Genomic DNA, 144,179 nt, shown 5'->3' on the forward strand with positions numbered 1-144,179 from the left:
AATTATATAGATGTTTGTATTTATATTTTTAAATACATGTTTTAATGTATAAGTATATGTGTCTATGTATAGGTATATGTATCTAAAACATAATATTGTATATACTATGTATTTACATATATGTATGTGCATGAGAGAGAGAGAGAGAGTGTGTGTGTATGTGTGCATGCACTTGTGTGTGAGAGAGAGAGAGAGAGAGAGTGCTTCTATGTGTGGGAGTGTAAGAAGAGAGAGCATGTGTATGTGTGTGTGAGAGAGAGAGAGAGCGGGTGTGTATATGTGTGCATGTGAGAGAGAGCGAGTTTCAACCTTTCAGAATGTGTACGTGACACAGAGAGGACATGTGTGTGTGAAAGAGAGAGATGGTAGTTCTTTTCTGGAACCTTGGTCGGGCGCAGCAATGCGCAGGTGCAATACTAGTAGGATCAATATATATCTATTATCATCGTGCGAGAGAGGAGGGTCTTTCGCGAATCTTCGATGGAGCTCACGAGAGGAGAGGTGACTCTGTGTCTGCCTGTCGTTCTCTCAAATCTTTACTGGTGTGATGGTGGTTGTGACATTCTTCCTTCTCGGAACAGGTGCTGGAGCGCGTGATACCGTGGGAGACGTACACAGCGACCAAGCTGATCAGCGGGACCGGTCTGCAGCTCTTGCGGCGGTACGACCACAGGCAGCAGGACGCCAAGGCTGCCCTTCTCGACGAGGTGAGAGAGACGACTTCTTGCACCCCTTGCTTCTTGATCGGCCACGCTTCTTAGAGCTTACATTGCGCACGTCCAATTCACTTAGCTATCTGCTCTCATCCAGATCCCAGGAGACTTATGTGTGGCAATCCAACCTAGATCCACTTTTTGCTGAATAGTCTGAATGCTGAAGAACCCATCAGAAGACAACACCATCTCTAATCTAACCTAATACCATTCAGGTATTTAGGTATAGAACAGTCTTGGATAGGGTTTAGATCACTCAAGACAGAGCTATTTCCCGTTGCAAGTGCAACATAAGATCTTAACAAGAACACTACAGACTTGGGGGAGTGCAAATAGACATTGTGGTAACTAGACAGCGAATGGGGGGTGCTCCCAGGTGACAAGCTGGACCTCAAACATAGCAAGAAGAGGAGAAGGTGTAATGCTAATTGTAAACCACAAATACTGTCAATGCTGCTAATTAGTTGAAGTCTAGGTATGCGGAGTCTTGGAAGATAGAGCACGTCACTATAGGTCCCTCTGTTCCTTTCAAGCAAGAAGAAAACAATCTGCTCCATGAACATGCACCCATGCAAGCTTGCATCACTTCCATGCCAAGAAACACATCCAAGTGACCCTAGCCCAAAACGGGCCCCCAAGAGGCTCCATTATTGGGCCTCAAGAGGCTCTATTATTGCGCCTCAAGTGCCCTATGTTTAGGCCCTGCCCCAGGTCGGCCAGCCTGGCCGACTGGGGCTAGGACCATTTATGCAGCCGACTAGTTGATCATTATGGGGGCTGGTTGGGGGGATACATATAGCCACCCCCACGCAGCCTACTTCCCAATCCAGCCAGCGCCCACAGCAGTACAGGTCCAACGTCCTCTGTTCTCTGCCCTTGCAGACCTATTCAGACCTCCACAGCACCTGTACCAACCCGACACCTGTACCTGCTGCAGACCTGTACCTAACATCTGCAAATCTGTACCTACTTTTGCACAGATTTTCGAAGAAAAACAACAAAACCGAGAAAAGAACGAAGTTATTTCACAGTCTGCGGTATAGGCCAGGCCAGAACCTTCTGAACTTGGTCATAGTCAATGCTCAACCCGTCTCTAGTGATCTTGTGTCCCAAGTAAATGATTTCTTTCATAAAAAACTTACATTTACTTAATTTAGCATATAGTTGATTTTGTCTTAAAATAGTTAAGACAATCGTGAGGTGTCTAACGTGATCCTCAAGAGTACGACTATATATTAAAATATCATCCAGGAACACAACCACAAATTTTTCCAAATGTTCACGAAAAAGATCGTTCATCATTTGCTGGAAAGTGGCTGGAGCATTGGTTAACCCAAAAGGTAATACGAGAAACTCGTAATGGCAATACCTAGTCCGAAAAGCGGTTCTTTCGACATGCCTTTCATGAATACGTATCTGGTGATAGCCAGTACGTATATTTATCTTTGTGAAATACTTCGCTCCGGCTAACCGATCAATCAGGTCATCTGATCTAGGGAGAGGATAACGGTTCTTAATTGTCAACTTGTTCAATCTCTTGTAATCTATACACATTCTCCAGGTGTTGTCCTTCTTTCTCCTAAGTAACACAGGTGCACTCCAAGGTGATTTACTTGGACGGATCTGGCCTATCCTCAAATAATCTTCGAGTTGTTTGGCAACTCATCTTCCTCAGCTTGGTTCATCCTGTAAGGTGGAATACTAACAGGTTGAGCACCAGGGACCAGATCAATACGATGATCTACTGCCCTTTCAGGTGGTAAGCCTGATGGCAATTCCTTAGAAAATACATCTTGAAACAAATCAAGTATCTTCTTTAATTTATTGCTTTCAAACACACTTAATTCATTAACATCCATAGTAGGTATGAGAAATGAAGAAAGTGGAATCAAGACACAATGGAAAGCATTATACGAAGACGAATCCATTATATTTCCAAAATAAACTGTATTTACAAGAGGTCCCTGAGAGGGATGTAAACAATTACCTAAGATACAATACTGGGTGTTCCTATGTTCAAAAGAAAAAGTATGACTAGACCACTCTATCTGGACTTGAAGAGTCTTAAACCACTCAATCCCTAATAACAAGTCTACATGCTCTAGATGCATAATATAGCACTCCAGAGTATCTTCGTAGTCCTAAATCCGGATCGGTAGCGTCTCCATCTTTCGATCCCATACTTGCCGACCCGTAGGTAGGCATACCTCATAGATATGATCGCTAGGTGTTGTATCAAGACCCAATTTTTGCATAAGTTTGTAATTAACAAAGTTGTGTGAGCTGCCAGGGTCTAGAAGAATGTGGATTCTATGGCCATTCACTTCTCCATAAACTCGGAGAAGATCATGCAAGCCAAAAAATTTAGAGTTGAATAGACAATCAGAACATGAACTAGGCCGAGAAAGTAGAGTAACTGATGTACCTGTTAAAGTCAACTCGTTAGCTACCTTCAGCTTGGGTCCTTTATTGGTCTTTGCAGCCTTCTGCTTCGGGCACTCGTTATGTATATGTCCTTTTTCTTCGCAGATGAAGCAACGTTCCTCCTTCTTGAGCTTCAAAGCCTTGAGGAGACGTTTTTTCTTTGCTGGGGTCGAAATAGAATTCTTCGAAGGTTGATCCGAAGACTTTCCTTCTGTCGTGCTAGCCATTGGTGCGGAGAACTTTCCCTTTGTGCTTGTTCCCCTGCTCGGTCACGGGCTAGGAATAGACTAATGGACGGACACCCAAGTATGGACGGACGGGCGTCCAAGTGTGGACGCCCGATGATCGGCCAAGAGCCTATAAAAGGGTGGCCAAGGTTAGTCAATATTCTCGCGTGTCTTTGTGAGAGCTTTATGGTCAGGAGCCTCGATCTAGTGCAGACATGCACCTGCTTTATGCAGCAAAGGTCGGCAGCAGTCTCGAGGCCCGCGAGGGTAGCTTCGTGGCGGTATGGGACGTCACGAGGTAGAGATTGGTCGGCACGTCCAACTAGTTAGCTCAGCTCGTGGCTAGCGCGCCAATCAGCCTGCCTAACTCCAAGCTTCCCCAAGCCTCGAAGCTAGTCTTGTGCGTGTAGCACACGGTAGATACACACTGTGTACATGACAATGAACATGGAACTTGGTTATGGAACTTGGACTTGGACTTGGATTTGGACTGACTTGGATCTTGACTTAGACTTAGACTTAGACTTAGACTTGGACTTGGACTTGGACTTCGACTTGGATTTGGATTTGGATTCATTGGATTTAGATTTGGTACTAGCCCGGTGAGAGATACTTGTGGGTCATCCCCGTGGTGTGCTCGACATCAGAGATCTTGTACGTCGACATCGACATCGACTTGGATATCCTACATCGGCATATTTGTTTGTTTTGTATTCATTGATTGTATTGATCATGGCCAGCGTGCCCGTGGATTGTTCTTGAATAAATTCATGAAAGAGGGTGGGGCCTGTTCCCCACTCAATGTGGTGTACTGTGCAAGATCTCCATTCCCTTTTCTCTCTCCTCTCTCTCTCTTTATATTTTTATCTCTTGGTCACTACACGCCCCACTGGGCTTACAGTGGTATCAGAGCAGGATTCTCTTGAAGAAACTTTCTTGGGGTGACAGAGCCATGTCGAGACAGAGCAGAGGGAGACCATGGGCCTCATGAAGGGAACAACCATGAGGTTGTTAGAGAAATTCTTGATGGGAACCGTGGCCAGCATCACAAGAGTACCATGACTTTTAGTAGTTCAGACGACCTCTCAGAGACGAAGAATTTATTTCTTGGAGAACCAAAAGAGAACACGAGCAAAGAAGGGCTCAAATGTTTACAGATTTCATCAAGGATTGAGCCACTGAAGCCAAAGGAGTTGAAGCTTCTAAAGCCTATTTTCGAGTCACCATTGCAGAAGGATCTAGAGCTACCCGCTCTATTTATCATGGAGGAGACAAGGAAGCTACTCCTAGGCCTACTCTTTCAAATGCAGTTTCCTCAGGACAGGTAAGGGAAAGGAAGGCAAAGAAGCGAGAGAGATCGGAAGATCATCAGATTGACATCATGCCAAGAAGTTCGACAAATGGTTTGCAGTGGTGCTTAGCCCATTGTATGTTTCGACAAATAAAGCCATGGGATCTTTGTGATTAATTGCTTTGGGACTCTTATTTATAACGAATTGGCAATGGAACAATACAAGAAAACGCCCATTCGGATGGGTGTTTACCTCGAAGTGTTCCTGGAGAAACAGAATCCTTTTGAAGCATTGAGACTTTATGCTAGCAAAGGACCAGTGTTGGATGTTCTAGACCTTTTTTTGTGGTTGAACATGACGAGATTGCATTGGAGCAGTCTTGAACCCAGCAGGCCATGTTGTGGTCGATGAATGTCAAAGCCAACAAGGAAGCAAATGCATTATCTCGGAGACCCTTGAGCCATGCGGTTTCTATGGGTTACCATATGGATATCACTTTGATGAAGGATCCTTATGCTACCAAAGAGGATTTCAAAGATGTTTTGGAACAGATTGCAGAATAGAAATTTGGTGATTTTTTATGTCATCAAGAAGGGTTTTCTTATGATACAAACCCAGGTCATGTGTAACACAAGGAATTGATGCCAAAGTAATGGAAGAGTGCCATGCTTCTCCATACATGGGACATAGAGACCACCTTGACTACACTTCAAGCTTTGGAGAGCTATTTTTATTGGCCTAGTATGAGAAAGACATTGAGCTTTATGATTCGAGAATGCTTGTTTTGTCAGAAGGTCAAGTTTGATCGACAAACACTAGCAGGATTATTGCACCCATTGAATGATCTATGGGAGAATATTGCTATGGATTTTATCTTTGGATTGCCAAAGTTAGGGAATGATGGTATATGGCCCTTTTCAGGATACCAAGAAGATCAACCATGTATGTCATCAGTTGGACCTTTCACATCATTGGAAGATATATAATGTTTTCCATGAGAGTTTATTGAAACCATGTACAGGTTATCCTAGAGAAACATGTTTTGAAGAATCCACAAGGGGTGGAAGAACCAGAACAAATTGTGTTTCCTTTTGTGAGAAAAGGAGGAAAGACAGTGGTCAGAAAGCTCCTTTTCGAATTCAAGAGTTATTCGCTATTGGACGTGAAATGGATGCCAAAGGAGTACTTCTAGGACTATCCAGAGATACTTCGAGCTTATGAGCATTGAGGAAGTGGTTGGTCGAGATGTATTTGAAGTACAGATATGGACGTCTTGCGATCAAGACAGATTCAAGAGGGAGAGATCGTACCTCTAGCCCTCTTCACTGTATATATATGGTCGAGATGTATTTGAAGTACAGATATGGACGTCTTGCGATCAAGACAGATTCAAGAGGGAGAGATCGTACCTCTAGCCCTCTTCACTGTACAGATATGGACGTCTTGCGATCAAGACAGATTCAAGAGGGAGAGATCGTACCTCTAGCCCTCTTCACTAGAGATCGTACCTCTAGCCCTCTTCACTGATTCAAGAGGGAGAGATCGTACCTCTAGCCCTCTTCACTGTATATATATTGGACTGGAATTGATCCTTATACTGCTTATAATGGTTATTTGGACATGCTCTAGTTTGGGTGGCAACGATGCCAGAAAGCCCAAGGAGCAAGATTTGTATATGGACGGTAATGATGCCAGAACGAGATTTGTATATGGGAGGCAACGATGCCAGATGACCCATTGGACGGCAATGATGCTAGATATATTGGACTTCGCAGTCGGACGGTCATTGTGACCAGATGGCCCAGGTGACTGTATTGGATTTCGCAATCAGGCGGTCATTGCGACCAGATGGCCCAGATGATTGTATTGGATTTCGCAGTCGGGCGGTCATTGCGACCAGATGGCCCAGATGATTGTATTGGATTTCGTAGCCAGGCAATCATTGCAACCAGATGGCCTAGATGACTGTATTGGATTTCATAGTTGGGCGGTCAATGTGACCAGATGCCCTGATGGCTATTGATGAACTCTCGGCGGGCAGTCCGAGTGACCAGATGGCCTTGAGGAAAAGTCTGAGCGGTCCTAGTGACCAGATAGCTCAGCACGGTTTCGATGAAACCAGACAAGACAATCTATGAACAAGAGGATCATTACTTGTGCATTACATACTGATGTATGTTTGAATTTCTTTGATTTTGTGTGCTGTTTTTGATGTGTGGACAATCCTTGGATTTATGGCATGTGATAGTCCATTGGGCTCCAGACTACCTGGCCAGTACCTGGAATACCCAGTAGACGCGAATGATGCATACTTGTTTGTTGACTAGCTTGGGTCTAGTTTTTGAAGGAGGTAAGTATGCATTTATTTTATCTAACACATGTGACAGGGCATGAAGATGTACCATCAAGAACAAGGACATCGGTCAAAGAAAAGGCATTGAGATGTTGCCAGATGAGCAGATGACACCACAGATATGCGAAAAGACAAGATGCACAAGCTCACCAGATGAGGCTAGTATCTTGCAACATATGGATGTACTTGATGGATGTGCATGATGTACTTTCAAACATATGGAAGTACTTCATGTACTTGGAACACACGATATACTTGGAAGATATGGACATGCTTGGAACACGCGGTCCGCAGTTGAGGACAACTGCGATGTAAGAGGGAGGGAATGTAACTATTTGACCCTCCTAGCTCTATTTCACATGATGAAATCCATGCTCGGACACCAGACAGGTGGAAGAAGACATGGGGACAAGGTCCATAAGGATTGATTAAGAAAAAGCACCATTCTTGGTCAAAAAGCAGGGAAAAAGCAAAAAGTCAAACAGGGTTGACTGCGAGCCAAGGGCACCATTGGAAAGGGGAGACTAAGCCGGACCAAAAAGCTGAAAGGCGCTTTCTCAAAAAGTAGCTTTAAGGCCAAAAAGCAACGCCTTAAAGCCAGAAAAGCAAAGCACCAAAAGTTGAGTAATATTTTATCAATAAAAGTAAAAAGAGAAAAGCAAAGCTTAAAAAGGCAAAGCAAAAGCATGAAGGCTTTTGGGCAAAAAGCAGGGTCTCTTACAAGTATAAAAGGATTGGACTTCTCTTGTAGTACCATGAACAAGATCATTGAAGATTGAAGGAGATCGTGGAGTATGTGGGGACATCATTATGATCATGAAGAGCTTCTTCTTCGCCATCAACATCTTCTCCAACATGCTTTTCAGATGTACGGTCAGCCCTAGACTTGTATGGGCATATGCATGGGTAATACAGACATATGTACGGAGCTGTACAGATAGAAATTTCAAAAACCCTAAAACTGCTCCAAAAACCCTAAAAACTGCTTTTTGGATGTTTTTATCGCCCAGAAACCATTAAAACAGGTTTTATATTAGTTTTCTTGCGAGAAAGAGATTTTTCATGGTTTTCTTCATGGACAAGGCTATAAGAGTTGTGGATATTACTCATGGGATGAGCGAGTGTTTCTTGGACTTGGACATATAGCTTGGACATGGAGAACTTGCGTATAGAGCTTGGACATGGAACTTGGACATATAGGTTGGGCATGAAGCTTGGACATGAACATGGAACTTGGTTATGGAACTTGGACTTGGTTGGACTTGGACTTTGACTTGGATTTGGATTTGGATTCATTGGATTTAGATTTGGATATTTGGATTTGGTACTAGCCCGGTGAGAGATACTTGTGGGTCATCCCCGTGGTGTGCTTGACATCAAAGATCTTGTACGTTGACATCAACATCGACTTGGATATCCTACATCGGCATATTTGTTTGTTTTGTATTCATTGATTGTATTGATCCTGGCTAGCGTGCCCATGGATTGTTCCTGAATAAATTCCTGAAAGGGGGCGGGACCTGTTCTCCGCTCAATGTGGTGTACTGTGCAAGATCCCCATTCCCTTTTCTCTCTCCCCTCTCTCTCTTTATATTTTTATCTCTTGGACACGTGGTTGAGTCTGTCACTGCACGCCCCGCTGGGCTTACATTTTCCATCTTGCATACCGTTTGCATAGCATTATGTTTTTTGTGTTTGGGGTGCATGTGTGAATGAAAACACTAAAAATGGACATTCATGCATGTGAAAACCTCTTGCATTGTGGCATTGATCCAGTACCGCCCAAACTCAAAAACCTCTACACAAGTCGATGAGCACATGTTCTACTTCGTTGACAATCCACCTTACCCAAAGCTTTTTCCCCTCATCTTCTCTCCTGGTCCCCTTTTGGCCTGAGAAGGGCTGTGTAAGAATATACCCAAAGTGATATTTTATCCAGCCCAAAAGGGTGTAATTTTTGGCATATTTTTGTCTTGTTCTTCTGGCCGACAGCCATCCCTGGCCGACCAGCGCTCCTTCAACATATATATATTAAAAGCCTCATCATTTAGAATAACATCTGAAGATCATCGCACATGATCAGCTCAGTGCGTCCAACGCTTCAACAGCCAGCGCTCTGCTCTAACCAATATCACATCAATGAATATGTCAACTAACGCAACTAGAAGTCATTGGCTCAAGCATTGCAGCAGCCGCTAATCAATACTGCAGCAATCAGCTGAACCTTCATCACCGCATCGTTGATCATCGTCATCTTGCTGGTGCATGGCTCCACTACCTGGGCATCATATGACAGCAGCTACCTGACTGTATCAACCAACATATTGATCATCGTCTTTACTCTGCTGCTGCTGTTGGTGTCTGCAAACGCAGTACTCTCTACCTACAGCTATCGTCGGCCTTCTCCTCTGGATTTGCAGCACGTGTGCTTCTCATTCTTTGCAGCAGTACCTCACATCTGCAACAGCATACGTCTACAGTACCTCATCGTTTTACATCTCTGATTTGGGACAGCAGCCCTCTTTGCTCATTCGACACCGGATGTGCTTCACCTCTCTCCATCAGAGGGTCTTTGTACTGGATTTAAATTTATTAGTATACATATACTGACTTATCTACTCCATGCTGTATTGATTTGCTTTGATCTCTCATACATTCGGTATTTTCGTCTTTTTTCCCTCACAACTTGTCCTCTCTACCTGACACATAGAGTGGACAACTCACCATCTCTCTTCCCTCTCTCTCTAAAAGTAGGCGCCCTCTTCATGAGGCCTCTTTGGCTGTATTTTCTGCACTTTCTCCTTCCCAACTCCATATCCAAGCTTGATGGTGTGTTTTCCAAGCTTCCAAGAGTGTTTCTGTCATGGCCCTGTGAAAATGGAACAGCACAAGTGTGGGCATGGTGGTTGCTGAGTCAGAATATTGAATGATTCACATGGGGGGTGCCCGGACAGAGTTAAAGATGTGTGGACATCCCTAGGTGTGAAGGGGGGGAACTAGAACATTAGTATTTTAATGTTTTATTAAAGTTGCCCCTAGGCCTTAGTGGCCCCTAGGGACTTTAATAACTTTTAAAGTGGGGGGGCCCTAGGATTATTATGGGGAGGGGGCCACTCCACTTTTGGAGTGTGTGCTTCTCTCTCCTCTCTCTCTCTCTTCTTTTTGGGAAAAAGAATCGTGGAGCATACATGCCCTCGGGGGGAAGCGTGGAAAAAGCAAGAGGAGAAGAGCAAGTCGGCTGCAGGATTGCTGGTTGCTGTGTTCTCTGAGCAAACCAGCCGTACAGCCCTGTACGGACAGGCTGCAGGTTTCTCTCCTGGTACAGGCTGCGCACAAGAGTAGCTGTGAGAGTCTCTGCTGGACAGGCTGCGCACAGGTTCTGGACAGGCTGCTGCAGATTCTGTTGCAGATACGACTGTACGGACAGCTGTACGGGCAGGACAGAAACAGGCGCTGGACAGTACTGCTGCAGGCGGCGCTAGACAGATCTGGCTGCGCAGGTTCAGCGTGGATAGGTGCTGGCTGTAGGCGGCGTATGCAAGGATAGCTTCTGGCACGTATTCCGAGGCGGTACAGACTGGTACAGTGCTGTTTTTCAGATCTGTACAGTCAAGTACAACATAGAGTTGGACGCAAGGAGGAGGGTACAGACAAGTACATACACACGTGTGAAGCAGGGTTGTGGAAACAAGTGCCTGCAAGTAGAGATTGGTACCGTTACTTTCTCCAGTGCAGATACACGGGCTGAATTCGGTAAGCTCCGCATCTGTTCATCTATCTCTCTTTCTACTGCTTTATGTCTGTTTTGCAGATTGGACCAATCATCAACTTTCTGAAGGGGGTGAGCTCGTGGTTGCCTCGAAGAAAGCCATCGCTGAAAAATTCAGCAAACATGTCTGATACAGAGGATGAGTACTTCTATCATGAAGAGGAAGAGCAAGAGACTTCTCTTGAGAGAGATGTATCTGAGGATAATCTTGCAGGAGAACAGGTTGCAGATGTTGAGCCTTATGAGGATGTAACATAGCCAGAGGATGTACATGGTAAAGAGGATGATGATGCTCGGTTCAAAGATTGTTTGGCTGGTGTTATGGATGTATTTATGCAGCTCACACAGAGTGAGAGATTTGCTGAATTTATGAGATCTCGCACAGAGCCCGAGAAAAAGAAGAAGGTTCGTTCTAAGAATCTTCCACAGGGTCATAGTGGTGCCATCCCACAGGATCCATCTTTTGGCCAGTTTCCGAACATGCAGCATGCTTATGGTGCAAACTCTCAGAGTTCCTTCTATGGACAGCCACCTATTCCTCAGCAGAATATGCATCCAGGTTATTTTGGTGGTGGCTCGATGTTCCAATCTATGACTGGGGGTTACCCTCAGGGAGGCATGGGTATGCACGGGCCTTTTGGAGCTAATTTTCAGCCTGGTATGCATGGGAATATGTATGGTGGTATGCAGCCCGGTATGCAAGGAAACATGTTTGGAGGCATGCAACCTGGAATGCAAGGCAATATGTTTGGTGGCATGCAGCCAGGTATGCATAATGGAATGTTTGGAAACATGGCTGGGATGTATGGTATGCCTGGTGTGGGAATGGGAAATGTTGACCCAATGATGGGTATGAATGTTGGGGGCAGCAATCTTGCGAAGCGAAACCACTTCCATATGATAATCTAACGCCTATGGGAAAGACGAAGGATTACAAGGAAGGGGGAGCTGCAGTGAAGTTTGATACATTCAGTGGGGCCAAAGATAAATTGAAAGCACTTACCTTTTTACAGTAGTTTGATGCTGCTTTTTCTGGTGGGAATTACACAGAGTCCTCTAAGGTGAGGAAAGTTGCCACTTTTCTCAAGGGCAATGCTTTGCAGTGGTGGTCTACTCTTCTTTTGCAGGGCATAGCACCCACTACATGGGTCCAATTTAAACAGGTTTTCTCTTCCGTATGGCTCACATCTACATTTGAGGTGGATGTTATGACCGCTTGGCACAAATTGGATGCTTCAAAGTGTGAGAATTTGGAGGATTATAACAAGAAGTTTTGGGAAGCTTTACTCCTAGTGACTTCTTATCGTGCGGTACCATTATCTGAGCAGGTAGAGAAGTATTGTTGTGGGCTGCCCAAAGAGATACGAGATTATTGTATCAAGACAAGAGTAACGAACATGTCACAGATGATTGAAAATGCTATGACAGCTAATGCGTTACTCACTGGTGGATCATCTGGGTTTAAAGGCAGTAAGAACTTGAGCAAGAAAGCTGAAAAATCTGGGCATGCTTCTCGTGATGCTAAAGGGTCTTTAGAGACGAAGAATAAGAAGTTGCCAATGCCCAAGAGGACTTCTGAGGAAAGACAGGCTTTGAGAGATGCTCATAAGTGTTTTTACTGTACTGAAGGGGGGCATATGTCATTCAATTGTCCCAAAAGAAAGTCCCAAAAGGACTCTGACAATAAAGGAGAGCCCAAGTCAAAGAAACCAAAACCTTCTGCAGGCTTAGTTCCTGATCTTGTGGGGGAACAGCCAGGTGGTGAAGCTACAGAGTTGTGCAGAGCATGGAGGCAAAGTGAGAGATCAGAATGCTTTGATCTTCTTTGACACAGGTGCTAGAGCCAACTTCATTTCACCAGATTTGGCTGGCCGATTGGGGATTCGCGTAGAGGAGATGGGGCCGTTACATGAGGCTAATATAGCTTGTCCAGGGTATGCAGAACCCGTTACTCCTATCATTGGGAAGCTTCGGCTTCATTTGCAGGGTTATGTGGACAGCGAAGAGTTCTTCATCATGCCTTTGGATGACTGTGATGTTTTGTTGGGGATGCCATGGTGCCACAGGGTACATGTGGTGGTGGATACTTACAATAGGAAAATCACTCTGACTCATAGAGGGAAAGAACATGTATTGGATGTAAAACTCAAAGGGAAATCTGTTCCTATTGTATCCGCTTCGGCGATTTCATCAGTATTGAAAAAGCATCTTTCCGCGTACTTGATTTATGTAAAGGATGCACAGGATGATGAGTCTAAGTCTAATTTGTCTATGTTAGATAAGGACAGGACTGATTTCTTATGTGGGTTTCAAGACTGTTTTTCCGAGTCATTGCCAGGAGAACTTCCTCCTGAGAGGGCAGAAGATCATGCCATTGATCTAATTCCTGGTAGTACTCCACCGAATAGACCGCCGTACCGTGTTAGTGCAGCCCAACAGGAAGAGATTATGAATCAAGTGCAGGAGCTTTTGAATAAGGGGTTGATACAGCCTAGCTCATCACCCTTTTGCTCACCTGTGCTCTTAGTGCAGAAGAAGGATGGTTCTTGGCGCATGTGTTGATTACAGGGCGCTGAACAAGAACACCATCAAGAATCGATTCCCCATACCGAGGATCGATGACATTTTGGACCGCTTACAGCGCTCCACAGTTTTTAGTCGTATTGACTTGAAAAGCGGGTATCATCAGATACGCATTAGACCCGAGGATGTGTATAAGACAGCATTCCGAACCACGTTTGGATTGTATGAGTTCTTGGTTATGTCCTTTGGTTTAAAAAATGCGCCTGTCTTATTTAACAAAATGATGGACAGGATTTTCAGGCCTCATAGAGAGTTTGTGGGCACATTCTTTGATGATATGATTATGCATTCACGAACTGAGGAAGAGCATAGAAGGCATTTGGCCATTGTCTTTGCAGAACTTAGAAACCATAGGCTGGTTGTTAATGGCAAGAAGCGTGAGTTTTTCTTGCAGGAGATACATTTCTTGGGGCATATTGTGTCTGCGCATGGAGTCCGTATGGATCCAGCAAAGGTGGAAGCAATACTTAATTGGCCAACTTTGAGGACCGTGCATGATGTACGCAGTTTTCTAGGATTGTATTCCTATTACAGGCGGTACATACAACACTTTGCTGAAATTGCTTCGCCTCTTCATGCTTTGACGAAGAAGGCAACTCCATTTAGATGGGCTGATCGGGAAATCATAGCATTCAAAAAGCTCAAAGAAAAGCTTACTTCGGACCCAATATTGGTGTTACCGGACCTCCGAAAGGCTTTTGTTGTCCAGTGTGATGCATGTGGAAGTAGCATTGGTGCAGTTCTCATGCAAGAGGGACATGTGAGAGCCTATGAGAGTAGAGTATTGCAAGATGCTGAGAAGCATTTACAGGTTTATGAGAAAGAGATGTTGGCTGTCATTCACGCTCTTTCTACATGGAAACACTACTTGCTTGGGGCTGATTTTACTGTACAGACAGATCATCAAACCTTGCGTTATTTCCTCACGCAAACTAAGCTTTCAGAGAACCATATGCGTTGGGCAAACTTTTTGTCAATGTTTCACTTCCAGATTGTGCATGTGGAAGGCAAAAAGAATGTAGTGGCAGATGCTTTGTCACGCAAGCCATAGGTCTCTGCAGTTTCACTTGCTTATCATCATGAGCTTGATGAAATGAAAGAGCAGTATGCCCATGATGAGGACTTTGAAAGGTTGTATGATCAGATGTCTGAGGGTCAGCGGCATGAGCACTATACTCTCAGAGATGGGTTCTTATTGATGCATGGCAGACTGTGTGTTACCAGGCCATTGCGACTCAAGGTTATGATTGAAAGTTATGCTCCACCGTATGCAGGTCATAGAGGTATTGACGCAATGGTAAAAGCAGTGGAGACTTTCTTTTATTGGCCAACCTTGAGAAGAGATGTTGATGCCTTTGTGAGGCAATGCATCGTATGTCAGAAGGTAAAGTTTGACCGTCAGAAGACACCAGGGTTATTACAGCCTTTACCTATTCCAGATAGACCTTGGGAGAGCATTGCCATGGATTTTATATTTGATCTTCCACGGACACAAACGGGAAATGATGGCATTTGGACTATCATATGCAGGTTCAGTAAGCAGGCTCATTTCATTCCCGTGCGTAAGACGATCAAAGTGGATCATATGGTGAAGTTGTTCATGGCGAACATCTTCAAGTATCATGGCTTGCCTACGTCTATCATTAGTGACCGTGATCCACGGATGACGAGTTTGTTCTGGAGAGGGTTGTTTGACAACATGGGTACAACTCTCAAGTTTTCATCGTCATTTCATCCACAGACAGATGGTCAGTAAGAAGAGGCTAACTCTACAGTATTGGATCTTCTCAAGTGTTATGTGTCAGAGCACAAGCAACAATGGGAAAAGTATCTTCCTTTGGTGGAGTTTGCATATAACAACACTGTGCATACCTCGATAGGCAAGGCGCCTTTTGAGATTGTGGAAGGAGGGAAGAAGGTACCACCCATTTTGCATACAAAGGATAAGATCTTTGAGGTTGATCAGAATGTGGAGAGTCTGGATGAAGCTTATCGGAGAGTTAAGTTGGCCCTCCAGAAAACTCGGCAGAAGCAAAAGAAAGCCGCAGACCGTCATAGATGTGCTTTAGAGTTTGCATTGGGTGATTGGGTTCTTTTGCGCTTTGAAAAGGCTAGACTCAAGAAGATGAAGGGTAAAGAGCGCTTATTCCCTAAATTGAGCATGCGTTATTATGGGCCTTTTCAGGTTTTGGAAAAGATTGGTGAGGTAACCTATCGTTTGAAGTTACCAGATCACTGGAGGATTCACAATGCTTTTCACGTGAGTCTTCTTAGACCTTTCCGTGGGGATGTGCCTGAGGATGTATCGGATGAGGCTCAGTCGGAAGTTGAGGAACTTGATGAGGTTCTGATTCGAGAGCAGATACTGGCACATAAAGAAAGGAAGGTACGAGGTAAAGTTTCCCGTCGCTATCTTGTGAAGTTCAAGAACTATTCACCGATGGATGCGAAGTGGATGGAGGAAGGTGACTTAACAGATTCACCTCAGGTTTTGCAGCTTTATCTCGATGCCTTTGAGTTAGAGCCGACTCTTATTGTGGCTCATTCAGGTTCAGCAGAGCATGGGTCTGGAGCATTACCTGATGCTCAAGAGGGGGGTAGCACCTCCACTCCCTTGATATAGACAGGCTCAGATGACATCTAGAGGTCGCTTGGTGCAGTTTTTATCTCACCCGAAGGTATTGAGGCTGACAGTACATCTGTTTATGGGACTTCTATGATATATGTGTACTAGTCACATGAGATTTTGTGGATATGTATGGTTCACAGTGGTATACAACTTGGACTATTACTATGCCATTGGTTTGCAGTGAATGTTGATACATGAGCATGGCTTAGAGAGATTGGGACACTGATCTTGCCATATTGTATATTTCACTTTGGATATTTTGCTGTATCACCAGAATGCAATCGAGGACGCTTGCCATTTTTCAAGAGGGGGGTATGTCATGGCCCTGTGAAAATGGAACAGCACAAGTGTGGGCATGGTGGTTGCTGAGTTAGAATATTGAATGATTCACATGGGGGGTGCCTGGATAGAGTTAAAGATGTGTGGACATCCCTAGGTGTGAAGGGGGGGAACTAGAACATTAGTATTTTAATGTTTTATTAAAGTTGCCCCTAGGCCTTAGTGGCCCCTAGGGACTTTAATAACTTTTAAAGTGGGGGGGCCCTAGGATTATTATGGGGAGGGGGCCACTCCACTTTTGGAGTGTGTGCTTCTCTCTCCTCTCTCTCTCTCTTCTTTTTGGGAAAAAGAATCGTGGAGCATACATGCTCTCGTGGGGAAGCGTGGAAAAAGCAAGAGGAGAAGAGCAAGTCGGCTGCAAGATTGCTAGTTGCTGTGTTCTCTGAGCAAACCAGCCGTACAGCCCTGTACGGACAAGCTGCAGGTTTTCTCTCCTGGTACAGGCTGCGCACAAGAGTAGCTGTGAGAGTCTCTGCTGGACAGGCTGCGCACAGGTTCTGGACAGGCTGCTCTGCAGATTCTATTGCAGATACGAATGTACGGACAGCTGTACGAGCAGGACAGAAACAGGTGCTGGACAGTACTGCTGCAGGCGGCGCTGGACAGATCTGGCTGCGCAGGTTCAGGCGTGTATAGGTGCTGGCTGTAGGCGGCGTATGCAAGGATAGCTTCTGGCATGTATTCCGAGGCGGTACAGACTGGTGCAGTGCTGTTTTTCAGATCTGTACAGTCAAGTACAGCATAGAGTTGGACGCAAGGAGGAGGGCACAGACAAGTACATACACACGTGTGAAGCAGGGTTGTGGAAACAAGTGCCTGCAAGTAGAGATTGGTACAGTTACTTTCTCCAGTGCAGATACACGGGCTGAATTTGGTAAGCTCCGCATCTGTTCATCTATCTCTCTTTCTACTGCTTTATGTCTGTTGCAGATTTGAGATATCTGGCCCCTTGTGAGAGGAGGGGTATGGCAGATTGACAAGGGTGGAGACAGAGGTTGAACATTACATGTATGTATGAGCTGAGATGTTGAATCATGTGCTTGAGTTATGCTAGATGTATGCTCATGGCTGTTCTGCTTAGTGGTCTTGGCTGATCAGAGGGAGGCACAGTGTGTTGTTTTGAGACACAGATCTGTGTACGTGGATCCTCTGTGCTAAGAGGTATTGTGGGCCGTCAGATTGGACATACAGGTGTAATCTCTTGGCTGATTTTTGTTGTACTCAGCCTTTCATACTTTTGGAATTGAATAAAGAAATACCGCAAGGGGCGCCAAGCTTTCGGGCCAATAGGTGTCGCTTTGTTTTTAGATTTGGGCACTCTAGCCCCAATCTTTTCTGTTTTCATATCTAGACTACAAGTGGACGGGTGACTGCTAGTCTACCGCACTCTGGTTTCTATCAGAGGCCGGTTTCAGTTTCCAAGTGGTGTACACTCTCCCACACACTCCCAATGACTGAAATTCAACAAAACAGCTCTTATTTTTGCTGTAATTTTTGGTCTTTTGCTGAAAACCCTAATTTCAACCCTCCTTTCTCAAGTTGAACCATAGGGAAGCTTTCCCAGAGTTCCCTTCATCCTCTTGAAGACTTTTGTTGCGAAGGATCGCGACAAATCGAAGATTTCAATACTCCGAACGCTTCCATTGCAAAGACTTACACCGTCATCAACTCTACTTGCAATTGGTAAGCTTTGATGCTTAAATATGGAAGCAAGTAGCAGGAGGGAGGAACCGGACTCCATGATTACATACCCTGTGTAGTGTTCTCTTGTCCTACGTGCTCTCTTGCGGATTGTTGCTACCATGTGTTGGTGAAACAATAGAGAGCAGATGTAAGGGTACATGGACACTTGAGAGGGTAGTATGAGCTTCAAGTCTACACCAACAACACATTGTTTGCAATACTGTATTCATATGCATTGTTATGGAAATCTAATCAGAAATGCTCGTGAAACTATGTACTTAATTCTCCTGTCACCAGTTGGCCGACCATTTGGTCCATCTCCAGTTTTTGCGTCTCGTTCACTTGAGGCCAGGCCGGTGTCTCATGTGAAGAGGCCAGTATTTTGTTGACATGGACGGGAGCCAGACTGGTGCCACCTGTGTGTTAGCAGGATGGTGTTGTATGGACGGGAGCCAGACTGGTGCCACCCGTGTATGACCTGGACTGTGTTTGACCCATGGGATTGTCACGCCATGGAAGAGCTAGTATTCGTGCCGTGTTTTGCCTATGGGACTGTCACTCCATAGGGAGGCTCGTGCCTGGAACTGTGTCTTACCTATGGGACTGTCACTCCATAGGAAGACTAGGTTTTATATTTTACGTCGTGCCATTTTTGTGCCGACAGATATTTTGTACTTGTTCCATGAACGCGAGATATGTCCATGATACTATTTGCACATGCACTCATGTTCTGCATGTTTGAAACTGTTTTCGCATGACTTGTATTTTTGTGTTTTGACGTGTTACTTACTAAGCGGGGACGCCTTCCAGTGAGTCGTGAAGTCTGCTCTGTCTTTTGATAAGTTTTGGTGCATGTGAACAGGTGGTAAGTATATTGCACATGTTAGTTTAATACTTTAATCTCTAACCTTTTGATTTATAAGGTTTTATATTCACACTTAAAAGTGGGCACCCCCTTTGGGCACCCACTTAGGGGCCAAGGTGGGGAGCCCCACTTAAAGTGTGTGTGTGTGGGTGGGTCACCTACCCAACCCACCTTGGAACTGGCCACCCACATGCAAACGTGGGGAGCCAGCCAACACTAAGGTTGAACTCCACTTCAATATTCATAAAAAAAGCGACCATCCTTCGTAGGAAAAAAACCACCGGCGATCGTTTCTTCAAGCGGCGCGTTTTCCTAGCAGGCGAGGTGATCCTCTGCAGGCGGCCAAAACCGGCTGCAACCAGGCGTGCTCCTCTGCAGGCGACTGGCTGCTACTCCTTACAGGCTGCGCATGTTGCCTCTCCCACTGTGCATGCTGCCTCTCCCATACAGACGGCGCATGTTTTACCTCTCTCTCCCAGGCGATTGCTTCTCCACAGGCTGCTCTACCTTCCGTACAGACCTTGCAGCAGGCGGCTGCACCTGTTTCTTTGCAAGCTACGTGAATCCCCTGCAGGCTGCGCATGTTCACTTAGGCGGCTGTACATATACAGGCGGCTGCCCCCACCTGAAGCAGCCAGGCGGTCGCTGCTGTCCATCTCCTGCAGGCGTCACTGTCTTCTCCATCCTCCTACACGGCCTACCAAAGCAGCCGGCTGTGTGCCCAACACCAGCAGGTTGCGTGTACATCACCAACAAATAATGCTTTGCATCCAGATCGTTGTCCACCACCAGCAGGTTGTGCTCCAGCAGGCGGCTATCCACAGTTGCACTTCCTTTCCATAGGCGGCGTCTTCTGTCTTCAAGTGGCTACAACGGGTGTTTTTCTCAAGTAACTGCGTATTGACACCATGATATTGGATTTCCATCTGCCATCCACAAGTAAGTGAATTTTCAGATTTAAATAAAGTACTTTGTGTTAAATCTGATAAGGGATTCATTCCCCACGGTAACACCCGTTCGGTGCCGGGTAGTTCAAGCTCTATTGGAGAACCTCGGTCCAAAGGTGCTGAGATCGGGAGAGCCAGGCGTTAGTACGAGAGCGCCTGTTTGTGCGTGGTCTCGGAACACCAGTGAGGCGCTCTCCGCGGAATCCAGTGAAAGCACAGGACCGTAGAGACTGGACCACGCTAGTGGTCGTTCTGCTTCGAGCATCTACTTCGAACGTCGACTTCGAGCCTATTTGTTTGGTACTGTATTCATATGTACATGGACATCATCTGGTTCTTGGAACCCATGGAGCATTGTATATGTTAAATACTCCCAATAAATATATCATATATTGAGGGGGGGGTCGGCCCGTTCCGGCCCCAGTGCTGGTGTCCATCTTTCCATTTTATTTCATTTCAATTTCAAGTTGTAATTAAGTTGTCCATTTCAAATTGTGGTTTTAAAGTTGTGCTATTACGCGTGTGGGTGTCCAATGGAGTCTTCCCACTTGACGGGATTGGTTTCATCTCCCAAGATCAATATACTTTATTTGAGGGAGGGGCCGGCCATTCCGGCTCACTGTGCGTCTCTTGTCAATTCGGCAATATACTTCTTGTATTGAGCATGTTGTCCACTAAATCTTGGTGTATTTAAGTGTATTGATTAGCATTGTGTTCAACCAAGTCACATTGGTATCAGAGAAATGTGACTTTCTTGAACACAACTAATCAATACACTTACATACACCATGATTTAGTGGACAACATGCTCAATACAAGAAGTATTTTGCTGAATTGACAAGAGACGCACAGTGAGTGGGAACGGCGCCCCTCTCTCAAATAAAGTATATTGATCTTGGGAGAATTAAGTGCATAGTGTCATGGGCATTTCTGACCAAATTTCCATACCAATGTATATGAATACAATATTGCAAACAATGTGTTGTCGGTGTAGACTTGTAGCTCACACTACCCTCTCCAGTGTCCATGTTCCCGACCATATGCTCTCTATTGTTCCACCAACACATGGTAGCAACAAACTCCAAGAGAGCACGTAGGACAAGAGAGCACTACACAGGGTATGTAATCATGGAGTCTGGTTCCTCCCTCCTGCCACTTGCTTCCATATTTTTGCATCCAAGCTGACCAATTGCAAGTAGAGTTGATGACATCGGCGGAAGTCTTCACGATTAAAGCTGACCAATTGCAAGTAGAGCCGATGACAGCGGCAGAAGCGTTCGGAGTATTGAAATCTTTGATTTGACGTGATCCTTCACGACAAAAGTCTTCAAGAGGATGAAGGGAACCTTGGGAAAGCTTCCCCTATGGTTCAACTTGTCAAAGTCACGCAGCAGCAGCACGCACACCACCCTAGGGCACTCAGCAACATCAATAGCTCGGCTCCCATCTCCCAACCGTTGCTCCCCCCAAAAACCCGGCCAGAGGAGATATCTATGACAAGGTGCAACCACACCCTATATATGGCTCTTCGACTTCCCATGCTCTTGCATATGGAATAATCCACCACAACTTCTAGTCATGCGATAACCCGAGAGTAGCTACGAGAATTGCCACCTTGAACTCCGTGGTGGCTTCTTTCAAAGCTAGGAACACTACGAAGATTAGTAAGGCAGTGAGAAGGTAGGTGGGAATAATCCGAAGAGGTCGCGAGACAATCGAGGTCAGTCATCTCAAGCGAGGTTCTCAGCTGTGCCAAACGGGTAGGTAGATGTAGGCACAGCGACACCGATACTCGGACTATCTATGCAGCGGAAGCTGATCAGACATAGTCTCGACAATCATCAAGGGGTCGTGGTGGGTGACCACAGCAGTGCGGTAGTCTCGCAGGGGTAGGTGGAGGGCTGGCCTCACTGAAGTAAACTCCGGGAGACGCAGGAGCCTCGGTAGGTGGGATGGTAGGGGTAGAGACAGAAGCGGGTGTATGCTCCCATCTCGGTCGAGCCCCCAGCCTTTGTACTCGTTATCTCCTTTTATCTCACATTAATGTTAATACTCTTTTGAGTACTTTTCTTCTCGTTCGCTGTCACGGCCTTGTGTTTTTCCTCGACATTATGCAAGTGTGCATGGGAACATGGTGGACAGTGTGAATGGCATCAGTTTGGGGCAATAGCTTCATGGACAGATTGGTACAGTTTTTGGGGTCAAAGGTGACTCTAGGAATTTTTAAGGTTTCTTTTCATTACCCCATGCGGGGGGAGGGAACAAAAGGTTTAAAACCTTTAAAAAGAACCTCTTTTGTGTGTGTGTGTGTGTGTGTGTGGATCGTGGCCCTTTTGGGAGGGCTCACGTTATTTTTGGAGGGGGGCTTCTGTTGGGGTCACGTTATTTTTGGAGGGGGGCTTCTGTTGGGAGAGGTCGGCTGCACGCTGAGGACTCTCTCACGCTTTTGAAAGAGCTAGCGGACTGTTTTGAAGGCGGCACACAGGGGCTGAACAGCAGGAGGGCTCCTTCTCTCTACAGGACTGTGATGGTAGGCCACACATTGGCCAAACTTTATGGGTCGGTCATTGAGCATGAGCTCAGTAAATTGGCAGAGATCTCTGGATTCAAAGCTACTGGGCAGGCTGGTTTCCGCCGAAACCACTCCACTCTTGATCATATCTTCACACTTAGGAGTCTCATAGAGGAGGCGAAGGCACAGAGACGTAGATTATATTGCTGCTTTGTGGATTTCCGCAAGGCATTTGACACTATGCCTCGCGACAGACTTATGCAGAGATTGCAAACACTTGGGGTACCATCAGAGATGATATGGGGGATTATTGCTTTGTATGAGAGAGTTGTGGGTCGTGTGCGATTCCCGGGCAGATTATCAGAGGAGATTGCTAGCACTATTGGTGTTAAGCAAGGATGTCCATTATCTCCCACCCTGTTTGGATTGGCAGATTTTGCGGGCAGAAAGGGGGGGGGGGGAGGGTGGGGGTGGGGTGGGGGGCAGTGGATCATCTTTGGCAGATCTATATGTAGCTTTGATGCTTTACGCAGACGATGTAGTACTTGTCTCGGATACACAGCAAGGGTTGTAGCGGCACATGGATGCCGTGGGAGAGTTTTGTAATCAAAGGGGCCTGACGGTCAATCTTGGTTATGATTTTCAATACCACGAAGCAGGGGCGAGAGACCACCCACATCATATACCAGGACAAACGTGTGGATGTAGTAACTTCATATGTATATTTGGGTGTCACCTTTACTAGCCTAGCGGGGAGGTTCTCCATGAGACCGGCAGTTCAGGACAAGGTAGCCAGAGGGTATGCAGCTTTAGCTTTACTTGAGAGGCAATGTCACCAGGCGCATTTTCAGGAACCCCGTACAAAGGGATGGCTTTTTGATACCATGGTCACACCAGCCTTGATGTATGCATCCCCCATCTAGGCTCCAAGACTATTAGCGAGCGGATGGCGAGGTTTAGAGCGCCCACAGATACTTATGTTCTCACGGATGATTCATAGTAAAACCTTGACGCCACATGAGATAGTTTTGGTAGAGCTTGCGTCTTCGCCCATGCTAGTGGAGGCACTCTTTCAGACAGTGACATTTATTCAGCGGGTTAGGCACATGCCCCCAGATAGATTACCGAGACAGGCCCTAGAGTCATCAGAGCGAGTAGTAGCATCAAGGCGACAGTCATGGTACGCAGAGATTTTACAGTGGTTTTCACTACATGGGATGAGTGTGGAGATAGGCTCCCTTCGTTTCAGTATGATGAGGACCATCCGACCATGAGACTCTCCCGTGTGGAGAGGAACCGATTGATACATCACAGCTACACACACGTCATACATGGATTGATCCTCCACAGCCTCTTCCTGTGAAGAGGCAGCACTACCACGATCATTTCTTATAGCTCACAGAGGATGGGTTTGTGCAGAGACCGGGGTACATGGATGTATATATGTCTCATGCCATGCGCACTACTATTGGGCAGCTTCAGGTATCTTCACTCTCTCTCGAGATAGAGGCAGGGAGAGCTACAAGAGCCCCGAGGGAGACACGTATCTGCAGATTGTGCCACATAGAGGTGGAGACAGAGGAGCATTATGTTTGCCATTGCCCAGTATACTATGAAATTCGGGGGAGATACCACTGTCTCTTCAGGGAGGGATTTGGTCCACTCAGCAGAGTTATGCAGTTTCATGATCAGAGATGCTTGGGGGGATTTATGATGGAGGTACGACGTCATAGAGAGTGGCTATTACGGCAGCTCCCACAGCAGAGAGATACATCTCAAAGATCACTACCTTCTTCCAGCCACTCAGTGGTGGGACATCCTCCACAGCTCCTTCGGTCCAAACCCGGGTCACTCAGAGACGCACTATCTCTACATCTACTAGTAGAGGAGTGACATCAGCCCGAGCGAGAGCTACAATCCAGGAGACACCCTCGTCCACCTGGCCCTCACTCCCTAGGTCTCCACCAGACACAGATTGATGAGATCTTGAGGAGACATAGCAGAGAGGACAGAACCCAGATTGATCTAGCACAGACTGGGAGATATCTTGCCCCTAACCCGATGTATGACATCCTTCACCCAGTCATTGGCACCGGTTGGAGCTAGTTGCTTTATTGGATGTATTTACCCCCCCTCCCTCCCACCCACCCCACAGTAGTTAACGAGAGCCCTGTATGTGATTTACCCCCACATTATAGAGTACTTTATACGTTTTTTTCTTTTGTATCCACCTGATGCCCATTGAGACATAATGATGATGTACACAGGTTTTGTCTTATAGGCCGTTTTTTGCCCTTTAGAAGACGTTAATAAAATCTTTCTTTCTCTCACCTGGAAAAAAGCAGGGCGCAGCATTGGATTGAGCTGCCTTCACTCTCTTTTGCTAAGAGTCAGGCTACAACACCAGCACGTTTCTCTGGCTGGCAAAACAGGTGGGCTGGACAGCGTGGATCTCTTTCTCTCTCTTTGGTGAAAAACAGGCAGGTCTGCAGAGAGGCCTGGTGGGGCAGATGCAGCCAAGAGGATACTTTTTCTCTCCTCTTCTTGCTGGCTCATGGTTGTCTCAGAGGTTCTCCTGTGGCCCTTTGTGAGAGGAAGGGTTTGGCGGCCTGGAGGGCAAGAACAAGGAAAGCTTCAGGTCTGTTTTGGACGAGCTTGTGGGCTGTGCTTACAGCTGTATGCAAGGACACTTGGCTGCGTGTACAGGGACTCAGGGATGTATTTCAAGAAGAGACAGGAAACAAGCTTGTGTGGGTTTGTGAACTTGAGGCTGTTTGGCACTCCTTGTCTTGAGATTCAAGGGACCTGATCAGAACGCTGCGTTCATGTATTTTCAGTTTTTGACAGCCTATGCAATTCAGCGAGGGCTCTTTGAGGCTGTGGAAAAAGCATATAGTTTGCTGTGGAAAACAGCCTTGGTTTTGGCACTGTTTGTAGACGGTGCTGTGTATGTTTGCACATGGGAACAAGACATGGGTTTCATGCTGAGATCAACCAAAGGTTTCATGTGAATCAGGTCCCTGGATGTATGCTGAAACAGGTCTTTGTTTACATGTGGAATCAGGTTGTTGGTTTCTCGTGGGAAACATGTTACATGCAAGCTGTGATGGATGCAGGGAAGGCACGGGCTTGGGTACAGCCCTACTGCTGATGGGACAAGGGTCTAGGGTTCCATAATTGAGATGAAAAGCATCCTTGGAAAGTAGGAAGGTTGTACAGGTGTGTCTTCAGTGTGCTATGTTGTGTTGTAACGAGAGTTTTCCTTTGGAAACAGCTTGGAGTCTTTTGCGTGTGGACAGAAGCACTGATGGCAAGGTGTATTTTGCTCATAGGGTGACAGACTATGAGTAGTGGAAGTCACCCGGATCAATGGAGAAAGCTTCTGTATGCAGGACTCATTGTCTAAGAGTCTTTTGATTTTGTATGGCTGAGCTGTATGGCTAGGGGTGGAGATGAAGGCATTCCTCTCTCTCAGTTCGATTGTGCTCTGAGGCTGTGTTGTACATTTTCAAAGCTCTTATATGAATTAAAGAAATACCGCAAGGGGCGCCACTGCGTTTTGGGGCCAATCGGTGTTCATGTATTGTTTGCAGGAGCACTCTAGCTCCCCCTGTTTGTTTTCCTTTTCTAGGTCGTCAAAGTTGTTGAAGTGTTTTGTGTGCAAGTTTGTTTTGCACCACCCTTTGGTTTTTATCTGAAGACCAAGGCTGGTTTACAATCACCTCCATGTCTCCCTTGTGTCTCTGAGTTAATAGTGGTATTAGAGCACAATTCGGGCCTGTCTCGCTGCCTCCTAAGTCCTCACGGCTGTTGCCTTCTCAACAGCCGTCGAGACGAGTCTCCGTAGCCGTCGCCCACTCCACTGTTGTTGCCCTCGTCAGTAGCCCCTTCCTCAAACAGTCCCGTCTTCATCAATAGCCGTCATCTCGTCAGCAGCCCCATCATCAAAACAGCCCGTGTAAACACCCATCACAGCACCCCGAGTCTTCATTTGTCGTCTCACAGCATAGGAGAATTGGGACAAGTTGGAGAACTTGTTTGGTAACAAGATAAATAACTCTGAGGTATTCATCAAACATAGATTTTTTGGACTTAAAATAAAGGAAGGCACTGATCTCAAAGAACACTTGAGCACTTTATCTTCCATGATATCTTAAGTGGAGAATTTGTTTCTCTCTCTTTGTGAAAATGATAAAAAGGCAGTACTTCTATTTAGTATAGAGGACATGCACAAGTATGATGAGGCGCTTGGCATGTTATGAGTTGCTCGTGACATTAAATTTGATGACATGCTAGCATTAGTAATTGAAGAAGATAGAAGGGTCAAAGAAAAAGATGAAAAAGTTATAGCTTTTGATAAAGCATTTGCAGCAGCAAAGAGCAAATCCTTTGCCAAGAAGCCTCCACCAACTTGCACATTTTGTAAGAAGCTTGGACACACTGAGCGGCAGTGTTTTGCCAAGATGGCAAAAATGCAAGAAAAGGACTGTGAAAACTTTTTACAAGAATGGGACGGAGATACAAAAGAACTTGACCTTCTTGCCTCCTCATCTCGAGTTCAAGTAGCAATGGCCACCAATGAACCTCTGCCACATCCGGAGGATGAATGGACTTTTTAAGCTCATTTGTACTAGCTTCTGAAATAGGGGGGGTGCCCTACGGTGATTGATCAATCCACCCTGGTTCTGGATGTCGAAGGCTCGCGTACAGCGGTGGCAATCCGAGGGTAGATAGGGTTGCAAACACAAGCTGTAGATGTGCTGTAGAAGACCTGCAGATCTGGTACAGGTGGCTGCAGGTCAGGAACAGCAGGTACGGAGTTGGCACAGGTGTTGCACAGGTACTCTCAGCTCACACTACCGATGACCGACTTATTGAAAGGTCGTGGACGTAAGTCGAATCAGCCTATCACTTGGAATAACGATTTGGATATGGCCTTTAGACTTTTGAAATATAAAGTCAAGGAAGCATCTCTCTTAGCATTACCCGATCCTAGTTGGCCTTATGTTCTTGAAATTGATGCCAGTGACTATGCACTCGGGACTGCTCTATTTCAAGATGGTAGACCCGTTGCTTTCGAGAGTAAAAAGCTAGACGACACTCAATCTCGTTGGCCAACCCTTGAGAAGGAGCTTTATGTTGTCATTCACGCTCTCAAGGTTTGAAGACATTATTTATATGGCTCCAAGTTTGTGGTATTGATTGATCATCAGTCAATTAAGTATGTGTGTGTTGCAGATGATTTGAGAGGAAGGAAAGCTCGATGGGCTGAGTTAAGGCAAGATTTTGATTTTGAGATTCGTTATCGAAAGGGGTCCATGAATAGTGTCGCAGATGTGCTTAGTCGAATTAGAGAGGTGAATACTTTGTCGTTCACCGAGATTTCTACTGACTTATTTCGCTTTGCAGGATTGATAGTTATTTTGGTTCATTTTGGTATAAGATCCAGGTCGGGAGCTCATTGATTGACCAAGACTCAATGATTGAGCAGCCTACCATTTAGGTTGCAGGAGGTTAGTGGATGATTCGAAATGGTTTACTATTCCGTAATGACAAAATTTGTGTACCACAGATCCCGGACATTAGGTCCAAGATTCTTAAGGAGTGTCACGACGCCCCCTTCTGCTGGGCACCTTGGGGTACACAGGACATTAGCTGTAGTAAAACACACTTTTTATTGGCCAAAGATGAAAGAGTATGTAGAAGATTATGTCCTTAAGTGTCAAGTTTGTCAAGCAAATAAAGCTGAACGCTTTAGACAGGCTGGGCTGTTGTATCCTTTGCAAATCCAAGGTAATAAATGGGAAAGTATTTCCATGGATTTTATTACTGGATTGCCAAGAACACATCAAGGCCACGATTCTATTTGGGTTGTGGTGGATCGCTTGACAAAAATGGCTAGATTTTTACTGACCCGGAAGACCATTACAGCTACGTAATTAGCAAGGTAGTTTATTTATTGTTTAGACTGTACGGGTTATCGCAGGACATAGTCAGTGATAGGGACTCTAAGTTTACAAGTGACTTTTGGAGGCCTGTTTTTGAGAAGTTGGAAACAACTTTGAATTTGAGTTCCTCAGATCATCCTCAATTTGATGGCCAGACTGAAAGTGTGAATCAGATTTTGGAGGATATGCTTCGAGCATGTCTCCAAAAGACAGAGTTTATGGGAGGATTATCTTCCTATGTTAGAATTTGCATATAATAGTACTAAGCATACGAGTACAGGTTTTAGTCCTTTTATGCTTATGTATGGTTTTCAACCTAGATTACCTGTTACAGTGGGATTTTCAGGACTTTAGCATGATGCAGCACGTAATTTTCTACAAGATATGCAAGAAATGTTACAAGTTGCGAAGGAATCTATTAGAAATGCTCAAGACAGAGACATATTTTATTCTAATAGACATCGTTCACCCAGAGAGTTCATTGAAGGAACGATGGTGTATTTGCAAGTTCCGAAAGATTCTGAGACTTTACGGACAGGTCGATCTCTGAAATTATCCCCTAGATACTGTGGACCATTTCGTATTACACGACGGATTGGTTCATTCGCATATGAACTGGATTTGCCTTCTCATGTGAAAGTTCATCTTGTATTTCATGTCAGTAGACTTAAGGAAGTACTGGGTGGAACAGACCAGTTAGTTACTCCTCAAGAAATTATAGATATCGACATTTGTTCCACACAAACCGGAAAAGTTTCTTGGATTTCATGAAAGACGGTTGCGTAATACACTTCTCACGGATTACAAGATCAAGTGGAAGGATCGTGTTGAGGAGGACGCTACATGGGAGACATTGCCTACCCTTTAGAGGGATTACCCTAGGTTTTTAGTGAGCTCAAGAGTGAGCTCTTAGTGGAAGGGGAGTATGTCATGTGCACAATGTGTATCTACCGTGTGCTACACATACAAGACTAGCTTCGAGGCTTGGGGAAGCTTGGAGTTAGGCAGGCTCATTGGCGAGCTGGGCTAGGGATAGTAGACTAATGGGCGGGCACCCAAGTATGGACGCTCGATGACCGGCCAAGAGCCTATAAAAGGATGGCCAAGGTTAGTCAATAGTTCATAGAGTCTTGCATGTCTTTGTGAGAGCTCTATGGTCAGGAGCCTAGATCTAGTGTAGACGTGCACTTGCTTTATTCAGCCAAGGCCGGCAGCAGTCTCGAGGCCCGTGAGGGTAGGTTCGTGGCGGTATGGGACGTCACGAGGTAGAGATTGGTCAGCATGTCCAACTAGTTAGCTCAGCTCGTGGCTCGGTGGGGACAGCCAAGACATGTGGGCTTGCCCACGGCTGTCAAGGTTGGGAGGTGAGTCAAGCCTGCACACCCTTCACGTTGCTTGGTTTTTTTGGCAGGTTTCGAGTCTTGTACCAGGAGCATTCTACGAGGTGATCCGTTGGGGATTTGACATTCATGTCCAAGCTTCATGCCCAACCTATATGTCCAAGTTCCATGTCCAAGCTCTATGCGCAAGTTCTCCATGTCCAAGCTATATGTCCAAGTCCAAGAAACACTCGCTTATCCCATGAGTAATATCCACAACTCCTATAGCCTTGTCCATGAAGAAAACCATGGAAAAGCTCTTTCTCGCAAGAAAATTGATATAAAACCTGTTTTAATGGTTTTTGGGCGATAAAAACATCCAAAAAGCAGTTTGTAGGGTTCTTGAAAGTTTTCAGGGTTTCGGAAATCTGTCCATACAGCTCCGTACATGCGTTTGTATTGCCCATGCATATGCCCATACAAGTCTAGGGCTAGCCGTACATCTGAAAAGCATGTTGGAGAAGGTGTTGATGGCGAAGAAGAAGCTCTTCATGATCATAATGATGTCCCCACATACTCCACGATCTCCTTCAATCTTCAATGATCTTGTTCATGGTACTACAAGAGAAGTTGAAACCGGCTTTCGGTAGAAACCAAAGTGCGGTAGACTAGCAGTCACCCAATCCAATTGTAGTCCAGCCAATAAACAAATAAACAGGAGCTAGAGTGCTCCAACACAAGAAAGAGAACGACACTTGTTGGCCCGAAAGCTTGGCGCCCCTTGCGGTATTTCTTTATTCAATTTCAATAGAAAAGTTTTAAATGATTACAACATGGCCATTCATGGCTCGTATGTCTGCAAGTCCAATCTGCCAATCCTTAGGACCTCTTGGCATAGAGGTTACACAGCTTTGTGTCCTAAGAACACCACACTGTTATCTCCTCTAATCTGCTAAGTCTGTACATCCATGAGGCCTTGAATATGCATGTGACTGAACCATGCACATAGCCACAAACTCAGCCATGAAAACAGTCCACAAAACTCTTCCAAATCAGCCCAGAGAAGTAGCAGTTCAGCTTCTGTGCGCCGCCTACAAGCAGCTCGCCGCCCTGCTGTTCAGTTTCTGTGCGCTGACTGCAAACAGTCCGCCGTCCCTACTGTTCTCTCTTGTGCGCTGCTTGCAAACAGTCCGCCAGTATGCTATCGCCCCTGCTCCTCTGTCCAGCCCGTGAGCAATCTCACACACTTTTCCTGCAGCCAGACTGCCGCCAGAGAGAGAGAGAGAGAGTAAACAAAACACCTGCGCTGCCTGTAGCACGAGTCGGTTCCTCCCCTTCCAAAGCTGTTTTTCCACGCCAGCCTCTAGCCCTCCAGCCCCTCTTTTCCCAAAAAGCAAGAGATAGAGAGAGAGAGAGAGGGAGGCGTATACTCCAAAAGTAGAGTAGCTCCCTCCCATAAATAACCTAGGGGCCATTTAAGGTTTTAAAACCTTTCTAGAGGCCACCCAAGGTTATAAAACCTTTTAAGTTTTAATTCTTTTGTTCCCTTTACACTTGGGGTTGTCCACACATGTTTCCTTTTTGTCCGGGCATCCAAGTATGAACCTTTAAATATTTATCCTGCTCACCGACCACCATGCTCACACTTATGCTGCACCAATTTCACAGGGTCATGACAGAAGTCCAATCCTTTTTATACTTGTAAGAGACCTTGCTTTTTGCCAAAAAGAAGCTTTGCTTTTCTCTTTTTACTTTTATTGATAAAATCTTACTCAACTTTTGGTGCTTTGCTTTTCTGGCTTTAAGGCCTTGCTTTTTGGCCTTAGAGCTACGTTTTGAGAAAGCGCCTTTTAGCTTTTTGGTCCGGCTCAATCTCCTCTTTCCAGTGGTGCCCTTGGCTCGCAGTCAACCCTATTTGACTTTTTGCTTTTTCCTTGCTTTTTGACCAAGAATGGTGCTTTTTCTTAATCAATCCTTATGGACCTTGTCCCCATGTCTTCTTCCACGTGTCTGGTGTCCGAGCATGGATTTCATCATGTGAAATAGAGCTAGGAGGACCAAATAGTTACAGAAAATGCAATGCAGTGGGTTTTCACATGAGCTGTGCCCTCATGGGTTTTCACTGACTTATGTGCCCGTTACAAAAATGAGAAATAATCTGGATGGAGAGGGTGATTCCCCTCTCAGTATGTGGAGGGTGATGGTGGAGGACCAATGCCAATCTGTTCGCGGGAAGACGCTCGAGGATGGACCGGTTGATAGACTTTGTAAGGATGTTGACATGGTTGTCCGTCGTAGGAATGTACTGGAGCTCGATGGTACCAAGCTCAACCTGTTCCTTGGTAAAATGAAAATGGACACCCACATGCTTGGTTCGGTTAGAAAAAATAGGATTGCCAGCAAGGGCAATCGCACTCTGGCTATCAACGAAGATGGTGGAGGCGGAGTCAAAGGTAACATGCATCTCCTCAAGAAGCTGACGAAGATACATAGCCTCAGTGGTGGCATCATAGAGGGCTCGGTACTTAGCCTCAGCGGAAGGACCTGCAACAATATCCTGTGTCTTGCTAGACCAAGAGAAGGGACTAGACCTAAGAGTACAATTAACCACCATGAGAACGCCGGGAATCGATGTCACTTGCCCAATCGGAGTCCGTGTAACCACATAGGGTGATTCCACTACTGAAGTGAAGTCCAAACATATAGGTACCCACGAGATAGTGAACAACCCTCATCGTTGAACTCCAATGTGGCTCCTTAGGAGCATCGAAATACTGACTTAAAATGGATGTGCAATAGGAAATGTCAGGTCAAGAGTTTGTGAGCCATATGAGTTTCCCAACCACTTGGCGGTAGGCTCGCTCTTCATGTGGCGGTGAGTCCTCTTCCTTTGATAGTTTGATGGTGGGATCCAATGGGGTAGCCACAGGGATAGCACTATCAGGAAAGTAGGAAGTAATGAGTTGAAGACAATACTTTTGTTGTGACACAAAAATACCATCGGGATGTTGGACCACCTCCATGCCAAGGAAATATGAGAGAAGACCGAGATTAGTCATCTCAAAAGTTCTTCTCAGCTGTGCCATGATATCAGCCACTTTGGCTTGATTTGAACTAGAAATCATGAGGTCATCGACATACAGCACTAGGTAGCAAACCATCCCCTGATCTGTGTGGATATAGATATTGGGATCACAGTGAGATGGTTGAAAACCTTGGCTGCGTAAAAAATTGTCGATGCGATGATACCACGCTCGGGGGGCTTGCTTAAGCCCATCAAGAGTTTTATGTAGGTGGAATACTTTGTCCTCATAAACGGGAAGCTCGGAGGTTGGTCAACATAGACTTCCTCCTCGAGAATGCCATTTAAAAAAGCACTCTTAACATCCATCTGGTAGACTGGCCATTTGTGGTGAGTAGCTAGATTGAGTAAAAGATGGATTGTTGTCATTCGAGTAGTGGGTGCGAAGGTCTCGTCGAAGTCAATGTCTTTTTTCTTGCGAAAGCTTTGCACAACAAGTCGGCCTTTGTACTTGTCCAAGGTACCATCGGCTTTAAATTTGGTGCGAAAGATCCATTTGGTTCCAATGACCTTGTTATGACGAGGGTGATCCACAAGGAACCACGTGCCATTATGGTCAATGCTTTCGAGTTCTTGTTCCATAGCCGTTTCCAGGATGGAAGTTTAATAGCATCTTTCCATGAGATTGGCTCATCATTCGCCACATAGTATGCGGAAAAAACAGAGGCACATGAGGCACGAGGAGTGAGCCTGGTGGACCGACGAGGACCGTCCAAGGGAGTATCATGAAGAAGAATGCCAGAGTCACACATGGTCTGCTGGTACCAGCGGGGTAAAGGGTCCCTGGGTGGCTGTCGTGAGGAGGAAGGCTCCTCAAGAGGTGGAGTAATGGTTGACTGATTGGGTTCATGGAGATTCTTGTTGGGGTGGTATGGGCAGCGGAAGACGAAGTAAATCGTGCTCATCAAAGACAATGTCTCGACGAACGAAGACGTTGTTTGATCTAGGATCAAAGACTTTATAAGCCTTTGATTCAAAAGAGTAGCCCACAAAAATGAGCAACTCACTCCTTGGCTCAAGCTTGCCCCTCGTGTCATTCGGAGTATGTGTGTACCTACGACACCCAAATACACGGAGATGGGAAACAATCTGTTTTTCGCCATAAAATGTCTTGAACGGGGTCGTGTGAGGGATAGCAACCGTGGGGCAATGGTTCAGAAGGTATACAGAAGTGTTGACCGATTCTGACCAAAGGCGTTCGGGAAGCTCTTCTGCAAAGAGCATGGAGCGTGCCATGTCCATAATGGTGCGGTTCTTGCGCTCGACCACTCCATTTTGTGAGGGGGAGTCGGTGGAGGTGAGTTGGCGTTGAATGCCATGCTCTTGCAAGAACTTGGTAAATTTATGGGAGATAATCTCACCACCATTGTCACTGCGAGTAATCCCAATTGAGATGCTCATTTGGTTAGTGACTAACCGAACCCACGTGGAAAAATATTGGAAGGCATTTGATTTATGCTTTAGGGAATACACCCACATGTACCTCGAATAGTCATCTACAATCAACATGTAGTAGAGAGACCCATTCAAGGAGGGAGTTGGAGAATGCCTACTCAAATCGAAATGAATCAACTTGAGTATACTTTGAGCATGATGAGTAGCATGATGTGGGTACGATGCTGCTTACCCATTTGACATGGCTGGCAGACATCCTTTGTCAGTTTGAGGCGTGGTATGCCTTCAACTAGCTAGTCTCTAGACAACTCATAGAGCTCGTCATAGGGAAGATGAGCATAGCGATAGTGCCATATGAATGGGAGATTAAGAGTTAGGGTTAGGTTTCATGTGGGAGACATACACAGAGAAGAGGGGAGAGAGAGAGAGTTGTGGGGATAAGTCAACTCAATGGAATGAGTGTGTGACTCCCCTATCACACATGTATATTTGCACTAGTACACATAGTGCACTTAGTACATTAAAAGTACTAAGTGTACTATGTACTATAAACTTATGGGCTAGTACACACTATAAGGGTGGGCATAATGCCTTTACCCCAACAACCTCCCACTTAAAGGCAAAGTGCCCTTAAATGAAGGAAAAGAAAAATCAGCATGTACATGATAATATACAAGGCCATATCAAGGCTGAAACTGGCCTCATCCAATGCCCATCAAGTGTCTGCAATGAGCAAACCGCTCTGGAGGCAAACTCTTTGTCAACAGATCAGCTGGGTGCTTGTTGTTGACGTGGTGGGAGGAGGATTGAGGGGCAAATGTGCAGACGGCAGTTCCTCAGGCGATTTATTCGACTGCAAGGACTCATAGAAGGCGACCTCCTAGCCGTCTTCGCCCAGTACGATGAGATGTTGAGGATAGCTGTTCCCAGATATTCGCGAGGCAACCAGGGCTACCCGTCGCACGTCGCGTGTAGCGGTGGCCACGGCGAAGCTGTGCTGGCGCTTCTGCTGACGCCACCAGTTGAATGTTGCCGTGTATGTTGCCGCCGACTCCACCTTTTCACCAGCAGCTCGAGCGAAGCTCCGCCAGCCGACTATTTCATCACCGGGTTTACGCCTTGTGGCCACCAACGCCTTGCTGCTTTGCTCATGCTGCCTAAAGTCCAGCGCTGTCTCCTACGAATTGGTTTGCCCTGTTCTGCACAGGGCAGCTTCACATGTGCCTTAGCACCTACACAAGATTTTGCCCACGCAGCACACACAGGTGACCAGTTCTGATGCAGCACGCAGGTCCGTACAGTACACGCAGGCTCTGATACCAGTTGAATGGGAGATTAAGAGTTAGGGTTAGGTTTCATGTGGGAGACATACACAGAGAAGAGGGGAGAGAGAGAGAGTTGTGGGGATAAGTCAACTCAATGGAATGAGTGTGTGACTCCCCTATCACACATGTATATTTGCACTAGTACACATAGTGCACTTAGTACATTAAAAGTACTAAGTGTACTATGTACTATAAACTTATGGGCTAGTACACACTATAAGGGTGGGCATAATGCCTTTACCCCAACACCATAGTCTTTGAGTGTCCGAAGGAGCTTGAGTCACATAAGCACGAACCCGATGAAACTCAGAACCCTCAGAGGATGGTTCAGATAAAAAAGTAGACATCCAATATAAGCCATCCTTCTGAGCTTGACCTCTAGCAACAACAAGACTAGTAGTCTCATCAATTACCTTGACAACTCGCTTGTTGAAGTAAACTCCACGATTGAGTTGGGTCAGCTGAGATACAAAAAATTAGTTGAGGCCAGGCTCGATGTAGAGAGGGTGGGGTCAACCGTCCCCACCGGGCACTGAGGGCCAGAAGAGGAATCGCGACGAGGAATCGGCTGCCACATTGCCCCGGGGGGAGGGGGGGGTTGGAAGGTTGGCGATTTCGAGCGTGTGATCTATGGCTAGAAGGTGCCTTAGATTATCCTATAAGTGGAAGCATGGGAAGAGCCATATATAGGCTAGAGTGGCACCTTGTCATAGTCATCTCCTTCGGCCGGTGTTTTGGGGGGTAGCTCACCGGGAGATGGGAGCCCGGTGGAGGGATGCTGCAGTGCCCGTTGGGGGTGTTCCCGTTGGGGGTGTTCGTGGTGCTCGATGGTGGTGCGTCTCTTACGTGCGTTAGTCTTCCCCTGTGCATTCTGACATGGTATCAGAGCCCGGGCGTGTGTGGTCCTGGGCGGCTCAGGCGTGTTTGGTCCTAGGCGACCCCCTCGTGCCTCGGTGGCTTGCCGAGCTCGAATCGAGGGAGGGTGTTGGAAGGTTGGCAATTTCGAGCGTGTGATCTATGGCTAGAAGGTGCCTTGGATTATCCCATAAGTGGAAGCATGGGAAGTTGAAGAGCCATATATAGGCTAGAGTGGCACCTTGTCATAGTCATCTCCTCCGGCGGGGTTTTGGGGCGCAACTCACCGGGAGACGGGAGCCCGGTGGAGGGATGCTGCAGTGCCCGTTGGGGGTGTTCGTGGTGCTCGATTGTGATGCGTCTCCTACGTGCGTTAGTCTTCCGCTGCGCATTCTGACATGGTATCAGAGCCCGGGTGTGTGTGGTCCTGGGCGGCTCAGGCGTGTTTGGTCCTAGGCGACCCCCCTCGCGCCTCGGTGGCTTGCGGAGCTCGAATCGAGGGAGGGTGTTGGAAGGTTGGCGATTTCGAGCGTGTGATCTATGGCTAGAAGGTGCCAGGGGGGATGATTGGAGGGGGCTCGCCATCTGCAGGCGGGTGCTGTGATAAGTGCTCGAATTAGTTCTTTGATAGAACCAAATCCGCCTGCATGTTGCTAGCCTGTTGCGCACGGTGGCGACGCTCAGCTCTGGTGCTTAGCTGGTGACCTGGGCGGGGGCCAACTGTCAGCCACTCTCCATCTGATGGGTCATCCATGGTCGGTACCTAGTGCTCCTCGGCCTGGGAACATGTGCCTCCCTCTGCCCCCTGGTGCGGATTTGAGCGGGAAGTGTGAGGGGGAACCAATGGGGGTGGTCTCCTAGATTGATGTCGAGGGCAAGCTTTGGCCAAATGACCCATCTGCCTGCAATGAAACAGGCAGATGGGTCATCTGGCCAAAGCTTGCCCTCGGCGTTAGTCTAGGAGACCGCCCCCAGTGGTTCCCACTCACACTTCCCGCTCACTCTCTCGATGACACCACCAATCACCGTGAGAAGAGGAAGGTATTTCTTCCTAAGGCATGGAAAGCAGACTGTCACGGGAAATCCTGAAACTCTAGCTAGAGGGTCAGATGCCGGGTTGAAGCCGTGCTGCCACCGTGCAAAGAAGGCCTGGGTTGTACGCAATGCAATAGGGCTCAGTTGCATGACAAGATCAGATGCCGCTAGTGAGTCGAACTCAACCTGGTAGTAGCCACGCCCCAATGGATGTATATCTGCGATCTTTGCAGGCGCACCTAGAAGGCTAGCTTGAAGGAGATCTCTGAGTTGGCCACGCGCGGGGTGGCTACTGACAATCTTGCAAACCAGAGTGGAGGCCTCTAGGGATGCAATAGTCGTAACGAGAAGCTCCAAGTCCACTTTGGAAAATGAAAGGCAGGTAACGGCGGCCTCGATTTGCCATGCAGTCCTCCTAGGGGCGAAGACCAGAAGAGGCCGAAACTTGCCGAAAATAAGGAACAGCCCACTAGCTGAAGGTGCTGCCGACGACGACGGGAGAAGGGGGGGGGGTGCAAAGAACGAAGGTGGGAGTGCACACGGGGAAAAGGGCGCAGGCGCGAGCAGGGGGCAGCGTAGGGACAGAGCGAGCGGGGAGGGGGCGCCGGCAGTGACGGAGAGCTGGAGGTGGGAGCGGTAGCAGCTTGATCTTGAAGTTTCTATTGCTCACGATAGCTCTGATACCATGTGAGGGCAAAAAGATGAAAAGACTGGATGTATGAGAGATAAGAGCAAATCAATTCAGCATGGAGTAGATGAGTGAGTATATGTATACTAATAAATGAAATCTAGTACAAAGACCCTCTGATGGAGAGGTGAAGCACAGCCGGTGTCAAATGAGCAGAGAAGGCTGCTGTCCCAAATCAGATGTAAAACAATGAAGTATGTAGACGTATGCTGCTGCAGATGTGAGGTACTACTCCAGAGAATGAGAAGCACACATGCTGCAGATCCAGAGGAGAAGGCCGACGATAGCTGTAGGTAGAGAGTGCTGTGTTTGCAGACACCAACAGCAGCAGCAGAGTAAAGACGATGATCAATATGTTGGTTGATACAGCCGGGTAGCTGCTGTCATATGATGTGCAGGTAGTGGAGCCATGCACCAGCAAGATGATGATGATCAATGATGTGCTCATGAAGGTTCAGTCGGCTGCTGCAGTTGTGACGTATTGATTGGTGGCTGTGCCGCTGCTGCAGTGCTGGAGCCAATGGCTGCTGGTTGCGTTAGTTGACATATTCGTTGATGTGATATTGGTTAGACGGCTGCTGAAGCGTTGGACGCGCTGAGCTGATCATGTGCGATGATCTTCAGATGTTTTTCTGAATGATGAGGCTTTTAATATGGTATCAGAGCTTCCGTGAGCAAATGGACTTAAAACCTCGACAGTACATAGATGGACCTTCTACTAGTCATTCACGAGGAAGAGCCTCAGCTTTCTGACGCCGGGTCTCCTTTCTCCTATCATGATCATCAAGACCCAGGCTCCTCCTCCTCTCTCTTGAGCCCCATTCAAGGCTTGACATTGGAAGGCGAGAAGCTTATCTACACCGACTTGGAATCTATTCCCATTTACTCACGCTTACCTACTTCGAGTCTAATGGGCTACCCAGCCAGAGGGGTATACATTGATTGGCACTGGTACGACGCCTCACCTGGAGAGCCCTGCTTCACAGTCTAGCCCACAAGTTGGACCTCAGCAAGGGACAGTCTTTCTACCATGGTCAACCGGCGCTTCAGCATCATCAACTCGGCCGAAGACCGTGTCAGGTTTGTATGTACTATTCAGTACTTACGTTCCTAACACTACCATGGTGTCTCCTTCTGTGGTACAGGTCCAGCATGATACCACTACAACTACATCACCTGACCCGTGGGAACACATGAATGTGAACAGAGGAGGCTTGAGAAGTAGATGCTCTCAGCCTACTGGTGGACAAGGGGGTAACATCGGTTTATTTTCTGCTTCACCTTTTGTTCCTACTCTTGTGCACTTGAATACTGCACCACTTCAATCACAAAACCCTCCCACCCATCCCACTTCTTTCTCAGCTGGTGGCAGTGTGCAGCACTACACCTCTGCACCCACACAGGGACCTGTGTATGGATCTTATCCATTTCATGGCTCTCTGGGCAGTATGCCCACAAGCATTGTGCCGCCCACCAGTATCCTGCGGTATCAGGTCCCCTATCTACCCATCTCAAGCACTACATAGTTACACCTGCCTCACCCTATGTGCCTATTCCAGGCTATGGGCCTTCGCCAGGCACTTCACCTGTGCCGAGTGCTCCGCCTTATCGTTACACCCAAGGCTTCGCTTAGCCAGGAACTCCACTTGTGCTGAGTGCATAGTCTTACCCACCTACCCATGGCTATGTGCCACTCCTGCACGTCCTACCTTGGCTACATGCCTCCGCGCCAGGAACTCCACCTTTGCCTAGTGCACAGCCCTACCCACCTTACCCCAGCTACATGCCTCTGCCACCAGGACTTCCACCTGTGCCGAGTGTACAGCCTACCTATCCATCTTATGGAGGACCCCGGCTAGGTTCCGTGCCTGAGCCGGCCATTGGTGGTTACCGTGTAGTCACACCTATTCCTTCACCGCCTGTTCTTGGCTCTCAGCCATCTGGCACCCCACCGTCCACCTCCATTCATGTATCCGCGTCCAGTAATGCGTTCACAGACAAGACTCGTTTTAATTGGTCTAACTACACCCCCTGGGCAAACCTTATACAGCGAGTCTTCACTTCCCAATCTCTGTGGAGATGGTTCAAGGACTTGACCCCCGACCCCACCCCTCCCTACTATATCCCGATGTCCTCCCAACACTGGGTAGCTAGGAATGCCATTGCAATCATGGAGCTCATGCAAGGTCTTATGTCGGAGTTTCACTCTCGCAACCTCAGCAGTTCTCATCACTCTGATCCGTGGGCATACCTTGCCTAGAGATATGCTGCACGTGATCACAATGCCGCGTTGTGTGGAGCTATGGGCAGTACAGCCCCAAAAGGGGCCTTAGAGAGGGCCCCCTCCTATGGGCCTCTAGGGGCCCATGAGCTATGGCTGCCCAGTCGGCAGCCTAGGCTTTTAGGCCTGCCGATTGGGATACGTTACTGCAGTCGACTGCCCCCCACTTACACAGCCAATTGCCAGCTCTGCTGGGTCATGGGGGGCTATATATACCCCCCCCATGCTGCAGTTCAGATCATCCAGTTAGCGCCCGGATTACCTCTGCATCCAGCACCTATCTATCCAGCTTACGCCCAGAGATCTACACCTGCTGATCTACACCTGCTCTGCTGCCACCTGTGCTCCTGCTTACCTACTGTACCTGTCGATATCTGACAGCTCCACTGCAGCAGCATCTACTGTACCTGTCCAGACCTGACAGCCACCTGCAGCAGTTCCACCACACCTGTACTACCTGATCCCTGGAACAGCACCTACACCTACAGCTTACCTCAACAAATCTGTGACAGCCACTGTATCTACCTCGGAGTGCCACCGTCGTCACCGTACGCGAGCCTTCGTCATCGACTGAGCTGACTCCATTTTCACACAGCGCTTGTCTATCACTTCTGGGTTGCTTATTCATCAGAGTCACACTCTGAGACCTCTTGTACTGGACCACAGTCACTATATTCATTTTCTCATTCATCTTGATCTGTCTTCTGTGGTATACTCTGATATCCTTTTTCCCTCACATTGTATCAGAGCATCCATGAGCAAAGGGGACTAGAGACTGCGAGAGCACACAGATGGACTACTTCCCTATCATTCAGGACGAAGATCCTCAGCTTTCCGACGCCGGGTCTCCTCCCTCCTACCCTGATCAGGATCCAGGCTTCTTCTCTTTCGACAACCCCATTCGAGGCTTGACACTCGACAGCGAGGAGCTTACCTACACCGACTTGGAGTCTACACCCATTTACTCACTGATACCTACTTCGAGTTTGATGGACTACCCAACTAGAGGGGGATACACTAGTACTTCGCCTCAGCTGGAGAGCCCTGCTTCACAGTCTAGTCCACCAGCTGGACATCAGCCAGTGATATTTTACAAGGGATCGCTGCTTCCACCACGGTCAACTGGAGCTTCAGCATCATGGACGCAGCCAGAGACTGTGACAGGTTTGTATGTACTGGTTAGTAGGTATGTTCCGAACACCACCATTGTGGCTCCTTCTGTTGTGCAGGTCTAGCATGATCCCGTTACAGCTACTTCACCTGACCCCTGGGAGTATGTGATCATGAACAGAGGAGGCTCGAGGAGTAGACGCTCTCAGCCCACTGGTGGCACAGGAGGTAACACCAGTTCGTTTTCTGCTGCACCTTCTGTACCCACTCCTCTTGTGCACTGGCACGCTGCACCTAATCATTCACAAACCCCTCTCACCCATCCCACTTCACTCTCTGCTGGTGACAGTGTGCAGCACATGTCTGCACTTCCATAGGGACCGGTGTATGGATCTTCTCCATTACCCGGTTCTCTGGGTATGATGCCCACAAGAACTGTGCCACCCACCAGCATCACGAGGTATCAGGTCCCCTATCTACCCATCTCAGGCACTTCATCTGCAGTTACCCTTGCATCACCTTATGTGCCTGTTTCAGGCTATGGGCCTCTGCCAGGCACTTCACCTGGGTCGAGTGCTCCATCTTATCTTTACACCCAAGGCTTTGTGCCTCAGCCGGGAACTTCACCTGCATTGAGTGCACCGTCTTACCGGTCTACCCATGGCTATGTGCCACTGCTAGGCATTCCCCCTATGTAGAGTGCCCAGCCTTATCCACATTATCCTGGCTATGTGCCCCAGCCCGGTATTCCACCGGTGCTGAGGGCACAGCTTTACTACCCATTCTACCCTGGCTACGTGTCTCAGCTGGGAACTTCACCTGCACCGAGTCCACAGCCTCACTATCTACCTTACCCCGGCTACATGCCTCAGCATGAACTTCACCTACGCTGAGCGCACAGCCTCACTACCTACCCTACCCCGGCTACATGCCTTAGCCCGGAAGTCCACCTGCGTTGAGCGCACAGTCCTACTACACATCTTACCCTGGCTACATGTCTCAGCTAGGAACTCCACCTGTGCCGAGTCCATAGCCCTACCCATTTTACTCCGGCTACATACCTCAGCTAGGACTTTCTGCTGTGCTGAGTGTACAGCCCACCTATCCATCACATGGAGGACCCCGTCCAGGCTCCGCACCTGCACCAGTCATTGGTGGTTACCCTCGAGTCATACCTACTCCTTCACCGCCCATTCTTGGTTCTCAGCCATGTGCCACCCCACAATCCACCTCCATACAAGTATCCACGTCCAGGAACGCGTTCACAGATAAGACTCGTTTCAATGGGTCCAACTACACCACTTGGGCAAACCTTATGCAGCAAGTCTTCATTTCCATCTCTGTGGAAGATGGTTCAAGGACTTGACCCCCGACCCCACCCCTCCCTTGTGCATCCCTATGTTCTCAACCACTGGGAAACTCGGAATGCCACTGCCATAGTGGAGCTGATGCAAGGTCTTATGCCGGAGTTTCACTCGCAACTCCAGCAGTTCTCCTTCGTCTCTGACAGGTGGGCACACCGTGTTGAGACTTGAGAGATATGCAAAACATCTTTTTTTTTTTTTTTTTTTGGAAGAACGATCCTTCTATTAGTTAATGAGAAAACGCCATAAGGCTACAAAGCTCACCTCACAAGGAGGGATAATAAACACAGTGAACACCGGAGCTCCACCCCCGTGGCTGGCCGCTCTCTGGGGGGGGGCTACCTAGTAATACATGCGGGAGGTGAGAAGAGCCAAACTGGAGGCCTGTAGTGCCAAGTGACATCCTCACCCCTCGCGATGAGGAAAGGGCCAGGCTGCCAAGTGCGGAGGAACGCCTTGCGGCGATCTCTCATGCGATCCGAGTCGCCCTGAAGTTTCCCCCAGTGTCCTCTCAAGGTGTGAATGATGTCCACCCAGAGGGCCTGTATGACCTCCGCCAGTGGAGTCGCCTAGCGGTCTATGGCCTCCCTGCATCGGGCTCTCCATATGTGCCAAGCCGTCATGCTGCTGATCATCTCCCATCTGTGCCCGTCCCCCTCCTGGGAGAGTGCCGAAGAGAAGTCTGGCGTCGGAACCACCGCCATCGCCCTGCCAGAGACCTGGATGGTCACACTGCGTCCTCGTATCCAAGGGCCGGGCCGCTGTCCGTGGCCCAAGCCACCGCACCCCACGTCACCATCATCTCACCTGGCGAGCTTGCAAAAACCATCCTGAGAGCGCGCTGCCAGACCTGCTGTGCCTGTGGGCAATCCCATAAGTAGTGCCGTTGCGACTCCTGTGCATGGCCGCATCGGGGGCATGACGCTGGGTGTCTGCCAAAAGCTAGCCAAGCCCCCACAGCCAGTCCTCTAGGCGCTGTAAGCGAGAGAAAAAGCGTCACCTTCCGGGGCCGGAAGCTGGCCCAAAGGCGCTGCCAGAAGTCCCTAAGGAAGGCAGGGGAGAGCCCCTGTCGCCGCCGTTGTGCCCGCTATCCTGTGCCTCTGGATCTGCCGCCCCAGCCTCGCTGTGTACTGAAAAAAGGGGGTGCCTAGGTTGGTAGGGGCCGAGTAGGGATCTCGCCAAAGCCACTCGCCTGGATCCCACTGAAGGCGAATAAGAGGCCTGCTGTCCCAAGCCCATAATCTCCAAGAATAGTCCTCCCCTATCGAGGCCGGTGAGGGGTCTACATGCCACTGTCTCTGATGAAAGCCGACCACCCGCACCCTCTGAAAGATACAACCTTGGAACTCATCCAAATCTAGTCGGGTCCTCTGAAGCTGGCCTCCCTCTCCCACCTCGAAGGTGAGTGGGGCGACTCTCTGCTGAGCCGCAGACCGCTAGAAGGATCTCATGCCGAGTAAAGACGCCCATCCACTGTGGAGGTGGAGGGTCCTGTACTGGAGTCCGCCACTCCCGGGGGATGGCCGCCTCAATGTCCTGCCTCATCAGCTCTCTGCCCCTCATCCCGCTGAGTCTCCTCTCCTCCTGAACCTCTAGAGGCAGCTGTTGAAAACATATCCAGTCGTCTAGGGACTGGGCTGGGCCGGAACTCAACGGGCCCCACGACACGTGGGATCGCGATCCAACCATATGACCACTGGGAAGTCGGATCAAGGGGTTCCAGATCAATGGCTGCCTCAGGCGCTCCTCATCGGTGCCTGGGGGAGTCTGGAAGAGTGACGGCCTCAGATGCTCCCAGGCCCTCAGAAGGCTAGTGCAAAACGCTCCTCGAAGCCAAGGCCCACTCCTCTGGATCGCTGCTCTGTAAAGATCCACCTGATGCTGGGGGTCCAGGGGCCGCTAAGAGAAGGAGTGCGGCTGAGAATCCTGGAAACAAGAAACTCCTTCCACGGCTCAGCGCCTGGTAGGAGGCCACGAACCACCAACTTGCCAAGCAAAGCCCGGCTCTGACAAATAGGATCAACTATGCCCAGGCTGCCTCTCTCCCTCGGCTGAGTGATCACAGCCCATGCCACCTTGGCCCTGGCGGGCCGCTCTTCGCCACCGGACCAAAGAAAGTTCCTGATGAGCCTCTGCACTTGGCCAATGCACGCCCGAGAGAAGGCCCAGCAAGAAGTGATGTACCACATGGTAGCAAGCAGAACCTGGTTGGCCACAACCACTCGGCCAGCCAGAGATAAACGAGCGGTACTCCAATACAGAAGCTTCTTCCGAATGCTCAGAAGAAGGGGGGCTATCTACTGCTCCGGAGATATGTCGATGCCCACATAGCATCCCAAATAGCGCACTGTAGTGCCGGGGGGCAGCCACTGAAACCCATCAACTGGCCTCCAAGTCGGGGGGGGCACAGAACTGACCCACAACCCACACGACTTGTGCCAGTTGATCAAAGCGCCCGAGGCTCTGCAAAACCTGTCCATGGCGGAGGCGAAGCGGCGGAGGTTCTCCTCCCCTCCCTGAAGATAGACAGCAGTGTCATCCGCAAACTCCGAGTCTAGGAGCTCCTCCGAGGTGCGGATGGGGAGCTGGAGGCCCCGCAAACCTGTATCCTGTGCCGTCAAGAAAGTGCTCATGGCCTCTGCCACAAAAAGAAAAAGAAAGGGCGCCAAGGGGCACCCCTGCCGCACCGAGCGCGAGAGCTGGAACCTCTCTCCGCGCACGCCCTGTATCAGCACACCTGGCTATGAGCCGATGTGTAGAGTGTAGAGACCCCACGGATCCATTGAGGGGGGAAGCCCATCCTCTCCATAGTGCCTTCCAAGAAGGCCCAGTCCACCAGATCATATGCCTTCTCGAAGTCGAGTAGAAGCACTGCCAGATCCTCCTGCTGAAATCTAGCCAAAGCCGTAGCCTCCCAGAAAGAGAAGATGTTATCCAGGATGCTCCTATCCTGGATGAAGCCTGTCTGCGTGGAGTGGATGATGTCCGGAAGGTGAGGCTGAAGCCGCTTGCTGATCGCCTTAGCTAGGACCTTGTAGGCCGTGCCTAGCAAGGTGATCGGTCTCCACTGTCTAATCTCCAGTCTGTCTCCTCTCTCTTTGGGGATCAAGTGGATCAACCCCTCTGCCATGCTGTCCGGCATGTCTCCCGACTCATGATCTCCTGGAATGCCAATCTGAAACCCCTATGCAAGAGACCCCAGTACCTCTGGAAGAAAGCCACTGAGAGACCGTCGTCTCCTGGGCATTTGCCCTGAGGGAGTGCCTGAAGAGCCTTCTCCAGTTCCGTATTCGAGAAGGGGGAGAGAAGGGAGTGCTGCAAATGGGCTGGCACAACCGGTCTCGTGAAGCTCCAGACTGCCTCCCGAGCCTCTCTCACCCTGTCATCTGCTGGCTCAGCAGAAAGCAGATCCCTGTAAAAATCTGTGGCGATCGCCCGAACCCTGGGGGGATCCACCACTACCTGGCCATCAGCCTGCCGAAGACGCCTGAGACCCTCTCGTCTGAAGCGAGGCCCTGTCGCCTCAAAGAAATCTCGAGTCACTCGGTCTCCAGCCTGTGTCCAAAAAGAAGCCCGAGCATGGAATCGAAACTCCACCCTCCTCTCCTCGATGGATCTGATCTTTGTGCGAGCTGACTCCATCTGCTCTTTAATCCAAGGGCTCGTAGGATCCCTCTCCTGAAGTCTCTGAAGGGAAGCTAGACTCCTCCGCAGGCTCCTCTCCTGCTCTCTGAAAGCCTCCAGACGGTCCAGGGCAGCCTGTTTGAGCATCCTACTGATCTCCTGCAAACCCCTGTCAAGATCGCTGGCTGCCGATCCTCTCCTGAACTGAAACTCCTGCCAGACCTGCTCAACTCTGGTCGCAATCTCGGGCTCCTCTATGAGACAATCTGGAATCCGGATGCTCTGGCCTCGCTCTCCTCTCGTAGGGTCCTCGATCTGGAGAAGCACTGGAAAGTGGTCTGAAAACGAGGAGCCTGCAAGTATACCCATAGTGCCACCTCTATCGCAAGCCCACTCATCAATGTAAAACCTGTCGATGCGGGAAAGGTTAACTCCTGTGGCCCGTCTATCCGAGCGCGAGAAAGTTAAACTCCCCTGCAACCTGCCAAACTCCGAGAGAGTCCACGGATCCTGGCCTCTCACCTGCAGCACTAGTTCCTCCCAGGCAGCGAGCTCCGGCCCATGAATGGTCTCCTGGCTGCCCCCCATCCTGTCCGCTGCATCCTCCAGCATGTTGCAATCCCCTCCTAGGCACCAATGGTCTGCCATGGGGAGGGACTGCCTAATGGTGCTCCAGAACTCAGCTCTCCCGGTCGCCCCATTAGGGGCGTAGAAGTTGAGGAAGCCAATGCGGTCTTCCCCAACCCGAAGGATGATCCACTGCGCTCGACCCTGGACCAGAGTGCCAGATCCCACAACCTCGGATAGAAGCTGCTCGCTGACTGAGATGCATACTCCACCCTGGTTTCCCTGGGAGTCATATGCCGGTGACCAAAAAGTGTGACTCTTGCCTGGCAAGATCTTCCCGTAGGTGCGGGTATGCCCGGCAGAAAGGTGGTGCTCCTGGATGAAAAGGATATCTATGGGTCCTCCAACGAGAGCCCTCTGGATCTCCTGGCGAAGTCTGCCCCGACCAATGTAGCAGCGAGGTCCACCAAGACCCTGGATGTTCCATGAGAGGATCCTCATGGATGAGCTATGGCAAGTGAAGCAGCCGCCACTGGCTCACCCCTCTCAGCCGGCCCGGATGAGCTGCCCTCCACTCTGTGAGTCTTGGGCGCCGGCTTGGAGGGAGAATAGTCACTGTCTGTCCGGGTGCGGAGTCTCTCCAAAAAGAGGGTGACCTGTCTCTGTGTCCAGCCCCACTCCACCTTCGCCCTGTCCAGGGCATAGGCGTGAGACCAATCCTCGACATATATGTATCTAAAGGTAGGCTGCATCCTCGGGGCGGCGTGGAGGAGAATCAGTAGCACCGCCTCAACTGAGGTGTGGACCGGATCCGCCCGCCAATCTCCTATACCAAACAAGCTCATGCGGGCTGAGTGTAATCTGGTCTGCAATAGGTCCGTGAGCCCCAAGTCGCTGAAGTGGTGAGAAAACTCCAGTATCTGATCACGCAAAACTTCCTCTACAGAGTTGCAATCCCATGCTGTGCCTGGGGCAACACTGAGAGGAAAGGAGAAGGCCACCATGCTGCTCACCACTGAAGGAGAACGAGAGGGATGGCACACCACGCAAACTCGCAAGGGCGCGACCAGTGTCTCGAACGGGCCAGCATCCAGCTGGAGACACCTGAAAAAGCCGTAATCCACTGGGAGCCCCATCACTCGCGAGGCCCCCCCAGGGGAGGCTGGAGAGAACTCAGTGACGGGCGAAGCTAGGATCGCCATCTCCACCGGCCCGGAGTGGCGGTGGAACAGCCGCTGAACTGAACTCTGGCCTACCCAGCTGCGCTGCCCCGGGGTAGTGGGTGGTCTGGAGGAGTATCCTGGAGAGGCCGAGGGAGGGATGGAAGCTCGCGGAGAGGAGGGGGGAGAGCGAGGAGAGGATGGAGAGGCATCTGCCCGAGGAGAGGTGTCAGGGGGGGCCGTCGGGGGAGGCGGGAGGGGGGGGGCTGGGGGGGGGGGAGGGGGGGGTGGAAGGAGTGCTCTCTGAGTGAGGGGAGGAGGGGCCGGGGGTCGCAGAGTGCGGCCCGGGATCCTCAGGAATCTGCTCCATGGAGGGGGCGGGGCCCCCCGCGGGGGGAGGCGGGAGCGGGGTCTCCACGTGGGGGGCTCCACCGGTGGCCTCAACGGGCACTGAGACTGAATCCTCGTCCATCGGGGTGGGACCTGCTGGCCGCCTATCCCTGACTGGAGCATAAGTGCGGGTGCCTGGACGCCAGCCGGAGTCGCCTGTCCGCCAGCCTGTGCTGCCTGCTGGCGTCTGCGACGGTCCCTGCGGGCCGGGCGTTTCCGCCGGCGAACCTCCTGCCATCCACCAGCCTCCTGGGTCTGCACGGCATCCTCCGCCGGGGCCTGCTCGTCAGATGATGGCGCCTGCTGAGACGAGCCAGGGATGTCCGGTCTCTGAGGTGGATGGCCACCCCTCGGGCCTCCTGAAGGGGGTCCAGAGGCGGCAGAGCGTGAAGGATGAACCCCCTTGCGGGGACAGTCGCGTGCGAGGTGGCCCATCTCTCGACAAATGTAGCACTGGCCGGGGAGGCCCGAATACTCCACGCGTTGTATCAGATGTCCTCCAGAAAGACAAGGGAGGAGGATCGTCTTCGGGAGGGACTCCGGCGACGGAACCACAACGCGAATGGCCGGGAGTCATGTTGCCCGAGCTATCACTGAAGCCGCTGTCTGAGGCGTCTTCACCACCTGCCCAAACGCCTTGCCAATGGATGACAAGAGGGGCAAGTACTCCCTGCGGAGTCCACGAAAGCAGATAGTGATGGGGAAACCTGTCGCGCCTGCTAGCGGGTCAGAAGCGGGGTCGAAACCGTGAGTCCATCGCGCCAGGAATGCCCGGGATGAGCGGAGGGCAATGGTGCTCCGAGCCAGCACCGTCTGAGCTGCCTGGGGGGACTCGAAATCCACCTGGTAGTAGCCACGTCCCAAAAAATCGACGCTGACGATCTTGGCAGGCACGCCAACGAGGCTGCCTTGCAGAAGGTCGCGAAGCTCTCTCTGCATCGGACGGCTACCCACTATCTTGCAGACCAAGGAGGAGGCCTCAAGAGCGGATACTGTGGAAACAAACAACTGATGATCTGCATCTGTGAACTCCAGACGGAGACCGGAATCGGCAGGGGTAGTCGGAGCGGCTTCCATGGAGTCCTCCAGAGGGAAAAGGCCAGAGACCGGGGTCACCAACGGGAGGGGCACAGCCCTACGAGGAAACGGAGAGGCGGAAGGAGAGAGGATAGCAGGGGCGGAGCGGGGGAGGGGGGGAGGGGGGAGCTGAGGCGGGGGAGCTAGCGGTGGGAGGAGGGGCGAGACGGAGGGGGAGGTGAGGGAGAAGGCGGGGGGGGGGGGAGATGGCGGGGAAGAGGAGGCGGGGGAGGAAGCGAAGAAGGAGGCGGGGGGGGGAGAGATGGCGGGGGAGGAAGCGAGGAAGGAGGCGGGGGAGGAGAAGGCGGGGGGGGAGAGATGGCGGGGGAGGAAACGAGGAAGGAGGCGGGGGAGAGAGGCGGAGGAGAAGGCGGGGGACAGGCGGGGGGGGAGAGGGGGGCGTGCGGCGGCGAGAAGCTGCAGGGGGAAGGAAGACGGGAGGGGGATGAGGCGGAGCTCGCAGGGGGCAGATCGCTTAAGTAATGTGGATTGAGGGATATGCAAAACATCTTGAGCACCAGATCCACAGATTCTCCATCAAAGAGGGGGATGACTTGAAAGCTAAGATTGCTGAGTACTGGCGCCTTCTAGCGGAGTATGCCACCACTTGCCTCTCCTAGTGTGACAAGGACTAGGTCATTACACTATTGAACCGGTTGCCACCCAGTTTCTTTACCTTCGTCACTCAGACGCTTGGTTTAGACCCGTTGCCCAATTTGTACGAGGTTGAGTGAAAACTGCTGCGCTTTGCCTGCTTACATGATCACTTCCACCCGAGGAAGACATCTTCCTCCTCTACACAAGAGGGGGCCCTTCTGTCCCAACACCCCTATTGGGTAGGTTATGAAGGGGAACATGCCAAGAGGCAACACTGGGAAATCCATAGGCACCACCCCTGATCCACACACTACTGCGTCTACATCCACTCCTGTCTGGCAATCCATACCCAAACATAATCGATACTACACTCATTGTCAAATGCCAAGGCATTTCGATGTGGATTGTGGTGTCAAGGCCAGATAGGAGAGAGGTCCCAAGCAATCTTCTTCGACTCGTCAGAATACCGAGGGTGGCCGTAATGCCCCTAATTGGCGAGAGGGGGCACTGATTTAGCGCCTCCAATGCAAGCACCCCCACCAGGGAACCTGCCTCAAGGCTTTGGTGAAACCGATTCCGTCAAGTGGGAAGACAACTTATTAACTTGATAACAACTTGAAATTGAAATGAAATGGAATGAGATAGATGGACACCAGCACTGGGGCCGGAACGGGCCGAAACCCCCCTCAATATATGATATATTATTGGGAGTATTTAACAAATACAATGCTCCATGGGTTCCAAGAACCAGATGATGTCCATGTACAAATGAATACAGTACCAAACAAAAGGCTCGAAGTAGATGTTCGAAGTAGAGCAACCACTTGCGTGATCCAGTCTCTATGGTCCTGTGCCTTCGCTGGACTCCGTGGAGAGCGCCCCACTGGTGTTCCAGAACCACGCACAAACAGGTGCTCCCGTACTAACGCTTGGCTCTCCCGATCTCGGCAGCTTTGGACCGCGGTTCTCCAAAAGCTTGGACTACCCGGCACCGAACGGGTGTTAGCCGTAGAGAGAATCCCTTATCAGATTTACCACAAAGTTCTTTACTTAAATCTGAAATTCACTTACTTGTAGATTGCAGATGGAAGACCAATACTCATGATGTCTGTGTGTAGTTACTTGAGAGGGACACCAAAGTGCAGCAGCATGTCGAGAGGAGTAGCTGCCTGGGGAAAAGTATAACCTCCTGAAGAAAGGAGATGCCGCCTATGTAAAGGAGGCACAACCGCCTACCAAGGAGAACAGCCACCTGCTGTGCAGGACACAGCTGCGTGCTGTGGAGGAGGAGGAAGCGTAGCCGCCTATGGATAGGTTGAGCAGCCCGTTGGAGATGGAGAAGTAGCCGCCTGTTTGTAGAGCACAGCCGCTGGCCGCCTAGCTGTAGGAGCACAGCTGCTGGAGATGAACACACAGCCGCCTGCTGTGGTAGGCAGCGCAGCGTGTGTGGCTGCCTGACTAGAGACGCACACACAACCGCCTTGTTGAGAGGAGATGGAGGCGCCTGCAGTAGATAGGTGCAGCCTGCTGGACAGAGATGAAGCAGTGCCTGTAGGAGATATAGCACCTGGCTGCAAACTGCGCAGCCGCCTGCTGTGTAGTGGGCAGCCCACTGGATAACCAGTGCAACCACCAGCAGAGGGTACAGCCGCCGCCAGTAGTGCAGAGAGAACAACCGCCCGTAAGAGGACTAGCGCAACCGCCTGAGCGAGTACAGCCGCTAGGGATGAAGCGCACAAGCAGCCGTCAGCCTGCTGGACAGAGGGAGCCGCCGACAACCGTGGAGATGAAGTTGGCGCAGCCTGAAAAACCGAGGAGATGATCGCCGGGGTACCTACGATAGAGGTGGTGGCTCTCTTTTGTAAAGGTTGGAGTGGAGTTAAACACTTACAGTTGGCTGGCTCCCCACGTTTGCATGTGGGCGGCCAGCTTCATGGTGGTGTGGGTAGGTGACCATGCACCCACCCCCCCACACACACAAGTTAAGTGTGGCTCCCCACCTTGGCCCCTAAGTGGGTGCCCACTATTAAGTGAATGTGAACATACAACCTTATAAAATGAAAGGTTAGAGAATAAAGTATTAAACCAACATGTGCAATACACTTACCACCTGTTCACACTCAACAAAACTCGTCAGAAGATAGAGCAAACTTCACGACTCACTGGCAGGCGTCCCCGCTCAGTAAGTGGCACGTCAAGCAAGCAAACACAAAAATACAAGTCATGCGAAAACAGTTTCAAACATGCAAAACATGAGTGCATGTGCAAATAGTAGAGTTGTCCTCAACTGAAAAGCCTCAAGATATGCTTGCAACAACTGTGGATAGTCAACAAAATAGTCCTCATTTACCCATTTGGCATCAATAGGCAAATAATTTTTAAACTTCACAAGGTATCTCCTGGAAAGCTTTCCTGCAGGTAGCTTTCGCTCCTTGTGAAAAACAATCTGTTCTGGCTGGAGGATCTCCTCAAGCTCATCAATCTCTGGCGGATCTTCTGTGACAGGCTCGTCAGGATCTGGTCCCACATATTTCCGAAATAGAATCACATGAAATGCATTGTGAATCTTCCAGTGACTAGGTAAAGCAAGCCTGTATGACACTTCATTGATCTTATGAATCACCTTGAAGGGTCCATAATAACGAGGAGAAAGCTTAGGATATGATCCTTCTCGGCCTGTCCTCTTCCGAAGCCTAGCCTTCTCAAATTTCGGCAAAACCCAGTCACCTTCTTTGACTTGCATGTCCCTTCTATGCTTGTCAGCAGTCATTTTATGCTTATCTTGTGACCTTGCAATGGCTGTCCGTACCTGACCAAAGGCTACTTTCAAGTCACGAACATATTCATCAGCTGCAAAGATCTCATCCTTTGTATGAAGGATGGGTGGCAATACCACTCTTCCATGAATAATCTCAAACGGAGCCTTTCCCGTGGAGGCATGGATCGCATTGTTGTAGGCAAACTCAACAAGTGGAAGATACTTCTCCTATGCAGTCTTTTGATCTGCCACATAACACTTCAATAAATCCAACACGGTTGAATTTGCAGCTTCACTTTGGCCATCCGTTTGGGGATGATAAGCTGATGAAAACTCAAGTTTAGTACCCATATTATCAAATAAAGTCCTCCAAAAGAGGCTGGTAGTCCTGGGATCTCTATCCCCAACAATGGATTTAGGCATACCATGATGCTTGAAAATGTTAGCAAGAAAAAGCTTTACCACATGATCAACTTTAATGGTTTTCTTGACGGGCAAGAAATGAGCTTGCTTGCTAAACCTATCCACAATGGTCCAAATAGCATCATTCCCATGCTGGGATCTAGGCAAATCCATAATAAAATCCATAGTAATACTTTCCCAAGGTTGCGAGGGAATAGGCAATGGCTGAAGCAAACCTGGAGGTTTTTGCCTATCAAATTTCACCTTTTGGCAAGTGATACATGCACGCACATAAGCCTCAATGTCTTTACGCATGCTTGGCCAAAAGAGATCTCTCTCAATCATGCGTGTAGTAGGCATGATACCTCTATGACCAGCATAAGGTGGAGCATGACATTCCTCCATAACCTTTGGACGCAAATCCTTCACCACACATAGGCAATTATCCTTCATAAGATAACCCTCGTTGATAACATAAGAGGCATGTGAATGACCAGCTATCAAATCAGTCCATATATGGCAAAAATCAGCATCCAAATGATACAAATCTCGCATAGCAGATAAGTCCCCATGAGAGGCCACTGAGACAACATGGAAAGAAAGTTTGCCATTCTCATTTGCTTCTTTGAAAGCTTTGTTTGAGATAGAAAGTATCTCAAGCTTTGATGATCAGTCTTGACTACAAATTCAGCCCCAAGAAGATAATGTTTCCATATCTGTAAGGCATGAATTACAGCCAAGAGCTCTTTCTCATAGATATCCATATGAAGCTCAGCATCATGCAAACGACGGCTCTCGTATGCAACTGCATGCCCTTCTTGATTTAGGACAGCTCCTATACAATCACCACAAGCATCACATTCAACTACGAATGACTTGTGCAAGTCAGGAACAATCAATACTGGACCACATGATAACATGCTTGAGCTGCAAGAAAGCATCCTGTTCTTTTGAAGTCCATTTGAAAGTGGTTTTCTTCTTTGTGAGATCATGTAGAGGGGTGGCTATCATAGCAAAATGCCTTATGAAGCGCCTATAATACGAACATAATCCCAAAAAACTACGTACTTGATGTACGTTTTGCAATTCTGGCTAATTCCGAATGGTCTCTATCTTTGCGGGATCCATTGTAACTCCATCCTTGGATACAATGTGTCCCAAATAATGAATCTCTGAAAGGAAAAACTCACTTTTCTTGGCATTAATGAAAAGTTTATGCTTCCGCAACTCTTTGAACACTGTGACCAGATGAGTTCTGTGTTCCTGCTCATTCTTGGAGAAAACCAAGATATCATCAAAGAATACTCTTGTAAATTTGCGATGGGGTCGGAATATCCTATCCATCATACGATTAAACGTGGCAGGAGCATTGGTGAGACCAAAAGGCATTACCAAAAATTCATATAATCCAAAGGCTGTCCTGAATGCAGTTTTATGGACATCTTGTGGCACCACTCGTATTTGGTGATAACCACTCTTCAAATCAAGTCGGTTGAAACAAGCCGAACCATCAAGCTTATCCAAAATGACATCAATACGCGGAATTGGGAATCTGTTCTTGATGGTAAGCTTGTTTAAAGCTCTATAGTCCACACACATGCCTAATGAGCCTTCTTTCTTTTGAACAAGAAGTACAAGAGAGCAATAAGGTGAGGAACTGGGCTGAACCAAACCTTTCTCTAAAAGCTCATTTACCTGCTTCATGATCTCTTCTTGTTGTGCAGCACTCACTCAGTATGCGGGTTTGTTGGGTGGAGAACTACCTGGCACAAGATCTATGCGATGATCTTCGGGCCTTTGGGGAGGTAATTCACCTGGCAATGTATCAGCAAAACAGTCATTGAATGCATGAAGAAAATTTAGCCTATCATTAGTCATAGCATCGACATTTAGATGACTTGGTACAATGCTATCACGGACAAAAACCAAGTACGCAGAAAGACTCTTCTTCATTGCTTTATTAATTTGGATGTGTGATACAAGTGGGACGGAATCCCCTTCTTTGCCAGCATCAATAAAATGCATGCGGCCTTTATGCATAAAAGAAATCATATTGGTCTTGTACTCTTTGTGGGGCTCAAGCCTATGATGCCATGGCTTGCCCAACAATACATCACATCCATTTAGTGGTGCAACTAAGAAATGTTCATTATCAAGGTAGCCCTGGATATGTATGCGTAACTTCCCTATCAATGGGGTAACTTGCACCTCCTTACCAACAAATGCAGCTTCGGTTTCAATCTGAGGTCCCATGTTCTCAACCTCAATACCCAAAGCAGCTACCGTTTGCATAGAGATGAAGTTATCGGTTGCACAGTCATCAAACATGAATAAGGCGGGGGCTGATCTTTGATTTGTCCCCAAGCCTTGCATACCATTCGCTCTTTTGCATCATAATTTGTGTTCCCCTGCACATCGGGAACTGCATGTACATTAGCCTTGGTCTGCTTGTCCTCGTGCTTTGGTTTGCGGTCAGGGCGTTGTCGAAACATGTGGTCTTTGCTACCACAAGAAAACCATTTTCCCTCCTTGGCATATTGCTCTCTTTGCTCCGGGGTCAAGCCGAATTTGTTCTTCTTTGGGCCCTGATCTTTAGATGAGGTATTTTCCGCTCTACCTCCCTTGTGGGTCTCCCGGAAGTTCTTTTTAGGTGGCTGTCCATCTTTTTGCAGATTTGGGACAGCCTTGTCTTTCCCCTTTGAACCGCCTTGATCCTGCTTACTTTTGAGCACCAATTGCTCCGTAGCAAGAGCAGAAGCTGTGAGCTGTTGCAAAGTATGTTTCGGGTGCAATTCAATGCCCGAACGATATGTTGGTTGCAGTCCGGAGTGAAACTTACTCTTTCTTTCATCCTCAGTGATTTGCATAAAAGGAGTTACTTCCAGCAACACTTTCCAAAACTTGTTAACATATTGATGCACGCTTTCATTATCTCTTTGCTCAAGTTTGTTCCACTTTTGGGTGAGAGTTTGCTCTGCATTTGGTCGCAAAAACTGAGCATAGAATCTATCCTTAAATTCCCTCCAGGTGCAAATGGGGTCCTTGGTGATCTTTTCACTGATCCACCAATGAGCAGCGGTCCCTTTCAAAAACATGCTAGCATGGCAGCATGGCGTACTTTAGACTTCTGAATGAAGTCCTCATCGCTAAAAGCAATGTCAAACTGTGCCACAAATGCTAACACTTTGAAAAACATCAAACTTAACAGATTTGTCACCTGCTTTAAATTCCTTGAGCTTTCTGGCATGAGGCTCATGGTCTTCTCTTTTTCTTTTTCCCTTATCCAACGGGGCAGCCCTATCTGTATGGGCTCCATGGGCCATCCTGGAAGTTTCATGAAGCATGGTGGCATGTGCTCCACGGACTTGAGAATCAGATGCATGTGACTTTCCTGCATAAGGCAATGTCTCTCCATGAGACAACTCAGAAGGCAAAATTCTTCTAGTGGCAGACCTGTCACCCCTACCATGGGATACATGTCTTGAATGCATGTGACCTTCATGCCCTCCATGAGCACTAGCATACATATACCTGTCAGGCTTTGTGCCTTGTGGAGAAGACGCATGACGAGAGGTGACTGTCACCTCTTCCTTTTGCATAAAAGACCTCAACCTTTGAGATGCGGGATCACCATGCTTCAAGCGAGGTGGATTTCTGAATTTCAGCTCTCGGTCTTCCTCCTCTTTGATGTCACCTTTGCGGAGGAGGTAGGAAAGTGCCAACTCCCTTGGCTTCTTGCCTACTTTCCGTGCCATGGACTCAAAGGTCACATCAACCATTGCCTTGCTTCAATGGCACTTTGCACATGGGGATCTTCATGCAAAAATTTTAGCTCTTGCTCTTGTGCTTGCAAAAGCTTTCTCATATGTTCCATTTCAGCCCTCATTGCATCAGGCTCTTGTTCTAGCATGACTGTCTTTCCTCGAGACAGTTGTCCCTTTGAATCACTATCATTCACCCTTTCAAGGGGCTTGTGCCTTCCTTGCAGAGCATCAGAACCACGCGAGGCACTAGATGGGCCCCTCGAATTAGGCACTTCCAAAGGGTTGCCTTGGCTGTCCGTTGTATTAAGTGTGCTAGAAGCGGGGTGTCCAATACACAGGTTCGTTTCCCCACTAAGAAGAGGGAAACAACCGTGCTCTGATACCAATGAAACTGATCTCGTCAAGTGGGAATAGACTCCGATGGACACCCACACGCGTAATAGCACAACTTAATATCACAATTTGAAATGGACAACTTAATAACAACTTGAAATTGAAATGAAATGGAATGAGATAGATGGACACCTGCACTGGGGCCGGAACGGGCCGACCCCCCCCCCCCCCCCCCTCAATATATGATATATTATTGGGAGTATTTAACAAATACAATGCTCCATGGGTTCCAAGAACCAGATGATGTCCATGTACAAATGAATACAGTACCAAACAAAAGGCTCGAAGTAGATGTTCGAAGTAGAGCGACCACTTGCGTGATCCAGTCTCTACGGTCCTGTGCCTTCACTGGACTCCGCGGAGAGTGCCCCACAAGTGTTCCAAGACCGGCGTTCCCGTACTAACGCCTGGCTCTCCCAATCTCGGCACACACACACACACACACACACACACACACATACACACACACACACACACGCGGTTCTCCAAAAGCTTGGACTACCCGGCATCGAACGGGTGTTAGCCGTAGAGAGAATCCCTTATCAGATTTACCACAAAGTTCTTTACTTAAATCTGAAATTCACTTACTTGTAGATTGCAGATGGAAGACCAATACTCGTGATGTCTGTGTGCAGTTACTTGAGAGGGACACCAAAGTGCAGCAGCATATCGAGAGGAGTAGCTGCCTGGGGAAAAGTATAACCTCCTAAAGAAAGGAGATGCCACCTATGTAAAGGAGGCACAACCGCCTACCAAGGAGAACAGCCACTTGCTGTGCAGGACACAGCTGCCTGTTGTGGAGGAGGAGGAAGCATAGCCGCCTATGGATAGGTTGAGCAGCCCGTTGGAGATGGAGAAGTAGCCGCCTGTTTGTAGAGCACAGCTGCTGGAGATGAACACACAGCCGCCTGCTGTGGTAGGCAGCGCAGCGTGTGTGGCTGCCTGACTGGAGATGCACTTACAACCGCCTTGTTGAGAGGAGATGGAGGCGCCTGCAGTAGACAGGCGCAGCCTGCTGGACAGAGATGAAGCAGCGCCTGTAGGAGATATAGCACCTGGCTGCAAACTGTGCAGCCGCCTGCTGTGTAGTGGGCAGCCCATTGGATAACCAGCGCAGCCACCAGCAGAGGGTACAGCCGCCGCCAGTAGTGCAGAGAGAACAACCGCCCGTAAGAGGACTAGCGCAACCGCCTGAGCCAGTACAGCCGCTAGGGATGAAGCGCACAGGCAGCCGTCAGCCTGCTGGACAGAGGGAGCCGCCGACAACCGTGGAGATGAAGTTGGCGCAGCCTGAAAAACCGAGGAGATGATCGCCGGGTACCTACGATAGAGGTGGTGGCTCTCTTTTGTAAAGGTTGGAGTGGAGTTAAAACACTTACAGTTGGCTGGCTCCCCACGTTTGCATGTGGGCGGCCAGCTTCATGGTGGTGTGGGTAGGTGACCATGCACCCACCCCCCCACACACACAAGTTAAGTGTGGCTCCCCACCTTGGCCCCTAAGTGGGTGCCCACTTTAAAGTGAATGTGAACATACAACCTTATAAAATGAAAGGTTAGAGAATAAAGTATTAAACCAACATGTGCAATACACTTACCACCTGTTCACACTCAACAAAACTCGTCAGAAGATAGAGCAAACTTCACGACTCACTGGCAGGCGTCCCCGCTCAGTAAGTGGCACGTCAAGCAGGCAAACACAAAAATAAGAGTCATGCGAAAACAGTTTCAAATATGCAAAACAAGAGTGCATGTGCAAATAGTATCATACACATATCTCTCGTTCATGGAACAAGTACAAAATATCTGTCGGGCACAAAAATGGCACGACATAAAACATAAATCGTGGTCTTCCTATGGAGTGATAGTCCCATAGGTAAGACACAGTTCCAGGCACGAGCCTCCCTATGAAGTGACAGTCCCACAGGCAAGACACGGCACGAATACTGGCTCTTCCATGGCGTGACAATCCCATGGATAGAACACAGTCCATGTCATACATTGGTGGCACCAGTCTGGCTCCCGTCCATACGACACCTTCCTGCTAACACACGGGTGGCACCAGTCTGGCTCCTGTCCATGTCAAGCAAAAATACTAGCCTCTTCACATGAGACACCGACCTGGCCTCAAGTGAATGAGACACAAAAACTGGAGATGGACCAAATGGTTGGCCAATCGGTGACAACTGGTCACACTTGGCCTCAGACTTCTTAGTGGAAACACTACTGGGAATGTCGCCGAATCTTACCCACCCCCCCAATCTGTCACCTTCACTACACCTGAGGGTATGTCTGATCGGTCATCAGTTACAATTAATTTATGCACATAGCAACTTAGCTATTAATCTTAAATCAATTAACCTTGGCACATACCAACTTGGCTATTAACCTTAAATCTATTTCTTAGTTTCTCAATCTTCTAGGTTTCTCATTAAAATTCACACCATTGTGTGGTCTTTGGGTGATGGCCTCTACTACACCACCAAAAGGCACACAAGAAAGAAAAGTAATGGTATAAGAACTGCGGAATGCTGAAATCCCAGCTCCAAGTGCACGTATAAGACCTGCACTTATCCTCTTACCCCCACCTGACTCCTTTAGATAGCTCAACACCCTCCCAACCTCCCCATCTGATCCAGTCCAACAGCTCCAACTGTTTTCCTCCCAGGTCAACAAACAACGGCCTCCAAAAGCTTTGATCATACATATATTAGCCTCTCCTGACCATAGCTGACTGCTAGTTGACCAAATACACCCTCAACTGACTCAGAACCCTCTGATTCTGCTTCTTAAGTCCTCCAATAGTCCCCAGGTAGAAAACTGTCCTCTAGGATCCCTTGGTTGTCCTCTAAGGTCAACTAACCTTATATACCAATCCCCAGGACCTTCGTGGACCCCCTGTCAACCCTCCTTTGCTCCCTCTCTAACTGAACCAGATTGAGTTTTGACCTGGCCCCATGGCCAATGTCACTCATGTTGTGTCAACTTCTGACCGCTCTTCCAGACGGAAGACGCACTGAAGGGCACGTCGAGGCACAAAGCACACCCACGCTTTTGCCTCCATACACACCTACCAGACATTTACTCTAGAGGTTTCTGAGTCTCACTGGATTTACCCCTATGCGGCCAGACCTCCTTCCACTACCAGGCTATGGCATTGTTTCTATGGTCACTTGCCCCCTGATGTTTGTCGAGACAGTGTCTTTGATGAGCGTCGTCTGCACGATCTTCCGCTGCCCACGTAGTCCGAGGATCTGTCTCTAGCTGTGCCCATACCCACCTACCATCTGGGCACAGCTGAGACCCCCGCTTGAGATGACTGACCTCAGTCGTCTTGCGTACTCCCTCAGCTACCCTTTACCTTTATCCTTACCACGACTGCACTAATGTGTGTCAGAGCAACAGGGTGCGAGAAGAGAGAGAGTGCATGTGCATGTGTATGTGTGTGAGAGAGAGTTGTGTCTGTGCATGACAGAGACATAGAGAAAATGCATGTGTGAGAGACACACAAATATGCATCTATGTGAGAGTTGCACCTAGACACATGCACATGCACACATACACAAGTGCACACAAATACACACGTGTATATAAACACACACACTCATCATACACGCTTGTACACATATACACATGCACATATGCATACATACACTTACATGCACACATATATGTGTATGCACATATGCCTACAAGCAAAAACTTCATGTGTCTTATTAACCCTTTTTAACTTCAGAAATCTCCCACTATTATCCCTTTCATATAGACTTTGCCCTTTACACAGGCAAGCGATGCATATGTTGCTGATGCAGTCCAAGTTGGGTTGAAGACATGCTCGAGAGAACAGAAGAGGAAGACTCTTGTACGAGAATGCCCAAACCAGTGCTGCTAGAGAAAAAAAGAATGGTCTTAGCTTAGAGGAGGCACTCGCTTCTTTGGAAGAAGGTATGCCGCCTGAGCCCTGCGTCGAGAACCTTGCATACATCCTGCGCACATGCACAAAAGAGAGAAACCTAGCCTTTACGTTGCGCTTGCATGCCTACATCCGTGAACGCGGATTGGAAGCTCATAGATCAATCGGAAATTACCTAGTCCCAATGTTGGTGGAAGTTGGAAGCATGTGCAACGCCCAGAAGGTTTTTGACAGGTTGGTTTATCAGAACGAGTGCTGCTGGAGCTCACTCATCATAGGTTATGTTAAATATGGGGAGGCACGACGAGCTCTTATCCTGTACCAGAAAATGCAACAGGATTCTATACATGCAAATGGATATACTTTCATAGCCTTGCTTAAGGCTTGTGCTGAGCTGAAAGATATGGAAAGAGGCTGCAAAATACATGCTGAGATTGACAGAAAGGGGTTGTTGAAAAGAGACCTTTTTCTTGGCAATTCCTTGGTTAACATGTATGCCAAATGTGGTTGTCTTGCAAAAGCACAGGAAGTGTTTGACAAGCTTCTAGTTCGAGATGTAGTCACGTGGACAGCACTGATTGCAGGATATGCCAAACATGAGCATGGTAAGGAAGCGATGAACTGTTTTAGACAGATGCAACTCGAGGGGGTCCCTCCAAATTTTGTCACGTTTGTTTGCATCTTGGAAGCTTGTGGAAGTATTGAAGCCATAGATGAGGGCCAAGAAATACATGCAGAGATTGCTAGGAAAGGGGAACTGGAAAGAGACCTTGTTGTTGGCAGCGCGTTGGTTGATATGTATGCAAAATGTGGCTCACTTGCAAAAGCACAAGAAGTCTTTGACAAGCTTCTAGATCGAAATGTAGTCTCTTGGACTGCACTTATCGCAGGATATGCAAAACATGGCCATGCCAAGGAAGCACTGCACCGTTTCGAACAGATGCAACTAGAGGGGGTCCCTCCAAATGCTGTCACATTTATTTGCAGCTTGAAAGCTTGTGGCAGTATTGGAGCCGCAGATAAGGGCAGAGAAATACATGCGGAGGTTATCAGAAATGGGTTGTTGGAAAAAGACCTTGTGGTTGGCAATGCGCTGGTCGATATGTACGCAAAATGTGGCTGGCTTGCAAAAGCACAAGAAGTGTTTGACAACCTTCCAATTCGAGATGTAATATCATGGAATGCACTGATCACAGGATATGCCAAATATGAGCATGGCAAGGAAGTACTGAACTGTTATGGACAGATGCAACTCCAGGGAATCTTTCCAGATGCTGTCACATATGTGTGCAGCTTAAAAGCTTGTGGCAATATTGGAGCCATAGAGAAGGGCAGAGAAATACATGCTGAGATTGCCAGAAAAGGATCATTGGAAAGAGATCTCGTTGTTGGCAAAGCGCTGGTTGACATGTATGCCAAATGTGGCTTTTTTGCAAAAGCACAAGAAGTGTTTGACAAGCTTCCAGTACGAGATGCAGTCTCGTGGACTGCACTGATCTCAGGATATGCCAAACATGAGCGTGGGGAAGAAGCACTGAAGTGTTTTGAAGAAATGCAGCTGGAGGGGGTTACTCCAGATGCTGTTACATTTGTTTGCAGCTTGAAAGCTTGTGGCAGTATAGGAGCAACAGACAAGGGCAGAGGAATACATGCCGAGATTGCCAGAAAAGGGTTACTAGAAAGAGATCTTGTTGTTGGCAATGCGCTAGTCGACATGTATGCCAAATGTGGCTCTCTTGCAAAAGCACAGGAAGTGTTTGACAAGCTTCCATTTCATGACATAGTCTCATGGACTGCACTGATCGCAGGATATGCCAAACATGATCACGGCAAGGAAGCATTGAACTGTTTTGAACAGATGCAACTTGAGGGGTTCTCTCCAGATGCAGCTACATTTGTTTGTATCTTGAAAGCTTGTGGCAGTATTGGAGCCACAGACAAGGGCATAGAAATACATGCTCAGATTGGCAGAAAAGGGTTGTCGGAAAGAGACCTTGCCATTGGCAATGCACTGGTCGATATGTACGCCAAATGTGGCTTGCTTGCCAAAGCACAGGAAGTGTTCGACAAACTTCGAGTTCGAGATGTAGTTTCATGGACTGCACTGATTTCAGGATATGCACAGCTAGGAGAAAGTGAAAACGTTTTTCATATCGTTGACAGAATGAGAGGAGAAGGCGAAAAGCCAGATGTGGTCACATTTATTAGCATTATGAATGCATGCAGTCGCGCAGGTCTGGTGGATAAGGGTCAGGCATGCTATGAAGTTATGAGCAAAGACTATGGCATCAGTCCAACTCTTGAGCACCTGTCTTGCATGGTTGATCTCCTCAGCCGTGCAGGCCACCTAGACAAGGTGGCAGCTATGATGAAGAAAATGCCATTTCATCCTAGTTCAGTGGCATGGCATTCTGTGTTGGATGCTTGTCGAAAGTGGGGCAATATGGAGCTTGGGAGAAAGGCCTTTGAACATGTAGTACAATTGGATGAAATCAATGCTTCAGCTCAACAGACTGGGTGCCCTATAAGTTCTTGAACACACTTAACAGTTTGCCAATGTTTTGTCCCTGGGATTTGCATAAAATTGCTCAACTGGGACACTCCAAACTAAATGTCCGGCCTTGTGTTACACAAGTATATGAGGCAGCCAACAGCCTGGCTGTAAAGCCTTGCCGTAAAGAGTGGCATCACAAGGCTCTCCTGCATCATACGTACAAAGCCTAAGCGTGGGTCTGTATGTGTAACATCTATGCAGATGCTGACATCCAGAAGATGAGGCAACTGGAAGAAGCCAGGACATTGTTGGTGGACTGATGATTGTGCATTCATTTCTGGTCGGGAAAATGTTCCCAAAGCACAAGTTTTCCCAAGCGAACCGAGTGAGATGAGGAAATGCTCTCCCCGCGTGCCCTGAATAACTTGATTGTGTGCAGAGGGCTAAAGTCTTGAGATTCTCTGAACCCAGAATGCCAATAATCCCATCCAGAGCATGATGCCTGGAGAAAGGCTGAGGAGGACAGCTAAGTCATCCTGTCAAAGCTGTGTTGTCACGGTCACCTCCCAAAAAGCAAAGATGTTTTCTAGGACTGTCTTATCCCTGATGAAACCTGTCTATGTGCCACGGGGGAGATGCAATTGCAAGTGGTGGCTAATGGCTTTGGCAAGGATCTTGTGCGCAGTACCAAAAAGCGTGATGGTGCACCAGTGCTGAACCTCAAGGCGACTGCCAAACCTCAATGCTAGTGGCTTTGGCAAGGATCTTGTAGGCGGTGCCGAGAAGGGTGATTGGGCGCCACTATTGGACCTCAAGGTAGTCGCTTCTTTTTTTTGGGATCAAATGGATGAGGTCTGTCGCACGGTGCTCAGGGAGGGAACCCATAGCCATGACCTCATTGAAGGCTGGCCAAAACCCGATCTTCATGAGATCTGAGTGCCATCGGAAGAGTGAAACTGGAGGTCAGTCCTTGCTCAAGAATTTCCAGCATGGAAGGTCCAGAAATGAGCCATACTTGGAGAAGGGAGGATCCTTGTGTGCTGTTACACTTTTTAGCACACCTGGTCTTGTCGGGGTTAAGTCTGGGTCCACGGTGAGGAGCTGTCAGCAGAAGTTGAGGTCTAACAGGGGGGAGGGGGAGTCCGCCTCCACTATATCCCATCCAGGAATGCAAAGGCGGCAGGTCCGATCGTGATGATGGTGGGATCTAGAAGATTGAAAGAGATCTTTGGTCATCCTATCTATTGCTCGAGGCGTGTGCATGATAATGGTACTCCAGTGCCAATATGCAACTTTAGGAAGATTTAAAACTTGGCCCAAAAAGGATCCTTCAGCCTCAGAAAAGTTCACGGAGATGCCCCACTGCACCTAGAAAAAACTAAACCATCTCTTTGTTTTGAATCTTCGTATGTACCATTGCATCATCATAATCCCCAACAACCACATCTAAAGCTGTTCCTACAAGACAATAAGTTTAGTAGATATTGTGAGTGCTATTTGTTTAACCTAGTTCACAAACATGGAGTTTCAAAAAAAAAAAAAAAACTAAATCAATATGAATTGCAGCAGATGTAGGTGGTATGTAAAACTTTCACATGAAAAACACCTAGCATGGTGTGGGATGTATGGTGAGTTCAAGCTACAAAAATTAGTTAAGACCCATGTTTCAATTTGCACCAACAAAAGAGAAAATAATGCATTTGTGTTCCAACACCACCTATGTAGAGGGTAGGTTAATTTTTTGGTGAGCGAGCTTTTTTCATTTTGGTGAGCTTTGGCACCATGCGTTTTGTTGATGTGTACTACTTTGTTAGGGTGGCACTAGACGTGTCCATGTCAACTTGTGACATGGGATGACCATACATAACATGGGCATATATACATCATCACCATGATGGCCATGCATGCTATCATGTGCACCATGGACATACATACATCATCACCATGATATTCATGCATGTTATAATAGATCATGCCTAACATTGTCCATTTTGTCTTGGCTACCATAGATAACATTTGTTTGTTATGTGCATGCGCGGAGAGTGCTGTTCATGCTCCTTACATGCAAGAAAGGGATCTACATTGCTCGGGATATCATTACATGCTTGGAAAGGACTCCACATGATTTGTATGTGCTTGGTATTGTGAGGGTGTGCCACATATTATCCATATGGTCCTGTACATGATCGAAATGAGATGACATTGATCGTCACATGCTTAGAACTATCACGGTGAGGCTTACAAGACCTATTCATGTTCGAAAAATGCTCCCCATGATCCTTACATGCATGTTACTGTCCCGATGTCGTCTGTATCATGCATACACGGTTGGAGATGGCTACTAGCAATGCTTACGTGGTATTATCTGTTGTGGTTTGCAAGGTCCCTATGATTTGATTAGGGTCGAAATGTCTTGATGGTGTTCTTTATATGGTTTGTATTGTTCTGTTGTGGTCTATAAAATGTCTATTGAGAAGAATGGGAGGGAGAGGGTGAGCTTGAGCTTCTTGCAAGGACACACACACACACACACACACACACACACACACACGAGTATTATCTCGTTGTGGTTTGCAAGGTCCCTATGATCTGATGTCTTGATGGTGTTCTTTATATGGTATGCATTGTTCTGTTGTGGTCTATATAATGTCTATTGACAAGAATGTGGGAGAGAGGGTGATCTTGAGTTCCTTGTTGCAAGCTTTCTTCTTCACACGCACACGCACGCGCACGCACGTGCACACATGCACACACACACACGAGATAAATGGATGGTTGATTTGTTTTCTATCTTCTTACTTCTCTACAACCATAACATAAGAGTACATACTAAAAGGGAAGGTACTCTCTACTAAAACATACAAGGTTGGTCCATAACCGATTACATGAACTGGCGTTGTAACTATGTGGTAAACCATTCCATAGGTTAACATGGTTTTCCTTGCATGAACTGGCGTTGTAACTATGTGGTAAACCATTCCATAGGTTAACATGGTTTTACTTGCATGACCTAAGGCTCTTTGTCATCTTACCCGTGAAAACCGGCACTTATCTTTTGTAAGACGACGCTGGAACATACAAAACAACCCTACTCTATGCTTAATATCAAATAGGAAAAGTCTACGAACTTCATGTACATAGTTGCTTAAGACTAGTAATAGAGGCTGGGCCATTTTTACGTTTGGTCGGCCTAGTGTGAAAACTAGTTGTTCGTATATAAGTCTTTTTTGACAATAAGAAATACACAATCATTTCCTTGTAATAGTTTTCTTGTGATCTCTCCTCTTCCCTCTTCTTCCTTCCTTGTATTCCATTGAATCTTACTTGCTTGATGGATCCATACTGGATAGGTTTGATTGTAGGTTGTCTTCTTGCATTAGCTTCGCCTTCATTTCCTGTCTATATTGTGAGAGAGAAACATCGTGAAGGACCATCTCTTTTTGCCTCCATCTAGGCACACAGAGAGCTCTCCCTTCATCCCATTGGCAAATAAGTATTCCAGTGTGAACGGAGTGAGGACACGACAGATGAGCTAGTGCACCTATATTCAGAAGTTGCATTTATGTCTCTAAGGCAAGACTCAACAACAGATAATTCGGCAAGGCTAAGGTAAGGTCTTGACTTGAACATATTTGGCATTGCTGTCAGAGAGATTAACCTAGGGCTTAGCTTAGTTTACCCTTTTATTCCAAGATATTGTAATTACCCAATATTGCTCAGTGTCAATTAGGAGATCACACTCTGAAAAACATACAGTTTTGGAGCCATTGGATGTGTAGTTGTGTGTTTTATTTTGATTTGAGTTTTATGCATTAGGGCACTCTATTTTCATCTATTGGTAGGACAAAACCCTAGTTTAATTGTGTGTTTGATTTTGATTTGAAGTTTTATGCATTAGGACATTCTATTTTCATCTATTGGTAGGTAAAACTTTGGTTTCTTGGTGATTTGCATGAAGTTGGAGTCCAAGAGGCTTAGATTTCATTGCTTTGATCTAAGGATTAGCTTAGCAATTGTGATTAGGAGTGAAATCTACTCTGAAAACATGAGCATTGAGCTCCATTAGGTTAGATTAGAGTGGGATTGTGAATTTCGTTCATGTATTTCATATTTTAAATAATTTTTGTTCATGTATTTCATTTTTTAAAAGCATTTTTTCATGCATTGTTAAATTGGTAGCCTAGAAGCATAAATGTGAGCCATGAGCTTTGACATGTACGCCGTGAGCTTGAACATGGAGCCTATATACATGAGCCTAGATGAAAGGAGTATACCTCACATTATATGGACCAATTATCACTATCATAAAGACTCGTATGGATATACCTACACATGTTCTATAGACAATCTGTACCATCCATAAATTTTAAGAAAATTATTCTCTTTCGAGACAATAATTGAAAATTTTAAGTATAATTATTACCTAATTGATAGGCTTATTTCATACAAGTGAAGTACGTGAGCCAATTTTATATAGACATGATCATGCTTACTAACATGAGCCTAAAGCCATGAGTCTAGAGGGGTGAACCTGCATACGTGAGTCTAGAGGCGTGAAACCTACATGCGTGAACCTAGAAACATGTGAGCCTATGGACGTGAGTCTAGAGGCATGAACCTACATATGTGAACCTAGACACGTGTGAGCCTATGGATGTGAGTCTAAAGGCATGAACCTAGATATGTGAGCCTATGATGTGATTCTAGAGGCATGAATCTACAAATATGAGCCTACAGACATCCTGTAGATGTGATCCTGCATATGTGAACCTGCATATGTGAGCCTACATACATGAGCTTGTAGATATGAGTGTAGAGGCATGAACCTGGACCTGTGAACTTGGCTGGATGTGAACATGGACACGTGAACCTGGCTCGACATGAACCTATAGATGTGAGCCTAGTAAGAATAAAAAACTTGACTGAAACTATTTTCAGACTTGATCCAAAAGCACCAGGAACTTTGATGCAAACTAGACCTTGACTATTGTTATTAGAAATGATAATACAGTTAACTGTAGCACATCAAACCACACATCCTCAAACACACCAAGCCTTTGATCCCACCAAAACGACAAGCACTCCAGTGGAGAAGGCTAGACTCCTTCGGATACACCTCAATCAACGAGGAGATTTGGGAAGAAATGAGCCAAATGAGACATAGACATGAGTGAAGAAATAACAAAACACCTAGAAACATGAGCCGCGGTAGTTCTTCGAGCTTCGAAATCACCAAACTCGCTCTATAAACCGTACTCATGATAATGTGAAGGGGGTCTTACCTCTTGATCCAATTTCAAGATTCAAGGGCAGTGTCTACCCTTTTACAACTCAATCTGGTGTTTAAGAGATGATTACAATAGATTTATTAGCATAAAATTACTAGAAATTATATTAAATCAAGGGTAATCAATTTGTACAGAATGGTTAGAGTATCAAACCATCTCCGAATTGCAATCTGAAGTTATAGGGATCTGTATCAAATACCTAATGGTTAATTTGAACCCTCAGTTGCACCAAAATATAGTGATTAACACTGATTAATCACTGATTAGCAAATTAATCCTCTGTTTTGTGTGCAGAAAACAGAGTATGTGGGGAGCCCAGATCTGAGGCCTTAGAGTTCAAATAAGCTCAAATGCTTTCAAGGCCATCAATAGCAATTAGTCTAGTAGAGGATTAAGCCAAGAAACACAAGATTTGACCAAACATTGAATGCTTAATCTCTGTTTTACCAAGTCACGTGCAAATTTGATGAAGAGCTTGGATCTCATTAGAGACTTGATCAAATCAAATTCTGACTTCACCAGCTTGTAGAGCACCGTTGAAAACCCCTTGGGCCAAGAGGAATTAGAGCAATTTGATCTGGAGTAGACAAGATCTCATTTTTCCTCAGAAAAAAAGACGCTTGCAAAATCGCGTGGAACAGCAGTGTGCGCTGGTGGTTTGACCTTCTGTTTGGATGGGCTAGAGCACAAGTGTGTTAGCTATGTTTGCCTAAAGTGGCTTGAGCTAATTTGATGTATGATGGGAGATAGAGATCCTCCACTAGCTGGGGGTACAGAGGGTTACTTGAAAATAACTAAAAAAGTGATTATTTTCTAATCATCTACTAATCCTAATTAGTTAGATAATGGGCTCATAAACTTGATGGATTCTAAGCTAGGCTCTGATACCATGTCAAAATTACAGCAATGTGATGAGCTATGGTGGATCAAATGCTAGAATCAACATCATTAACAAAGAGATTAGACGATAATTAAGATGTGATAAGTGAGCAATTAACTGATAGCTTAATGTAGGCATGGATAATCAAAAACCGGCAAATTTTGCTTACTCTCTATATCCTCCTCTCTCTCTTTTTGTTCAAATAAAAAAGGGAGCCAAACTGGTCCAAATCTTGTCCAAATTCAGCCAAACTGAAGCTCTAGAACTCAGTTGGACTCAGTTAGTGGCCTCCCTCACCTAAAAATAGACCCTCATTCCTTTGTATTCTCATCTGTGAACTAAACTATGTTGGTATTACTCTAAGTTAAGCTTATTTTCTATTATCCTCTAAAAACCCTCTACAAATTGAAGAGATTGGAGCTTCTCTCTCTCTCTCTCTCTTCAATCTTCCTTGGAGACTCCAACAACATACCAAACCAATTGATTGGTTAGGGACCTCTACTGTGATCAAAGAATCAAGTAATTTAGGAGATAAAGTGTGGATTATGGTCTTATTTTTCTTAAATCTCCAAATGTTTCTCTTGTCAACCCCTCTCAAGCTTGAGAAGCATTAATTTAAATGGCTTTTTGAATACTATTGAAGTTCTTTAATGTATTGTAATGAAGAAACACATAAATTTTTATTTATGATTAATTTATAATGGTTATTCTAATCACATGAATAATACTAAACTTTATTCTTTCAAATTTATTGAGAATTATCAGTAATAGCAGCGGAGCTATGGTAAAATTTTTGAAAATAAACACATAAATTATTTTCATTTATATTATGAAAAGAGGACTTCCTACCATATTCTAAGATTAATCATCCTAGATTAATTGAATGATTCTTATTATAATCATGAAAAAATTAATTTTTATGTTTATGCATAAATAGTTAATTAGAAAAAAGAGAAATTTCTAGTAATCCATTTTTATGTTAAAAGAGTAATCCCCATGACAATGGAAATCCATGTATTCTAATGAAGTAAGAGAAAAATTGTGATGCTAAAATAATGTATATTTTATTTAAAAATCAAAGAAGGATTTTAGTTAAATTTATCTTTTTGTATAGATAAATTTAAATTATGAAAGAGAAATTATCACCATATTGGAATTCAAATATTTAAATGAGAAAAGTGTAATTCCTAGTTTAAAGGAATCAATGGAGATTTTTATTTAAATTTTAAGAGAAAATTTAGTTAAATTTATCTTTTTGTATAGATAAATTTAAATGATGAAAGAGGAATTACCACCATATTGAAATTCAAATATTTAAATGAGGAAAGTGTAATTCCTGGTGTAAAGGAATTAATGGAGATTTTTATTTAAAGTTTAAGAGAAAATTTAGTTAAATTTATCTTTTTGTATAGATAAATTGAAATGATGAAAGAGAAATTCCCACCATATTGGAATTCAAATGTTTAAATGAGAAAAGTAGAATTTTTAGCTTAATGGAATTAATGGATATTTTATGTAATTTTTAAGAAGAATTTTAAGTAGATTTAATTTATGGTAAAAGAGGAATTCCCACGATAATTGGATTGCACTCATTGAAATGAGAAAAAGAAGGATTTCAAGTTTATTCAAAAAAATAGGTATTGATATTTTAGTTAAAAGAAAAATTTTTATGATATTTAAGAAAAGATGGATTTGACTTAAATTTTAGTGTCAAAAGATGAATTTCCACCATAATTCTACCTAATGAATTAAGGTTGAGAAATTATGTGGCATAAAGAATATCTTTCGATATTTTAATTGGTAAAATCACTAAATGTATATTTTACCCAAAACTAGATGTTTATCGCTGAAGGGAATCCTTGTAGAACTAAACTGAATGAATTTGGTTAGACTACGTGACGACAGTAAACCTAATTGTCCTTCTCTCGATCTGAATCAGACAAAAACTTCGTGACCTATTCCAGTTACTAAATCCAAAGAATAGACGACCGAAACTAATCTAGTTTTTTCTTGACCAAACTCACCAAGAATCTAGTTGGCGAAATGGACAAAATGATGGATAGATTACTCTCATGAGAGATCAAGGATCCTCATTATGAAACTGGGAATTATGGAAAAAGGGTTTTCAGAACCGATCTCAAACTGGAATTTTACTTGCATTGGAACCTCTATTTTTTTCATCCAAAGGACTGTTTTACGCCAGAATGCTCGAGGAAGCATTTGGCTTATGTTTTTCTAAGAGGAGGTTCATTTTGGAACAGCTAGCGAGGAGTCGTCAATGGACGTTGCTCGCCGGCAAGGACTGCCAAGGTCTTGACCAGCCTCGGTACGGTTAAAATGGTGCGCTTTCGGTGGTACGACGGGTGAGGACCGACGAAGCGGTCCCTGAGTGAAGTGCTAGGACACCTAAGAAGGATCCTAGAGGGTTCTTGTGAGATCCCATTCCCCTATGCGAACCGGATTCCCGGATGGTAGCAGCGGAAGTAGCTTCCTCTTGCGCGGGGCAGGGTTTCTCACTCGGGGCCTCGCCCTCGAATGTTCGAGCACGAGACTAAGCTGGCATTAGGAACTCAATGGAGTCTTCTTGGGCCCTTTTATTTGGCAGTTTAAGGGAGTCAAACCTTTTCTCTTAAGAAGAAACGTTTTCTAATTTGAAGCTTCAAAACGGCTACTTTATTCGAATTTGAATTTGGGGGGGAAAATGGAAATTAAAATCTAGCGGATAAAACCATATCATGTAACATATCTATGGAAAGCTCTTGATGCGTAGATCACGGATCTGTAATCTTCGCTCAGATCGGAGCTTGTATGTAGAAGTTATGGAGGTCCGAAAATTGTAAAAATGCCCCCCCCCCCCTTTTTGGGGGAAAAAGTGCACCCTTTGACCACTCTTACACCTCTCTTACAAACCCATGGTTTTTGCTTACATGGCGGGCACCTATTTGTCAAAAAGTTAAACGTTTCCATAACCTCATGGCAAATTAAAGGGCCCAAGAAGACTCCATTGAGTTCCTAATGTGGTCAATCCAAAAACCGAAATCGGGAAAATTTTCCCTGCCTGAAAAATGGGGACAATTCCACCATTTTTATTTTCTTAACGAATTTCTCTAACGAGGTCAAGATACTGAACTAACCTTCATCTGATTAAATCAGATAGAAGGAAAACTATTACAGACTTAACTTGAAGGAATCAACGCTTTTTTCCTAATTGAATCAGGCACAGCCGTTGATCTATTCATCAGAGAAGTCTTCAGGCTTTTAATTAAACTACTCGAGTTCTAAGCGTATTCCTATTGATCAATTTTATTATTAAAACTCTACTGATTCCAGCCTACCCCATCCGGCCCATGGGTTAGCCACCGCCCAATCATTGGAATTGGTAGAACCAGACAAGTACCCATAATTGAATGCTTTTCTTAACTTTTGCTTTAGAATACAGATACGCACACACTCCTCTTTAAACTTTAACTTTTAAAAAAATCCATTGACAAACAATTATTGGTTACAGATGTCATAACTCAAAATTTTCATTCAATCCTTGTTTCTCACAAAACAATATCACTTTGGACTCTCCGTTGAGACCAGCAGGTCAGCAACGAGATCCAATAATAGATTACAATAATTTTCTCGTCATCATACATATATATATCTTTCCCACGACATACGCATGGGTGTCCTAAGCACTGTGAGCCCGTGCATCGCCTGGTCAGAACCCTCTAGGATCCTCCTTAGGTGTCCTGGCACTTCACTCAGGGACTGCTTCGTCGGCCCTCACCCATCGTACTAGAAGCGGTCAAGACCTGGGCATGTTTTTGCCGCGTGAGCCATCCTTTGAACACTCCCCGCCAGCTGTTGCAACCGAACTTCCCTTTGAAAAACACATATACCGAATGCTCCCTCCAGCATTCTGGCGTAAGACAGTCCTTCAAGAAAACAGGGTTTCTATGCAAGTTTTCAGTTTTGATTTTCTTTTAAATACAATGAGTATATGTTAATTCCGTATCCCAAGACTTCTAGATCGCATGTTTGAATTCCAAACAGAATTCCTCGAATTCTGTAACCTTGATCCTCAGATTAAAATCAAAGGGTCTCAACTTAGTTTTAGATTCGGTGGGTGATTTAAGTGTATTTTTCTTGAACTGGTCACATTGTCTTTTCTTGAAACTGACGAAGGAGATTAAGTCGTGCTCATAGTCTGATTCACAGTTCGAGTCTGGAAAGGTTCTCCCTGAACTATCTTTCTCGAAGGGTAATATTTCAATTACTACTTTACTGAATTTCATTCATTGAGTATTTTGCTTAACTGATTTCAAAACTAAACACGTATTCCTATGAGGAATAAACTAATTAACCATATAAAATTCCGACTTCGATAGATCTTCTGAATTTTCTCATTATCATCCTAGAGAATATGAAACAGTAGAATTTTCTTTCACACAGTATTTACTTATTCATTTACCAATATTCATGGGATTTAAACAATGATTAAAGAGAACTCTCATTTTGATAAAAAAAAATATGTATGCTTTTATTTATGCATAAAATCCAACTTCTATGGAAATAACACTTTTATATAAAAGAAAATCCTTTTATGCATCTATTTACGCATAAAAATCAATTTTGATGAAACTAACACTTTTATAATAAAAAAACTCTTTTATGCATCTATTTAAGCATAAAAATCCATTTTGATGAAAGTAACACTTTTATAATAAAAAAATTCTTTTATGCATCTATTTATGCATAAAAATCAATATTGATGAAAGCAATACTTTTATAATTCAAAAAATCTTTTATGCATACACTTTTATAATAAAAAAATTCTTTTATGAATAAAAATCAATATTGATGAAAGTAACACTTTTATAATTAAAAAAAAATCTTTTATGCATCTATTTATGCATAAAAATCAATATTGATGAAAGTAACTTTTTTATAATAAAAAAATTTCTTTTTATGCATCTATTTATGCATAAAAATCAATATTGATGAAAGTAACACTTTTATAATTAAAAAAATTCTTTTTATGCATCTATTTATGCATAAAAATCAATATTGATGAAAGTAACACTTTTATAATAAAAATTTTTCTTTTATGCATCTATTTATGCATAAAAATCAATATTGATGAAAGTAACACTTTTATAATAAACTTTTTAATGCATCTATTTATGCATAAAAATCAATATTGATGAAAGTAACACTTTTATAATAAAAAAATATCCAATATGCATCTTTCTATGCATAGAATTTAAATCTAGTGAAAATCACTCTTTTATAATAAAAAAATAACCAATATGCATCTTTCTATGCATAGAATTTAAATCTAATGAAAATCACTCTTTTAATAAAAAAATAACCAATATGCATCTTTCTATGCATAGAATTTAATTTTAATGGAAATAACACTTTTTTAATAAAAATATTTATACTATGCATTTTTCTATGCCTAGAATGAAAATAACACTTTTAGAATACACAAATCGTGGGGATTACTCTTTTTGAATAATAAAAGATAAAACTTATTTCACAAAATTTAAGAAAATTTTGCCATAACCTCCTTTGTATGGCTGACCATTTTTCAAATTTTCCTATCCTTAAGTCACTTAAAAATCATCCCCTAATGGTTTAAAGCATTCTAAACTAATCAAATTTTACTTTTAAAAGAGAAATAATATGAAAAGTTTAATTCCAACAATTAGATTACTTATCTAGGATAAAGAAAGGCTGAATTTAAGAATGAGAGAGGGGGAAAGCCTTTCCAACAAGGCATAGCATCATTTTATATTTCAAAGAAAATAAAAATTAGAAAACCATTAAAAAGAATAAAGAAAAAGTAGGATTTCTAGCTTACATGAATTTCTGAGAGCTTTCCTTTGGCTTGATGGTTTGAGGGATCTACTCTTGTTTGCAACAAGAGTGGCCACTAATTCTTTAGAAGAGGGAATGGTAAAAAACTAATGAATTATTAAGAAATTCACAGTTTTTGGCTCTGGGGAGGAGTAGAGTAATAGTGCATAAAACACTATTAAGCTTCTACAAAGGGGGAGGCTTCTATTTATAGGAAAAAGTGAGCTTCTAATCAAGCAAACTGATTCTAGAATTTATAGGAAAAAGTGAGCTTCTAACCAAGCAAATTGATTCTAGAACTTATAGGAAAAAGTGAGCTTCTAACCAAGCAAACTGATTCTAGAATTTTCTAGATCAGTTTGGTCAATTTTTGACCATTTTTGGGTCAGTTTAGCTTACTTTTTGGAACTAGACTTGAATTAGGAGAGAGGAGAGATGAAATATCTCAATATTTGAGAATTTAAAACTCCACCACACATGTGAAATAGGCGCCTCCTTCATGAGGGGGAATCCCCACTCTTGAGGTGTCAAAAATTCATTTTTTTAGTATTTCCTTTGGTCCTTAGTCCACTCTTCATCTTATGTGAGTATTTACTCATTTTTGGGGGGATTTTCTTTATTTCTTCTATTTATCTCCTCCCTACATTTGGATGAATCTGATTGGCCCCTCAGAACCTTAATTTTAATTTTTTTTTTAAAATCTGGACCCCTAGGATAAGGCCTTTTGAACAAATTATAATTTATTTCTAATGCGCCTTTTGAAAATCTTTTTGAACTTCTATTTCAGGGAAATTTACTTTAATAAGAAGAGATATTTTTCTTTCCAAAAATATCTAAAATTTGAATAATCTCTCTCTAGAATATTTTCTCTCTCTAGGCAAAAACAGGTAGAAACAAGATCTTTTATATTTTTGAAGAGGGATTTGATTACAGGGGAAGATATTGGACATCTTGAGGGGCTGGGGAGGAATCTTACATTCTCTCCCACTTGAAAAACGCGAGATGTCCTCATCTCGCAAAAACTGGGGATAATCCCTCAACAGTTCGGCTTCTTTCTCCCAGGTGGCATCTTCAAAAGGATAGAACTTCCATTTGACCCAACAATTCTCTCAGAATTCTGTTCTTGAGAACCTTTTCTCGAACATCAAGGATTGTTGGAGTTCCATCTGCCCTTGGATTGAAGAAGTTAAGATTTCATCATCAAGCACATGATTCGGGCTTGGTATATACTTTGTTAGAAGGCTGACATGAAATACATTATGTACTTTGAGATGAGGAGGCAGAAGAAGCTCGTAGGCTAAGTCACCTACTTTCTTTGTAATCAGATATGGTCCACAATATCTGGGGGATAACTTCTTGTACTTCCCAAGAGATAGAGAACTTCTTTTGGGGCGTACTCGAATGAAGACCATATCTACTTCTTCGAATTTTCTATTTGTTCTCTTTATATCTGCATACTGCTTCTGTCTATCTTGGGCAGCTTTTATATCTTTGCGAATTGACTGCATCTACTGCTGCTCCATGTCGTCAAGCATCTATCTGGACATCTCGATCCTAATCAATGGGTCGGACAAAGTTAATGGAGTTAAGCAATCTTGTCCATACAGAGCTTTGAAAGGGCTCATCCCAATACTTCGGTGATAAGAAGCATTGTAGGCGAACTCGACTAGGTGCAGATAGCTTAGCCACTTCTTGGGTTCCCTGCCCCACAGCATGACCGAAGTATATCTTTGATTACTTGGTTCACCCTTTCAGTTTGACCATCGGTCTTGGGGTGGTAAGCTGTGCTGAGATCCAAGAAGGTTCCTATTGCTTCCTGAACTTGGGATATCGATCACTTACTATTCTCCTGGGTAGGCCATGCAATCTGAAGATTTCCTTGAGGAACACTCTGACCACATCCATTGCAGAGTGTAGGTTTCTTTTACTGGAATCAGATGGGCAACTTTGGTTAGTCTATCAACTACCACGAAGATGGAGTTGTAACCTGATTGGACTGAAGGTAATCCAGTAATAAAATCCATACTAATACATTCCCACTTCATCTGGGGGATGTCTAATGGATGTAACTTCCCAGGCATTTTTACTCTCTCGGCCTTGACTTTCTAACAGGTCAGACATTGACATACATGATTAAGTACATCCTTTTTTAGACCAGGCCAAAAGAAGCTTTTCTTCACAGACGTAGGTTTTGATGAAACCTGGATGTCCTGCAACAATAAAGCTGTCATGGGATTCATTCAAAATTTGACCCTTAGTTCCCTCATCCTTCCTTGGGAATGCATAGCTTGCAATTATAATACATAATTCCATCATCCAGGCCGTACCCTTGAACTCGATTCAACTCTTGTGGAGTTTTGCTTTCTTGCATAAGTAGGGCAGCAATAGGGCCAAAGAATCTACATGATCTTCTCTCTTGCTTCAATAATCAAAGGATTTGACACTACAGTAATTGTTGCAAGCAAGGAGGCTTTTCTGCTGAGGGCATCTGCTATACCACTTTTTCTTTGACAGGGCGGTACTTGATTTCAAAATCAAATTCTTGCAGGGTCTGCATCCACCTTCTTTGGCGCATGTTGAGATCCTTTTTTAAGCTCTGATGATCTGTCATCAAAGTGAATCTTTGACCCAGTAGGTAATGTCTCCACAACTTCAGGGCGGCATAAACTACTGAAAGTAGTTCCAGGTCGTGGACATTATAATTTCTCTCATGCGTTTTGAGTTTTCGGGATTCATAGGCCACTGCATGATCTTCCAGGGCAAAACCACTGGTATCAGTTACTACCTCAAAGGGTAGAGACAAATCTGGCAACTTCAAAACGGGATTGGTTACCAAGGCAGTCTTCAGCTTATCAAAAGCACTCTAGCACCTGGCAGACCATTGAAGTGGAATATTCTTCTTGAGAAGATTAGTCAGGGGGGAAGCTATGAGAGCATACTTTGGTATAAAAATTCTATACCAACCAGTCAATCCCAAGAATCCTCTGACTTCTTTCACTGACTGGTGGAATCTGGAGAAATTCTATCTTTGGATATACCAGAAAGCCCAAGTATTCAACATGGTCGACAGAGAAAGTGCATTTTCTCTTTTTTGCAAAGAGTTGGTGCTTCCTTAGAATCTCAAGAACTTTTTTGACATGAGCTTCATGGTCTAAATCAAAATAACACTTTTATAATAAAAAAAATTCTTTTTATGCATCTATTTATGCATAAAAATCAATATTGACAAAAGTAACACTTTTATAATTATAAAAAGAATAATTAAAAAAATTCTTTTTATGGATCTATTTATGCATAAAAATTAATATTGATGAAAGTAACACTTTTATAATAAAAATTTTTCTTTTATGCATCTATTTATGCATAAAAATCAATATTGATGAAAGTAACACTTTTATAATAAATTTTTTAATGCATCTATTTATGCATAAAAATCAATATTGATGAAAGTAACACTTTTATAATAAAAAAATATCCAATATGCATCTTTCTATGCATAGAATTTAAATCTAGTGAAAATCACTCTTTTATAATAAAAAATAACCAATATGCATCTTTCTATGCATAGAATTTAAATCTAATGAAAATCACTCTTTTATAATTAAAAAAAATAACCAATATGCATCTTTCTATGCATAGAATTTAATTTTAATGGAAATAACACTTTTTTAATAAAAATATTTATACTATGCATTTTTCTATGCCTAGAATGAAAATAACACTTTTAGAATACACAAACCGTGGGGATTACTCTTTTTGAATAATAAAAGATAAAACTTATTTCACAAAATTTAAGAAAATTTTGCCATAACCTCCTTTGTATGGCTGACCATTTTTCAAATTTTCCTATCCTTAAGTCACTTAAAAATCATCCCCTAATGGTTTAAAGCATTCTAAACTAATCAAATTCCACTTTTAAAAGAGAAATAATATGAAAAGTTTAATTCCAACAATTAGATTACTTATCTAGGATAAAGAAAGGCTGAATTTAAGAATGAGAGAGGGGGAAAGCCTTTCCAACAAGGCATAGCATCATTTTATATTTCAAAGAAAATAAAAATTAGAAAACCATTAAAAAGAATAAAGAAAAAGTAGGATTTCTAGCTTACATGAATTTCTGAGAGCTTTCCTTTGGCTTGATGGTTTGAGGGATCTACTCTTGTTTGCAACAAGAGTGGCCACTAATTCTTTAGAAGAGGGAATGGTAAAAAACTAATGAATTATTAAGAAATTCACAGTTTTTGGCTCTGGGGAGGAGTAGAGTAATAGTGCATAAAACACTATTAAGCTTCTACAAAGGGGGAGGCTTCTATTTATAGGAAAAAGTGAGCTTCTAACCAAGCAAACTGATTCTAGAATTTATAGGAAAAAGTGAGCTTCTAACCAAGCAAATTGATTCTAGAACTTATAGGAAAAAGTGAGCTTCTAACCAAGCAAACTGATTCTAGAATTTTCTAGATCAGTTTGGTCAATTTTTGACCATTTTTGGGTCAGTTTAGCTTACTTTTTGGAACTAGACTTGAATTAGGAGAGAGGAGAGATGAAATATCTCAATATTTGAGAATTTAAAACTCCACCACACATGTGAAATAGGCGCCTCCTTCATGAGGGGGAATCCCCACTCTTGAGGTGTCAAAAATTTATTTTTTTAGTATTTCCTTTGGTCCTTAGTCCACTCTTCATCTTATGTGATGAGTATTTACTCATTTTTGGGGGGATTTTCTTTATTTCTTCTATTTATCTCCTCCCTACATTTGGATGAATCTGATTGGTCCCTCAAAACCTTAATTTTAAATTTTTTTAAAATCTGGACCCCTAGGATAAGGCCTTTTGAACAAATTATAATTTATTTCTAATGCGCCTTCTGAAAATCTTTTTGAACTTCTGTTTCAGGGAAATTTATTTTAATAAGAAGAGATATTTTTTCTTCTAAAAATATCTAAAATTTGAATAATCTCTCTCTAGAATATTTTCTCTCTCTAGACAAAAACAGGTAGAAACAAGATCTTTTATATTTCTGAAGAGGGATTTGATTACAAGGGAAGATACTGGACATCTTGAGGGACTGGGGAGGAATCTTACAGTTCTGACTAGGAGATGCACGGGCTTGCGATTGCTAGGACACCCATGCGTACGTCGAGGAAGATTTTGGATGGACTAAAATGAAAGATTCTGGGAACCAAATTTTGATACTGGATCTCGTTGGTTGGCCAGCTGGTCTTCAACGGAGAGTCCAGAGGATATTATTGTAATACAATGGACTCGAAATATTAAAAAATGATGATAAGAAATATTATGATTTCTATTGAAGGATTGTTTTTAAAGCCAGTCAAATCTGTTATAAATGGCAAGTTCATATTGGGTGTGTACGTGGTATGTCTACCTTGATTTTTGCATGAATCGCTGGCTAGGGGGCCTGGGAACTCTTTTCCTCGGTACCCGCACAAAAACCCAACCAAATCTTTATAAAGGAATCCCACCAATTCAGTGGTCGGGTGGTTGGCTAAACCCATGGGCCCTAGGCTGGATCAGAGGATTCCTGAGAAAGAACTAGATACGATTAGTTACGTTATTTAGTTTAAATCCTGAGAAGACCTTGTTCTATGGGAGGGGATCATCGGCTGTGCCTCTCATAAATGAGGAAAAAAGCGGTGATTCCATGGACCAAGTGCAAGTCTCTTCTTGATCTGACCATGTGACTTCAGGTTTGGTGAGATCATTTTTTTTAGTTAAGACTTGACTCGTTAGAGTAATTTCCCCGTTAGAAGATTTTTCCCAATTGGCGGAATTGCCCGTGCCTTCTGGGGGCGAGGGGAGTCTTCCAGGCCTGGTCTTGAAGGGAACACCCGGGCTAGTCTCTCGTCTCGGACATCCGCGAGCGAGGCCCCACCCCGCGCGGGAGGCCGACGCCGCTTCCGTCTCGCCGACAGGAGCCCCGAAGCGGGTGAGGGACCTCACAGCAGAGCTGGTATTAGAGCTTTGTTGAAAGCTAATAAGGATAAACGAATTCTTATCAGAAATTGATAACAAAAACTCAGAAAAGGCATTTTTCATAATCTATTTTCATTCCGTAAGCTTCTTTAATGAAGAATTTTTAATCAATGAAATTATTTTTATAGATGGAAGTTCCGTACTTATCTGGTATTCCCGACCTCACCCAGTCAAAGACATGACTATGTTCGCCTTTGAGCATCTCATCTCTTCCACTGCATCTTGAATAAGCCGAGTTAGACTCGCATGCCATTTCAAGGATTTATATTTTCCTGACCCAGCGGAGAGATGACAGCATAAGTGGTAATGGCTTGTCTAAAAGTAATTTCTATGCTTGTCTAATTGGAGGCAAAAATAATGGCTTTTTAATACTTTTATGCTATTTAACTTATGGTAAAATTAAGAATCAATCCATAGTTGGATAATGATCTAATTAGTGGTTATTCTAATCACATGAATAATGCTAAACTTTATTCATTCAAATTTATTGAGAATTATCAGTAATAGCAGCAAAGCTATGGTAAATTTTTTGAAAATAAACACATAAATCATTTTTATTTATATTATGAAAAGAGTACTTCCTACCATATTCTAGGATTAATCATCCTAGATTAATTGAATGATATAATCATGGAAAAATTTATTTTTATGTTTATGCATAAATAGTTAATTAGAAAAAAGAGAAATTTCTACTAATCCATTTTTATGTTAAAAGAGTAATCCCCATGACAATGGAAATCCATGTATTCCAATGAAGTAAGAGAAAAATTGTGATGCTAAAATAATGTATATTTTATTTAAAAATTAAAGAAGGATTTTAGTTAAATTTATCTTTTTGTATAGATAAATTTAAATGATGAAAGAGAAATTACCACCATATTGGAATTCAAATATTTAAATGAGGAAAGTGTAGTTCCTAGTGTAAAGGAATGGAGATTTTTATTTAAATTTTAAGAAAAAATTTAGTTAAATTTATCTTTTTGTATAGATAAATTTAAATGATGAAAGAGGAATTACCACCATATTGGAATTCAAATATTTAAATGAGAAAAGTGTAATTCCTAGTGTAAAGGAATTAATGGAGATTTTTATTTAAATTTTAAGAGAAAATTTAGTTAAATTTATTTTTTTGTATAAATAAATTTAAATGATGAAAGAGGAATTCCCACCATATTGGAATTCAAATGTTTAAATGAGAAAAGTGGAATTTTTAGCTTAATGGAATTAATGAAAATTTTATGTATTTTTTAAGAAGAATTTTAAGATTTAATTTATGGTAAAAGAGGAATTCCCACGATAATTGGATTGCACTCATTGAAATGAGAAAAAGAAGAATTTCAAGTTTATTCAAAAAAATAGGTATTGATATTAAAAGAAGAATTTTTATGATATTTAAGAAAAGATGGTTTTGAATCAAATTTTAGTATCAAAAGATGAATTTCCACCATAATTCTACCTAATGAATTAAGGTTGAGAAATTATATGGCATAAAGAATATCTTTTGATATTTTAATTGGTAAAATCACTAAATGTATATTTTACCCAAAACTAGATGTTTATCTGAAGGAAATCCTTGTAGAACTAAATCGAATGAATTTGGTTAGACTACGTGAGGGGCGGCGGACAGTAAACCTAATTGTCCTTCTCTCGATTTGAATCAGACAAAAACTTCGTGACCAATTCCAGTTACTAAATCCAAAGAATAGACTACCGAAACTAATCTAGTTTTTCCTTGACCAAACTCACCAAGAATCTAGTTGGACAAATGGACAAAATGATGGGTAGATTACCCTCATGAGAGATCAAGGATCCTCATTATGAAACTGGGAATTATGGAAAAAGGGTTTTCGAAACCGATCTCAAACTGGAATTTTACTTACATTGGAACCTCTATTTTTTACTTGCATTGGAAACTCTGTTTTTTTCATTCAAAGGACTGTTTTATGCCAGAATGCTCGAGGAAGCATTTGGCTTATGTTTTTCTAAGAGGAGGTTCGTTGGAACAGCTGGCGGGGAGTCGTCACGGGACGTTGCTCACAGGGCAAAGCCTGCCGAGGTCTTGACCATCCTCGGTACGGTTAAAATGGTGCGCTTCCGGAACGATGGGCGAGGACCGACGAAGCGGTCCCTGAGTGAAGTGCTAGGACACCTAAGGAGGATCCTAGAGGGTTCTGACCAAGCGATGCACAGGCTCGCAGGGTTGCTAGGACACCCATGCATTTGTCGAGGAAGATTTCGGATGGACTAAAAGGAAAGATTTTGGGAACCAAATTTTGATACTGGATCTCATTGGTTGGCAAGCTGGTCTTCAACGGAGAGTCCAGAGGATATTATTGTAATACAATGGACTCAAAATTTTGGAAAATGATGATAAAAAATATTATGATTTCTATTGAAGGATTGTTTTTAAAGCCAGTCGAATTCGTTATAAATGGCAAGTTCATATTGGGTGTGTACGTGGTATTCCTACCTTGATTTTTGCATGAATCACCGGCTAGGGTCCTGGGAACTCTTTTCCTCAGTATCGGGCCAAAACCCAACCAAATCTTTATAAAGGAATCCCACCAATTCAGTGGTCGGGTGGTTGGCTAACCCATGGGCTGGATTGGAGGATTCCTAAGAAACAACTAGATGCAATTAGTTACGTTATTTAGTTTAAATCCTGAGAAGACCTTGTTCTATGGGAGGGGATCATTGGCTGTGCCTCGTAAATGAGGAAAAAAGCGATGATTCCATGGACCAAGTGCAAGTCTCTTCTTGATCCGACCGTGTGACTTCAGGTTGGTCAAATCAGTTTTTCTAGTTAAGACTTGACTCGTTAGAGTAATTTCCCTGTTAGAAGATTTTTCCCAATTGGCGGAATCGCCCGTGCCTTCTGGGCGAGGGGAGTCTTCCGCGGGCCGGAGGGGCTGCCCGGGCTAGCCTCTCATCCCGGACATCTGTGAGCAAGGCCCCGAGTGTGTGGACCCTGCCCCGCGTGGGAGGTCGATGCCGCTTCCGCCGCCGCCGCGACAGGAGCCCCGGAGCGGGCGGGGGACCTCATAACCTCTATGGATAGTGTTGCTTACCTCTTGTTAAAATGCCTTTCCAATCTGTGTTGTACACCGCACATTCACCCGGGTGTCTAAGAAGAAGCCAGATTACTCTGCCTGCGTGCTATAATGGCTACCACTTGATACATAGTACTAATGATATTAAGAGCCATTGTCATCTAGGATGGTCTCACAAATTTGAAATAATAAAGGCTTCTCTCCATCTACGTGGCATAGATATAAAACGTGAGAATTTGCGCCCAACGTATACACAACAACACTTAAAGTCTTAATGGTGGAAAAATCATCTCATCACTCACATATACAGAGATTCCATGGTGGGAAAATGTCATTGTGGTAGTCATAAATGGAACCTCTTGTCTGCAACCTCACTACAATACAATCACACGCTGTGCTCGTATTACATCTCCTTCTTGTCTGCAACCTCACTACAATACAATCACACGCTGTGCTTGTATTACATCTCCTTCTTGCTCTTTGAAAATTTGCCACTTGGAAAGTCAAGGAATAATGGGAATCTCTTGTATATCCCTGCATCCCAAAGGTCTCAAAGTGGCTGCTGTGTATACATAGTACTCTCATGTTATGGATTGTGCTAATCATTTAAGAGTGTAGTCATATATCTCTCGGCATGGCACTTACGAATCCATCTACATATAAATGTTTCCGTTTAGTTTATGAATATAAGAGAACAATTAAGTAGTAAGTAATATTTATAGAATGTTACATACATGAACATAACATGCTTGGTAGCTTTGATGATAGTAGGGTTTGAAGCTACCACGCCTTGTTTCTTCAAGGATCCCACCATTTCCTTAAACGGCTTCCCAAAATACAGTCTCTTAAGATTGGCGAGGTCCTCCTAAAATGTATATGGGAAAATCATCTTGTACTTTTCTGATATTTCTGCAAGGACAACCACACCTTGTTCTCTCTAATCTCATGCCATATGATTTCTCTTTGAAGCCAATCCCTGAATAAACTTGCCTTCGCTGTGTTGCCATTGAAATTGTTATTAAAAAAAAAGACAGCTTTGTATATATCAAGAAGAAAAGGAAAGTAATTATTACTTACTTTTAGGGATTTGTGAGTCCTTCAGTCTCTATGAATTTCCATCAATCAAAATATCTAAAATCTGTACTTTTTTGTCATTTGGCAATGAGCTAGATGCCAAGCTTTCCTTTGTTAAACAATCCGGTTTCTCATCCCAATTAACTTGCACTAGTCGGTAACACACACCAAAATTAAACTACAACATTAAAACCATAAAATGTTGTTGCCTACTAAATAAACAAAGAGGGAAAAGTGAAAGCTTTCAAACCTTCTCCTCGTGCAGGGTTTGCAATCACTACCACTTGCATTGCTCTCACCCTCTTTCTCTCTTTTTTCATATGAAAAATAAGATCATGACATAATCATAAACAATTGCTAAACCCAATCACGTGAATATTCACAAACAAATATGTTTATTGCACTACAATGAAATCTTCATCGACACCCTCCACAAGGTCCTCTTTGGGATCAATACAAACAATGTTCATGCCTAATTTACGTGCTACCATAGCATAATCTCCCCATCCTGCACAAAGCTCTACTATCACTTGCCCTTTTTTTGCATGACGCTTCAATAAAATGTAACACTCTTAATTTGGAGCACTTATATATTTGTACCATACCTCGCCATGGTATCCCATTTGGGCATATTCCCTAGTGCATCATGGTACAAGGATCAATGATATAATTAGGCGAGAAAAGTTTGTGTATGGTTCACTTCAACTATGCTTGTGAAGGTAGTAACAACGAATGAGGGTATATGTCTCCATAATAGTATGAGATGATTTATTATAACAAAAAGTTACGTTCAATGGCAACCTACATGGTTAGTGTTGCTTATCTCTTGTCCAAACTGTTGAGATTCAAGCTCGATGTCAGCTTGTACCAGCTGCACTATATGCTGGCATGTGTGAGACATAAATGACCGCGTCCAACTGGTCATAGTGTGTGGACATTAGCTAGGGTTATTAGTGTGTGGACACAACACATAGTGTGTGTTGTGTATTATGGATTATGGCTTTATGCATTGTGTGAGAAGGGAGATGGCTTCCCTCTATGGTTAGGGTTTGCAATATACATTAGGGTTTGCTCCTGTGTGTGTGTCTCCTCTCCCTCTACCTGTTTTTCATCATGGTATCAGAGCCTGGTGCTCTCTGTTAGGGTTTATGAGTGAGTGAGAGAAGAGGGAGAAGAAGCTATGAAGAAAAGGTGTGAAGCTTGCCATTGATGCTGTGAAGCACACCGATTTCCATCAGATCTGAGAGCTTGGCCTACCAGGTAAGGACTACTAAACACCCTTGAGCGGATTGCAGGTGATTCAAGCACAAACAAGGCAAATTAGGGTTGCCCAAAGCAAAAGAAAATTCTGGTTTTTGCAAGCTTTCCATTGGAGCTTGGAAGAAGTGGTGAATGTATGAGGCAAATGGATGCAAACCTAACACAAAGAAACATGTATCTGGCAAATGGGAATGTATTGGCAACTCATGTGCAAGCCCTACAATGAATTTGGAGCAAGTATGATGCATTTGAGTGATTGAAAAATTACTGTTTTTGAAGCTCTCACAAAACAGAGAAGAGAGGTCAATTTTTGATGAAATTAAACCTAGTTTTTTATAAAAATCAGACAATTGATGGGTTGTACACATGCCTTGGAGTGTAAGGCAACTATACATGGTCTCAATTCACACTACAAACATCCCAAATTCCCTCAGGAGTAGGCGGCGCAGACAGCGTTACAGAAACAGAGTATAATATGTATCTCGGATGCTATACTCATACATATACATGATGCCGAGAATCCCAAGGATGCATGGGATATATTGGTAAAGCTGTTTGATACAGACACTAGTGCTTCGCAAGTCTCAGTCATCGTCGACAACAGATTCATAATGTGAAACGCAAAGGAAGGAGCATCCATGATTATGTACAAGAGATAAAGAAGTATGCATATGCATTGGCAACAATCAATGCCCCCATGCCTGCTGATGATTTGGTAGACATTACCTTGCGTAGTGTTGGCAAGGAGTATAAGTCTTTTGATACATCCATCTCGGTTCGGAGCACAGGTTTACCAGATTTTGATGAGTTGCTTGTTGAGGAAATCAAACTCAGTGACTCTTTTCATGATGCATCTACTAGCTATGATGATAATGGCAGAAATCAGGCTTTTTATTCACAAAGGGGATTTAGAAGCAGGGGGAGATTTGCATCACGTGGCCGTGGTAATGGTCGTGGATGGCAGGACAGGTCACCACAATAGAATTTTCAGCCTACATATGGTGCTAGAGGTGGTCATGGATATACACCTCAGAGAGGGCAGAGGTAATCCTCGTGGTAGAGGACGTTGGCAAGGCCAACAAATATCTATGCAAAATGTGGAATGCCATTATTGTGGGAAATTTGGTCATATGGCACGTGATTGTTTCCGCAAACAAAATGATTTGAGAGGGGGTAGAGCACAACATGGTGGACATTATGCACAACATGGTGGAAATTATGCAAGTGGTGGAAATTATGCATCAAGCAGTAATGATGGCGGCGCAAATCACTTGTTTGCCATGAAACATGTTGTGGGATCTATGATGACAAATGCTAAAAGTGATGACACTTGGTATATGGACTCTAGAGCATCAAACCATATGACTTGTCATGGCGAATGGTTAGCACATGAAGCCTATGGATGTGAAAGGCTATGTGGAGATAGAGATGATACCCAACATGCTATCACACATGTTGGAAGTGTACCATTGGTTATGCATAATGGTGAAACAAAGTCTATGGCGGCAGATTACAGGTTCGTTTCAACGAGCATGGTTGAGGATTTCAAAAATGGATGTAGAGTCAATATGGATAAAATGTTTGAGGACAGATGGAGGTGGTGAGTACACCTCACATGCTTTTGAGCATTTCTTGAGAAAGCATGGCATAAGAAGGCAGTTATCTTGCAGGTACACACCTCATCAAAATGGTGTTACTGAGAGAAAGAATAGAGTCATTTGTGATGTGGTAGGCAATTCTCAATGAAAAGAGCATGCCAGACTATTATTGGGCAGAAGCGTGTGCCACCGCGGTGTATGTACTTAATAAGAGACCCACAGTAGCCATACATGGAAGTACACCAGAGATGCGGCTTACAGGATTTAGGCCAGACATTGGACACCTCAAAGTGTTTGGTTGCATAGCTTATGTACATGTGCCTGACGAGAGAAGAAGGAAGTTGGATCCTAAGGTAGAAAAGTGTGTATTTGTTGGATATGCACAGGATCGCAAGGCATATAAATGTTATAATCCACAAACTAGGCAAGTGGTTATCTCATGAGATGTGGTGTTTGATGAACTTGCTAGTTGGTACAAAGCAAAGGATGAGGGTGTCATTGATTCCCTTGATGCTGATGTGCATGTGAACTTGCCACAAGCAAGTTCTATTTCTATGTCTGGGCCAACAGAGTCTGAGAGTAGCACTATATGTCCATGGTGAGGACGCTTGAGGCATGAGAGTGTGAGCACTGGGAGTAGTGCTGTGGATAAAGGGAAAAAGAAGGTTGAAGGAATTGGCATTAGAGGTTATGAGTCATCAAGTTCAGAGAGTTTGGATGAGGAACTTGGCATACCAGTTTTACGCACACCTGGTGCAAGGCAGGATAGATATGTGCCTCCACATGCTAGAGTGACAGGTGTTTAGAGTGATCCGCATGCATTGCGAAGATCCCAAATGGTCAGGTATCCAGTTGACAGGTTTGACATATCATGATTTTGCTATGCATTACGCATATATGACCTCTTTGGTGAAGCATGTGGAACCTACATGCTATACAGAAGCTATTGGAAAGCATGTATGGGAGAAGGCAATGGATGTTAAGATGGACGCTTTGGTTCATAATGAAACATGGGATTTGGTTGCCTTACCACAAGGCAAAAATGTCATTGGTTGCAAATGGGTTTACAAAGTGAAATGCAAGTCAGATGGTTCCATTGAACGCCATAAAGCGAGATTGGTATGCACAAACCCAAGGCTTGGACTATGATGAAACATTTAGTCCATTGCAAAGATGGGAACAGTGAGAGCAGTCATTGCTATGGCTGTAGCAAATGGTTGGGAAATGCATCAAATGGATGTAAAAAATGCATTTCTAAATGGTGATCTACAAGAGGAAGTTTATATGGCACAGCCAGAAGGATATGTACACCCAAGGTATCCCACTCATGTATGCAGATTAAATAAAGCATTATATGGTTTGAAGCATTATATGGGAACAGAGTGAGAGCAGTCATTGCTATGGCTGCAGCAAATGGTTGGGAAATGCATCAAATGGATGTGAAAAATGCATTTCTAAATGGTGATCTACAAGAGGGAGTTTATATGGCACAGCTAGAAGGATATGTACACCCAAGGTATCCCACTCATGTATGCAGATTAAAGAAAGCATTATATGGTTTGAAGCAAGCACCTCGTGCTTGGAGTGATAAGATGAGCCAATATCTTATCTCCCTTGGATTTCAGGTTTCTTCAGTAGATTCTTCACTCTATGTAAAGAAAATAGATCATGGGATTGTCCTACTTGTCATCTATGTGGATGACTTGATTGTCACAGGAGATCATGCTACAGACGTTATGCATGTGAAGAAGGCATTGAGTGGGCAGTTTGACATGAAAGACTTGGGTGAGTTGAGATATTTTCTTAGGATTGAAGTGATCAAAGACCATGCAAGTACATGGTTAGTGCAACGCCAATACGCATTGGATATATTGGCAAAATATGGGATGACAGGGTGTAAGCCAAGGAGTACACCTTTGGAGCAGAATGTAAAGCTACGGGCTGATTTTGGTGAAGAGTTGGATGATCCATCTATGTATAGAAAGATGGCAGTTTTATTTACATGACTATCACATGCCCGGATCTCAGTTATACTATGGGGCTAGTAAGCCAATTTATGCAGAGTCCCAGAAAACCTCATTTGGATGCAGTGAGACGCATTATGCGATATGTAAAGACCACTGCACATTATGGTCTTCTTTATGAGCATGTCTTTATGAGAATGGTAAAGGCTTGGATGTACATGGCTACACAGATGCAGATTGGGCAGGTAGCTCATATGATAGGAGGTCTACTAGTGGTTATGCCTTTACATTTGGAAGTGTAGTGGTGAGTTGAAGTAGCAAGAAGCAACCTACTGTTGCTTTATCTAGTACAGAGGCTGAATACAGGGGTGCATGTGAAGGAGTATGGTTAAAGAGTCTCTTGGCTGATTTGGGTGAGCGTATTGATGGCAAGGTTGTCATTCATTGTGACAACATGAGCAGCATACAGTTGGCCAAGAATCCAGTTTTTCATGCGCGGACCAAACACATAGAGGTCCACTATCATTTTGTCAGAGAGGAAGTGCTGGATGGTATAGTGGATTTACAGTATGTGAAGACTGAAGAGCAGGTGGCTGACATCTTTACAAAGCCACTTAGCAGCAGGGAGAAGTTTTACTTCCGTACTATGTTGGGAGTACGTGGGATGAGCTTGAGGTAAGTGTTGAGAGCTTTGATAGCCCAAGCTCATCTACATTTTCATCTATGGCAGTACATCATGAGCTTGAGAGGGGCTGTTGAGATTCAAGCTCGATGTCAGCTTGTGCGAGCTGCACTATGTGCTGGCATGTTAGGTAGCAGCATGTGTGAGACATAAATGACCGCGTCCAGCTAGTCATAGTGTGTGGACATTAGCTAGGGTTAGTAGTGTGTGGACACAACACAGTGTGTGTTGTGTATTATGGATTATGGCTTTATGCATTGTGTGAGAAGGGAGATGGCTTCCCTCTATGGTTAGGGTTTGCAATATACATTAGGGTTTTCTCCTGTGTGTGTGTCTCCTCTCCCTCTACCTGTTTTTCATCATCACAAATGCCTTTCCATTATGCATTGTACACCACACATTCACCAAGAATCCAGATTGCTCTGCGTGCACTATAATGGTTGCCACTTGATACATAGTATCAATGACAATAACAGAGCCAATGTCGTCTAGGATGGTCTCACAAATCTAAAACAATAAAGGCTCCTCTCCATCTATGTGGCATAGACATAAAAGTGAGAATTTTCACCCAACATATACACAACAAAACTTAAGGTCTTAATGATTGAAAAATCATCTCATCACTTATATATATATAGAGATTCCATGGTGGGGGGACAATGTCATCGGGGTAGCAATAAATGAAACCTCCTGTGGGCAACCTCACTACAATACGATCACACGATGTGCTTATATTGACACCCTTAACATTAAAGGTCCGATTTCCCTCTTTCACTATCTACAACATATTAAAAAGACATACTAGCTCTTGTGAACACTCGTGGTTGTGAATTGCACGACCTACCTTCAAGGATCCCCAACAAATTTCCTTATCGTTGGAGAATCATGTCTTACTACACCATGTTGAGAAGAGTTACACATTAATTATCATTACAGGATATAAAAGATACACCTTCAAACTCCATACACATGTGTTCCCAATTGATTTATTATACTTGTAACATCGAGGCTTTTATAATAGTAGAGGAACTAGCACTTTGATGTTCACTTGAAACACTGAGGACTACTATCGAGGTTGTATGACAAGACACTCCTACAAAGCGTACATTTTGTAAGTGCATGCACCACACATATACATTACATTATCATTACCAATGAGTAAAATCATACCTAGAAAATTCATTTGAATTGGGGCCAGAACACCTAGGCTAGGTGGATTATTATTTACAATGGTGCATTTGGCACTTTACCTTGCCAAGCTTACTTGGATCTATAACTTATTCAACTATGTTAGTATCCAAACTATGTAACAATAAAACTAATGAAGCACAAGTAAAAGAGTGCCTTGCTTGTATTGTGTGCATGACCCACTTCTTCAACTTTTGGGGTTGCCTTGATCTTGTGAGTGCATTCCTCAGAATAGCTTTCGTCATACTCTGATGCCAGAGACATTAGAGTCTTCCTCTTCCTCTCGTGCATTTCCTTTTTTCTTTTCCTTTGTTGCATACTTCTTTGGCACTTTTTTCCCTTCATTATCATCCTCTTCATTTTCATCATCCCCTTCATCTTTCATAAGACCTTTGCCCTTGTCTTGAACATGTGATTGGTCACATAGACATCTAGGCTTCACAATAGAAATCACGATTTAAAAAGATATAAGAAATAATATTAAAAAATAACTAAAATATCTAATTGTATAGCTCATACCATGGCTGATTGCTTTGATTCACAGGCCCTAGTATACATCTCTTTCTTGCTCTTGGAAAATTTACCACTTGGAAAGTCAAGGAATAATGGGCATCTCTTGTATATCCCTACATCCCAAAGGTCTCAAAGTTGCTGTTGTGTGTACATAGTACTCTCATGTTGTGTTGGATTATGTTAGTCATTTAAGATTGTAGGCATTTATCTCTCTGCATGGCACTTACGAATGCACCTACATATAAATGTTTCCATTCAGTTTACATATAGGAGACAATTAAGTAGTTAGTAAGATTTGTAGAATGTTATGTACTTGAACACACAACACACTTGGTAGCTTTCATGACAACAAGGTTTGAAGCTACCAGGCCTTGTTTCTTCAGGGATCCCATCATTTCCTTGAACAGCTTCCCAAAATACAGTCTCTTAAGATCAGCAAGGTCCTCTTGAAATGTATATGGAAAAATTATCTTATACTTTTATGATATTTCTACAAGGACGGCCACACCTTGTGCTCCAATCTCATTCCATTTGACTTCTCTTTGAAGAAAATCCTTGAATAAACTTGCATTCACTGTGTTTCCATTGAAATTGTTATTTAAACAAAAAAGAGTGCTTTGTATATATTAAGAAGAAAAGGGAAGTAATTATTACTTACTTTTTTAGGGATTTGTGAGTCATTCAGCCTCTGTGAATCGCCATCAATCAAAATATCTAAAATCTGTGCATTCTAGTCATTTGGCAATGAGCTAGATGTCAAGCTATATAGCATATCCTCTGTCCAATAATCCGGTTTCTCATCCCAGTTAACTTGCACTAGTCCGTAACACAAAACCAAATTAAACTGCAACATTAAAACCATAAAATGTCGTTGCCTACCAAATAGACAAAGAGGGAAGAGTGTAAGATTTCTTACTCAAAGAAACCTTCTCCTTGTGCAGGTTTTGCAATCACAACCATAGCCACCTAGTAATATGCCTCTACTTTCTTTCATCTTTATAAAATGTAGTTTTTCATTTCTCTTCACACTCATTTACATGTAAACTATCTACTAGGGGGTCAATATCTCGGGTGGCTACTATGAGGTACTCATTCTATTATTCACATGGTACAACATTAGTTTGACAATATGTAAATGTTAATCATATATTGCAAGTGATAGTAGATTGAAGATTTACCTGGAATACTATTTGGGAAAGCTCTAAAAGCTCGCAGGTTGTACCAGGATGGGTGTCCCTTTTTTTTCTACATCGAGGCATGCTTCTCCATCCATGCCTTGTTCATTGCTCTAGTTGGCTTCATAATTGTTTCTTTATTTGCTAATCTAAGCACCCTAATGAGATACACTTTGTCCACAAGAGAGGAAGAAACATAGCCCACTTCATTCATCCTATGGCAAAAAAATATGAGTTATGAGATGAAAGATAAAACATACTGCACTTGGATCTTCCCATGTCAAAGAGACTTAAGACATATATTCTCGTAATGTGTATGTTCTGCTTCCTATTTAAGTAAGCTATGACTATGAGGGATTTCCCCTTGGTATCCTCATTGAATTAAATAAGGATAGCGTCAACACATGGATGTCTTGATACAACATTCTTGAATCCTACAGTCAGTGGATGAATCTAATTAGTCCCAATTTTATTTTAAAGAACTTAACACTGTATTCAAAAAGTAAGCAATCTAAGATGACTCATGTTTACTAATCTCCTCCATCCATTCCATAATGTGATGATTGCTATCCCACACATAAAACATCTTGTTGCTCTCATAAATGCCCACTCTGTGCCTTTGATCACATTCTCGAACTCCTCGTTTTTTGTTCGCCATATGTCATCCCATACGCTAACATCATCTTGTGTTACTTCTCTAACAGGAATATGGGATGAGAAGATAGAGAAAATCAACCTACACCTAAACTACACTCTTTGTAGTAGAGAGAGGGGTTAGGCATCGGTCTGCACAAGGGAATAGGTGGCAAAGGAGTGGATTTCTTCACCTACAATGCACACACACACATGTTGTTCTTGGGAGCCATAAAAATACCTTATGTAAGATTTGGTAAAAAGTGGATAACAATTACTTTTTGGTTGAGCCCATTGGATGCGATCGACAAAAGGCATGAGCGCATGGATATGTGTTGGATGGATCGCAAGGTAGGAAGGACTATTTGGTTCTATGTTCCTTAGTGTTAGTGGCGAAAGGATGTAAGTGAAGACGAGGTTAAATGCACACCAAAAATGTGCAAGGGCCTGATTATAAGTTGAAGTTGATTTGGGTTTGGTCTTAACACGATTAGTGGGATTTTCTTTTGGACTTGTGAGTGGTTTAGCAATTGGACTATCCGGGTGATGCACCTACAAGAGTGAACCCAGTTGTACTGGCTCTACCCTTAGTGGGGAGACAATATAAGCAATAAAAGGGGGTGAAGTGTTTACTAGCACTTACTAGTTTGTCAAATGTGGACATCACAATGTTGCATTAATCATTACTTTGCCAAAATGTTGATCTCGCGATCGGATGTGGTCTTCTTTTGTTCATTGTAGTGGAGTGGTGGGGAGGTTTTGTTCCCCGTAGGTGTCAACTGTGATGTACTAGGTAGGGTGGTTATTTACGATTAGGTGTGGTGTACCAGGTGATTGCTTGCGGTCATGCCAAGCAAGATTTTAGATCTTCATTATGGTTTGAGGAGGTGGTCATACAATGGAGCGAGAGAGCTAAGAAAGTCATATATATATAAACAATGATCTTTACAATCTTGGATGGCTGTGTTGGTGTTAACATAATCAACAAAGGATTGTTGGGAGGCCTAGGGAAGCCCACCACTCCACAGGAGGCATAAGTCTCATAGTCAAGCTTGCCAACGGGAACACAAATAAACCTTTGAGCATCCTTCAGGATGTAATGATTAAGACCTTCAGGGTAAGCTTCCAACACACATTCGTGGTGATGGATTTTTAGAGAAGAGCGGCATATATCATGATCCTTAGAAAGGCTTACATGAGACACACAAGGTTGATTCATGATTGGAAAACCAATCACATTAACATATGCAAAGGCAAACCAATCCTTGAAAATAAGGAAGACTCATCACATGGGTCAAGGCATTCTCACTAACAATGAGCTTGACACAACCGCTTGGACCAAGTCAATTTATATATATAGAGCTTGTAATAATAACATGTGGGATGGTGAAGTTGAGGAGCAAGAATATGAATCCCTCCCAGAGCTTTCAGACTCTGAGGATTAGATTCACGTTCTTGTGACCATGGACAATATTCCACAAAATCTTGGGATAAGGTTTGCATGATTGGATAGTGCCAAAATCACCTCTCTGTTTATGCTTGATGTATTGAAACAGAACCAATGGTGGAACTTAATGTCTTGAGCTAGAGTTCCCCAAGAAAGAACACCTAGCTGCATGGCCTATCACATTGGGAGACGTGGACCTCATTAGGCCACCTACCCCTTGTACCATCCACAGTAACCATTACTACCCCGTAAATGGTTCCAAACCTATCATCGTTGATTGTTTTGAAACATAATTTTTTATTGGAGCTAAACATGTATCTTGAGAGTTTCTTGTAGATAGTTACAATGAAAGATAGAATATTTGTTGGGAGGGGATGGATTGCAGCCATTAATTGTGTAGTCAGTTTGGCACAGAAAAGGACCACAACACTCAAGCTTCCCCATGGAATGGTTACCATACCCTTTGGTGGATAAGGGGCCCCAAACTTATTAACATCCCAAGCCTTATCCTCTCCACTTACAAGCCACAACCATAGGTAATCTCTAACACTTCACATCACTCTCTCCTTGCCGCACATCAACCACCTCCTCAAACCATTATGGAGAACCGAGTGTGTTTTTTGAGGGAGCTTTTACTAGCAACTCTTCTCTCATAAAAATGTGGACATTCTCTCTCCAATTCCTCCACCACTACCTCCAGCCCCCATCCCAGCACTATCTCCTACAACCTCCACCACCACCACCACCACCTCTCATCCTAGCCCACTTTCTCCCCTCTAGCTAAATTTAGCTCCTCCCTTCTCTCTCTCTCTCTCTCTCTCTCTCTCTCTCTCTAGCCTAGCCCACCACTATCTCCTACAACCTCCTAAAACCTCCACCATCTCTCATCCTAGCCCACTTTCTCCCCTCTAGCCCAATTTAGCTCCTCCCTTCTCTCTCTCTCTCTCTCTCTCTCTCTCTCTCTCTCTCTCTCCTTCCCAATCTCCCACCCTCTTCCCTATTTTTCCCTCTCCCACCCTCTTCCCCCTCTCACTCTTTCTCCCTTATCCACCCTCCCTCTCACACTATGTCCCTTCGTCTCTCCTTCCCTCTATCTCTCTCCCAACCTCTTGCCTTCCTCTCTTCCTCTCTCTCTCCTTATCCCACCCTCTCTTGTTCTCTCCCTGTCCCTCCCTATGCATCATCTCTCCTCTTCTCTTCTAACTATCTCTTCCTCTCCCTATGTGTAATCTCTCTCTCTCTCTCTCTCTCTCTCTCTCTCTCTCTCTCTCTCTCTCTCTCTCTCTCTCTCTCTCTCTCTCCCTCCCTCCCTATGCTTAATCTCTCCTCTCCTCTTCCCTCTATCTCTCCCTCTCCCTAAGCATAATCTCTCCTTCCCTCTCTCTCTCTCTCTCTCTCTCTCTCTCTCCCCCTCTCACTCTTTCTCCCTCTATCTCTGCCACCCTCCCTCTCTCTCTTCTTCCCTCTCTCTCTCTCTCTCCCAACCTCTCTCTCTCTCACTCTACTTCTACCTCTCCCTTCCTCTTGTTGGATAAATGTAATCCCAACTCCTTAGTCCAATTTATTATGTGGTTGTTAGGCTAGTGGTCAGTGGTTGGTGTGTAAAGCCTACAAATGGTTGGTGCATGTTGTTCATGCAACTCATGCAACTAAAAATAGGGTAGAGGAGTCTCTAAATAAGGTACAAGTCATGATCAAGTGGTTATGTAAGTTTGGTTCATGTCTAATCATAATTAGTGTCTTCTTGTGTTAATCTCATATCAATTTTCTACATATACCAGATTTTTGTCTCTCATATTCATGATGTTTTGTACAATCTTTGATCCACCTTGAGTATGTTTTGATCAATCTCCTTAGTTTAATTATCATATCCAACATTTGGTATCAGAGCTTGACCCAATTAGGTTTAGTTTATTAGAAAAAATCCTAATCAATTTCTTAATCACCATAGCTAATTTTTCTCTGTTTGAACCACATGCTGTAGATTGCTTCCGTGCTTGCACTTGAGGGGATGAAACCTTAATATTTTGATATAGGCTCTTAGCTTTTCTCCCACGCATACCCTAATTCAAAGCTCAACGGCCAATTTCGACGCAGCTCGACGAATTCGCCATCGCCATCAGCGCACGTTTTCTGCTAATTCAAACCATTCGCCTTCGTCGCTACAAATTGACCTAATTCCTCTGAGGTGAATAAAGATCATCAAGTGAGGATTGAGCATGCAAAATCTTGGAGCATATGGTCCATCGTAGCTACTGTATGGAGCTGATTTCCAGTCTCCTATTTTTTGCAGTTTTTGCTTCAACAACATGGTGATACTTATCTTGATTTATATTGATGATATTTTTATTATTTGGGCTTAAATCATCTATATGAGCAAGATTTCAACATAAAATATCATATTTCATCATCATGAGTTTCAAATTTCCCGACAAATTCAACGGAACTGGCTTTCATACCTGGCAAATCAAGGTGAAGGGCTACCTCATGAAGAAAAATCTGTGGAGTATGGTCAAGCCACTTACTGAAGATGAAGCAGGTATTTCTGTTGCAGTTACAAGAGCTACAACGACTGCACTTCAAGCAAAAGATGAACAAGCACTTGGTATTATCATTACTGCTTAGAAGATGATTTTATTCATTATATTGATGATGTTGAGTCAGCTATGGAAGCTTGGGAATTATTAGAACGTACTTTTGGTGTAAAGGCAAAGCATTCCAAGATCAGTTTGAAGATGTAACTCTTTGATCTAACCATGGAGAGTAATGAAAATTTAACAGCTTTGATTTAACAGGTTGAAGAGCTTAATGACACAATTGGTTTATGTTAAATCTCCTGTTCTTGAAGAAGATGCTATTGCTATCCTGCTTAAAAGCTTACCTTCAAGCTTTAGACAAATTGTGACGGTACTTAAAGAGAAGGAGCCAGTCCCTTCTTTTTGGAAAGTATCATAAATTCTTTGCAGGAAGAAGACAAGAAGATTACAAAGGATGTGATAGATCCTTATGCATGTGCTATTACTCTATGACATCGACAAAGAAGAAGTGTACTATTTGTGGTCGTACAAATCATCTTACTAGATTGTTTCTCCAAACATCCTTGTGAGTATTGTGGAAAGACGAATCATCCATCCTCAAAGTGCTACCAAAAAGATCAAAAGCTAGCAAAGGCACATGTGGTTGAAGAAGTCAACCAACAGGAAGAAACAAATCTTTGTTCTAGTCTTAGTATAAAAGATGTAGATGATGAGTATGCTTTTTAGATTATGTCAAGTATGTGGTTGAGTCAAGACTTATGTTGTTCCAACTTGACGAGTTGTAGAGGAGAGTACACTACCCTATGTTGTTGTTAAGGGGGGACTCTTACTCATTGTGTCAAGGAGGTATGTTAGGCTTGTTCATGTTCTTGTAAGAAGTTGGTCTTAAGGGGGGATTGTTGGATAAATGTAATCCCAACTCCTTAGTCCAATTTATTATGTGGTTGTTAGGCTAGTGGTCAGTGGTTGGTGTGTAAAGCCTACAAATGGTTGGTGCATATTGTTCATGCAACTCATGCAACTAAAAATAGGGTAGAGGAGTCTCTAAATAAGGTACAAGTCGTGATCAAGTGGTTATGTAAGTTTGGTTCATGTCTAATCATAATTAGTGTCTTCTTGTGTTAATCTCATATCAATTTTCTGCATATACCAGATTTTTGTCTCTCATATTCATGATGTTTTGTACAATCTTTGATCCACCTTGAGTATGTTTTAATCAATATCCTTAGTTTAATTATCATATCCAACACCTCTTCCCTCTCTCCTCTTCCCAACCTTGTCCTCTCTCTCTCTCTCTCTCTCTCTCTCTCTCACTCACCCTCTTTCCTCTCTCACTCACCCTCTTTCCTCTCTCCTTCCTTGCCCTCTCCCTCACTCTTCCTATGCATAATCTCTCCTTCCCTCTCCCTCACCCTTCCTATCCATCATCCCTCCTTCCCTCTCACCCACTATTTCTCCCTTTCCCACCCTCCCTCCCTCTCTCTCTCTCTCTCTCTCTCTCACACACACACACACACACACACACACACACACACACACACCCACCCTCTTACCTTTCTCTCTCCCACCCTCTTCCCTCTCTCTCTCCCCCACTTCCACTTGCTTTTTTGAAATAAAGAGATTCCCTCCCCCCTCCATCGACGAGAGAGAGAGAGAGAGAGAGAGAGAGAGAGAGAGAGAGAGAGAGAGAGAGAGAGTCATAACATAATTATTTGAGAGAGAGAGAGAGAGAGAGAGAGTCATAACATAATTATTTGAGAGGGAGAGGGAGAGGGAGAGGGAGAGGGAGAGGGAGTGAGAGAGACAACAACATGACAACATTACATCCTCAGGATTGAAAATATTGCTTCCAATTACGAATAAAACCAAGCTCATTCACATACAACTTCCAAATATACCTCTTGTATCATAACTGTTATTCACTACCATCTTTACTTCTATGGGCATCGCTTATCCTCCGGGGGGGTGGAGGCACAAAGTAAGTGAATGGCGTTCGTTCCCTTCCACACTTCCTCTAATCCCAGAAAAGAACTTGTGCCACTGTGTCCTCTTTCATTTCACAGGTTGCAATTATCATGAGCTCTTACAGGCTGCATGCCATCATATAACAGCTGGAAAGCAGCTGAAAACAATTGGAAAGTAGAAAACAAGTTTAAAATTTTGAAGAATTTTATAAGACCAAACTGTACCTTGGATCATATACATGTGTAGCCATTGTTGTCCATCCATGCAGATGCCTGACATGATCAAAACAAACCCAAGCCCTCCTCAAATCACCATCTAACATGATCAAAACAAACCCAAGCCCTCCTCAAATCACCATCTCTTGTTTGGCGCATACAGTTCACCAAATCCAAACCCGATACAGGCCCTGTGGTTGACATTTTAAACACGTAAGACCGCTTTGACTTGCCCAGGAAAATGACTACCATGGAAGAAATCAAAAGTGCATTCTCTCCTCACTTCTAGGATACTGGACTCTACTCCTTGCATTGAATCGTTGATCCTAAAAGAACATACTGGACTCTACTCCTTGCATTGAATCGTTGATCCTAAAAGAACATACTATCTTCCTGAATCTATAAGAGAATTGCACAACTTAATAAACTATGTAAAGTTAAGTTGACAGAATAATCAAAAAATTAAAATCAATATGGAATACACATCACCTTTGATATTGAATTAGGGGATACATGTGTTCCAATAATAGTTGCAACTCTGTGTTGCTAATATTTGATCAATCCTTCTTATGCCTCCTGAGAATTGCATCCAATAATACAAGTTGTTTGGTGATATTCATTTGTATCTTCCTTGGACCACTTGTAGCCACCTCTGAAAATGCCTGCCTTGATGTGCCCCTTTGCACTGCATGAAAATGTTCCCCATGATGTATCATGAATGTGGTCATATGTGGGTCAACAGGTATACAATAGTACATTGTAGCACCATACATTCTTCTACATACAGGTTTGTTTTTGTAGTAGAAATAAGATAGAGATCCAGTTACATCCGTTGTTAAGCCTAGTGATGAGGGAAGCTTCCATGTGAGCTTGCCTATTATTTGAAAAATTATAAAGTCCCAATAAATACTCTCATTAATTAAGGTTTACTGAAATTGAGCCAAGATAATAAGCTTACCAATCCATGATGTTGTATTCGGTGTGTCGTTCATAGTTCTGCTTCCACACAAGGCATAAGTGCACTCAAATAAGCCCCATAGGAACTCTTTTGTACTACTTTGAGAAACTTCATGACTCTCCGCCCACAGGTTTCACCCAACAATGGCCATCATGTGCTTGCTCCATTCCTTGCATTGGAGAGGCTGAAGGATCATGTACATTCGGTAACTCAAAATCCACATTACCATTATAGATTTGAGGAATCTCTTCTACCTTATCAATATGAGTGCTTGCTAATAACATTCTACAAAGAACACCTTTAGACAATAAGTATTTGACCACACTCTTTTGAAGTGGTGTGCCTGTGGGAGAATCTTTTATTATGTAAGATCAATATGACTTGCTTTATCATACTTGTTATAGTGTTCCTTGACTCTCCTATTATTGGAACAACCAGGTATTATGTTGTTATATCTTTATCAAAGATATAACATGGTTCCTCTCCAGTGGGTCTAGCTGACTAGATAGATATAAGATGATCTACACCATCATCTTGCAATTTGATCACAAAAACTTTCAATCCCGAATGAGGACATAACATTCCATCAAAATCATCAGGTTTAGTAACATAAAAATGTCCCTGCACAGTTCTAGCAATAGGATTAATCTCCAAAACCTCTTACAAAAATGTAAAAAGTTGTGTTCTCCATGTCAGTGAGAAGAAAAAAATAAACAAGGTCAAGATAAGAGAGAAAGAGATCTCTATTTTTCAAACACTATATCTCACAAAACAAACAACAAACTAATGAAAACGAATTTGAATTTTAAACACTAAATCTATACATATTAGAATAAATTTTAAAAAATATATTCATTTTTTAAAAAATATTATTTTTGACAAACATAAAAACATTCTTCAATCATTATAAATAATGTCATTAATATACAAAATCTAAAATTCATTTTTAATAATTATATTTAATAATAAATGCTTACATAACTAACTCCCATTAATAATTACTTCTTTAACTATCTTGAATTTTCATGAATACATGTGATGATCATATTGTTGTGATTAAAATCATAATTTTGAATAATTATTTTATTTAAGATATAAAATTATAAATAGTGATGTCTCCTTTTTTGAGAGAGAGAGAGAGAGAGAGAGAGAGAGAGAGAGAGAGAGATGTGGTTGTCCTAAGTGAGAGGAGGGTCCCCTCACTAAGGGCAACGTTGCCCTTAGTGAGGTGTCCCCCCACCTAGGGTGACCGCCCTTAATGAGGGAACCTTCCCTCTTTTAAGGCCATCACCCCCCCCTCTCTCTCTCTCTCTCTCTCTCTCTCTCTCTCTCTTTTTCAGACGCCTCCCCTTCTCTTTGTTCTTTTCCTCTCTCTCTAACCCTAAATTTTTTTATTTGCTCTTTTTCTCTATTTAAATCTTTTTTACTATTCATATCTTTTTCTCTATTTATATCTCTTCTTCCTTTATTTATATCTTCTTCGTTTCTTGATTTTGTATTCACTTTATTTATTCAGTCTCTTTCTTTCCTCTTTGAATCTTCTTCCGAGCGGCCTTATTTTGCAATCTCTTACTTCTCCCGCTCGTCTCTTACTGCTCCTCTTTTCTACATAGTGCCTTCCTAACTCGAAAGAGGGACACATTTGTTCTTAATGTTCAAAGTAGCTACTGGGAGAGTGTTGCATATAAACCCCACTTCCACCAGCCTCATTACACACATCAACAACCAATTCCCTATCTCAAACCATGTGAGAGTCAAAGAAAGCAGAATGAAAAGAGTCGAAGAAAGCAAAGTGTCATAGTTTTTCATTGAAAGAAGCTTCTATGTGGGCCCACCTTTTATACATATATATCCATGCACATATATCCATGGGCTCTACATGTAATAGACATATAGACAATGTTCTTTCATAAACATACATTTAGCCTCATCATTGAAATTTTTCCAGGTACATTTTTGGATGGGGGACCATGGTGGCACCGCTGCCATAAACCTGGCCCATGGTGGCACCGCTGCCATAAACCTAGCCCATGCCTGGCCCATGGTACGACTCATCATGTGGACCTTCCTCAAATTCAGCAAGCACCTTCCATGGCCTCATCTTGGACCACACCACCCATTGCTCCACACTACCTCTATTTCAAGTGTTCTGACATCCCAACTCCCTTGAGCCAAAGTGGTCTCATTGCCTAGCTCCTTGTATAGCTATGGACATAGCCATGTGCAAAGTCCATTGCCATGCCTATAGCATGGGTGCAAGCTTAGCCCATGGTACAATCCATTGAGAACCCTCAACCTTACAGGTACCTCCAACAATTTTCTATGCATGTAACCAATTGCTTTGACTCCTATTTATTTCCAGCATAACCTGGCCTTGCTGAGGTTATATGGTGAATGTTGCTTTGACTCTAAATAGAACCTTAGCCTGCCGGTGTTTTTGTATGAAGAGGTCTCATATGTCACCATCATGTTGTGAGATTAGGATATATAACATGTCATGCCATGAAGATCCATACCACCATCTACTTATGGAAATCATTCCATCATGATCCTAGGTCTAATCACAAGGTGACCACTTCTAACTAACCACCTCATGTTGAAGGGTATACACCACTTCTATAACCAATGGAGACCTAGTTATGAAGATACTCTACATTGCCTATCACTTTCCATGTTGTCTTAACAAGCTGCCTCTGCCATTAGGGCTACCCAAATATCCCTAGCACTTTGCCATGCATTTGATTGTGGATTGGTCTTGAACTATACCATTTAACCTCGATTCGATGTGAGCTTCATAACATATCTTGGATCATCCACACATTTTCACCTTGGTTAGGACGTGGTCACTATTAGGAAGGGGTTAACCACTCTATAGGTTAACATGGTTTCACCTACTTGACCTACTCTATAAGGTGCTTTGTCATCTTACCCATAGGAATTGGCACTTATCTTTTGTAATATGGTGTTGGAACATATAAAGAAGCCTTACCTTATGCTTAATTTCAAATAAGGAAAGTCCATGGACTCCATGCATATAGTTGTTTAAGAGAGTAATAAAGGCTAGACAATTTTCAAGTTTGTTCGACCTACTATTGTGAAAACTAGTCATTTGTATATGCTATTTTTAATAGTATAAGCATATACAAACAGCCTTGCCTATGCTTAATGTCAAATAGATAAATTCTAAGGACTCCATGTGCATAGTTACTTATTAAGACTAGTAATAGAGGCTAGACCATTTTAAATTTGACTAGTAATAGAGGCTAGACCATTTTAAGTTTGGCTAGCCTAATATAAAAACTACAAATAGATAAAGTCTATGGACTCCATGTGCATAGTTACTTAAGGCTAGTAATAGAGGCTAGACCATTTTAAGTTTGGCTAGCCTAATATAAAAACTAGTCATTTGTATATAGTCAGTCATTTTTGACAATATAAGCAATACACAATTAGCTTGTGAGGTTTCCTCTTTACTCTTGTTATTTGCTTGTATGCCATTAAGTCTTGCTTTCTTGATGGATAGATAGGTTTTTATTATAGATTGTCTTCTTGCATTAGCTTTTCCTTCATTCCTTGTCTTCTATGAGAGAGAACCATTGTGAAGGACCACTTATTTTTTCCTCCATCTAGGTATAGAAGGATCTCCCTTCACCCCATTAGCAAAGGAGAATTTTGATATGATTTGTAAATTTTAAGGAGAGTTTTTATGCATCAAAAGTAGAATTCCTTAGAGGAAATGGCCCTTCCATCTTGAGCTATACTTTATGAATTTTTCACTATGTATTAGTCTTGTGGTATGGGACACAAAGATTAATCCTTTGTGAAGGATTTTGATGCATACTTATCTCTAGATTTATGTGGGATAATTTTTGGTGGTATAGGACACTAGAATTTATTACACATAGAAGTCCTTGTGTGTCACGTAAGCTGTAATGCCTGTGAGACCGATGGGCAGACCGGATGGCCATGTCTGGGGTTCAGTGGGAGAGGACGCCCATGTGGAGTCATGGGCGGCCAGGCTAGTGTGGACGGCAGGCCACACACTATATAGCCTGGCAATCCTCATTCTTCCTCTATGGCTGGGTGGTGAGCCAGAGGCCGTCCCCTCTTGTGGTAACGCCCGTAGCGGTAATGCCTGTGTGACCGACGGCGGCAGACCGGATGGCCATGTCCGGGGTTCAGTGGGAGAGGACGCCCATGCGGAGTCATGGGCGGCCAGGCTAGTGTGGACGGCAGGCCACACACTATATAGCCTGGGGGATGAGGGGCAATCCTCATTCTTCCTCTATGGCTGGGTGGTGAGCCAGAGGCCGTCCCCTCCTGTGGTAACGCCCGTATAGCGGCGTTACTGGAATCTAACACTGGTATCAGAGCGTGGTTCGAGGGGATCGTGAGAGTTCGCGCGTGAACGGGGGACCGGAGCCCACTCGTCGATGGTTTTCAACCATTCATCTTCTCACCCTTATCCACAATGGAGTGTGCGGAGGGAGGCGGCCAAGGAAGAATGGACGGGAAGAAGTCTCTCTCTCTCTCTCTCTCTCTCCCCGTCACACACAGCAAGCAAAACCAAGTAAGCGATTTTCGTTTTGTTTTTTTTCTATGCGATTGAAATTGTCTGCGTTGAAGCTTGTGTGTGGGGGGAGCGGACACCAGCCCCATTGTCAGCGAAGAGAAGCTTGTGTGGGGGGGGGGGCGAAGAGCAAGCCCATGGAAATGGCAGCCCCACGAGCTGCGTTAAAGCTCCGTGTGGGAGCTGCTGTGTGTGAGGCGAAAACACCCAAGGCGAAGAGCAACCCAGGGCCGCGTTGAAGAGCCTGGGGGGGCTTGCCTTGGAAAGGTGCTCCTCCTCGACTGCCGCCAACCTCCCTAAGCCTGAACAGGGATGCAGTGAATGTTTCGGAGTTAAGCGCGTTGTTGGCGGCAACAGGCCAGAACTGTCTGCAGTTCCCGATTACACACCCGGACGGCTCGCTAGTGCAGGTTGCTCACCCGCCCAAGCTTCGCTTGGCCCTTCGCCAACAGCACGGTGGTGGTGTCCATCCACATGAGAGGGGAGATCCCAGGAGACGACTACATGAAGAGGGAGGAGTCGGCCCTGTTGAGGCCCGGCCAGGCCAGCCAGCCAGGCCAACCAGCCAGGCCAGCCATGGGCGGCGGCGCCAGCCAGGCGGCGGCACCGGCCAAAGCAGCCAACCAACCAGCAGCCAGGCGGCCACCAACAGCCAGAGAAAAAAAAACATTTCTTTTTTTATATTTTTATTATTCAATTTTAATAAAATTAAAAATGAGAAAATTTCAAACGAATCCTCTCTCGGAGGGGGAGGAAAGATAATCCTCGCAAGGGATAATCCCAGCAAGGCACAGCCTCTCGACCATTTTTATTTTTGTTATGAAGACTTTGGGAGCGTAGCCTCGCCAGATTTCAATTTACACTTTTGCGAACATCGTCTTGCTAGAGTCAAAGTTTTTGTTCGGACAAATTTGTGTTTGTTTTGTAGTGACAAACAAATGTGTTCTTCTGTAGACACACCTTCTCTCAGTGTCACCACTCAGGTCTAGTCCGGAGTGACTTGGTCCTAGTTCGAAGTGAATCGAAAGTAGCACATGTGGTGATCACACATTTGGTTTCAGAGAGACTAAATTTAAGCTGAGCATAGACTTAGTATTGACCATCAAAGTCACGTAGTTTGGCTATAGTGTAAATCTAAAACTGCGGTGTGTTTTACTTGGGCTAAGAGGACCGGCAATGGCGTCAGTTGTGCCCAAATTAGACGAAGTGCTTATCACGAGAAATCAAGGTAAGCCTAATTGAGTCGTAGTGCTCATAACCCTTCACAATCTTTTAACAGTTGCTAGAAGATTGTGATAAACTTTGGCAAATGAGATCCATGTACAAGCGTAGTCTTGATGTGGTTATGCCTTGTGTCCAAACAAGTTGCTTACTGTTTGTAGCAACAAGAGAGCCTTGGCCCGTAGAGGCAAGCTGGCCCTTGTTGTTGGTAGTAACAAAATAGTGTCACTACTTGGGCCTAGAGATTAGTGACTAGTTTGATTTAGTCACGTGATTGCCTGGTAAAAGTAATCCCTAAAGTGTGTATTACTTGGGATAAAGGGGCTAGTAGTGCTGCTAGCAGTACTCAATATGGTTTATCTAGAAGTACTAATCTGAAGGATTAGCATACGCCTAGATAATAATAGCAGATTTAAGATTGTTTTGAAGAAATCAAAGATAAATCTGAAGGGGTATAGTCTAGAGATGTAATGCTCAATGCCCTTATAGAAATTGATCGAAGAGAACTGTTCTTAAACTTACTAGCATGGTTTTCTCTTCTTTTTATTGCCATGCGTCGACATCCCACTGCTCGAGAGTTTGTGGTGATCTTTCGAGGGGGAAAAGAGCCTTTTTATATGTCACATCAATTGGTTTGGTGGTAATTTGATGGTATGGGACATCAAATTCTCACGGAATCGATTGTAGTCTTGGTGGAATGGGACGCCAAGGCTTGTGCATGTAACTCGACTCTTTGGCATGTCTGTATGTACACTTGTCTGTAGTGATAAAGTGTGCAAGATAAAATTTGAACTTTGAAAATTACCAAATATAGCCATAAGTTGGGATGAAACCCAGTTACAGAGTTCGGAGAAGCTCTAGGTAGCAAGACCATGATGGTGTGCTAGTGCTAACAGAGTGATTTAGTTCCGGAGTGATCTAAATCTAGAGGTTAGCAGTAAGACTAGTTTGGTTGGACAGTTTCATGCATGGGGGACGCCCTATAGCATTTTGCAAGCGTAGTCTTGCCTATGTTCAACATAAGTGTGCGATTGTGAGCACATTTTAGTTGCTACCGTATGAATTTGGAAAATATATTACTTTCCTACATAAGCAATTGTAATATTGCATGACAGGCTATTTTGCTTACAAAGTTCATGTGCGTGTAAACCCTATAAGTCATATGACCCCTGGAAAATGAGTGGAGCATTTCTAGGATTTAATAAGGTTTTACATGGCAATAGTGAGTAGTATCTCACTCCAGATGAGCTTGGTTGTTGTTAGTATCAGATCTGACATATGTAGTGTACATAAACTCGGGCTGAGTTAGGATAGGAGACTAAGCCGGAGAGCTTAGTGGTAAATCCTACTGTATCTGGTGAGTTTGACTTAATCGGAGTGTTAAGAAGTAAACACAAAGTCTGGGGCTGAACTGGAGTGTTCAGAGGCAGACATATCTTTTGTTAAATCGGAGAATTTAGCAACAGATGAGCTTGGGGTGAACCATGGTACCTAGGAAAAAAAGCTCTTCACACTAAAATAGTGCACAATAATTTTAGGGTGATAAAAATCTATCGCAGGAATGTTTTACAACTTTCCATAGATGATAAATGAAGACCATGTACTTTACGGAGTTAAAGTACATAGGTGGTGACTTCGGCGCCAGATTTTTTATAGAAAGTCACCAGTGGTGTCGTTAGGTCAGCCGAGACTCCACAATACCTATGCACTAGTTTTTAAGTTGACAGGACGTCCAAAATTCGTGTTGAAATACCAGAGATTGTACTGCAATGTGCAATGAAGGGGTCAATTTGTGTAGTCACTTCTTAGCAGCAAGTGACTTAAACATCTTGTTATAGATGGTTGTATATGGTACTCCCACTCGGGGAAGGTATGCCATTGGGTACGGAGTTACTCACAGACTAGTATGTCAATTTGTGTAGTCACTTCTTAGCAGCAAGTGACTTAAGCATCTTGTTATAGATGGTTGTATATGGTACTCCCACTCGGGGGAGGTACGCCATTGGGTACGGTTTTACTCACAGACTAGTATGGAGCTACTAGTGTGATGATAGTGCGTACGTAGTTACTCACTACTAATACATAGCTGCTAATAAAATTAAGATCCTCGAGTGAAAGATACTCTAGATCAACATTTTAAATTACCGAACCACAATCCATGAGTATCGAGGTACTCATAAATATGTTGACGTTGCTCAAATCGAGGAACCGATTTGTTCGATAATATGGAATAAGCAAGGAGAGTGGAGTAACTTAAAAGTTACACATCACTAGTCCTAGTGAGTTGTTGAGGTCATCCGTAGTTTGATGATCCCCTCTACCTATCAGATAACATTCAATTTTGCAAGCCCTGGCATTTAATCCATAGTGATTATGAGTTTGGTGTAAGATATGGTTATGAAGTTCTTACAAGAGTACTCGTTTATTTGCTTGTCATTGGTTATAGCTTGGTAGAGATTGCCACCTGTGATGGGTAGGTAGCTTTGCCGCTATAATGAGGAGGCAGCAAATAATGTTCTCATAGTTATACTTCATACCAACACCAAACAGGGATAGGATGAAATTCCAAAGTTCATCAAACATCACGAAGTACTGTGATGTTTGCATTTATATTGAATGTATGATGTAATGAGACATTGGGCTTGTGTAATTACCATCAATTATCTAGCAACCTATGGCTTCGCAGCAAGCTCAGTCATTATCTGTGGATTGATAATGTGGTTATTAGTAGTTTGAAATTTTCTTGATAGATGGTACAACCCACCCAAATGATTCATAAGTGTGTAACCGCTTATGAAGGGTAATAATATGCAACAATGAAGCACTTTGTTACAAGTGTGAAACCACTGATCTGTTGCAAAGAAGTTTATCAATAGTACCACCATATGTGCATAGACACTATACCACATCTTCGTTGCAAGATGTTTAAAAGTTTCTTGGAAGGACTCAAGAATATAACATATGATATTAAACACGGTCTAGATTTGTTCTTGGACCTATGACACTAGCGCATAGTCCGCTTGAGAGTAGAGTTTTTTGAGGACAAAAAACCTTTCTTAAGGGAAAGGAGGGATATCCTCAAATATCACATAAACTCGAATAGTTGTGTGAGTCCAGACAATACTTGAAGGGTTGTGTCTGGTAATAGCAACAAAAGAGCCTTGTAAGTGATTGGATGTAACTCCAGACACCCGTAGTGGTGCAAGAATCTTTATCAAACATCTCCACATACTATATGGTCTGCTAGCAAATATAGTATGGCATAAGAGATAGGAAGTTTGATTGTTATATTTGAAGGAAAATTTTCAAAACTTACATTTACTCGGCTTACGAGTGGGAGTTACTGGCCATCGTACATGCACTTAAAAAGTGGAGACACTATTTATATGGTGCCACTTTTGAAGTACGTACGGATCACGAAAGCCTGACATGGCTTTCGAGTCAAAACAAGTTGAAAGGTCAGAAAGCTCGGTGGGCGGAGCTCCTACAGGAGTTTGACCTTCAGATTCACTACCAAAGGGGTAAATATAATGTTGTGGCAGGTGCGCTTAGCCACATGCCACAAATTAATGAGTTAAGTTTTACGGTTTTCAAGAATGAGTTCTTGGAATCACTCCGTGGCTTGTGTGAGCATGATCCTGTCTTTATAGAGGTCTGGCGTGCTATGCGCGTACGCACTTTGTCACAGCCGCGCCCACCTTCCTCGCCAGCACGTAATGTTAGTCCGGAGAGACTGGCCGTAGGTGCGGCAGGTAGCGAGGCGAGAGTTAGTCCGGAGAGGCTAGCCGAGTCTTCGGGGTAAGATTTGAACCGGAGAGCTCGGACGTAGGCCCTTCATCACCTTTGTTTTCTGACACGGTTTCAAAGGATGATGCTAAACTTCGTCGTGGGAGAAATATGCTAATTACTCCATTGACGACGGGTACTTACTTTACAAGGGTAAAGTATGTGTACCAACTATTGGTGACTTTCGGGCCCAAATTCTTAAAGAAAGTCATGATAGTCCAAGTGCGGGTCATCCTGGGATTCAGAAGACCTATGCACTAGTAAAAAGACAGTTTTATTGGCCTAGTTGTTTAAGAACGTCCAGACTTATGTGCTGAAATGCAGTAAGTGCTAGGTCAATAAACATGAACGTCTTAAGGTTGGAGGACAACTCCATCCGCTGGAGATTCCTCAAGGAAATGGGAAAGCATTTCCATGGATTTCATTACCGGTTTACCCAAGACGAGTCGAGGGAATGACTCGGTGTGGGTGGTAGTGGACAAGTTACCATGGCAAAGTTTATTGCCACGAAGAAAACTATAAAAACGCCAGAGTTGGCAAAACTCTTTATTGAACATCTCTACAAGCTATATGGCCTGCCCGTAGATATAGTGTTGGATAGAGATAGAAAGTTCAATAGTCATTTTTTAAGGGAAGTCTTCAAAAAGTTGGATACTACTCTGAGTATGAGTACGGCAGATCATCCGGAGTCTGATGGTCAAACTGAAAGAGTTAACCAAATTCTAGAGGATATGTTGCGTTCTTATGTTAGTAAGAAGCAATCTAATTGGGAAGAGTACTTGCCCTTATTGGAGTTTGCCTATAACAGCTCCAAACACTCAGCGATGACTGGATTTACACCATTCATGTTAATGTATGGATCCTAGCCGAGATCTCCGATGGCTGTAGGCCTAGAAAAGGAGAAGATTCAATCTGTCAAGGATTTCCTTGAAGATATGAATGATATGCTCAGAGCTGCACGTGAGAGCATTCGTAGTGCTCAGGATCGCGCTAAAACTTATGCGGATAAAGGACGAAGAAAGGTGACCTTTGCAGAAGGTGACTTTGTATTCCTCAAGGTTCCTGCGCAGTCAGAAACCATGAAAACGGGAAAGTGTAATAAACTTTCTCCGAGATATTGTGGTCCTTTTAAAATCCTTAAGAAGATTGGGGACGTAGCATATAAACTTGAGTTACCGGAGAGTTCTCAAGTCCATCCTGTCTTCCATGTCAGTAAACTGAAGAAATCAGTTCACGGGTTAGAGAACGCAGTTTCTCCAGAGATTTTGGTGGACTTGATAGAGCCACTAAAGATACCACATGAACCTGAAAAGATTCTACAGTATCGTGATAGACAAACCCGACATAAAGTGTACCAGGAGGTACTTGTTAAATGGACAGATAGGGATGAGGAGGTAGCAACCTGGGAACACCGTAGTGCAATTTCCAAAAGGTTTCCCCAGTTTGTTTTCGAGGACGAAAACTCTTCTTAAGGGGGGGGTAATGTCACGTAGGCTGTAATGCCTGTGACCGACGGCAGACCGGATGGCCATGTCCGGGGTTCAGTGGGAGAGGACGCCCATGCGGAGTCATGGGCGGCCAGGCTAGTGTGGACGGCAGGCCACACACTATATAGCCTGGGGGATGAGGGGCAATCCTCATTCTTCCTCTATGGCTGGGTGGTGAGCCAGAGGCCGTCCCCTCCTGTGGTAATGCCCGTAGCGGCGTTACGGGAATCTAACATTGTGATACAATGTCTTTTTGTCATAATTAGAGCAGATACAATGTATATGGTAAGACCATGATCTCCTTTGCTCGCAATAAGAAAGCATGCAACTGAGGTCAGTTGCTTATCCAGGCAAGAGGGATGTTACATAATGTCCACCCCTTAGTTCAACGGGGATGCCTGGATGCTAGTGTACCATCCTAGTGAATTGGTATTGTGGGGTGATCCCGCATTAAATACTAGTTACGTAGTGTTATTGGTATAGCTTGAGACCATCCTTGACGGGTGTATATTATTGAGGTGTAACAAGTAGTGCCATGATTGACGACTATATTGAGGTCAAAGTGAAAAAGGTGGACTAGGCTAGGACAACTGCACACGGTCGAAGCGTAACAAGTGGTTCATGAAATTGATGTGCCATGCTAATTGAAGTGTTAAACAAGTGGTATGTCATGCTAATTGAAGTGTAAAAAGTGGCAATACATGCCATGCTAGATGATGTGTAAAATCATACTCTCATCATAGTGAAACAAGTGGTGAGTATATGTTGTGTTTATGCCTATCAATGTTTCATATTGGGATTAATTATAGAGAAAGCAATTAATTAGAACAACTAATGTGTTTATGTTTGTGAGATAGGTGAAGAGAAATGCGCGTGTCACATATGGAGAATCTTGTCTATATCATCTCGGATTATTATTTCTTCATATTATTTTGTTGGCCACATGTCAAATGATTGTACATATTATTTATGCACGCTTATGCATGGCATTGCTATATTATTAGCACATATGGTAGAAGAGTTTTAGTTATTTCAATTAGTGTGTGAACAAGCTCTAGTGTTTGAGCTATTTTTGTAAAAGTGGAAAAGAGAGCCCAAATTTTCATGCATAACTATTATTAGCTCCTTGGGCTATATATTGAATACAATTCTCAAAATACTCATGTTGTGGAAGTGGGATCTACACGCATGAGGGGGGAGATTGTACCCAATAGTGTGTTGATGGTGATATCGCTCTATTTTTCTTGTTCTTTGAATTAAGACATAATCCATGAATGTTCCAAATGTAGCCCAATAAAGGGATTCTCGTAGATGTTATGAATCTTATCAAGCTTTTGTAAGTCGAGCATTGTTAGACTAGATGAATTGAGACAAAATGCATGAATGTTCCAAACGTAACCAATAAGAGATTCTCAAAGATGTTACAAATTCTCGAGATGTTGCCCAAAGGTTACTTCAAATGAAATGATAACTACAACACATGACCTTTCCCAAATAATGATATTTTGTGGTCTAGCTCATGATAGATTCCGATCAAGATATATGTGCCTTGTTTAATGTTCTTGGATTTAATATGCGTGTCTTGCTTGTTTTCCTGATATGGTATGCTTGATTCATTGCTCTTCAGGATTATGTTATGCAAGAATTGTTTGGTTAGAAGATGATAAAGCTTCTTGGTTAGAAGGACGACTAATTCCTTTTGGGTCTTGGTTATGTTGGTTAGAAGAGGATAAAGCTTCTTGGTTAGAAGGACGACTTATTCCTTTTGGGTCTTGGTTATGTTGGCCTGTAAGGATTGATCAGGTTGACTATATGGTAAGAGGATAAGTTTCTTATATGGTCCTTGCTTGATTCTTGGAATAATTGATATTTTTGTCTAAGATCATGCATTAGTGTTACATAATATTTTAATTTTGCCTAGGATCGTGCATTAGTGCTGCTTAGCTTTGTACTTTTGCTAAGATCATGCATGACTATTAGTTAATCATATATTTTTCACTAAGGTCATGCATAAAGAGAGTGGGGATTGAGATTTGATTTACTTTTAAGATTAATAATCAATTAAGGGAATCTCATGAAACTAATCCTCTCATGAAAATTCTAGTGAAGTTATTAAATAAGGACTTCAGGACATGGAAACTTAAGGATATGGAACCACCTTCATTTTTTTATATTCATAATTATTGAACCAAACTTAATAGAATTTAAGCTTCTTTTATTGTTTAGAATCATTTTTGGGTGCAGCTTGAGGTACCCTAGACATATTTTATGGGTAAAATGTACTCTTCGTACAAAGGAGACTCTATCAAAATTTCTACACAAATCCTATGGTGTGGGGAATTGTCAAACCCTCTTCTCAAGGTTGTAGTTGTTAGGATTTTATAGTCTCTTAGATGGGGAAGGTAGTGGACCTTTTTCTTTTGGCCAATATGACTGTGATGAGCATCATAAATGAACCTGTGATATCAATTTGTATGAATTTCATCACACAATTACAATCTTTTATTGGTACTTCATAAATTTTTGACATTTTTGGCTTCTCGGTTGTTCCACTTTAGTCAATTCGCTCTGATACCAGCAGCTGAAAGATCCCTGCCCCCTCCGCACAACGAATTCAGGGATGCTAGCAGAGCGGAAGTAGCATTTCTTGCGCAGGGCAGAGCCTGTCACCCGGGGCCTCGCCCACGGATATCTGGACAAGAGACTAATCCCTCGGTTCTTCCAAAACCGAACTCGGAAAAACTTCCCTCGCCCAGCAGACATAGGCGATTCCTCCATGATAATTTTATTCTACGTAGTCAAGGTCATCACTAACCAAACTGATCCGACTGAACCCGTAAGTCTCATGGTCAGATCAAGGAAAAGACTTGCACTTGGATCATAGAGTCCAATGCTTTTTTCCTCTTTTTGAGGCACAGCCGTTGATTCTTTTCCATAGAACAAGGGTTATCTGGGATTTACTTCAACTATCGTAACTTAACAGAATTGAGTCTCCTTTTTGGGATCCATCAGTCCAGCCTAACCCCATCCAACCAACCCCATCCAATCCCATGGGTTAGCCAACTGCCCAACCATTGTAGTGATAGGATCCATTTAGAAATTTAGTTATGTTTTGCCGGGTACCAGGGAAAAGAGTTCCCACGACCACCGCCGGCGCTTCAAGCAAAACTTCAAGATAGTCACACCACTTACACACCCAATATGAAATTGCCTGTTTCACAGATTCAGCTGTCTTTAAAACAATATTTTAATGAAACCGTAGTATCACTGATCATAATCCTCCAAAATATCCAGCTTCAATTCTAACTTCCAATCATTCCTTCATCGATGTACCTATGGCATGATTGGCCACCAGAACGCTCACCACCTGTTCACTCAGGGGCCTTTTCAATAGTTCCTAGCTCATAGTACCTGGAAATATATTCACTTAAGAAAACCCAGATGGACTCTCCGTTGAAGATCAGCAAGATCAACCAACATATCCATATAAAAGAGCCATGGACTCATCCGTTGAGGACCAGCAAGGACAATCAACCAGATCCATGCCCGAGTTCAGAAAACAACTTTAACTCCTTGTTCCATTTTCTTCCTCGACACACGTGCCGCATCGGTATCTTCGGCGACCCGGAGCCCGAGCACCGTATGGTCAGTACCCTCTAGGCTCCTTCGTAGCAGGTCACCTAACGCTTCACTCATATGCCGCTTCCTTGGTTCCTCATCCACCGTACCGAAAGCTCACCATTTAAATCGAATCAAGGCTCGTCAAGACCTCGGCCGACTGTGCTACGTGAGACGTCCTCCGTTGACTCTCCGCGTCAAAGCTGTTGCAACTTTATCACTTAGGTCTCCACGACCTCATTCACAAGATGGTCAAAATGCTTCCCCAGCATTCTTGACATAAAACAGTCATTTAAAAACAAGTCATAAATACAGTTTCTAATGAACTCTCATCTTTCCACATTGTTCCACATCATTTCTCGTTATTCCACATTCTTCTACATCAATTCACATTTGCTTATTCCACATCCAATCATATGTATTCCCATCGTCTTCATCCATTCTTGTCCAATCACATCATATTACATCTCATCACATCTATCCACATCTATCCTCATCACATCTCATCCATTCACATCTACCCATATCCACATCACATCACATCACATCACATCCATTCACATCTACCCCGATCCACATCACATCACATCACATCCATTCACATCATATCTCATCCATTCACATCTACCTAGATCCACATCACATCACATTCATCCACCTTACATCTCATCCATTAATTCACATTACATCACATTCATTTATATTCATTCAGATCCACATCACATCTCATCCATTCACGTCTCATCACATCATATTCACATCCATTTACATCTCATCTCATCATATTCACATCACATCACATCCATTCAAATATCATCACATCACATTCACATCCATTCACATCTCATCACATCCATTCAGTTATCATCACATCACATTCACATCCATTCACATCTCATCGTCCATACACATCTCATCACATCCACTCACATCTCATCACATCCATTCATATCTCATCACACCCATTCACATCTCATCACACCCATTCACATCCATCACATTCATTGCATCCACATCACATCACATATATTCCATCCACATTACATCACGTCCACATCTATCCACATCACATCTCATTCATTCCATCCACATTACATCATGTCCACATCTATCCATATCTCATCACATCCATTCACATCTCATCACATTCATCCACATCCATCCATTCATTCACATTCACATCTATCCACATCCATCCATTCATTCACATTCACATCTATCCACATCCATCCATTCATTCACATGCATATTTATCACATCACATCTCATTCTCATCCATTTACATCACATCACATCCTTTCACATATCATCACATCTCATCACATTCACATCCACATCTATTTACATCACATCACATCTCATCACATTCACATCCACATCCATTTACATCACATCACATCACATCCCATCCACATCTCATCACATCCACATCCACATCCATTTACATCACATCACATCTCATCCACATCTCATCACATCCACTCACATCTTATCACATCGCATTCACATCTTATCACATCGCATTCACAAAATATTCACATCGCATTCACATTTAGTACCATTTTCAACTTTCGATATACCGATGGGGCTTTTCTAAGTTTATGCCAATTGCATGGCCTAGTTAAAGGTACTTTTTCTCGATGGATATTTTCATATTCTTTCTCAAATTCTCAAGTGAAATATATTCAATATTCTTCTTTTTGAGTAAAAGATTCATGGGATTTACAAAAATCAATTCTACCCATATTTTCCAATAAAATTAATAATGCTCAAAATTCCACTTTTGATAAATACTCATAATTTGAATTATGCCAAAAATTCCTCTTTTACCATTTAACTACTTGGATCTCAAATATCATGGAAATTCCTCTTTTTGTATAAAAATAAATTTACCAAATTTTGCTCTTTTCTCATAATCAATTTATTGTGAATAATTACAAAAAAAATATTTCTCACGAATATGATGAAAATCATTCTTTTTGCATAGGATGTCCAATGCTAGAATATGGTAGGAAGTCCTCTTTTAGCATTATGCATAAAAATAAGATATGTATTATTTTTAAAAATTTTGCCAAAAAGCTTGTAATGAAAATATGATAGTAGTTCCTCTTTTATGCTTAAAATCAAACTATGAATTTAAATCATAATTTTAACCATAATCATAAACTTAATTATGATTATCTCACTAGATTAAGCTCATTCCATTATTTCTCTTTTTCCAAATTGATAGGATAATCTATTTCTCATTTAGAATCAATCAAAGTAGTTTTTAACTACTTATAAATAATCTAAAGAAATAACCATTATTTTGTTAACATAAAATCATAAAAATACCATTTTCTTAATCTCTAGCTTATCAAGCCTAGAGTTTAGCTTTGAATTAAGAGACTACCATTGAGAAGCATCCTTTTTCAAGGGATTTAGCCATAAAGATGGCTATTCTTTTAGAGAGGGAGATTTACCTAAAGAAAGCATTACAAATAAGCATAAAAATTAACTTTCTCTTAATTAAGCATTAAGACTTTAAGGGGAAGCTTGATTTTAATTAAAACAATTATTTAGAAATCTTCTCAAGCTTGAGAGGGATTGAGAAGAAGAAAGTCATTGGGATAAATTGGAAAAAACCATAAAAATTGAATTTACCTCCAAGTATTGGCTTGATTCTCTATTAGCAGTGAAGCCCCTGACCAATAAATTGATCCACCAAGAGGAGAAAAGCAACTCCAAGAGTTGTTGTAGAGAGAGAGAGAGCTCCAAGCTCCCAAGAGAGAGGAAAATTTAATCGGATAATAAAAAATATGATTATTTTAATATAATACTAGCATAGTATAGCTCTAATTTTTTTTACAAATGACTAAGGGTCTATTTATAGGTGAGGGAGGCCACTAACCACTAGAATTTTCCAAGTTCAGTTTGACTCAATTTGGACAAGATTTGGACGAGTTTGGCTCCCTGTTTGATTTGGACGAGTTTGGCTCCCTTTTTGATTTGGTTTGATCCCCAGGAGAGAGGAGAGATAAAAATATCACAATTTTTTTTGAATTAAAAACCCTTCCACACATGTGAAATAGGCGCCTACCTCAAGAGTCCCCCCTCTCCTTATACCAAGGTGTCAAAAATGCATCATTATTCCAAAATATCTCATTTTTTTAGTAATATCTGATAATTTTTAACTAATAAACCTTGTACTTAGTTAACTCTTCATCTTATGTGAGTATTTACTCATTTTTGGGTATTTTATTTTATTCTCTTGGATTTATCTCATCCCAACACTTGGATTAATCCAATTGGCCCATTGGAACCTTAATTGGATCATAATCTATTTTTTTTGAAAAATGTAGACCCTTAGGCTAAAGTCCCTTATATACATTCTCAATTAATTCCAAATGCACATTGGAAAGTTCATTTTGAACTTCTATTTCAGGGGAATCCATTTTAGACACTAGGAGGATTTTTATATCCAAGGATATCTCAATTTTGGATTATCTCTCTCTAGACATTTTCTCTCTCTAGGCTAAAACAAGGTAAAACAAGATCTTTCTCCTATTTCAAAGAGGGGAATAATTTCAAGAACAAAAGGGGAGGTTCTTATACCTTTACTCCTCAAAAGCTGGAGGGAGGAATCTTACAATGGTGGATGAGGGACCAAGGAAGCGGCCTATGAGTGAAGCGCTAGGTGACCTGTGAAGGAGCCTAGAGGGTGCTGACCATACGGTGCTCGAGCTTTGGTACCCACACGTGTGTCGGGAAAGAAAATGGAACAAGGTGTTAGAGTTGTTTTCTAAACTTGGGCATGGATCTGGTTGATTGGCCTTGCCGGATGAGTCCATGGCTCTTTTATATGGATCTGTTGGTTGATCTTGCTGATCGTTAATGGAGAGTTCATCTCGATTTTCTTAAGTGCATATATTTTCGGGTACTATGAGCTAGGAACTATTGAAAAGGCCCCTAATAAGTGGACAGGTGGTGAGCGTTTTGGTTACCAATGATACCATAGGTACACCGATGAAGGAATGATTACAAATTAGAACTCAAGCTAGATATTTTGGAGGATTAAGATCAGTGATACTATGGTTTCATTAAAAGATTATTTTAAAGACAACTGAATTTGTGAAACAAACAATTTCATATTGGGTGTGTAAGTGGTGTGACTATCTTGAAGTTTGCTTGAAGCACCGGCTAGGGGACCTGAGAACTCTTTTCCCTGGTACTCGGGGCAAAACATAACCAAATTTCTAAATGGATCCTATCACTTCAGTGGTTGGTGGGGGCGGTTTGCTAACCCATGGGATTGGATGGGGTTAGGTTGGACTGATGGATCCCTAAAATGAGACTCAATTCTATTATGTTATGGATAGATGAAGTAAATCCCGGATAGTCCTTGTTCTATGGAAAAAAATCAACGGCCGTGCCTCTTGACGAGGAAAAAAGCGTTGGTCTCTATGATCTAAGTGCAAGTCTCTTCCTTGATTTGACCATGTGACTCGTAGGTTTGGTCGGATTAGTTTGGTTAGTTAAGGCTTTTGACTACATAAGAATAAAAATATCTTGGAGGAATCGCCCGTGCTTTCTGGGCGAGAGAGTTTTTCTTGGTGGGTGAGGCCCCGAGTGAGAGGCACTACCCTGCACAAGAAGTGCTACTTCCACTGCTAGCATCCCAGAATTCGTTGCGCGGGGGAGGGGGCAGGTATCTTTCAGCTGGTATCAGAGCGAATTGGCTAAAGTGGATCAACCGAGAAGCAAGAAATGTCAAAAATTTATGAAGTACCAGTAAAAGATTGTAATTGTGTGATGAAATTCATACAAATTGATATTCAGAATAAAGATTTATAAATTGGAAATTGGGTCTTCAGATGGAAGTACCGCAATTGTATAGAATCTGTTACCTTATAACTCCAAGATATGATGGTATTTACCTTATAACTCCAAGGACCGTGACTACCCGTATATATCGTGGGTATAACTGCTGCTGAGGCCTAGATATGATGGTATTTACCTTATAACTCCAAGGACCATGACTCTGTGGGTATAACTGCAGCTCTTTATTTACTGGCAACATACACGAGTAAATCTAAGACCTTGAAATTATAAGCAAAAATGCTGTCCAAATGATGAATTCGAATGCTGGTTGATATGATTTTAAAATTTTGGTTGAGAATTAATGAGTTGATTTGGATTCTGATTAAAAGATGATGATTTCCGAATTTTGATTGAAAGAAGAAAAGTTGAACAAAACCACAATGATGATTTTTGAATTCTGGTTGAAAGAACATAAGTTGAACAAAACCACAATGAGGATGAATGGGACGAATCCCGGTGATGATGTTAGTAACTGCAATGACAATTATTATGACTTCAGCAGTCACTATGAGATTAGTGGATTGTGCTGGCAGATTGTTGCTATTTGACCTTTGACCCAGTGGATCTAATTAAGGAATAACAAGTTGAGAACTTGCATAATTGAAATTTTCGTGAGGAATGTTGAGATGGAATTTTTGGTCTGATGGACCATTATTGTGTTAAGAATATAAATGAATTATTCTCTGATAATGAGTTTTGTATGTTCTTTTTGTAGAAGGGATCTTTATCCCAGGATTCTCTGGGGAGGTTGACAAATCTAAAGAACCGCAGAATCAGTTGGATCTAAAGTCGGATTTCAATTATAAATAAAGTGATCTTTTCACCTGAGTGTTGGTTAAATTGGGAAAAAGGGACTTAACAAGAATTTTTGTATTGATAGGATCATGGATCGAGATCGTCTCATGGTAGGAATGTTAACCCCCAACTCGATGAGGAAGAGCTCGACCCGGATGTTTATAAAACTCTTCATAGATCGCAGCCTGGACCTTTCAAGGGTGAAGGGGAAAACTTGGGCGAAGTTGTGGAGAAGTGGATCAAAGCAATGGAAGAATACTTCGATGTCACTGGGTACAACGAGAAGAGTAAAATGGCTCTCGCAAGGCTGAAGATAGTAGAAACAACCATAGTGGCATGGAGAAACCATTGCGAGACAAACCGTCTGGATCGGAACACCCAGACATGTAATGATCTCAAGATTTACCTAAAAAAGAGATTCTGTCCTCCTCCTGGCTTTTTGGAAACCAAGATGAACGAATTCTTAGTGTTAGCCCAGGGGAGTAGAACTACTGAAGAATATCATCAGGCATTCGTTCTCCTTAAGAACTTGCCACACCGCTGGATGAAGAACAGCTGATTGGCCAGTGTAAGATTCCTCCCCCAGCCCCTCAAGATGTCCAGTTTCTCTCCCTGTAATCAATCCCCTTTTCGAAATAATAACAGATCTTGTTTCTATTTGTTTTGGCTTAAAGAGAGAAAATGTTCTAGAGAGAGGTAATTCAGTTTCTAGATATCTTTGGATGGAGAGATATCCCTTCTTATTAAAATGATTTCCCCTCAAACGGAAATTCAAAAAGAACTTTCCAGTGTGCAATTGGAATAAATTGAAAATAGGTAAAAAGGACCTTAGCCTGATTCAAATTTTTTTAAAATTTTGGATTAAGGTTCCTATGGACCAATAAGATTAATCCAAATGTAGAGAGGAGATAAATTGAAGAATAAAAGAAAAATCTCCCAAAAATGAGTAAATACTCACATAAGATGAAGAGTTGACTAAGGACAAGGTTATTAGTTAAAAAAGAAGAGATATTTAGAGAAAATGATGCATTTTTAACACCTCAGTGTGGGGAATTTCCCTCATCAAGGAGGCACCTATTTCACATGTGTGGATGAGTTTTAAACTCACAAATAATGAGATATTTTCATCTCTCCTCTCTCCTGTTTCAACTAGATCCAAAAAGTAAGCTAAACTGACCTAAAAATGGTCAAAAAGTGACCAAACTGATCTGGAAAATTCTAGAATCAGTTTGCTTGGTTAGAGGCTCACTTTTCCCTATAAATAGAAGCCTCCCCCTTTGTAAAGTTTAATAGTGTTTTATGCACTGTTACTCTACTCCTCTCCAGAGCCAAAAACATTGAATTCATTAATAATTCACTTGTTTTTGACTATCTCCTCTACAAAGAATTGGAGGCCACTCTTGATCCAAGCAAGAGTAGAACCCTCAATCCCTCAATTCAAAGGATAGCTCACAAAACCCCATGTAAGTTGGAAATTCTACTTTTTTCTAATTCTATTCTATGGTTTTATGATTTCTTGCTTCTTTTAAATTGAAATTGGATGTTATGCCTTGATGGAAAGGCTTCCCCCTTCTCTTCATTGAATTCAACCCTTCTTTATCCAAGATGTGTAATCAAATAAATAGAGTTAAACTTTTCGTATTGTTTTCCCTTAAAAAAATGGGAATTGATTAAATTAGAATGCTAAATTCATCTTGGGGTGAATTCTAAGTAGATTTAGAGTGTAAAAATTGAAAAATGGTCAGCCATACAAAGGAGGTTATGGTAAAATTTTCTTAAATTTTATGGAAATAAGTTTTATCTTTATGTTATTCAAAAGAGTCATTCTCATTAATTTTGATTTTATGCATAGAAAGATGCATAAAGGAATTTATTTTTATTTCAAAAAGAGTTATTCTCATTAATTTTGATTTTATGCATAGAAAGATGCATAAAGAAATTTATTTTTATTTCAAAAAGAGTTATTCTCATTAATTTTGATTTTATGCATAGAAAGATGCATAAAGGAATTTATTTTTATTTCAAAAGAGTTATTCTCATTAATTTTGATTTTATGCATAGAAAGATGCATAAAGGAATTTATTTTTATTTCAAAAGATTTATAATCATTAAATTTTATTTTATGCATAGAAAGATGCATAAAGGATTTATTTTTATTTCGAAAGTGTTATTTTTCTTAAAATTGAATTTATGCATAAATAGATATATAAAAGGATTTTTATAAAAGTGTTATTCCCACTGAAGTTGATTTTTATAAATAAAGAATGAATGGATGGATAGATGTGATGTGAATCAGATAAATGTGAATGAATGGATGGATAGATGTGATGTGAATAGAAGTAATGAGATGCCATGTGAATCAGGATGTAAATGAATGATATGGGATGGATGTGGATGTATGTGAAAGAATGGATGTGGATGTATGCATGTGAAAGGATGGATGCAGATGTAGGTGAAAGGATAGATGTGGATGTGAATGTGATGAATATGAACGAGAATAGAGGCGATGAGATGTGATGTAAATTGGATAGATATGAATGATAAGGGATGTGAATGAATGATATGGGATGTGAATGAATGATATGGGATGTGAATGAATGTGATGGCATGTGAGTCAGGATGTGAATGAATGATTAGGGATGTGAATGAATGTGATAGCCTGTGAATTGGGATGTGAATGAATGTGATGGCATGTACGAAGTATACAGTATTTTCGAGGTCTGCGGCACGATTCGGGAGCATTTTGGGCGCGTTTTGGGCACCGCAAGGTTTTTGCAGACGTTCTGGAGAGGTGTCATTTTGGATTGGTTCTGCTCGATTTTGGGTGTTTGGGCTGCGTTGCAGCAAAGATTTGGTGTGTAGCAGCATCTACAGTGTCTTCAACAACATTGACCATCATACTTTTGCCAGCAGCACTCTATTCTCTACTCTGTGTTATTTTTCATACACTTTGCAGGTGATTTAGCCAGTTGTGTTGGCAGCCATCCAGGGTTGCATCCAGTGAATACTGAGTACTTGCAGTGTGTTGAAAGATTTTGCATTTGGTAGAAAGTCATATGGCTGTCAGTAGTGATGTATTCAACATGTTGTCTACTGAAGACAAACTTGATGGGACTAACTAGGTCCTATATGATGTGAGGCATGTACTGGTTGCTAAAGGCCTTTGGAATGTGGTCAGTGGTAGTGAAACTCGTCCTGTTTCACAACTACTAGTGTAACCAGGTGTGCTGCAGGTACATCTGAAGTAGAATCTGATACAGATGTGGCTCCTCCACATGCACCACCAATACCTCCCACTGCTGCTCAAAAGAGATGGGATGGAAGAGATGCACAAGCACATGCATTGCTTGCACTTTCTGTGAAGTGAAGCATTATTCCTCATATTCGGTCATGTAAGACTTCAAAACAGGCATGGGATGCACTTGTTGCATTATACCAGGTGCGCAATGAAGCATGTGTTGCATATCTGCGCAAACAGTTGGAGTCTGAGCACATGAATGAGGGAGACTCAATGGATAGCTTCTTGACCAAGTTCAAAGATTTTAAGGAGTAGCTTGCTAGTGTGGATGAGATATATCTTGATAGTACATTGGTGCCCACAATTCTCAATGCATTACCGGATTCTTATCAGATTTTTACCTCTACCCTTAGACTCATGATGAAGGGAAATCCAAATGCGCTTACATTTGATGAAGGGAAATCCAAATGCCCTTACATTTGATGAGCTGGTTTCAGTACTCTTGCAAGAAGAGCAGTCCTCCAGGCAAAACAGATCTATTATGCAAGTTGGTGACCAAGCTTTTGTTGCCAATCAGAAAGGCAAAGGTAAAGCTTCTTCGCATGGTGGCTATAAGCCAAAATCAGAATCCTCAAGTAAGGATGTAGAGAAAGAAGGTGATAAGCCTAAAAAGAAGGGCAAGTGTCACTATTGCAAGAAACCAAGGCACTACATACATGAGTGCAAGAAAAGGCTAGAGAAGGAGAAAAAGAAAGAATCGGGCATGGTTGTGTGGTTGATGCATTTGCACCAAGTGCAAAGAAGAAGGAATCTGCAAGTTCTGCTCAAGATGATTGGGCATAGACTATACATTGCAGTTATGACCCTTCTGTTCATGATGTATGCATGTCAGTCGCAGAATCGGATGCTTGGTAATTTGATAGTGGTTCTAGTAAGCACATTACTTCACAAAAAGTTTTGTTCTCATCTCTGGAATCTGTCCCAAGTGCAGGAACCATTACATGTGCAAATGGTTCCTCATATCGTGTCAAAGGAGTTGGTAGAGTTGTGCTCAAATGGGGGTGCATTTACTCTTTCAAATGTTTTATATGTGCCAAGAATTACAAAGAACTTGCTGTCAGTTTTAGCCTTAGCCTTGTCAAGCTTGACGGTGAAATTTGTGGATGACAGATGTACAGTTCAGGATAGAAATGATGGTTATTCTGATGGTTATTCTATCATTACCTCAGGTACCTTGTTTCATGGCCTATATAAGATAGATGTATTTGAGAAGTTGCAGCATGATGCTTGCTCAATCTCTATGACTAATGCTATGAGTGATGCAGAATTATGGCATGCATGATTTGGCCATCTAAATTATGGCAGTTTGTTACGCCTTCAAAGGCATGATATGGTGTCTGAGTGCCAACTCTTCAGACCCCTACTAGACATGTATGTGAGGGGTGTATTCTTGGGAAAATGCATCGGGCATCATTTCCAAAGGATGGATCTGTGAGAGCTGTTAAGAAATTACAGCTTATACATAGTGATGTATGTGGTCCTATGAGGACACCATCTATTGGGGGATTCTCTACTTCGTCACTTTTATTGATGATTACTCTAGATATAGTTGGGTATATCCATTAAAGAAGAAGTCAAAGGTTTTTATGTGCTTTAAGCACTTCGTATCCATGGCTGAAAATGCATGTGAATGTAAAAGTTGGCACCCTTTGTCAGATCGAGGGGGGGAGTATATGTCCAAGGAATTTCATGCATATATGGCTAAAAAAGGCATAAGGCATCAATGTACAGTGCCATACACACCTTAGCAAAATGGTGTGGTTGAGAGGAAGAACATGTCTCTCATGGAGATGGCATGATGTATGGTGAAAGCTGTTAAAACCCTAAGATATCTCTAGATAATTGTTATGTATAAACATGCATAAATCAGGCATAAACTCATCCACCCTGTAAGATTCCTCCCTCTAGCTTTTGAGGTGTGCAGGTGCAAGAACCTCTCCTTCTGATCTTATAATTATTCCCCTCTCTAAAATAAAAGAAAGATCCTATTTTACCTTGTTTTGGCCTCAAGAGAGAAAATGTCTAGAGGGAGGTAATGCAAAATTGAGATATTTTTGGATATAAAAATCCTCCTAGTGTCTAAAATGGTTTTCCCTAAAACAAAAATTCAAAAAAAAACTTTCCAATGTGCAATTGGAATTAATTGGAAATAGGTATAAAGGACCTTAGCCTAAGGATCTAGATTTTCAGAAATTTTTTAATTATGGTCCAATTAAGGTTCATGTGTGCCAAAAGGATCAATCCAAGTGTAGGGAGGAGATAAATTGAAGAATAAAAGAAAAACCCCCCAAAAATGAGTAAATGCTCACATAAGTTGAAGAGTGGACTAAGGACCAAAGAAAAGAATTAAAAAACTGAAATTTGATACCTCAGTGTGGGGATCTCCCCTCATGAAGTAGGCACCTTTTTCTCATCATTACCCCCAATTTTTAATCAATAAAATGGGATATTTTCATCTCTCCTCTCTCCTATTTCAAAACTAGATCCAAAAAGTAAGCTGAACTGGCCCAAAAATGGTCAAAAATTGACTAAATTGATCTGGAAAATTTTAGAATCAGTTTGCTTGGTTAGAGGCTTACTTTTTCCTATAAATAGAAGCCTCACCCTTTATAAAACCTTAATGGTGTTTATGTACTGTTACTCTGTCGTCCTGAGCCATCTACATTGAATTTTTTAATAATTCAATTGTTTTTGGCCTAATCCTCTCCATGGTGGCCACTATTGCTTCAAACAATAGTAGGACCCTCAATCCCTCAAGCCAAAGGAGAGCTTACAAGATCCATGTAAGCTCATTTTCTTACTTTGTTTACAAATTTTAATGAAAAATCTATGGTTTTCTTGATTTTTATGAATTGCAGATGATTGAATTAAATTCAAATGCTATGCCTTTGATGAAAATGCCACCCCCTTCTCTTCTTTACATTCCAACCTTTCTTAATCCTAGAAAGATTAACTAAGTGATTAATTAAACTCTTCTTATTGTTTACTCTCTTGAATTTAGAAAATTGTGTAGATTAGAGTTCTATAATTCTAAATTGGGTTAATTAAGTAAATAAAAATAGATAAAAATGAGAAATGAATGGTCAGCCATACAAAGGAGGTTATGGCAAAATTTTCTGGAATTTTGTGAAAAAGAAAGTTTATTTTTATGTTATTCCAAAAGAGTAATTCCCACCATTTTTGCATCTAAAAGAAATATTCTAATTACTCCATGTACATATTCACCTATGAATATGCATGGATATCACTGCTATTAATTATTAAATTTGATGTCTATGCATAGAAAGATGCATAAAGGAATTTTTTTAATTACAAAAGTGTTATTCTGATTAAAATTGATTTCTATGCATAGAAAGATGCATAAAGGATTTGTTTTTTAATTACAAAAGTGTTATTTTGATTAAAATGCATAGAAAGATGCATAAAGAAAATTCTTTTATTAAAAAAGTGTTATTCTGATTAAATTTGATTTTGATACATAGAAAGATGCATAAAGGAATTTTTTTAAATTACAAAAGTGTTATTATGATTAAATTTGATTTCTATGCATAGAAAGATGCATAAAGGAATTTTTATTATTACAAAAGTGTTATTATGAACTAAATTTGATTTCTATGCATAGAAAGATGCATAAAGGAATTTTTTTATTACAAAAGTGTTACTCTGATGAAATTTGATTTCTATGCATAGAAAGATGCATAAAGGAAATTTTTTTGTTATAAAAGCGTTTTTCTTATCAAAATTGATTTTTATGCATAAATAGATGCATAAAGAAATTCTTTTTATTTTAAAAGTGTTATTCCTATTAAAATTGATTTTATGCATAAATTGATGCATAAAAAGGATTTTATATATATATAAAAGTGTCATTCCCATTGAAGTTGATTTTTATGCATAAATAGATGTATAAAAGGATTTTTTTAAATATAAAAGTGTTAATCCCATTGAAGTTGATTTTTATGCATAAATAGATGCATAAAGAATTTTTATATCAAAATTAGAATTCTCTTAAATTCTATGAGTATTTGATAAATGAATAATTAAATACTCTAAGAGAGAAATTTCTATCGTTTTATATTCACACGGATTGAAAAAAGAAAATTCACAAAATCTATCGAGATCAAAATATTCAGATAAATGATTAATTTATTCTTCATTAAAATTTGTAACTAATTTAGAAATCAGTTATTAAGTGAATATTCAAAGAAAGAAATTCAGTAAAAAAAGTAACTGAATTATCAAACCTTTTCAAGAAAGATAGTTCAGAAAAAATCTTATTCGACTCGAACCTTGAATCAGATTATGACCAAGATCAAACTCTTTCGTCAGTTTCGAGGAAAGAAGGTGTGATCAGTTTAGAAAAATACATTCAAAACTCTCGCCAAATCTGAAACTAAGTTTGAGACCCTTCGAATTGATTTGTGGATCAAGGTTATAGAATTCGAGGAATTCTGGTATGAAATTCAAAATTCCGATCAAGAAGTTTTGGGGATTACTGATTCAAGAAATACCGCTTGTATTCAAAAGAAAATCAAACTGAAAACTTGCATAGAAACCCTGTTTTCTTAAAGGACTATCTTACGCCAGAATGAGATGTGATGACATGTGAATCAGATAGGTGTGAATGAATGGATGGATGGGATGTGATGTGAATAGATGTGATGAGATGTGATGTGAATAGATGTGATGGGATGTGATGTGAATAGATGTGATGAGATGTGATGTGAATAGATGTGAATAGATGTGATGAGATGTGTATGTGAAGAATGGATGTGAATGTGTATGTGAAGAATGGATGTGGATGTGTATGTGAAGAATGGATGTGAATGTGTGTGAAGAATGGATGTGAATGTGTATGTAAATAATGGTGAAATAATGGATGTGGATGTATGTGAAAGAATGGATGTGGATGTGTATGTGAAGAATGGATGTGGATGTGTATGTGAAGAATGGATGTGAAGTGATAAATGTGAATGTATGGATAGATGTGGGTAGTCGTACATGTGAAGGATTGGATGGATGTGGATGAATGAAATGAGATGTGTATGAATAAGATATGATGTGGATAGATGTGATGTGATGTTATGTGGATAGAATGTATGTGATGGGATGGTGATGAGAATGAATGTGATGTGAATCGGGATAGATGTGAATGAATGAGATGTGAGGTGAAATGGATGTGATGTGATGTGATGTGGATCGGGGTAGATAGGAATGGATGGGATGTGAATAAATGTGATATGATGAGATGTGGATATGGATAGATGCGAGTGGATGAAATCTGATGAGGATAAATGAGGAAAGATGTGATGAGATGAGGATAAATGAGGAAAGATGTGATGAGATGTGGATATGGATAGATGCGAGTGGATGAGATCTGATGAGGATAAATGAGGATAGATGTGATGAGATGAAAATGATGTGATTGGATGAGAATGGAAATACATATGAAATGGATGTGGATTAAATAATGGGGATTGATGTGGAACAATGTGGAAAGACGAGAGTTCGTTTATAAAAACTGTATTTATGACCTGTTTTTAAATGACTGTTTTATGTCAAGAATGATGGGGAAGCATTTTGACCGTCTTATGAATGAGGTCACAGAGACCTAATCTGATAAAGTTGCAACAACACAGCTGATGGAGAGTCAACGGAATACGTCTCGCATAGAAAGGTCGGTCGAGGTCTTGACCTCGGTTTGATTTAAATGGTGAGCTTCCGGTACGGTCGATGAGGGACGAAAGAAGCGGCCTATGAGTGAAGCGCTAGGTGACCTGCGAAGGATCCTAGAGGGTGCTAACCATACGGTGCTCGAGCTCTGGGTCACCGAAGATACCCACACGTACATCATGGAAGATATTGGAACAAGGAGTAAGAGTTGTTTTCTGAAACCGGGCATGGATATGGTTGATAGACCTTGCTAGTCCTCAATGGATGAGTCCATGGCTCTTTTATATGGATCTATTGGTTGATCTTGAGTCCATGGTTCTTTTATATGGATCTATTGGTTGATCTTGCTGATCTTCAACGGAGATTCTATTTTGATTTTTATAAGTGAATATATTGCTGGGTACTATGAGCTAGGAACTATCAAAAAGGCCCCTGAGTGGACAGGTGGTGAGCATTCTGGTTGCCAATGATGCCATAGGTACACCGATAAAGGAAAAATTAGAAATTAGGATTCAGACGGATATTTTGGAGGATTATGATCATTGATACTATAGTTTTATTGAAAGATTGTTTTAAAAACAGTTGAATCTATGAAAAAGGCAATTTCATATTGGGGTGTGTAAGTGGTGTGACTAGTTTTAAGCTTGCATGAATATCCGGCTAGGGGGCCTGGGAACTCTTTTCCCTGGTACATGGGACAGTGGTTGGGTGGTTGGCTAACCCACGGGACTGGATGGGGTTAGGCTAGATTGATGGATCCCTGAATTGAGACTCAATTCTGTTATGGTATGATAGATGAAATAAATCCCAGATAAAAATTATTCTATGGAAAAGAATCAACAAGGCTGTGCCTCCTCAATGAGGAAAAAATCGTTGGTCTCTATGATCCAAGTGCAAGTCTTTTCCTTGATCTGATTATGGGACTTACGGGTTCGGTCAGATCAGTTCAGTTAGTTAAGGCTCTTGACTACGTTAGAGTAAAAATATCCTGGAGGAATCGCCCGTGCTTTTCGAGCAAGGGAAGTTTTTCCGGGTTCTCGGTTTTGGAAGAACCGAGGGATTAGTCCGTTGTTCGGATATACTTGGGCGAGGCCCCGAGTGAGGGACCCTGCCCCGCACGCAAGAAGTTCTACTTCCGCTGCTAGCACCCTAGAATTTGTTGCGCTGAGGGGACATGGATCTTTCAGCTAGTATATCAGAGCAAATTGGCTAAAGTGGATCAACCTAGAAACCAAAAATGTCAAAAATTTATGAAGTTGTAGTAAAAGGTTATAATTATGTGATGAAACTCATACAAATTGATATTCAGAATGAAGATTCATAAATTAGTAATTGGGTCTTCAGATGGAAGTACCGCAATTGCATGGAATCCTTGACTTGCTTGAGGCCTAGACCTGATGGTATTTACCTTATAATTCCAAGGACCGTAACTACCCGTATATATCGAGGGTATAACTGTAGCTCTTTACTGGCAATATATATGAGTGAATCTAAGACCTTGCAATTATAAGCAAAAATGCTATCCAGATGATGAATTCGAATAAGGTTGATATGATTTTAAAACTCTGGTTGAGAAATGATGAGTTGATTTGGATTCTGATTGAAAAATGATGATTCTTGAATTTTGGTTGAAAAGTGATAAGCTGAGCAAAACCACAAAAAGGATGAATGGGACGAGTCCCTGTGATGATGTTCATAACTGGAATGACGATAATGACTTCAGCATATCACTATGAGATTAGTGGATTGTGCTGACAGATTGCTACTGTTAACACTTGACTCAGTGGATCAAGCTAAGGGATGACAAATTAAAAATCTGTATAATTGAAATTCCCATGGACTGTTCGGATGGAAATTTTGGTCTAATGGACCATGATTGTGTTAAGGATATGAATGATATGATCCTAATGAATTGTTATCTGATGATGAGTTCTATATAAGGGATCTTTATCCCAGGATCCTGTTGGGTTCACCCCAGACTATAAGGAACCCCAGAATCAGTTGGATCTTAAGGGAAAGAGTTGTCCTCTAGTTTGCGAGATGAGGACATCTCGCATTTTTTAAGTGGGGTAGGATGTAAGATTCCTCCCTCCATCTTTTGAGGTGTGCAGGTGTAAGAACCTCCCCTTCTAATCTTAAAATTATTCCCCTCTCTGAAATAAAAGAAAGATCCTGTTTTACCCTTTTTTGGCCTCAAGAGAGAAAATGTCTAGAGGGAGGTAATTCAAAATTGAGATATTTTTGGATATAAAAATCCTCCTAGTGTCTAAAATGGTTTCCCCTGAAACAGAAATTCAAAAAGAACTTTCCAATGTGTAATTGGAATTAATTGAAAATAGGTATAAAGGACCTTAGCCCTAAGGATCCAGATTTTTAGAAATTTTTGGATTATGGTCCAATTAAGGTTCCTATGGGCTAATAGGATCAATCCAAGTGTAGGGAGGAGATAAATTGAAGAATAAAAGAAAAACCCCCCAAAAATGAGTAAATGCTCACATAAGATGAAGAGTGGACTAAGGACTAAAGAAAAGAATTAAAAAATTGAATTTTGACACCTCAGTGTGGGGATCTCCCCTCATGAAGTAGGCACCTTTTTCTCATCATTACCCCCAATTTTTAATCAATAAAATGAGATATTTTCATCTCTCCTCTCTCCTATTTCAAAACTAGATCCAAAAAGTAAGCTGAACTGGCCCAAAAATGGTCAAAAATTGACCAAAATGATCTGGAAAATTCTAGAATGAGTTTGCTTGGTTAGAGGCCTCACCTTTTCCTATAAATAGAAGCCTCCCCTTTGTAAAATCTTAATGGTGTTTATGTACTGTTACTCTACTCCTGTCCTGAGCCATCTACAATGAATTTTTTGGCCTAATCCTCTCCTAAGTGAATTGCATAAATGAAGTTTTTTTATTACAAAAGTGTTATTCTGATTAAATTTGATTTCTATGCATAGAAAGATGCATAAAGGAATTTTTTTATTACAAAAGTGTTATTCTGATGAAATTTGATTTCTATGCATAGAAAGATGCATAAAGAAAATTTTTTATTACAAAAGCATTATTCTTATAAAAGTTGACTTTTATGCATAAATAGATGCATAAAGAATTGTTTTTTAATTTTAAAAGTGTTATTCTTATTAAAATTGATTTTATGCATAAATAGATGCATAAAAAGGATTTTTTTATATAAAAGTGTTATTCGCATTGAAGTTGATTTTTATGCATAAATAGATGCACAAAGAATTTTTATATCAAAATTAGAATTCTCTTAAATTCTATGTTTGAATTCTATGAGTATTTGATAAATGAATAATTAAATACTCTAAGAGAGAAATTTCTATCGTTTTATATTCACACGGATTGAAAAAAGAAAATTCAGGAAATCTATCGAGATCGAAATATTCAGATAAATGATTAATTTATTCCTTACTGGAATTCGTAACTAATTTAGAAATCAGTTAAGTGAATATTCAAAGAAAGAAATTCAATAAAATCGCAACTGAATTATCAAAACTTTTCGAGAAAGATAGTTCAGGAAAAATCTTATCCGACTTGAACCTTGAATCAGATTATGACCAAGACCAAAACTCTTTCGTCAATTTCGAGGAAAGAAGGTGTGATCACTTTAGAAAAATACATTCAAAACTCCCGCCAAATCTGAAACTAAGTTTGAGACCCTTCGAATTGATCTGTGGATCAAGGTTATAGAATTCATGGAATTCTGGTATGAAATTCAGAACTCCAATCAAGAAGTTTTGGGGATACTGATTCAAGAAATACCCCTTGTATTAAAAAAAAATCAAACTGAAAACTTGCATAGAAACCCTGTTTTCTTAAAGGACTGTCTTACGTCAGAATGAGATGTGATGACATGTGAATCAGGTAGGTGTGAATGAATGGATGGATGGGATGTGATGTGAAAAGATGTGATGAGATGTGTATGTGAAGAATGGATGTGAATGTGTATGTGAAGAATGGATGTGGATGTGTATGTGAAGAATGTATGTGAAGAATGGATGTGGATGTGTATGTGAAAGAATGGATGTGGATGTGTATGTGAAGAATGGATGTGGATGTGTATGTGAAGAATGGATGTGAAGTGATAAATGTGAATGTATGGATAGATGTGGGTAGTCATACATGTGAACGATTGGATGGATGTGGATGAATGAAATGAGATGTGTATGAATGAGATATGATGTTGATAGTGATACTATAGTTTCATTAAAAGATTGTTTTAAAAACAGCTGAATCTGTGAAAAAGTTAATTTAATATTGGGTGTGTAAGTGGTGTGACTAGTTTTAAGTTTGCATGAATATCAGGCTAGGGGGCCTGGGAACTCTTTTTCCTAGTACCCGAGACAAAACCTAATCAAATTCTTAAATGGATCTCATCACCACAGTGGTTGGGCGGTTGGCTAACCCACGGGACTGGATGGGGTTAGGTTAGACTAATGGATCCATTAATTTGAGACTTAATTCTGTTATGGTACGATAGATGAAATTAGTCCCGGATAAAAATTGTTCTATGGAAAAGAATCAACGGCTCTGCCTCTCAATGAGGAAAAAAGCGTTGGTCTCTATGATCCAAGTGCAAGTCTTTTCCTTGATCTGACTATGGGACTTACGGGTTCAGTCAGATCAATTCAGTTAGTTAAGGCTCTTGACTACGTTAGAGTAAAAATATCCTGGAGGAATCGCCCATGCTTTTCGGGCGAGGGAAGTTTTTTCGGGTTCGGTTTTGGAAGAATCGAGGGATTAGTCCCTTGTCCGGATATACGTGGGCGAGGCCCCGAGTGAGGGACCCTGCCCCACGCAAGAAGTTCTACTTCCGCTACTGCTAGCACCCTAGAATTTGTTGCACTGAGGGGACAGGGATCTTTCAGCTGGTATATCAGAGAAAATTGGCTAAAGTGGATCAACCTAGAAACCAGAAATGTCAAAAATTTATGACGTAGCAGTAAAAGATTGTAATTGTGTGATGAAATTCATACAAATTGATATTCAGAATGAAGATTCATAAATTAGTAATTGGGTCTTCAGGTGGAAATACCGCAATTGCATGGAATCCATGACTTGCTTAAGGCCTAGACATGATGGTATTTACCTTATAATTCCAAGGACCGTGATTACCCATATATACCGAGGGTATAACTACAACTCTTTACTGGCAGTATATACGAGTAAATATAAGACCTTGAAATTATAAGCAAAAATGCTATCTAGATGATGAATTTGAATTTGGTTGATATGATTTTAAAACTCTGGTTGAGAACTGACGAGTTGATTTGGATTCTGATTGAAAAATGATGATTCCTGAATTCTGGTTGCGATAAGCTGAGCAAAACCACAATGAGGATGAATGGGACGAGTCCCTGTGATGATGTTCGTAACTGGAATGATGATAATGACTTCAGCAAATCACTATGAGATTAGTGGATTATTTTGATAGATTGCTACTGTTAACACTTGACCCGGTGGATCAAGCTACGGGATGACAAATTAAAAATCTGTATAATTGAAATTCCCACATGAAGGATTGTTCAGATGAAAATTTCGGTCTAATGGACCATTATTGTGTTAAGGACATGAATGATATGATCTGAATGAATTGTTATTTGATGATGAGTTCTATATAAGGGATCTTTATCTTAGGATTCTGTTGGGTTCACCAGACTGTAAGGAACCCCAGAATCAGTTGGATCTTGCCAGCGTTTGAGGTGCGTAGGTGTAAGAACCTCCCCTTCTGATCTTATAATTATTCCCCTCTCTGAAATAAAAGAAAGATCCTGTTTTACCCTGTTTTGGCCTCGAGAGAGACAATGTCTAGAGGGAGGTAATTCAAAATTGAGATATTTTTTGATATAAAAATCCTCCTACTATCTAAAATGGTTTCCCTTGAAACAAAAATTCAAAAAGAACTTTCCAATGTGCAATTGGAATTAATTGAAAATAGGTATAAAGGACCTTAGCCTAAGGATCCAGATTTTTGAGGAATTTTTGGATTATGGTCCAATTAAGGTTCCTGTGGGCCAAAAGGATCAATCCAAGTGTAGATAGGAGATAAACTGAAGAATAAAAGAAAAACCCCCCAAAAATGAGTAAATGCTCACATAAGATGAAGAGTGGACTAAGGACCAAAGAAAAGAATTAAAAAACTAAATTTTGACACCTCAGTGTGGGGATCTCCCCTCATAAAGTAGGCACCTTTTTCTCATCATTACCCCCAATTTTTAATCAATAAAATGAGATATTTTCATCTCTCCTCTCTCCTATTTCAAAACTAGATCCAAAAAGTAAGCTGAACTAGCCCAAAAATGGTAAAAAATTGACCAAACTGATCTGGAAAATTCTAGAATTAGTTTGCTTGGTTAGAGGCTTACTTTTTCCTATAAATAGAAGCCTTACCCTTTATAAAACCTTAATGGTGTTTATGTACTGTTACTTTGTCGTCTTGAGCCATCTATATTGAATTTTTTAATAATTCAATTGTTTTTGGCCTAGTCCTCTCCAAAGTGAATTGGTGGCCACTATTGCTTCAAACAATAGTCAAACCCTCAATCCCTCAAGCCAAAGGAGAGCTTACAAGCTCCATGTAAACTAATTTTCTTACTTTGTTTACAAATTTTAATGAAAAATCTATGGTTTTCTTGATTTTTATGAATTGCAGATGATTGAATTAAATTCAAATGCTATGCCTTTGATGAAAAGGCCACCCCCTTCTCTTCTTTACATTCCAACCTTTCTTAATCCTAGAAAGATTAACTAAGTGATTGATGAAAAGGTCACCCCCTTCTCTTCTTTACATTCCAACCTTTCTTAATTCTAGAAAGATTAACTAAGTGATTAATTAAAGTCTTCTTATTATTTACTCTCTTCAATTTAGGAAATTATGTAGATTAGAGTTTTACAATTCTTAATTGGATTAATTAAGTAAATAAAGATAGATAAAAATGAGAAATGGTCAGCCACACAAAGGAGGTTATGGTAAAATTTTCCAGAATTTTGTGAAAAAGAAAGTTTGTTTTTATGTTATTCCAAAAGAGTAATTCCCACCATTTTTGCATCTAAAAGAAATATTTTAATTACTCCATGTACATATTCACCTATGAATATGTATGGATATCTTTGATATTAATTATTAAATTTGATTTCTATCCATAGAAAGATGCATAAAGGAATTGTTTTTATTACAAAAGTGTTATTCTGATTAAAATTGATTTCTATGCATAGAAAGATGCATAAAGGAATTTTTTTAATTACAAAAGTGTTATTCTGATTAAATTTGATTTCTATGCATAGAAAGATGCATAAAGGAAATTTTTTAATTACAAAAGTGTTATTCTAATTATATTTGATTCCTATGCATAGAAAGATGCATAAAGAATTTGTTTTATTACAAAAGTATTATTCTGATTAAATTTGATATCTATGCATAGAAAGATGCATAAAGTAAATTTTTTTATTACAAAACTGTTATTATGATTAAATTTGATTTCTATGCATAGAAAGATGCATAAAGGAAATTTTTTTTATTACAAAAGTGTTATTATGATTAAATTTGATTTCTATGCATAGAAAGATGCTTAGTAAACTGACAGAGTTGCACATGATACTGCATAAAAAATCAACTATTTACTATCTAAAGGAATTTTTTATTACAAAACTGTTATTCTAATGAAATTTGATTTCTATGCATAGAAAGACGCATAAAGTAAATTTTTTATTATAAAAGCGTTATTCTTATAAAAATTGATTTTTATGCATAAATAGATGCATAAAGAAATTCTTTTTATTTAAAAGTGTTATTCCTATTAAAATTAATTTTATGCATAAATAGATGCATAAAAAGGATTTTTTTAAATATAAAAGTATTATTCCCATTGAAGTTGATTTTTATGCATAAATAGATGCATAAAAGGATTTTTTATATATAAAAGTGTTATTCCCATTGAAGTTGATAAATAGATGCATAAAGAATTTTTATATCAAAATTAGAAATCTCTTAAATTCTATGTTTAAATTCTATGAGTATTTGATAAATGAATAATTAAATACTTTAAGAGAGAAATTTCTATCGTTTTATATTCACACGGATTGAAAAAAGAAAATTCAAGAAATCTATCGAGATCAAAATATTTAGATAAATGATTAATTTATTCCTCATTGGAATTCGTAACTAATTTAGAAATTAGTTAAGTGAATATTCAAAGAAAGAAATTCAATAAAATAGTAACTGAATTATCAAACCTTTTCAAGAAAGATAGTTCAAGAAAAATCTTATCCGACTCAAACCTTGAATCAGACTATGACCAAGACGAAGCTCTTTCGACAGTTTCGAAGAAAGAAGGTGTGATCAATTTAGAAAAATACATTCAAAACTCCTGCTAAATCTGAAACTAAGTTTGAGACCCTTCGAATTGATCTGTGGATCAAGGTTATAGAATTTGAGGAATTTTTGTATGAAATTTAGATTTCCGATCAAGAAGTTTTGGCAATATTGATTCAAGAAATACCCCTTGTATTCAAAAGAAAATCAAACTGAAAACTTGCATAGAAACCCTGTTTTCTTAAAGGACTGTCTTATGCCAGAATGAGATGTGATGACATGTGAATCAGATAGGTGTGAATGAATGGATGGATGGGATGTGATGTGAATAGATATGTGATGAAATGTGTATGTGAAGAATGGATGTGAATGTGTATGTGAAGAATGGATGTGGATGTGTATGTGAAGAATGGATGTGGATGTACGTGAAAGAATGGATGTGGATGTGTATGTGATGAAAATGGATGTGAATATGTATGTGAAGAATGGATGTGGATGTGTATGTGAAGAATGGATGTGAAGTGATAAATGTGAATGTATGGATAGATGTGGGTAGTCGTACATGTGAACGATTGGATGGATGTGGATGAATGAAATGAGATGTGTATGAATGATGTGGATAGATGTGATGTGATGTTATGTGGATAGAATGTATGTGATGGGATGGTGATGAGAATGAATGTGATGGATATGAATGAATGTGATGTGAATCGGGATAGATGTGAATGAATAAGATGTGAGGTGAAATGGATGTGATGTGATGTGATGTGGATCGGGGTAGATAGGAATGGATGAGATGTGAATGAATGTAATGTGATGAGATGTAGATATGGATAGATAGGAATGGATGAGATGTGAATGAATGTGATGTGATGAGATGTAGATATGGATAGATGCGAGTGGATGAGATCTGATGAGGATAAATGAGGAAAGATGTGATGAGATGAAAATGATGTGATTGGATGAGAATGGGAATACATATGAAATGGATGTGGATTAAATAATGTGATGAGATGTAGATATGGATAGATGGGAGTGGATGAGATCTGATGAGGATAAATGAGGAAAGATGTGATGAGATGAAAATGATATTATTGGATGAGAATGGGAATACATATGAAATGGATGTGGATTAAATAATGTGGATTGATGTGGAACAATGTGGAAAGACGAGAGTTCGTTATAGAAACTGTATTTATGACCTGTTTTTAAATGACTATTTTATGTTTCAAATGAAGAAAAAAGCGTTGGTCTCTAGATCCAAGTACAAGTCTTTTCCTTGATTTGACTATGGAACTTACGAGTTTGATCAGATCAGTTCAGTTAGTTAAGGCTCTTGACTACGTTAGAGTAAAAATATACTGGAGAAATTGCCCGTGCTTTTCGAGCAAGGGAAGTTTTTCCACGTTCGGTTTTGGAAGAACCGAGGGATTAGTCCCTTGTCTAGATATACGTGGGCGAGGCCCTGAGTGAGGGACCCTACCCCGTGTAAGAAGTGCGACTTCTGTTACTAGCACCCCAGAATTCGTTGCGCTGAGGGGACAGGGATCTTTCACACCTGACCACCCCCGAGCCCAAGGGATGCACACATGAATTATAATGAAGTATATCATACCTTTGCCTTGATGTCCCTTACCATCAAGAGGTATAACTCCAATCCAATAGCATGTAGCTATAGTGTGAAATGGTAGGTGAGTAGTTATGATCATCTACACAAGAGAACATAACATAACCTAGCCTCAAGATAACATCAAGAGACCATAGACTAAGCCTCCCTTGAGTGTGCCCCATGTCCCTATTATATAGGAGGGCCCTCAAGTGACTCTTGACTCTCCATTTCCCATGTGTGATCCTTGGATTCCTGACCCTAACCTTAACCCTTAAGGTTAGTCCTAACCCATGCTCCACTAGAGCTTGTTCCCATGCTCCCATGCTCACAAGCCTAATGTGGGTTAGTCTCCTAGTATATGCAGACATAATGTGCATATAACATACTTCCCCTCTCTCAAAACATTGTACTCTTGCAATGAAAAGAAGGAGAAATACGCTGAACAATCTCAACCGACTCCCAAGTCAAATCCTCTATTTTCCTATCTTTCCACCTAATTTTAACCTTAGGGATTGGTCAACTACAAAGTTTCCTTTCCCTGAATTCAAGTACCTTATCAGGTTCATTTGGAACATAGGATAATTCTTGGACTTCAACAAGTTCTTGAGGAGTAACTGTGTTGTCCTCACCTCCCAATTTTCCTTTCAATCTATTGATATGAAAGACTCGATGAACTCTAACAATTGGAGGTAGTTTTAGTTCATACTTACGCTTCATACTTACGTAACCATGCCAATCCGATGTATAAATCGAAATGGACCACAATATCTAGGACATAAATTCGAGCATTTTCCTTTTGATCTAAGAATCTTTAGGAACTTTTAAATAAACCAATGCTCTTGGTTCAAAAGACCAAGTCGAGTGTCCTCTATCAGTAGAACCGTGCCCTATCCTGAGCACTCCTGTGATAGAATCTCGAGCTTCGGAAGAAGCAATAAAATTGGTGGCTAACTCATCAATCCAGAGTATATGAACGTGGTGTCGTTCAAGCAAAACTCCAAAGTAAGCAAGTGAAACACATGTGTGTAGCACTCATTAAAAAACCCCTAGACACAAGTGATCTAGGCAGAACTTGATGAGTCCAAATAAAACTTGAAAAACATCCAATAAAATCCACCAAAACAAACAACTAACCCATGATAGAATTTATCTTAGGCTTAGAAAATTAAGCATAGACCACACTTAAACAAGTGCAAAATAAATTATCATGAAAAAGTGTCAAAGGTGAAACACACTTTGAATGCAAATTCTAGCCATCATTGAAGAAAGTAAGGAACATGTCCAAAAAGAATGGCTAAACAATGGTAAAACATCATGCAAACATCTTTTAGTATAATCGTATTAATAATATGTAAATAACCCGCATCGATCTAATGTTAGCAGCACGAGAAATCATACTTCAACATTAAATAACCCTAAAAAAATTTAAATTCTCGAGAAAAAGAATTATCATGATTTTTTTCTAATTTTTCCTAATTTTATAGGGCCTCAAAATACAATAATTTTGAATTCCACTAAACCTATCTTATGGCATTCCAAACCTATATTTTTCCAAAATTCTTTTAGCAATTAGATTTGCCAAAATACCATTGATATTTTAAAAATACCAATTTCTAGGATTTTTAAAAATAATTTATATAATATTCCTAACTTTTCCTGAGAATCCCATCGGTCAACAAAATTTCCAATTCTGCCTGACGATTCTCAAATCCAATGAAAATTTATATATTTTATGGATTTTCTAATTTTTTGGGCTAAAAATATATTTTTAAAAGAATTTGAATGGTCTCACGGGCGCCAAAATGAACACACTACATGCCAAACACCAACCCCACATTTTCTAAAAATTTAAAATAACCTTTGTCTATTTTTCACTAATTTTTAGGATTTTTTTTGAAAATTTTAATTTACCCCGAACACATTAGAACACGAACGGTCAAAAAATTTCGGAATCCAATGGTTTTCTAGGAATACGGAAAGCCAACAGTTTTGAGAAAATGAAAAGACAAAAAAAACCGGAATGTTAAAGGTCAAAAGTTTCCGAAATCCGAAAGGTCAAAAGATTTTCCAGAATTCGGAAAGCCAAAAGGTTTTGGGAAAGCGGAAAGCCAAAGGTTCCAAGAAAATAAAATTTCGAAAAATTCTAGAGAATTTTTTTCTCTCAAATCTCATGTTTTCTCATAATTTTCAGGCTTTTTTCCAAGCGTTTTTTTAAAACTTTCAAAAGTTTTTTTTTGGAATTAAAAAGGAAAACTCTTAAAAAAACCAAACTTTAATAAAAAGCTTTAAAAAAATTAGGGGGGGGGGCAATTTTCGCTTACACGCTGTGTTGCAGTCTCCCCCCCGCGTGTGCGTTTTCCAAAGAGAGAGAGCAGGTTTCTCTCTTCTCTCCACCCTCCTCATTCTTTCTCTCCAATTCCACTCTCTCACCACCCCATCTTGTCTTCTTTGTTAATCAGAGAAGAAGATTAACATTTAATTAATATTTAATTAATCATAATTAAAAATTAATTATGATTAATAGTTAATAAAAATGTGCCTATTAAGAGGCATTTACACGCGGGAGAGAAAAAAACAAGGAAAATTCAAAATTGAGAGGCGAAGAGGGTCCCACGCACATGGGAGAGCATTCCATGCATCAATTGACTACCCACACTGCATTTCAGCAGAATTTTGATAGAAAATGGATAAAATATCCGCGAAAAACCCGCAAAAATGCATTAAAAATATAATTTTTAACCAAAAAAATGCTCAAAAATTTTCTAAAAATTTAGGAAAATTTTTCTAAAAAT

The 144,179-nt window shown here is 42.5% G+C and overlaps 1 protein-coding gene across 2 annotated transcripts; it reads left to right on the forward strand.

The window, feature by feature from the left end:
• Positions 1–319: 319 nt before the first annotated feature.
• LOC147624882 (pentatricopeptide repeat-containing protein At3g09040, mitochondrial-like) lies at positions 320–65,863 on the forward strand. 2 transcript variants are annotated; one of them, XM_086818123.1, is made up of 3 exons: positions 320–501; positions 582–707; positions 61,204–65,863. In XM_086818123.1, exon 3 carries the CDS (start codon positions 61,415–61,417, stop codon positions 63,914–63,916), a length of 2,502 nt encoding a protein of 833 aa, XP_086674249.1. In that variant the 5' UTR covers positions 320–501; positions 582–707; positions 61,204–61,414; the 3' UTR covers positions 63,917–65,863. The 2 variants fall into 2 exon arrangements, with proteins under 2 accessions (XP_086674249.1, XP_086674248.1); XM_086818122.1 differs by having other exon boundaries at positions 61,252–65,863.
• The last annotated feature ends 78,316 nt before the right edge of the window (positions 65,864–144,179 follow it).

This window comes from Cibotium barometz, chromosome 24 (genome assembly GCF_041138505.1).
Source record: "Cibotium barometz isolate CiBa-2024 chromosome 24, ASM4113850v1, whole genome shotgun sequence".
Lineage (NCBI taxonomy): Eukaryota > Viridiplantae > Streptophyta > Polypodiopsida > Cyatheales > Cibotiaceae > Cibotium > Cibotium barometz.

Bases quoted from the DNA above. Each gene is read 5' to 3' on its own strand.
- LOC147624882 (XM_086818123.1), top strand. From the start codon at position 61,415: ATGCCGCCTGAGCCCTGCGTCGAGAACCTTGCATACATCCTGCGCACA.